Source organism: Papio anubis, chromosome 12 (assembly GCF_008728515.1).
Source record: "Papio anubis isolate 15944 chromosome 12, Panubis1.0, whole genome shotgun sequence".
NCBI lineage: Eukaryota > Metazoa > Chordata > Mammalia > Primates > Cercopithecidae > Papio > Papio anubis.
Window position 1 is genome coordinate 64,792,530 of NC_044987.1, and position 144,179 is coordinate 64,936,708.

The 144,179-nt window shown below is 38.6% G+C and overlaps 5 protein-coding genes and 2 pseudogenes across 9 annotated transcripts in view; 2 read left to right on the plus strand and 5 right to left on the minus strand.

Annotated features, from left to right (window-relative positions):
• Positions 1 to 15,272: 15,272 nt before the first annotated feature.
• Positions 15,273 to 15,710, minus strand: OLR154 (olfactory receptor 154). Its single transcript, NM_001168864.1, has one exon. The coding sequence runs from the start codon at positions 15,708 to 15,710 to the stop codon at positions 15,273 to 15,275; it is 438 nt and encodes a 145-aa protein (NP_001162335.1).
• An 8,275-nt stretch (positions 15,711 to 23,985) lies between these two features.
• On the minus strand, positions 23,986 to 27,470 carry LOC110741230 (annotated as a pseudogene).
• A 14,841-nt stretch (positions 27,471 to 42,311) lies between these two features.
• OLFR651 (olfactory receptor 651) lies at positions 42,312 to 43,253 on the minus strand. The gene is given in 1 exon segment (NM_001168863.1): positions 42,312 to 43,253. A coding segment is annotated over 1 exon segment (942 nt).
• An 11,392-nt stretch (positions 43,254 to 54,645) lies between these two features.
• Positions 54,646 to 73,630, minus strand: TRIM22 (tripartite motif containing 22). Of its 2 annotated transcripts, XM_031652735.1 has the most exons (8): positions 73,384 to 73,630; positions 67,113 to 67,601; positions 66,386 to 66,481; positions 65,052 to 65,282; positions 58,764 to 58,786; positions 57,028 to 57,128; positions 56,701 to 56,727; positions 54,646 to 56,452 (listed from the first exon to the last, which is right to left on the minus strand). In XM_031652735.1, exons 2-8 carry the CDS (start codon positions 67,533 to 67,535, stop codon positions 55,857 to 55,859), a joined length of 1,497 nt encoding a protein of 498 aa, XP_031508595.1. In that variant the 5' UTR covers positions 67,536 to 67,601; positions 73,384 to 73,630; the 3' UTR covers positions 54,646 to 55,856.
• A 4,420-nt stretch (positions 73,631 to 78,050) lies between these two features.
• Positions 78,051 to 105,669, plus strand: TRIM5 (tripartite motif containing 5). 4 transcript variants are annotated; one of them, XM_009186758.4, is made up of 8 exons: positions 78,051 to 78,168; positions 87,641 to 88,124; positions 88,716 to 88,811; positions 89,456 to 89,686; positions 101,516 to 101,538; positions 103,150 to 103,250; positions 103,542 to 103,568; positions 103,830 to 105,669. In XM_009186758.4, the coding sequence occupies exons 2-8, from the start codon at positions 87,702 to 87,704 to the stop codon at positions 104,420 to 104,422; spliced, it is 1,494 nt and encodes a 497-aa protein (XP_009185022.2). In that variant the 5' UTR covers positions 78,051 to 78,168; positions 87,641 to 87,701; the 3' UTR covers positions 104,423 to 105,669.
• A 12,462-nt stretch (positions 105,670 to 118,131) lies between these two features.
• LOC103877701 lies at positions 118,132 to 119,070 on the plus strand (annotated as a pseudogene).
• Positions 119,071 to 144,056: 24,986 nt separating this feature from the next.
• Positions 144,057 to 144,179, minus strand: part of TRIM34 (tripartite motif containing 34) — a 20,278-nt gene continuing 20,155 nt past the window's right edge. The window contains exon 8 of the mRNA XM_009186764.3: positions 144,057 to 144,179. This exon is cut by the window's right edge and continues 1,132 nt beyond it. The gene's annotated coding sequence lies outside the window, so the exon portion shown is untranslated.

A 144,179-nucleotide genomic window follows, 5' to 3' on the forward strand; every position in this document is an offset into this window, starting at 1 on the left:
TTTTGATGGGGTTGTCTCTTTCTTGTAAATTCGTTTAAGTTCTTTGTAGATTCTCGATATTAGCCCTTTGTCAGATGGATAGATTGCAAAAATTTTCTCCCATTCTGTAGGTTGCCTGTTTACTCTGATGATAGTTTCTTTTAATGTGCAGAAGCTTTTCAGTTTAATTAGATCCCATTTGTCTATTTTGGCTTTTGTTGTCATTGCTTTTGGTGTTTTAGTCATGAAGTCTTTGCCCATGCCTATGTCCTGAATGGTATTGCCTAGGTTTTCTTCTAGGGTTTTTATGGTTGTAGGTCTTACATTTAAGTCTTTAATCCATCTTGAGTTAATTTTTGTATAAGGTGTAAGGAAGGGATCCAGTTTCAGTTTTCTACATATGGCTAACTAGTGTTCAGCACCATTTATGAAATAGGGAATCCTTTCCCCATTGCCTGTTTCTGTCAGGATTGTCAAAGATCAGATGCTTGTAGACGTTATTCTGAGGTGGTGTGGTGTTATTTCTGAGGCCTCTGTTCTGTTCCATTGGTCTAGATCTCTGTTTTGGTACCAGTACCATGCTGTTTTGGTTACTGTAGCTTTATAGTATAGTTTGAAGTCTGGTAGTGTGATGCCTCCAGCTTTGCTCTTTTTAGTTAGAATTGTCTTGGCTATACAGACTCTTTTATGTTTCCATATGAACTTTAAAATAGTTTTTTCCAATTCTGTGAAGAAAGTCATTGGTAGCTTGATGGGGAAAGCATTGAATCTATAAATTACCTTGGGCAGTATGGCAATTTTCATGATATTGATTCTTCCTATCCATGAGCGTGGAATGTTCTTCCCTTTGTTTGTATCCTCTTTTATTTCATTGAGCAGTCGTTTGTAGTTCTCCTTGACGAGGTCCTTCACATCCCTTGTATGTTGTATTCCTAGGTATATTATTCTCTTAGTAGCAATTGTGAATGGAAGTTCACTCATGATTTGGCTCTCTGTTTGTCTGTTATTGGTATATAGAAATGCTTGTGATTTTTGCACATTGATTTTGTATCATGAGAATTTGCTGAAATTGCTTATCAACTTAAGGAGATTTTGGGCTGAGACAATGGGGTTTTCTAAATGTACAATCATGTCATCTGCAAACACAGACAATTTGACTTCCCCTTTTCCTGACTGAATACCTTTTCTTTCTTTCTCCTGCCCGATTGCCCTGACCAGAACTTCCAACACTATGTGAATAGGAGTGGTGAGAGAGGGCATCCCTGTCTTGTGCCAGTTTTCAAAAGGAATGCTTCCAGTTTTTGCCCATTCAGTATAATATTGACTGTAGGTTTGTCATAAATAGCTCTTATTATTTTGAGATATGTTCCATCAATACCGAATTTATTGAGAGTTTTTAGCATGAAGGGCTGTTGAATTTTGTCAAAGGCCTTTTCTGCAGCAAGATGCAGATTTTCTACATGAGTTAAAGAGGTCTTAACATTGTTTCATAAACATAGTGGTTTATGAATTTTGTTTTTAAAAGGTTGGTCAATATTTCTGTTGACTAGATAAATTGGGGATACATTAAATTATTAATTGTTTAAAAACCTCAACTCTACATTTTCTCTTTGATTTTACCAAGCCATGATAATAACACAATATACTAGTTTATACAAAACTGAGTTAAGTTCTCATAATTTAAACTTTCTAAATGTCCTACATTTTTTAATATATCAATATTTTATTTTAAATATTATAAAAATATAAAGTGATGTTTAATTCCATAAAATTCTAATAACTGATATCTTTTTAAAGGATCTTACTTGCCAAAGTCTTACACTATTTCAAATGATAGGGTCTTCATGTAACAAATTAAATAATAATTTACATATTTTAGTTATCATTAAAACCTTACATAAATACCAAATTGAGTTAAAAATGATATTTAAATACCTCCATATTTTTAATTTTTATTTTATATTTAATTGATGTACAATGACTGTACATATTTATGCAGTAGAAAGTAACATTTCAATGCATGTATACAATGTATATTAATCAAATTAAGGTAATTATTATATCCATCACCTCAATCATTTATTATGTCTTTGCATTGAGAACATTCAAAAATCTCTTCTAGCTATTTGAAAATATACAATAAATTAGAGTTAACTATAGTCACCCTACAGTGCTATAGAACAATAGAATGTATTTCTTCTATCAAATTGTAAGTTTGTATCTGTTAACCAACATATTCCTATCTCATGCTCCACTGATTATTCGTAGCCCCTTATAGTCATCTTTCTACTCTGCTTGAGAGCAACCTTTCTAGCTGCAAAATACGAATGAAAACGTGATTTTTATCTTTCTGTGCCTGGTTTATCTCACTTAAGATAATGTCCTCCAACCTCATCTATGTTGCCATGAATGACAGAATTTCATTTACTTTTACGGCTAAACAGTATTTCATTTTGTCTATATACCATCTTTTCTTTATCCATTCATCTGTTGATAGACACTTAGGTTGATTCCATATTTTAGCTATTGTGAATAATTCTGCAAAAAACATGGGAGTTCAGATGTATTAATGTTTTTGACATACTGATTTTTTTCTTTTCGATACTCAGCACTATAATTGCTAGGTCATATCTGGTACTTCTAGTTTTTAGTTTTTTGAGAAAATGCCTTACTGTTTTCCATAATGCCTCTACGTATTTACATTCCCACCAATGGCATGTAAGAGTTCTCTTTCCTCCAAAATAGGAATGCTTTTATACTGTTGGTGGGAGTGTAAATTAGTTCAACCATTGTGGAAGACAGTGTGGCAATTCTTCAAGGATCTAGAACCAGAAATACCATTTGACCCAGCAATCCCATTACTGGGTATATACCCAAAGGATTATAAATCATTCTACTGTAAAGACATATGCATATGTATGTTTATTGTAGCACTATTTACAATAGCAAAGACTTGGAACCAACCCAAATGCCCATGAATGATAGACTGGATAAAGAAAATGTGGCACATATACACCATGGAATACTATGCAGCCATTAAAAAGGATGAGTTCATGTCCTTTGCAGGGACATGGATGAAACTGGAAACCATCATTCTCAGCAAACTAACACAGGAACAGAAAACCAAACACCACATGTTCTCACTCATAAGTGGGAGCTGAACAATGAGATGGACACGGACACAGGGAGGGGAACATCACACACCAGGGCCTGCCGGGGGATGGGAGTCAAGGGGAGGGAGAGCATTAGGACAAATAACATAATCCATGTGGGCCTTAAAACCTAGACGATGGGTTGATAGGTGCAGCAAACTACCATGGCACATTTATACCTACGTAACAAACCTGCACATTCTGCACATGTATTCCAGAACTTAAAGTAAAATTTAAAAAAAAAAAAATTAAAGAGTTCTCTTTCCTCCAAATCCTTGCCTGCACTTGTTGCTTTTTGCCTTTTTAATAGTAGTCATTCTAACTGGAATGAGATTATCTCTCTTTGTGGTTTTGACTTGCATTTCCCTGATGATTAGCGATGTTGAACATTTTTTTTCCCATACTTGGCTATTTGTATGTCTTCTTTAAAAAAAAAAAAAAGTCTGCTCAGATCCTTTGCTTATTTTTAATCAAATTATTTGTTTTTTGCTGTTGAGTTCCCTGTACTTTCTTAATATTAATCTCTCGTGGGATCGAGAGTTTGCAAATACCTCCTCCCATTCTACAAGTTGTCTCTTCATTCTGTTAGTTCCTTTGTTGTGCAGAAGCTCTTTCACTTGATATAATCTCATTTGCCTATTTTTGTTTTCATTACCTGTGCTTTAAAGTCTTTCCCATAAAATCTTCACCCATTCCAATGCCATGAAGCTTTTTCCTTACATATTGTTCTAGTATTTTTATAGATTTTAGTGTTACATTTGAGTCTTTAATTCACTTTGAGTTGATTTTAATATACGATGACAGATAGGGTCTAGTTTCTTTCTTCAGCATATGAATATCCAGTTTATTCAGCACCATTAATTGAAGAGAATTTCCTTTTCCCAATGTGTATTCTTGGTGCCTTAGTTGCAAATCACTTGGCTGTAAGTTTGGGAATTTATTATTGAGTTCTCTATGCAGTTCCATTGGTCCATGTGTCTGTTTTAATACCACTGCCATGATATTTTGGTTAATCTAGACTTGTATTTTGAAGTCAGGTAGTATGATACTTCTAGCTTCTTTCACCCTCTTAGGATTGCTTTGATTATTCACGGCCTTTTGTTCCATACAAATTTTAGGATTGTTTTTTCTATTTATGGGAAGAATGCCTTTGGTATTTGACAGTGATTGCACTGGGTCTGTCAATTACATTGGATAGTATAACTATGCTATACTACTTACTATAGTAATTTTTTCAATCCATGAACATGAGATACCTTTCCCGTTTTTCCCAGTTTAATTTATTTTATCCATGTGTTGCAGTTTTCATTGTAGAAGTTTTCACCTGCTTGGTTAAATTTAATCCTAGTTATTTTATTATTTTTTCAGTTTTTATCTCTTCTCTTTATTATTGTATGTTTCATCTTTGATAACATATGAAATTATAACTGCACAATACAAGCTAAACAGTAAAATTAATATAATAATCTGAAATTTTGAGCAGAATCATTTAGCTAATGGTTTCAATTCTCCACTTTTTTAAATGAAACTAAAACTCAAGAGAACTTTCCACATATTCTGTAATACAATGTCTATCTTGCTTCCTTTCCCAATCTCTTTCATCTCTCAAATCAAACCTCTTCAGTTTGCCCTTTTAGAACTCACAAGTGTAGTTAGCCAAATTCCAAATATCTCAAAGCATTTTCTCTGCTCTTTCTCTCTTCCTTTTTCTTTAAGAAAAAAAAAAAAACTTTTTAACTTTTATTTTACGTGCAGGGATACACATGCTGGTTTCTTATACAGGTAAATGGCATGTCACAGGGATTTGGTGTGCTGACTATTTTGCCACCCAGCTAATAAGCATAGTACCTGATGGGTAGCTTTTGTATCTTCTCCCTCCTCCCATCCTCCACCCTCAAGTAGGCCCCAGTATCTGTTGTTCCCTTATTTGTGTCCACATGTACTCAATGTTCAGCACCCACTTATAAATGAGAATATGCAGTATTTATTTTTCTGTTTCTGTGTTAGTTTGCTTAGGATTATGGCCTCCAGCTGCATCCATGTTGCTGCAAAGGATATGATTTCATTTTTTTATGAGTGTATAGTATTCCATGGTGTATGTTTAGCACATTTATCCAGTCTACCATTGATGGCCATGTAGGTTGACTCCAGGACTTTGCTATTGTAAGAAGTGCTGTGAAGAACGTACGTGTGTGTGTGTCTTTAAGGTAGAACAATTTATATTTCTTTGGGTATGTACCTAGTAATGTGATTGCTAGGTCGAATGGTACTTCTTTTTCAAGTTTTTTGAGAAATTGCCACAGTGCTTTCCACAATGGCTGAACTAATTTACATTCCTACCGGCAGCATATGAGCATTTCTTTTTCTCTACAACCTCTCCAGCATCTGCATCTGACAAAGGTCTAATATCTAGAATCTCTAAGAAACTTAAATTAACAAGTAAAAACCAAACAACCCCATTAAAAAGTAGGGCAAGAACCATGAACAGTCATTTTTCAAAAGAAGACATACATGTGGCCAGCAAGCATATAAAAATGTTCAATATTATTAATCATTAGAGAAATGCAAATCAAAATCACAATGAGATATTCTCTAACAGCAGCCAGAATGGGTATATTAAAAGATCAAAAAAGTTGTTTTTTTGTAGCTACTCTATATGAGATTGCTGTCTTGATTTTTTTTTTTAGTTTGTGCACTATTGATTTATAAAAACATTACTGATTGTTTTATGTTGATTTTATACCCTGCAACTTTACTGAATTTGTCAGTTCTAGGAGTTTTTCAGTGGAGTTTTAAAGTTTTTCTATATGAGATCATGCCATCTGCAAAGAGGGAAAATTTGATTTTCTCTTTTCCATTATGGATGCCCTTTGTTTTTTTTTCTTGCCTGATTTATCTGGTTAGAACTTTCAGCACTATGTTGAATAGGAGAGGTGGAAGTGAGCATATTTGTCTTGTTACATTTCATAGAGGAAGAAGTTTCAGTTTTTCCACATCAAGTATGGTGTTATCTGTAGGACTGTCATATATGGCCCTTATTGCATAGAGGTACATTTCTGGTATACATATGTTGAGAGTTCTTATCATGGGAAGATATTAAATTTTATGAAATGCTTTTCTTTCTCTATTGAGATAATTCTATGTTTTTTATTCTATTGATGTGATAGATTATGTTTATTGATTTCTTGTATTTATTGATATGTTGAACTATCTTTGCATCTCTGAAGTAAATACCACTTTATCATGTTGTTCAATCTATTTGATGTACTGCTGTACTCAATTTTCTAGTACTTTCTTGGGAGTTTTTCTATCTATGTTCATCAGGATTCTGGCCTGTTGGTTTTTGCTTGTTTATTTAGTTGTGTGCTAATCTGATTTTGCTATCATGGTAATGCTGGCTTGGTAGAATGAGTTAGGAAGAAGTCTCTCCTTTTCAAATTTTTGAAATTGTATGAGAAGAATTGGTGTCAGTTCTTCTTTGAACGTTTTGTAGAATTTAATAATGTTGTCATCTTGTCTTGGGCTTTCCTTCATTGGGAGACTTGTATTACTGAGTAAATCTTATTCCCTGTTATTGGCGCCTGTCATGAGGTCGGGGGAGGGGAGAAGGATAGCATTAGGAGATATATCTAATGTAAATGACGAGTTGATGGGTGCAGCACAGCAACATGGCACATGTATACATATGTAACAAACCTGCACATTGTGCACGTGTACCCTAAAACTTAAAGTATAATAACAAAAAAAAATTTTTTTTAATCTCATTTCCTGTTACTGATCTATTCAGGTTTTCTATTTCTTCCCAGTTCACTTTTGGTAAGTTATATATGCCAAAGAATTTATCAGTTTTCCCTAGGTTTTCCAATTTGTTGGTTTAGAGTTGTTTATAGTAGTCTCTAATAATCTTTTGTATGTCTGTGATATCCGTTGCAATGTCTACTTTTTTGTTTCTAATTTTATTAATTGCATCTTCTCTCTTTTTCTGTGTCTAGCTAATGGTTTGTCAATTTTATTTTTTCAAAACACCAACATTTCATTTGGTTGATCTTTAGTACTGTATTTTTATTCTCTATTTTGTTTATTTTTGCTCTGCTCTTCATTACTTCTTATTTCTACTAATTTTGGATTTTGTTTGTTCTTGCTTTCCTCCTTTCTTGAGGTGCATTATTAGTTGTTTATTTAAAATCTTTCTACTTTTCTAATGGTAAGTATTTATTGCTATAAACTTTCTTCTCAGTACAGCTGTTGTTATATCCCATAGGTTTTAGTATATTTTTCTTCTAGTTTTGTTTCATTTTCAATAAAGTTTCATTTTCAATAAAGAAATTAACTGGTCATTCAAGAGTACATTGTTTATTTCTATGTGTATGTACAGTTTCTGATTTTCCTCTTGTTATTTACGTCTACCTTTATTCCATTGTAGTATGAAAAGATGCTTGATATGATTTTGAATTTTTAAAAATTTTAACATGTTTTGTGCCCTACAATATGGTATATCCTAAAACATGTGTTCCATGTCCTGATAAAAAGAATGAACAGTTGAAGTTATTGGACAAAATATTCTTCAAATGTTTGTTAGTTACACTTGGTTGATATTGCAGTTTAAGTTCTATGTTTTGTTATTGATATTGTGCCTAATCTGTCCAATGCTGAAAGTGGGGTGTTGAAGCTCCCTACTATTGGATTAGGGTCTACTTCTCAGCCACATAATAATAGTGGGGGACTTCAATACCTCATTGGCAGTGTTAGATCATCAGGACAGAAAACTAACAAAAGAATTCTGGACTTAAATTTGACACTTAACCAATTGGATCTAATACACATCTACAGATTGGTCCGCCCAATAACCACAGAATATGCGTTCTTCTGATCTGCACAAGGAATATACCACAAGATCAGCCACATGCTGGGCCATAAATCAAGTCTGAATAAATTCAAAAAAATCAAAATTATATTAACCATACACTTGGATCACAGTGGATAAAAATGGAAATAAATACCAGGAAGATTTTTCAAAACCACATAATTAAGTTGAAATTAAACAACTTGTTCCTGAATGGCTTCTGAGTAAAGAGTAAAATTAAGGTCGAAATTTTAAAAATCTGTGAAGTAAGTGAAAACAGAGACAAAACATACAAAAATCTGTGATACAGCAAAAGCAGTGTTAAAAGTTTATGGTGCTAAATGCCTACCTCACATATTTAGATTTCAAATTAACAAGCCAAAACCAAGAGGAGCTATAAAAATAAAACCAAATTAATCCCCCTAAAGTTACCAAAAGTAAAGAAATACATTTTCAAAGCAAAACTGAGTGAAAGCGAGACAGAAAAATTCATAAAAGGAATAAACAAAACCAAAAGTTGATTCTCTGAAAGGCTGAATAAGATTGATGGACCACTAGCTAGATTAGCAAAGAAAAAATAAAGATCTGTATTAGTTCATTCTCATGCTGCTAATAGAGACATACCCCAGATTGGGTAATTTATAAAGGAAAAAGGTTTAATTGGCTCACAGTTCAGCATGGCTGGGGAGGCCTCAGGAAACTTACAATCATGGTGGAAGGGGAAGCAAACATGTCCTTCTTCTCATGGCAGCAGCAAAGAGAAGAATGAGAGCAACGAGGGGGAAAAAGCCCCTTATAAAAACCAACAGATCTCGTGAGAACTCACTCATTATCAAGTGAACAGCATGGAGGTAACCACCCCTATGATTCAATTACCTCCCACTGGGTCCCTCTCACGACATGTGGGGATTATGAGAGCTACAATTCAAGATGAGATTTGGGTGGTGATACAGCCAAACCATATGTAGATACAAACAAATGCAATCAGAAATGACAAAAGCAACATTATAATTGATATCATAGAAATGCAAAAGATCCTCGGAGAGTATTATGAACACCTCTATGTACAAAAACTGGAAAACATAGAAAAAATGAATAAATTCCTGGAAACAGATAACATACCAAGATTGAATCAGGAAGAAATTGAAACACACCAAAATTGAGTTCCAAATGGAACCACTAATAAAAAAACAAAACAAACAAACAAACAAAAAACCTACAAACCAAAAATACCTCCAGACCAGAGAGATTTACAGCTGAATTTTACCAGACATACAAAGAAGAGCTGGTATCAATTCTACTGAAAATATTCTAAAAAAATCAAGGAGGGACTCCTTCCTAACTGATTCTATGAAGCCTCGATCACCGTGACAACAAAACCTGGCAAAGACACAATGAAAAAGGAAAACTATAGGCTAATACTCCTGATGAACACTGATGCCAAAATCCTCTAGAAAATACTAGCAAACCAAATCCAGCAGCACATCAAAAAATTAGTTCATCATGATCAAGTAGACTTCACTCCTAGGATGCTAGGTTGGTTCAACATATACATATAAATAAATGTGATTTGCCACATAAACAGAATTTAAAAAGAAAATGACATAATTATCTCAATAGGTGCAGAAAAAGATTTTAATAAAATCCCACATTCCTCCATGCTAAAACCCCTCAATCAAATAGGCATGGGAGAACACACCTCAAAATATTAAGAGTCATCAATGACAAATCCACAGCCAGCATCATACTAAGCAGGCTAAAGCTGAAACCACTCCCCTTGAAACTGAAACAAGACAAGGATGCCCACACTCATCATTCCTATTCACTCTCATCATTCCCTTAGTACTGAAAGTTCTAGCCAGAGGAATTAGGCAAGAGAAAGAAATAAAAGACATCCAAATAGGGAAAGAAGAAGTCAAATTCTCTCTTTGTTGACCATGTGATTCTATACCTAGAAAATCCTGAAGACTTCCCGAAATTTCAATTAATTCTATTGTGAAAGTGTTTTTCTCTTTCCAAATTAGGATTTACATATTTTGATGACTGTTTACTTTTCACATTAAATAAAACATATTTATGTTTATGTTCAAATATAGACACAGAAACTGTATTTATGATATACATCATGGAATAAATAAGAGGCCTAAATATTAGTGGCTTCATTTTCAATAATATATTCTTATTGCCAGAATGATTACAGATTAAAAATTCTTAAAAGTTAATTACGTGTTTTGTATCAATTGGGAATTTACTTCTTGATTTTGATAATGCGGGTTAACATGATACACTGACTGGAATTGTTTAAGCTTATCATTGACATATAAGAACCACTTTTCCTCACCTGCCACTTATTTATTTTCTACAAATAATGGTAAAAGAGGAAACTAGATATTTTAGAAACACCAGAAAAATAGTAACATTGATTCACACTGGAGAAAATTTCTCAAGTACTGTTAACAACCAGCAAAGCAGTAAAGCCTCAAAGGATTGATTATTACATACATGTTTCCAGCTCACAATGTAATTGGCCCTTTTCAATGAAAACTGTTAGTAAGTACATACTTATTGGAACCTTAAACTGAAGATTTTTCAGGATCTTCCAGAAGCAGATGACCCTCACACGGCAAGGTTAACCCGAAATTTTCTAATTAGCAGATGATGGTGTGAAGTGTACTTTCTCATGCCAAGACAACAGAACAAGATTAACTTTTTGTATCTCTGTTCTTTTTTTTGTCTTATTGCTAAAATTTTTTATCATCTTAATTTGATATATCTTAGTGGTTGCCTAAGGGTTTCTAAATGCATTTAAACATGTTTTAACTGTAATCACAGCCTAATCTCATAATGTGTTTCTCTGCTGTTTAAAGCAAAATAATACCTGGATAGGGCTGGGGTTGGGGGGCATGTGTGACCACAGCTGTGTGACCACAGCTAGTCCTCTGAATGCTGGATTTGTCATCCCCCAAACAATTATTAACTCTTCCTTCAAATATTCAAGAAGACAACTTTTTTTCCTCAAGTTCCTTTTGGTATCATACTTTCCTCACGTCAGTGACCTCAATCGTTAATATTTTAAATATTAGGCCGGACCTAGAGTCAATACAATACATAAGCTAAATTTATTTCATCATTTGCAGTATATTCAAGGTCAGTAGGGGTAGTGACAAATATTGGGACAATTTTTATTACAGTAGTGAGTATTTTCATGTACTCTCTAGTCTGTTTTATAGGTTCGATGTCATTCCAAAGATAATTTCCTCCTTTTGAAAAAAATAAAAAATTGTTCCAATCTTGTGGTAATAAATGATACAATGACAATGATGTTTGTGTTCTAAAGGTGGACTTCTGTGTACCTGACACACATAAATCTCTCTTGTAACAAAGGAGTAATGCCTACAGATTTTCAAATATTTAAAACCTATAACCTTCTAGTGAACTGTATTTTCCCGAGAAGAACATCTAGATGGACTTCCAAAATGAGTAGGTATGGGTTAGTCAGGAAGTTCCTGGAAAGGGAGCTAACTCCCTCTTCCTGTCCACTGTCTCAGACTGCTCCTCCCATAGTCAGAAAAACACTAACCATTTTCTTCTTAGCTAGCCAAGGAGACATTTGGCACATTTAAGACCTTCTGTAGTACCCATGCGAATACCACCTTTTAGGTGAAACAGTGTGGTTAAGCTAAAGGAAAGCCTCCTGGATCTCAAAAATAAACTGAAATGGAATTTGATTATGTTTTTATGTGGCCTGAGTTTGGTGATCTAGGTCTCTGGTTCCATAGCCTACTACATAAACTATGAATCATTGATTTGCTGGTCATAGTCTGTATGGCATTTGTTCAGTACAATACAAGACCAGTCTGAAGTCTTAAATACTGCTGCATAGTCATTGTCATATTACGTTATTCAACGATTATCATTTAACAAAAGAAACATGCAGGACTACAGGCTGTTTTCTGAGCAACCTTCTATCAGTACAATTCTGACAATGGTTAACTGGAATGCACAAATTAATGTGTTGAAGGCTGTTTTCATCTGTTTTTGGCCAAAAGGGGACAATGAAAGATTAAAAAAATAAATCCACCAGAATTTAGTACATGTTGTTCCCTGTTGAACATAAACAAAGCCTGAAGAATGTGAACAATACAGACAGGCCATTCTGTGACAAAGTCTGGAAGAAGACTGAGAGAAAGCCAATCAGAATTACTCTTCTTGCTAACATGGGTAACTGCTTTTGCTTTACCAATGTTAATTCTAGCCCACTTTTGTTCTCACATTTCCTAGATTTAGAAAATATTGATATACAATTCCAAATTACCCATATTGCTTGACCACATCCAAACTGGAATCCTCCCAAACTTCCAAGATCTCTCCTTAAAGTTATCAAGCACAACAAGTTCATATCATATAAGAATCCCCTCCCAACTCTTTTGAGTTACCCAGGGGCTCTTTTGGAATGCTTTCTTGCTTGCTGTAGCAGGATTAATAAACCTAAGTTTTGAGTATAGATATATTTCCTGTTGTCTTAAGTAAGTGAGTTTTAATAACTTCCAACAGAGGAGATAGTCTTCATAGTTGTTTAATTTTTCTTTCCTTAATATGTAAGCAGCAGCTTTTTATAATTAATTTTTGATACAAAATTTTCCATAGAAATGGCTTACTTAGTCAACATGAGAACCATGAGAAGATGAAAAAATATTCTCTCACCGGGAGCGGTGGCTCACATCTATAATCCCAGCACTTTGGGAGGCCAAGGCAGGTGGATCACTTGAGGTCAGGAGTTCAAGACGAGCCTGGCCAACATGGTGAAACCTGTCTCTACTAAAAATACAAAAATTAGCTAAGCGTGGTGGCGGGCACCTGTAATCCCAGCTACGCAGGAGGCTGAGGCACAAGGATGGTTTGAACCCGGGAGGTGGAGTTTGCAGTGAGCAGAGATAGCGCCACTGCACTCCAGCAATAGAGGGCACTCCTGGGCAATAGAGGGAGACTCAGTCTCAAAAAAAAAAAAAATTATCTCACGTTATGGACACATGGCACCTTTTTGCTTCAGCCCAGTGGAAAAAAGGGTCTAGAATTAAGATGAATCCATAAAATGATAATTACTTCAGTGTCCAAAATATCATTATTTAACATATGCATACTTTCCTCTTCACTCCCATGGTATCTTTTATACTATATCACTGAAAATGCCATATTTTGTTGTTATTACATTATTTCCTCTCTTTCTAGATTGTGGGTTTTCTAAAGTCTGACACTGGGCCTTAGTCACCTGTGAAATTATATTATTGTCTAGAATATAGTTGATCCTCAAGAAATATTTCTGAACAGATGTTCAACTATAAGAAAAAATAAATGAAGAGTATTTCTAAAGTTTCTGCATAAGGTTTTTCTCTTCAAGAAGAAGATTAGAAATTTCCAGGCATGAGTAGAAGGAGAAATGGGGAGTTATTGCTTAGTGGTTACAGAGTTTCTGTTTGAGGTGATAAAAAGTCTTGGACATAATGGTAATAGTCACACAATATTGTAAATGTAATTAATGTCACAAACCATACACTTAAAAATGGTTAAAATAACAAAGTTTATGTTATATATATTTTACTATAACATAATAAAAGAAACTGTGGTCTCTGTTTATAGGATCCTATTTATCAAACACCACATTACAAACTAAGTTAACTGTGGGTGGGATCAATCTCAGACTCTTAAAAAAAAAAAGAAACTTAGATACTGAAGTTGAAAAGTAGAATTAATGCCTTAAAAGATCAAGAGTTTCTGGTAATAAGCACTATATGATGAAAAATTGATGCTGGAGAATATTATTGCGTTATATAGGAGAATAGACTGGTTACTCGCATTTATTTTTTCCAAGTGGGGGAACATCAATTCTTGTGGAAGTTAAGCCTGTGCTAAAAACATGCCAGCCAGCTGTTTGGGGAAGGTTTACTGTCATCCAATTAGTCTGGATAGCATTAACAGGAAACTCAATGTCCTAGGCACCCTTGTATACCCGAAGTGCTATAGACTAATGGAGGAAACAAAAGGTTAGATCAAGTTCACAGTGCCTCTCAGAATAATTTACATGATAAATCCATCACACTTAAAATGCCAGGAAAAATGCAAAGGTCATCAGTCAGGAGGTGACTATATTAGCTACAAAGTGACATTTTTATTATTATTTTATTTTAAGATAGGGTCTCACTCTGTTCCCTGTGCTGGAATGTAGTAGCACAAACATGGCTCACTGCAGCCTCAACCTCCTAGGCTCAAGTGATCCCCCGCCTCAGCCTCCCAAGTAGCTAGGACTACAGACACATGATACCACGCCTCGCTAAATTTTTAATTTTTTGCGGAGACAGGGTCTAGCCATGATGCCCAGGCTAGTCTTGAATTCCTAAGCTCAAGCAATCCTCCCACCTTGGCCTCTCAAAATGCTAGGATTACAGATAGAAGCCACCACATCTGGCCAAAAGTGACATATTTTGGACTACTTCCTTGAGAAACTAATATGATGGGGTTCCCATGGAATTATGTGCTTTCAGACTTCTCCCCCTGTAGTCCTCCTCATGTATTGTCAACCTAATCCTTGGTGTTGAGTTCTCACAGCAATCTCTGGTCTAGGCTGAAACTCTCACTGAAGACTCTCCTGGTCTAAGAAAATGCTGGCAATAATTAATTAAGTGTGTGTGTGTGTGTGTGTGTGTGTGTGTGTGTGTGTGTGTTCTCAATTCCTCAACTCTAGCATATGAGATTTCAGTACATGGAGAGAATAACTCTCCTTGCCTTTTACTTTCAAGTGAACTACATAACCTTTCCCTGGAAATATTCAATACCTATAGGCCCATTAACAGGTCACAGGATAATTTTATAGAAAAATGATATTCTGCATATTTAGCAGGTATAGATGGTTTCTCACAAATACTTCAAAAACTCTCCAATAATACATGATACTGGTGTGCTAGAATTAGCAGAAGTAGAAACCTCTAGTCCAAGGATAAGAGGTGCTAAAGAAAGTAAAATATTAATTATAACTTTTTCCATTAATCCTCTGTGCATGTAGAGAGTATAGTTACCTCCTCCTCATAAAAAAAAGCCAAATAGTCTCAGGCGAATCTGTCTAGTGTTGATGCCTTAGACCAGGGGGTTGAGAACAGGAGGCACAAGGAGATAGAGATTTGCAAGTACAATGTGGACGTGAGGGGGTACTTGGTGGCCAAAACGGTGAGTGAAAAAGGGAAAAAAAGGGCAGGAATATAGAAAATAAGAATCACACAAATGTGGGCTCTGCAAGTACTAAATGCTCAGAGCTGAGCATCCTTAGAGTGCAGGCACAGCACAGTCAGCAGGATCAGGAGGCAAGAGGAGGCAATGAGGACCACATCCATGCCAGTGATTGAAAGTGCCACAGTGAGACCATAAATGGTGTTGGGCTTGATGCTGGCACAGGCAAGCTTGGCTATGCCCGTGTGCTCACAGTAGGTGTGGGGAATGATGTGACGTCCACAGAAGGGTAAGCGTTCAGTGAAGATGACAAAGGGGAAAACAAAGAGAAGACCATGAATCACACATGCTACACCAACCTTCCCAATCATGGTGGCATTGAGGATGGATGCATAATGAAGTGGACAGCAGATGGCCACATAGCGATCAAAAGCCATGGCCAACAGAACAGCTGACTCTGTGGCAAAAACTCCATGAACAAAAAACATCTGGGTGAGGCAGCCATAGTAGGAAATCATGTGAGACCTAAGTCAGAAGATTGTTAGCATTTTGGGCAATGTAGACAAACAAAGTACCAGGTCAGTGATGGAAAGCAGGCACAGGAAAAGGTACACTGGCTCGTGCAAAGTTCTGTCTGTCATAATGATGTACAGGATGGTACCATTTCCCATCAGAGCAAGGACATACAAACATGTTGGTCTTGCATCCCTGGGATTTCAAACAGAATAAATGTTGAAGGGTTGAGGGCAGTGTCATTGGGGATAGATGCAGAGAACATAATAATGCAGAGAACAGAGGCCTTATTTTCCTAAAAGTGGTTAAAAATAAAATAACGTCATCCTAGAAGCCATTTCTTCCTCTTAATTATTCATTCAATTTCTTGCCTTTCTTCATTCCCACCAATTTTACTCAAATTCATGCCCTCCTCACTTATTGTCTCTGTTATTAAAAGAGCTTTGTCACTAATATGTTCACTTCCAGGATTTCCATCTTCGAGTGGAGCCTCTGCATTGCTGCCTAAATATTCTATCATGTGAATATAACCAACTGTAATATAAATATGATCTCTCTGCATTTATGTTGTGCAGACTACCTTACATTAACCTCCTCTGTTCTACCCTCCACCACTTTCTATCATGTTCTGAGCTCTGAAACATTGACCTCTATGGACTACATGAACAGGTTCCCTTGCCTTCTCACTTCTGGCTGAATTTGGCAATAGAAAACACCAACAAGAGATAGGAGGGAGGAAGAAAACAGTCAGATGTTTATTCCTTCAGTATTCTCCCAAGAAAGCTGTTGCAAGCTAATGTCATCCCTATCTAAGTCTTCTCTGGCTCTGGTTCTCTCTGGCAATCATATCTTCCTCTTGTGTCTTTAATCCAATGGTTGTAATAGTGCCTACTGCTACTTAACCAATATCACAAGCACTTCTGGTTTTCTTACACATAACCACACCTTTGTAAATGGTTTCTGTATTACATTCGCCTCAAATTATTTCAGTGTGTAATCTGTCTCTTTCTGGGGGTCTGATACAATTGCTCTTGCTAACTAGCATTTTTTAGCACCACATTTCACCATATATTTCATGTTCCAATTATATATGCATCATGAAGTGTCTAAAAACATGCTTTCTTACACCAGTATTCATTTTTATTTGGTGTTTTTTCTGCATAGAAGGGCTGTTTTCATTTGGTCACCTGGATAGTTCCTAACAGTCTTTCAAAAACCAGCTGAATACATTTTTCTCTTTGAAGTCCTTCTATAATCCCTTCTCCTATGAAGAGTGAACTGTGCGTCTTCAGAGTGTCTCACTTTGGAAATATAAAATTGTTTAATAAGTATGTATATATCTCTCTTCCCATTACACTGTGAAATCTCTGAGTCTCGTTTTTTGTTCTCTGTATTCAACATCTATGCCTTATATACATTAGGCCAACAAATAACATTTAATAAACAATTAATAAAAGATTAAATGCAGTAATTAAATTTCTTTTCTTTTTTTTCTGGAGACAGAGTCTTGCTCTGTCGTCTAGAGTTCAGTGGTGTGATCTTGGCTTACTGCAACCTCTGCCTCCCGGGTTGAAGCAAGTCTCGTGCCTCAGTCTCTGGAATAGCTGGAACTACAAGCATGCACCACCATGCTCCGCTAATTTTTGTATTTTTAGTAGAGGAGGGGTTTCACCATATTGGCCAGGCTGGTAATAATTGAATTTCTTAACAAACTTGGGTAAGTGACCATGTTTGCAAAATAGTGTTCCCTCTTGGGGGCCTTCCTTATGAATCAGACCAGATCTTCCCTTGCTGGATCTGTGATTCCTCCCATGTTCTGTTCATCCTGTATGTTCTAATAGGTGCTCTTTATCACCTCTGATTCAGTACTTAACCTAATCTGTATAATACATTTATACAGATTTATAACCTAATCTGTATAATACATTTCTATCTGTTTTTTAATTAATCCTAGTCTGTTTTCCCAGCTTTAGAATATAATACTTTAGGGTAATGATACTTTGGGACCAGTAAGTCCAATAGCCACACAGTGTGTGCTGCAGGAAATACTTAAGCAGATAAAGCATGCCATGGGAAGGAAAGAAGAAAAGGAGAGACTGGGGATTTACAGGTGACTTAAATCAGGGAGTTTCTCAGAGTGCCTGCTCTGTGGTTTGAGGTTATGCCAATAGAAAGAAAAATAAGAAAATAGGAAAGAAAAATAAGAAAAAAAATCTGGACTCCTGTAGGTGAAGTCAGAACCATCACTCTTACCTTGTTGAAGGCCAGTCTTAGAGGTTCAAAGATTCTTGATTCTAGAAGGGATATTAATGTTAACTTCATCCAGTCATTCTCACCTAAAAAGAATTTTAGAATGTGGAAGAACCTAAGATAGGATTAAAGAGTTCTATAATAATTATAAAGAATATCCTTGTTTTAGGAAACAACAGACACTGGGACTTGCTTGAGGGTGAAGAGTGGGAGGAGGGAGAGAAGTAGAAAAAATAAGTATTGGGCACCAGGCTTAGTACCTGAGTAAGGAAATAATCTGTACAGCAAACCCCTGAGACACAAACTTACCTATATAACAAAACTGTCCATGTACCCCTGAAGCTAAAATTTAAAAATTTTAAGAAAAGAATATTTTTCTTTTAATCTCCTGCTCAATTGAATATAGTGAAAATAAACTCATATAGCATTTGAACTCATATAGTATTTATTCATATGAATAAATTCATATAGCATTATAAATTTTGTTTTAGTAACTGTAGTAAGCATTTCTCGTATACTACTGCAAGTTTATACTAACTTTATATTAATGGTCACTGTAAATTGTACACATAATAACATTATTACAAGTTTTAATTACTTATAAAGTTATTTTGTTTACTTTAACTTGATACATCCTCAAAAATTTTTTTAAAATATGAATGCTTTTGGTTTCTGGCAATATCTAAGTTTTTTATATTTTCTTTTTATTTATTTTACTTTATTGATAAACCAATGGAACATAATATTGTCACCTAGTTGGGAAGTAAATTACAAAGCATATGTAGTTCACTAATTATATGGTGTTAACTCCCAAATGTAGTATCTTGTGAAAAGTGATTACATGGAAGTTGCTTATACATCTCCAATAACAGGGAATCATTTAGTGATGTATAAGTCTGCCTTTTTTGAGGCAGCCATTCTCAACTTTAGACTTTCTGAGCTTAAGAATGCTTTTCTTTTTATTGAGTCAATGTCTATAACCACAACCCACATTAAACACTATGATTTCTCTTCATTGTCTTAAGCTTCCAATTTTATGTTCTTTCAAAGGCTGCTTTTTCCTTTCATTTACTTGTCAAAATATTTTTGACAAAGAAATATTATTATGTACCGGTTATTCTTCTAGATGTTTGAAATACACATTGAAGAGTAAGAACATACATATTCAATGATCTACTAAGTTTATAGTCTAATAAGAAGACAAAATTAATCAAATAATTCCCAATACATGCATAAAATGCCAAATTGATATATACTATGATGAAGAGTTGCATGAGACAGTTTCTACTTAGGGCAGGCTTCCCTGCGAAAATGAAATTCATCTCTAAATCTGAGTCTTCCCCAAATGCTTCAAGCAACTCTTGTATGATTTGACTCCTGAAGCTCTCCTTCTGTAGTCTAGTCTGAAAAATACGAGATCAGGGCCTATGTTCAGACCTCCTAGGTTCAAAATATTGCTCTATTACATTAACTTGCTAACTGTATTACTTTGAGCAATTTCCTTATTCCCCATAGTCCTCAATTTCCTATTATAAAATTCAGACAATACTTGATAGAGTTTAATGGAGATTTAATTGAGAAAAAGCATGTGAAGTGTATAATACAGTCTCTGTAACTTCATAAGCACTAACTAAAATATTCGCTGTGATTTCTCATGATTTTGAAATCTCTGAGTCCCTTTCTCTAACTATGTACTCACCTCTTAAAAGAGGAAACTGCATTTAGTTCCTCAAGTTGAAAAACACATAGGCTTGAGTCCATAACACAAGGGTGAAGACAGTGTGGTTTCAGTCTCTTCTAAGTCAAATACTCTCTTCGAAGATCCGAGACTGGTCCTCAGCTGAATGAGGTGCATTCTCGCAGGATATGAAATGAGATGGCTCCCCAGTAATCCCAATCACACCAATATAGTACTACATTGATGTCCACTCATTAATTTCCTGTGAGGTCAAGGAACTATTGTGACATTGTGAGGTTCTTCAACACAAAAGGAGCCAGTGTGTTCTATGCTGCCATTAAGAGCAGAGTAAGGATGAAGGAATGCTTATCTAATTAAAGGAAGAAGTTCTGTTAGTGTGTTTAATGAGGCAGTCACCTGACTTTGCCCTGGATAGAAACAAACCTAGGAATGCTGCAGCAAGGATTTCTAGCTTAGCAGTCATCAAAAGTTTCTGCACACAAAATTCCAGGATTACTTACGTGGAGGAAATGAGATTTGGGGGATACCAGGTATGCTCAGAAACTGAGAAGACAAGAAATCAGACAGATACATTTTTGGAAAACACTACTAGGGTCCTATCTGTTCAGGTATAAAGTTACTAACAAATACATATAACTTCACTTCTGCCTGGCTAGCCTGACAGATACAAGTGAGATTAAGATGCAACTATTGTGCTTCACTACAGTAACCATTTTATTATTTATATGTATCTTATAACATCATGTTTTATACCTTGAACATAGGCATAAAAATTATTTAAAAAAAAAAAATTCAGACTCCATCATTGTTTTAAGAAAGTCTGCTCCAGAGATCTGACTGGCTTGCCTTGAGCCCATAATGAAACAGCAAGAGACTAAAATCTCTAACTGCAAGAAGAGGGATTCAAGCGCAAAGCAAAGGATTTATTAATGATAATTTGGTACACATTAAGTCTCCTCAAACACCTGAGTGGCCAGGAATGGTGGCTCATGCCTGTAATCCCACCACTTTGGGAGGCTGAGGCAGGCGGATCACCTGAGGTCAGGAGATTGAGACGAGCCTGACCAACATGGTGAAACCCCATCTCTACTAAAAATACAAAAAAATTAACCAGGCGTGGCGGCCCACTCTTGTAATTCCCAGCAACTCAGGAGGCTGAGGCAGGAGAATCGCACGAACCCGGGAGGTAGAGGTTGCAGTGAGCCAAGATCGTGCCATTGCACTCTAGCCTGGGTGACAGAGCAAGACTCCATCTCAAAAAAATAAATAAATAAATAAATAACCTGAGAAATTCAAGGAACTAGTTTCTATAATGGAGCCAGGGAAAAGTCTGGATGATCTCCAGAGTACCCAAATATATCAGAACATCTGGATTGTCAATTCTCTCTTTACCTACCTCTGCTCCTGGCTTCACAGAACAGTCTTCAGCCTTATTTTCCGCCTACCTCATCCATATAATGCTCACCCCAGACTCATTAGTCAGCAGTCATGGAGAAGACTGGACAGAACACAAGAGCATAGTTCCTGAATCTGAGGTCTTCTTGTTGCATTTACTCCCACCCTGGGAAGGTTTTTTTGGTCAAGAGAGGCTGTGGCATGGCTGAGAGCACCGATGGTCCAAACTGCTAAAAATAGTGGTTAATTTGCAAATAAGATCTCAGGGGAGACATATCAGTCATGTCAGGGTCTTCTTTTAAAGGCTAGACTTTTTTTAAGGCAGGAAATGCGGTCACCATGGTCTTGCACCAAGGGGTTAATAGCTGCCTAACTTTTAGACAAAATTTGTAACCAAATTGTGCCAGATTCTTGGGGAGAGCAACTCAGGGAGAAGGAAGGAAACACGGAAGAAGAATAGTGTCGGAAGACATATATCTTGGATTAGAATTTCTACAGCTTTTGTTGTTGTTGTTGTTGTTGTTGTTGTTGTTATTGTTGTTGCCTAATCCAGTATCACATGTTGCCTATTATCGAAAAAAAGCATCACTGTGTCTAATCTGAATTCCTCCAGGTTGATCTTGAGCCTGATTCTTTATTTCACTTTAACATTCTTATGTGTTTATTAGGGTAAGTCATTGTCTTTTTTTCTTCATCTAATTATACCAGATGATAAGCTACTTAATCAAAGGTACTGCTAGTTACTGTTTAGTGTGAGGATACATGCTTTTCCCATAATCCACTGAGGAAATGATATATTGGCAGTTGTTGATATACAAGTCAGGAGATTAAAAAAAAGATCCACAGTGGAGATACACATTTGCTAATCATCATTATAATGACAATATCTAAATGAGATTAAAAGAAAATGAATGCCTACAAGAGCACTGGTACTAAACGCTAACATTAGAGGTCAAATGATTAAGAAGAACAAGTTAAGGACACAAATAAGTAGCACTTTTAGGGTAGAAGAAAAACCACTGTATGCTAGTGAATAAAGTAATTTTTTAAAGAGATATATATAAAATATTTTAAAGGTATATGAAATACTGCAGATATGTCAAGGAATAAGGACTGAGACCACTGCTTTTAGAAGTTGTAGCTATGATAGATTTTGACAAGAAGAGAATTATGCAATATTAATATGAAATTTGGGTAGGACTGAGTTAAAGAGAAAATGGGAGAGAAGAACTAGAAACAGTAAATATAGACAACTGTTTCAAGGAGTTATACTGCAAAATAAAGTAGAGAATTGGGAGTAATAGCTGGAAGGGAACTGGAGTCAAGAAACAATTTTAAGATGAGATAAATATTATCAAGTGCTTGTAATAATAGAGAAAGATGCAAAAGAGAGTGAAAATTGATAATTCAAGATGAGAGAAAAAAAATGCTGAGCCAATGGCTGCAGATACAAATCGGTGGAGAGTTACATTTAGATAGAGTTACTGTGTGGCTGAACAAGCACAACAAAGTGTATGTGTGTGTTAGGGAGGAAAGGAAAGAGAAAAGAGGGAAAGAGAGAGAATATTTGTATTAAAAAAGTAATTAAAGGAATGGACCATAAAATTAATAATGGGAAGGGGGAAATTAAGAAATAAAGAAAATGATGAAATGTGAAAAAATATTAAGATTAATTTGTTATCAAAGTCCTTAAGTTGAAAGATTGTTGAATCGGGATTCAAGAGAAAATGAGCTGAAAAATAGCAGGTGATCGGTGAGGAGCAAATTGCCTGAGTTTTAGATTATTAATAATTTCCATATATTTTTTTAAATACAAATTCAAAAGTATTTCCAAGGAATTAATTTGATGAAGTAGGGTAGTCAAGATCTCTGGAAGAAAGATCAGAGTACCTAAGACTCTAATTATTCCAGTTAACTATTGTTGCATAACAAACCACTCCCAAACAATAGCTTTAAAACAATTTATTATTATCTCTTACAATGCTATAGGTTTACTGAGATCATTTGGGCATTTCTCACTTGGGATATCTCTCTCATGTGGCTATAATCAGACATTTTATGCATGTGTAGTCATCACTCGGCTTGACTAGTATTGATGCTGTTAACCAGGAGCTCAGCCAAAGCTGTCAACCACATGACCTCTCCATATGGCTTTAGATTATCACAGCATGATGTCTGTTTTCTAGAGTACCCAAAAAGTACATATTCAAAGACACCAATGATAAAGCTGTAAGATTTCTTATAACCTTGCCTCAAATATCCCCAAATGTCACATCTATTTTTCAAAAACATTGCTAAGGACAGACCAGAAAAAATAGGGAAAGAAAATTGATTTTACTTATTAGAAGAATGGTGAGGTAATATTGCAGAAAAGTGTATGTGATGCAAGATGTTGTCTTGCCATCTTTGAAAAATAAAACCTACAACATTCTGTCCTCTGGCCATAATACACATAGCCTCATACATACAAAATGCATTCACCTCTTCTTGAAGACCCCAAAGTCTCATTCTCATTATGGGATTAGTTCGAAGCCCAGAATCTCAGCCTGAAAATCAGGACAAAGTATGAATAAGACCCCTTGGGTTCAGTTCCTTTTGTACAGCTCCATGAGTGCAGCTTCTCTCAATCTGAAGATTTGTGAAGTAAATCAATGAGTTATCTGTCTCCTATACAGCCAACATACAATTGTGATACAGAGATAGAATAACTGCAATAGATACTCACACGTGAAATAGTGGCAAAGGCATATAATAGCCACTTGTCTATTTTAATTCTAAAGTACAGCCAGAAAAACACCACCACTTTCCTAATAAGGACCCAATCCCGCTCCTGCTCCCTGGGAGTAATTCTCCATGGCTTGACTACAACCATGGGAAATTAACTCTATATTCTATGTCATCTTTTTTTTTTTTTTTTTTGTAAAAAATGACTTGTATATATATGTGAGTAGCTTTCTCAGCCTGCTTCCTGCTTAATAAAGTTAAAAATCTAAGGACTTTTTTTTATTTTTCAATGACTATGTCATTTTCCACCAAAGCTCATGGTACTTATAACTGCACATTTTTCTTAAAATCTGAGTTCTCTATAAAAATTTGAGTTTACTCTATTAGACAAAAGTCATATCCACATATACCTTTTAGATTTTTACCTTTCTGATTTTGTCTGAGAGTTACAGTACTCTGAAAAAAAATTCTAAAGATTCTTAGAAGCTTCTTTAATTGAAAACCTCTATAAGATGCAAACTTAAATATTTCTCTATTGTTAGCAAAGGATCTTACAGCCTTTTTCTGGAGATGATACTACACCCTGGGACCATTTTTCACTGTGAGAATTTTTTGTCATTTGGAGAAGCCAGGGGTGGAGAGAGTTAATTTTTTATTTGAACCTAGCCAGATATGTCACCTTTGTATTTACTCTAAATGTTGTTTGAACCTTAAACAATTTCATTTATTATTTCATATTTCTTTATACGTACATTACCATATGTAGCATAAAAATAGTGTTGGTACTTCCAGTACTTTGCTTTAAAATCTCCTTAGCCAAACACATATGTTTATTAAGTATACTGTACAATTTTTCATATTATTGCTACAGATGTCTGAAGTCTCAATTGGACTTAATATCCAAGATGGCTTACTGACATAGCTAGCTGTTGTTAGCTGTTGGCTGGGATCTCCACTGGGGCTACCCACTAGAATATTTAAATATGATTTCCAAATTGTTTATGAACGTTTAAGAATTCCAACACTTAGAAGATAGTATGTTGATCATATATAACTAGACAGATTAGTCTTATAAACAGGTTAAAAGACATAAGTAAAATCCTCACAATTTGGGATACCTTTGTAGGACACTTTCCAGATGAGATTCAGAAAAGATAGAGCAAATAATTACCCTCTTTTAAGAATCCTTCAGGAAAATAAATCTTCTAAGAGACAGTGGTTCTCAAACTTTAGTGGTCATCATAGTCCCCTGGGGAATTTGGTAAAAATGCAAATGCAAAAATGCAAGTAAGCTCTATCCTACTTTAATGGGCTTACTATACATTCTTCAACAGTTCTGGTGACTCTGGTAGCTAAGAAATCTTATCTGAAAATGAGATATAAATTTCCCTCTGATCCTTTTATACATGAAATTTTTCTTCAACTTTTATTTGGCTTCTCTACCTATTCATCTTATCTCACTGTTTCCTATAACACATAGTGGATTTACAGGATTTCATATACATTTAAGTCAATGTTGTAAGGATTCCAGCTTTTAAAAAATAAGAAATACTAGAAAATCAATATAATTACCTGATTTCTTTCCCAAGCTGTCAGCTTCATGTCACTGGTTCCCTTTAGAGAAAAAGAGGAGGATGATTTTGTCTCAAATCTGCTTGGTCTTCACTCCATAGATGATTGGATTGAGTGCAGGGGGGATAGCTACCTAGAGGTTGGCAAATAGTATGTGGAAGGAATGAGGAATATTGTGACCAAAACGGTGGGCGAGGACGGAGAATATGGCTGGTGTGTAGAATGTAAGAATGACACAAATGTGGGAACCAGATGTGCTAAGGGCTTTCTGGCGGGTATCTAAGGATGGAAGGTTAAAGATAGCATGAAGAATAAGAGTGTAGGAGATGCCAGTGAGAATCAGGTCTGATATGACAGTCATTATAGGCACAGCAAAGCCATACCAGATGTTGATGGAGATGTCCGCACAGGCAAGCTGGGCAATGCCTATGTGCTCACAGTATGTGTTGGGAATGATGAGTGTTTTACAGAAAGGTAGTCGCTTTAACAGGAACACACATGGGAAGAAAAAGCTCCTGCTGATAATACCCACCACATTCTTAGTAATAATTTCATGAGTGACAATAGTGGTGTATCTTAGAGGGAAGCAAGTAGCAACATAATGATCAAACGCCATGGCCAGAAGGATGGCAGAATCCATGGCAAAGCTGTAGTGGAGAAAAAACATCTAAGTAAGACATCCAGGAAAGGTGATTTCCTGAGGACCCAGCCAGAAGATGCTGAATGTTTTTGGTAAACATGTATTAGACAGCATGAGATCTGTAGCAGCTAGCATGGAAAGGAAAAAGAACATGGGTTCATGGAGGCTCTGCTCCATAGAAATGAGGTAGAGAAGGACGCTATTGCCTGCAAGTGCCACAAGGTAGGTAATAAAGAAGGGAATCCCTATCCAGATGTGAAACTGCTCCAGCCATGGAATCCCCAGTAGGATGAATGGGCCTGGATTGAAGCTGCTCAAGTTGAATGTTGTCATTATGGTCATCAATTAGATGTGTCTCGTGAACTGAAAATAAAAGTTGTATGGCTGATTGTTACTGTGATCTACAAAAATCTGCCTCTGATCGGAAGGACCCTTCTCCAATATTATCCCCTCACTTTCAGTTCTAGGAAATGACAACTTATCCCTCTTCCCTTCTCTTTACAATAAAGATCTGTCAAATTTTCAGTTATAATTTTCAGCCATAATAAAAATGTTATTGCAATATTTCGCAGAAATATGTCATATAATTTAAACCAGTCTTGCCTACCTCTCAGCAACCCAGCAAGTTTTCTAAGAAAACATATGCATAAAATAACATTAGGCAGAGACACATTGTTACTAGTCAGAGATTTGAAGCAAAATTCATTGTGAAATCTCCTGTTCCTGGGAAACTGAAATAACAACTCTAGAGGATCACAAGGGGTTTAACAAAAGCAGGTTCAGTTTCTAAAACCTAAGTAGACAACGCTGTCCCTTACTTCCTTGCTTCTCCCCCAACCACTAAAACATCTGCCTGGGTTGCCATTACTCTTACAGAAAAGCTCACCAACATAAAGAGGAAATGGAGAACATTCCTCCATAAAAAGGTTTAGGTGGTTTAATCTGCCCCTTCAGACATCCCTAGGTTGGAGAAATTTTCAAGAAAAGACAGCCCCCAATAATTTACTATGTCAGATTTGTCTCATGAAAAGAAGGTAGAAACCTCCTCTTATCCAACAAAGAAGGCATATATCAGCAGGGGAAGCCCACTCCCCTGGCAGTATTGTGCAATAGCATTCTTATCCCTGCTTAATCCGTTTAATGATTCATTTTTTGAGACTTCATAGAAACAGTTGAATCTTTCTTCCAAAACTCTTCTATTTCATGACATGATAGATGACTCTTTTCCTCCAACCTCAGTATTCACTCTTTTTTTTTTCTATCTGTCCTTCGAGGGTTGGAATTCCACAGTGCTCTATCCACGCATCCATGCCTGCTGCTTTCTTGGCGGAAAAACTGTACCTGGAAGATTTCCACAAATGTCATGGTTTGAACTGTGGCCCCTATGTTGAAGATTATGAAGTGTATAATTTTTAAAAAATTCCTCTTGGCCGGGCGCGGTGGCTCACGCCTGTAATACCAGCACTTTGGGAGGCCGAGGCGGGCGGATCACGAGGTCAGGAGATCGAGACCATCCTGGCGAACACGGTGAAACCCCGTCTCTACTAAAAATACAAAAAATTAGCCGGGCGTGGTGGCGGGTGCCTGTAGTCCCAGCTACTCGGAAGGCCGAAGCAAGAGAATGGCGTGAACCCCGGAGATGGAGCTTGCAGTGAGCCGAGGTCGCGCCACTGCACTCCAGTCTGGGTGACAGAGCGAGATTCCATCTCAAAACAAGCAAACAAAAAATTCCTCTCTTCTCAGTTTAAAAATTAGTTATCTTATGCTTGTAATCTTTACTTAGAAATGCTACAGGTGCATCCAAGTCAGTATGTTCCAAACTATCCCATTTGTCTTTCTATTGCCCCAGACCATTTATCCTACAATGGTTTTCAACTCAACAAATGGCAGTACAACACAATCAATTTCTCAATCTAGAAACCTTGAAGCTACCTAAATTAAATCTTTCTCACACATAATCATCATCCTCATCTTCTAAATAATTATTGTATTATAAGTAAGTATTCAATTAGTAAATATTCATGTTACATCCACTTATTGCTACTCCTACAATGACTGCTCTATCCTACATGCCACCAATTCTCATCAAGACCTCTGCATATTTTTTCTAACTTAAACGCATTCATTTTGATTGAGCAATTAAAAGTTGATAAAGGAAACAAAATTATATACATATAATGAAAAGAATATTTTAAAAATATTTTCTGATGTACTTTTTGTGATTTTCCTGCTATTAAAGCTGACCTCAGAAGTACAAGATTATTTCTCCTGGAGAAGGAAAGATGTGATATAGGGTGTATCCCAAATTAAGAGAAACAGAAAGTGGAAAGCCTGTCACTTCCAGATAGAACAAAATGGCAAAGCTGGTAGTCAGCCGCAGTGGATTTTGTCTGTGCTAAAGTCTAGATAAGGTTCATTTCATTACCAATGGATTCAATTACAGAAGAGGTCAATGCATAGAGAAGCCTCAATTAAGGTTTAGCATACCAGATCTAAGATATTCTATTCAGTATCACAAAATTGTATATAAGCTATCCCACATCCTATGTCCCGTATCACATACACATATAGATATATCTGGGAAAAAAAAAAAAGTCAAAATGGAAATTGGAAGGATAACTGTTACACAGAGATAATAATTAAACAGGAGACAATAAATCCCATTTTAAAAGTATCATAATTAAAAACTAATTCAAATAAAAAATGTATTATTCCATTAATATTTAAAGTATTCTTACAAATCACTTAGGTGAAGCCCTTGAGTCAAGTAGAAAAATTGGCAATGAATACAAACAACCATATAAAAATTTATATAAAATAAATTTATATAAAAATAAATTTTGCAATTTATATAAAAATAAATTCTAATATTTAGTACATATATAGAATATTCTAAATATCTTAAATAAATTCCATATAAAACATGAATAAAGGATATTATTTACCAGATTAGCAAATATTTTTAAAGATCGATGATCCCATTGATGATATCCAATTCTATCCTACGTACTATCAACTCTCTAATTCTGTGAAGGGTCTGAGGAATTAAGAACTGTTATAGCTATTTTAGAAGGGTTTACTATAAAATATTCTTAGAGTTTAATTTGACAATATGCATCAAAATATAAAATGAGTATATCCATTGTCACAGAAGTTCCAAATGTAGAAATGCTTCCAAAGATAGTTATGCAAATAGAAAAGGTATGTAAATAGCCATTGCTGCAATCTTTGAAATAGAAAATTTCAGTAAAATTATAATGTGGATAATAAAAATTGAAAAGTTGTCATCCATTTAAATTTTAATAGGGGAATGATTTTAAAATTTACAGTATATTTCTATAATAAAATACTTCCCCTTTTAAAAGAATGAGGTAAACCTATGTGTATAGAAATCAAAAGATGCCAAAATATATTTGTTAAATAAAAAGAGACAAATTAGCGCAGTGCTAGTATTTGTTATTAGTGTTGATTTGTTGTTTATGTTTTTATTTGCATTTAAAGGCCTAGAACAATATGCATCAACTATTCTAAGTATATTTATAGAGAGAGTTTAAATTTTTTGTAACTTTAATATATACAGTATATAATTTAACATTTAACTTCATATATACGTAATTTATTTGTTTAAAAAATAAGCTTTTGTTTAAAAAACTTTGAGATTCTTCACAGATTTACATTGACATTCTTCACAGAATTAGAAAAACATTACTTTAAAATTTACAGAAAACCAAAAAAGAGCCCATATAGTTAAGACAATCCTAAGCAAAAAGAACAAAGCTAGAGGCACCAGGCTACCCAACTTCAAACTATACTACAAGACTACAGTAACAAAAACAGCATGATACTTGTACAAAAACAGACACATAGACCAATGGAACAGAATAGAGATCTCAGAAATATGACCACACATCTACAACCATCTGATCTTCAACAAACCTGACAAGAACAAGCAATGGGGAAAGAATTCTGTATTTAATAACGGTGCTGGGTAAGCTGGCTAGCCATATGCAGAAAATTGAAACTGGACCACTTCCTTACACCTAATACAGAAATAAATCCAAGATGGATTAAAGATTTAAACGTAAAACCCAAAACTACAAAAACCCTAGAAGAAAATATAGGCAATACTATGCAGGACATAGGCACAGGCAAAGATTTCATGACAAAAACATCAAAAGCAATTGTAACAAAAGCACAAAAGCAAAAATTGACAAATGAGATCTGATTAAACCAAAGAGCTTCCGCACAACAAAAGAAGCTATCATCAGAGTGAACAGATAACCTATAGAATGCGAGAAAAATTTTGCAATTGGACGAAGGTCTAATAGTCAGAATCTACAAGGAACTTAAACAAATTTCCAAAAATAAATAAAACAACTCCATTAAAAAGTGCACAAAGGACATGAACAGACACTTCTCAAAAGAAGACATTTATACAACCAACAAACAAATGAAATAGTGATTATTAAAACGTCAAGGAGCAACAGATGCTGGCAAGGCTGTGGAGAAATAGGAATGGTTTTACATTGTTGTTGGGAATGTAAATTAGTTCAACCATTGTGGGAGACTGTGTGGAATTCCTCAAAGACCTAGAACCAGAAATATCATTTGACCCAGCAATCCTGTTACTGGGATTAATCCTTCTATTATAAAGATATACACACTCATATGTTCATTGTGGCACTTTTCACAATAGCAAAGACAAGGAATTAGCCCAAATGCCCATTGATGATAGACTGCATAAAGAAAATGTGGTACATATACACCATGGAATGTTATGCAGCCATAAAAAGGAGTGAGATCATGTCCTTTGCAGGGACATGGATGGAGTTGGAAACCATTATCCTCAACAAACTAACACAGGAACAGAAAAGTAAACACCTCATGTTCTCACTTATAAGTGGAAGCTGAACAATGAGAACATATGGACACAGGGACCTGTTGGGGAGTTGGGTAAGAGGAGTGGTAGCATTAGGAAAATAGCTAAGCCATGTGGTACTTAACACTTATGTGATAGGTTGATAAGTGCAGCAAACCACCATGGCACACATTTACATATGTAACAAACCTGTACATTCTCCACATGTATCTCGGAATTTGAAATTAAATTAAATTTAATTTAATTTAAAAACAAAGCAAAACAAAAAAGTTGAAATGGAAAAATTAAATAAGTAAAAACATTACAAATTCCCAAAAATAAAAAATGAGCATTTGTTAAAATATTAATAATTACTGATATGTCATTTTATTACATTATATATGTAATGCAACATTAATCAAAATCCACCTAGAATTTAAATTTAACTGGTAACACAATTTTAGAATATATTTTCATATACATATATATTTAAATAAAAGTTAAAATATGTAAGAAAATATTTTTAATGATATTGAAGAAGATCATCCCTTTTATGTGTTGAAGATAAATGGCATAATTAATTTAAATATATTTATTAAATGCATAAATACATAAAATTAATTAAAAATATATATAACATAGCTTATTGCTGACTCAAGAATAAATACGTATCAAGATGGCTGACTATGCCCAGCACTGGCTCCGTCCACAAAGAAAGACGAAAATATAGAAAATAGATAACCACACATTGAAGAGAGCATCAAAGGGAAAAACTGTACCATAATCAGCAAGAAAGGGACAAAGACCCCTGAGACACAGAACTCAAGATGGCACCTTAAAAGGGAAAGCAAAGCAGCCAACCAGGATAGGCTTAGAGACAAGAGGGACTAACCATTGCAGGGAAAAGGTAAGTGAAAGATTCCCAGCAGATCACAATACAGATGTCTGCAATCCTAGCTACAGGAGAGCCTAGAATAGACGGCTGTCTAGACTCCATGTGACTGCATCGTCCCAGAGAGGGAAGTTACACTGGATCTCCCCAGATGTGACTGGGTGAATGAACAATAACAACAACAAAAAGACTCAACTCTGTGCTGCCTACAAGAATCTTACTTCACATGTAAAGACACACATAAACTGAACAAAACAGAAAACTCAGAAGTAAATGCATATTTACAGCCAACTGACTTGTGACAAAGGTACCAAGAACATACACTGGAGAAAGAACACCTCTTCAATAAATGATACTGGGAAAACTGGATATCCACATGCAGAAGAATAAAACTTGACCCCTATTTTTCACCATGTATATAAATCTACTCAAAATGGATTAAAGACTTAAATGTATTAAGACCCAAAGCTATAAAACTACTAGGTGAAAATATAAGGGAAGTGCTCTGGGATACTGGTTTAGGCAAAGAATTTAAGGGTAAAACTACAAAGGCACAGGTATCAGAAAGAAACATAGACAGCTTGGACTTGATTAAACTAAAAAGCTCTGCACAGCAAAAATAGAGGGAAGAAACAACCTGTAAAATGGGAAAATTTATTTGCAAATTATTCATCTGACAAGGGACAATATACACAAACAACTTAATGGTAAAATAATAAAACAACTTAATGGTAAAATAATAAACAACTTAATGGTAAAATAATAAAACTGCTTAATGGTAACAACTTAATGGTAAAATAATAGCTTAATGGTAAAATAATAAATAACAAGTATAAATGGGCAAAAGATCCGAATAAACATTTCTCAAAAGAAGATATACAAATAATCAACAAGTCCCCAGTAAGTGATTTTCTAAACAGGTGGGGGAACAATCTCTCTTCAAACAAAAGAGGGCAAGACCCCTCCCCAAACAAATGCCAAATAAAACATAACTTAAACCAAATTTGGAAGTTCTGTCCAAGACTCTCTGTGGGTAGAACAGGCAGCCTGTGGAGCCCAACATGTGTATCTCATGCCACAGTTGCAGGGACTGGTGTTTCTCCCGAAGTTGAATTAGCTTTGAATTTCCACTTTTTTGTTTTTTGTTTTTGTTTTTGTTTTGAGACAGGGTCTCACTCTGTAATTTAGGCTAGAGTACAGTGGAACACTCATAGCTCACTGTACCCTCAAACTCCTAGCCTCAAGTGATCCTTCCACCTCAGTGAGTAGCTAGAACAGCAAGTGTGTCCCATTACACCCAGCTAACTTTTTTAAAAAATTTACAGAGAAAGTGTCTCTCTATGTTGCCCAGGTTAGTCTTGAACTCCTATCCTCAAGCAATCCTTCCCCCTCAGCCTCCCAAATGGCTGGGATTACAGGTGTGAGCCACCACACCCAGCTGCATCCTACTTCTGACACCACATACACCAAAGTCAAAATTGAAATGTAGAAATGAATCTCTAAATGTAACATTTTATTTGAGAAGAAAGAATTGCAATCTGAGGCATACACACAAACTGCATGGTCTTTATTACGTCTGAAGAACAAAGAACAGGTTAAGATTTTTTTTAAAAAAACCCACCTCTAATAATATAAAGGCCTAGAATGCAATTCCTTTTTTTCCCCTAGGAATGCCAAGTTGCCAAAGTCAAAGAAGGGAGTCTCAGGGATGATATCCGGTGTTTCTAACACTAGCCAGGTTATAGCACCCTAACACTATGAGAGAAAGAAACGAAAGCCACAAGTTCATGTTGGAATTTTCAGTGTTCAAGTTGACACTTTTGTTGAGGTTATTCTTAAGTATTTTGCTTTTGATGCTGTTGTGTTCAGCAATACAATTGATTTTTACATTGACTTTGTATCCTGTTACTGTACGGAACTTATTTATTATTCCTAATAACTTTTAGTAAATTTCTTATAATCTTCTGAACCTAAGATCATATCAAGTGCAAATAAAATAATTGTACTTTTTTTCTTTCAAAAAAAACAATATGGCCTGATACGGTGGCTCATGCCTGTAATGCCAGCACTTTGAGAGGCCAAGGTGGGCAGATCACTTGAGGTCAAGACAAGTGAACTTGAGAGTTTGAGACAAGCCTGGCCAACGTGTAGAAACCTGTCTCTACTAAATATGCAAAAAAATTAGCTGAGTGTGGTGGCAGTCACCTGTAGTTCCAGCTACTCTGGAGACTGAAGCAGAAGAATCACTTGAACCCAGGAGGTGGCAGTTGCAGTGAACCAAGAACGCCTCATTGCACTCCAGCCTGAGTGACAAAGTGAGACTCCACCTAAAAAAAAAAAAAAGATTAAAAAGAAAAAAAAGCCAACAAGTATATGAAAAAAATCCTCAACATGATTAATCATAAGGGACATGCAAATCAAAACTACAACGAGGTATAATCTTACCCTAGTTCGAATGGCTATTATCAAAAAATCAAAAATAACAAATGCTGGTGAAGATGTTGGTAAGACTGTAAATTAATATAGCCATTATAGAAAACTGTGGAGGGTCCTCAAAAAACTAAAAATAGAACTATCATATGATTGAGTAATCTCACTACTGGGTATTTATCCAAAGGAAAGGAAATCAGTATATCGAAGAGACATTTGCACCCTCATGTTTATTGCAGCACTGTTCATAATAGCCAAGATAGGTAATCAACCTAAGTGCCTAACAACAAAGATTTTTAAAATTGTGTATGTATGTACAATGAAAAACTATTCAATCATAAAAAAATGAAATCTTGTCATTTATGGCAACATGGGTGTACCTGCACATTACTATGTTAAGTAAAATAAGTCAGGCATAAAAAGGTAAATCCTGCATGTTCTCATCCACATGTGGCAGCTAAGCACAAAGAGCTCACAGAAGCAGAGAGTAGAATTATGGTTATCAGAAACTGGGAAGGGTAGACAAAGGAAGGGGAAGATAAGGAGAGATTGGTTAACAGTTACAAAATTACAGCTAGATAAAAGGAATAAATTCTAGAGTCCTACATCACTGTAGGGTGAATATATTAACAATAATTTATTGTACAGTTGAAAAAGCTAGAAGAGAGGATTTTGAATGTTTCCTACACAAGTGAATTTTAAATATTTAAGGTTCTAGATACTCTAATCACCCGGATTACATCATTATACATTGTATCAGAATATTATTATTCTGTACTCATAAATGGTATTATACAATTATTGTGCCAACTAAAAATATGAGAAAACAATATGTTGTACATCTTAAATATATAATAAAAGTGTCATTACTCTAAAAATGTGAATAAGAAGCATTAGATTATAATAGCAGATTCAATATAGAGAATCAAAAAAAAATGAGTCCATGTAAACATTTAGTAAGAAATGCTGGAAGATGATTAAAGGTTATAGCACCCTAACACTATCAGAGAAAGAAATGAAAGCCACAAGTTCATTAAAGAAGGTGAAGTGTGAAAAAAAGAATAAATATACTCAAAGAGCAAAATATATAGCTCCAAAATTGGCTGTAATTTTTATCATATTGTAGTAATTGAAAGAATCAAAATTAAATTGTAAAAATTTAAAAGTACTGGATTATTCTACAAATAGCATAGAAATAATTCAGTATTGTTTATAGAAAAAATGTAGCTAGATCCATAGTTTATGCTAAATACCATAAAATTCCTCATGAATCAAAAAAACATGTAAATCAAATCACAAGAAAACTTTCACATTGTATTAAAAAAGAGTATCTATCTGAGAGCTATATGAGGATAAGGTTTTTAAGAAATATGTTGAGGTAAATAAATAAGTAACAAATGCTAAGTTAGGTAGAAAGGCAGAACTGTAAATATAGACTGAAAAAAAGCCCGAATTATCACACTAAATGGCATTACTTCAAAAATTCATAGAAGCTGCATAAGATGCAAAATTGTAATCTTAATCACATTACTGATTTAATAATAAATAATATAAATATACTAAATATCCAAAAATGGAAATCAATTGTTTTAAAAAGAAAAAAGTGTCAATTGTAATTAGTGGAATTGAATCTCTAATGTCACAAGTAAAGTACATAAATACAATGATTAAAATTCAGATAAAAAGACAAAAATATAATTTCTAATAATGAAAAATATATTTTCTAACAATGATGGTATTTTACAAAGCAATTTTAATGTTTTAACAATTGAATTAAAATTAGTGATATTAAGGAAACTTAAAAATAACAAATATAATTTATGAATAATAAGAAAACCTAAATAGACCTATATATGAAACAAAAAGAAAAACTTGTCAGAGACTACCTCCCTCTAAATGGTGCTTATATGGGACAATTATATCTATTATTAAACAATTATAGCTTTTTTGTTTTTTGTTTTTGTTTTTGTTTGAGACGGAGTTTCACTCTGTCGCCCAGGCTAGAGTGCAGTGGCGTGATCTTGGCTCACTGCAATGTCTGCCTCCTGGGTTCAAGCAATTCTCTGCCTCAGCCTCCCGAGTAGCTGGGATTACAGGTGCCCGCCACCATGCCTGGCTAATTTTTTTGTATTTTTAGTAGAGATGGGGGTTTCACCATCTTAGCCAGGCTGGTCTTGAACTCCTGACCTCATGATCCGCCCACCTCAGCCTTCCAAAGTGCTGGGATTACAGGCGTAAGCAACCTCACCCTGCCAACTTGAAAACATTTTGAAGAGAGCAGAGGGGGAGGCTCAGAAGGAAGCTCCAAGTAGATACTTCTCTTTTTCTGTAGTCTCTTACAATAACTGTTGGATCTAAAAACTACATTCAAAGTTTTAATCTTGGCCTTTCCTTTTTTTGGAGCCCACCCTTTTCCCAACTCCTTCTGTCCTCTTCACCAGATCTATTTCTCATCTGCTCTACTCCCCACCAGCTTCACTACCAAATAGTTCCTCACTATTCTCCACCAACTGATACCTTGGAGGCCTTGGTGCTGGAACTGTATTTTGCAAAAAGCAGGATAAAAAGTAGGGTGTGTGGAAGCACAGCTGGCAATATACAAACCAAAGGACAGGAGAAGTAGTCCCAGGCTCAGGAAGGACAGACACAGAACAAAAGGGATAGACATAGGATCATGCTTGTAGTAGGGAAGAACTAACACAGAGCCTACAGGAGTGACATACAAAAGTACACCCCTCATGTTCTCCAGGGATTAGAGACAGGTTAGGTCAGAGGGCCTCTGAGCCAGGGGATCTATAGGTCCCAAGGCCCCAAGTTAGTCTAGGATATGAGCAAGGATTCAACCAAATTAACACTTTCTCATCTTAAAAATCTATACTTCTGCTCTTATTAGTGGTGAGTTGGGAATTTTTGAATCTAAGAAAGTAGTGTAAGGGTAAAAAGGTGTTATACCCTTTCCTCGTCTATTCAAGGTCCATGGCCAACACCCCTATGACAAAAGACTGATTAACAAGAGTATAATAAATTTATTTAATCAAAGTTTTACATGACACAGGAGACATCAAATATAAAAACCCCAAAACCCAGGGTTTTTTTTAATGCTTAGGTTCAAAGAAAGATGGAGGGCTGTGTAGAAATGTGATTGGACTAAAAGGGTATGATCTAATGGTAACAAACTAAGGAGAACTTAGCAAGATCTATTTGTTCAGATTCTTCTTGGCTTCTCTGTGTAGAGAAGCCCTTTCCCTCCTTCACTCCAGTTATGGGGCAAGACCCTCTGGAATATGGGTCTATAGACTACTTTCAGTGGAGGTAGATCAGAGAGTGACTTCTCTAGGTTTTATGGCTTGCTTTGAGGGAGATGAGTTCTAGTTTCTATGACATGCCTTGGGGAATAAGTAAGTAAGTCTAGTTTCCATGACCTGCTTTGAGGGAGAAAGAGAGAAGGAGAAAAGAGGGTGGAAGAAAGTAAGACAAGACGTCTTGCTTGGGAGGCCCTTCCAATCTCGATCTCCTTCAGTTCAAAGCACTCAGGGTGCCAAGATACCATACTTTGGGTTATCATGTTCTGAGCCACAACAGTAGCATACTGAATCTCAGCAAGGTTTTTATCTAGCTCGATCAGCAACTTGATAAAGAAACTTTGCAAGAATTGGGTTTGTCATGTCCCTGGACTTAGGCTAACGCTCCTAAAACTTCTTGTGCAGGGAATGTTTTATTTTCTCAATCCTTGGAAGAGATTACTTCATAGTGGGTAATGAACAAATGCCTGTTGAATTAAAAGGAATCCCCCTCTAACCTTAGACGACAAAATCCTGAAAATATTTCTCATTGAGGCTGCCATCCCCCCAGGTATTCAGAGGTCTCCCTTTTCTGATACTTTCCTCAATGGCCAGACTTGCTTGGTAATTCTCTTTCTTCAGTGCTGAATCAACATCAACTTTGTTTTTAATCCATTATTTAGAGTACAGATTAGTAGTCTATTGGTGTGGGGTAAATTACATACAGGACTAAAAATTATAGATCCAACATGAGTACCTAGGAAAACTCTAAACACAGCCTGCCATAAGTCCAACGAGGAATCTAATTTCCAAGTCAAGTGGCAAAAAATCTAGAATTTTTTCCTTGTTTTCCTTATCCCTTCACTTGTGCTATAGCAAAATACTTAACTGTTTTGAAAACTAGTTTCCACAACTGTGAAAAAGAAAATTACTTGGAAATGATTATAGACAAGGATCAAGGAATAAGTGAAATAACAATTATCAACTTTCTATGAAGAAAATAAACCTTTCTCGTTGACTCTTCAGAATTATCTTTCTGATTAGGCTGAGTTACAAATTCAGGCAGATTCTTACCATGGAAAATAGAGATTTCATGAATTAATTAAAACTCATTTGTTTCAACCCATCTATTCAGCAAGTACTTATTGAGCACTTATATGTGCTAAAAACTTTACAGGTGATGAGAAAACAGTGATAAACAAGGTGGACACTAAACTGGTCTTCAATGACCTAATGAAAGGGATAAACACTAAAAACTAAGAATATAACTTATCACCTTATTCAAGTTGTGAATAGTCCTAAAATAAAAACTACATTGTGTCATGAAAACATATGCAAGTGATACTAATCTAGTGTGCAGGATTAAAGAAGGAATATCTGAGGAAGGAATTTTAACTGAAGCCTAAACATGAGTTGTCAAGCAAAGAATAGTAAAGAGAATAAGCAAGGAAACATTTGGTTTATTTGAGAAGCTGAAACCAGGCAAGTATGACAGCTGTACTATTGTAATTCACTTGCAGTAGTAACAGTTTGTGGTCACTTTTGCCATCTTCTCCAAAACACAGAACTAACTTTATCAAGATTCTAGGAATACTTTTTCAACTGAGTGTGTAGAAGAGACAGGGAAGTTTAGGACATAAGACAATGACTCAATGCATTCTGGAATCTAAGCTGGCTAGAAAAGGAAGAAAGAAAAAGTTAGGATGACAGCTTGAAGGAATACATTTCTGATGTAGTTTGAATATGTATGAAACATACTGAAATCACATGGTTTGGCAGGTATTTTCATTGGACAGGGTGTAAGAAGGTGCCTAAGACTAAGTTTCTGCCTTCGAGGAGCTCATAATGATGGCAGCAGGAGGCAGACAAATCCTAGACAGACAGGGGCAGGTCCCTGGTGAAACCCTACCTTCAAACCAAAGACAGCTTAAAGCCTGAAAGCCAAGCTAAAAATCCTGGGTAAGTCCACAACTGGATTGAGAACCTCTCTTTCCATATGGCACACTTTCCTCTGATTGATCCTCACCCTTCACCTATTTTACATATACCTTCCCTTCCCTAATTAGTTTTTTACACTGTTGTGCCCACCTTTGAGTGGTGCTTTTGTTTTAGCCTTTTCTGCATACTCACAAACCAATCAGCATGCACTGCCCATTCTGATCCCATAAAAGCCTCAGATCCAGCCACACAGAGAGAGAAACCATGTGACTTCTGGTGGGAGACCACCCTTATGTCCCTGCTCTGCTGAGAGCTATTTTGTTGCTCAGTAAAATTCTTCCCTGACCTCTTCACCCATTTATTGTCAGTGTGATCTCATTCTTCTTGGACATGGTACAAAAACTTGGGACCCACTGAATGTAGGTATATTGGAGGCTGTAAGAACTGTGGCCCTCTGCCCTCTGCTGGCAGAGGGCAGCCACCCCATGCAACAGGAAGCAGTAGCAGGGCCAAATTAGACCCAGAGTCGTGGGCTGGAGCAAGGTAAGGGGCTGACAGAGCTGTTAAAGTGCTGCCATTCATCAGGCTGCAGGTAACAGTACTAAAAGAGCTAATTAGCACACTATAACATCCCCTCTGAGGCTTCAGGGTCATGGACACCCTTGCCTAGTTGCCACCACATTCCCTTTGTCTGGATGCTAAAGTCCACCGCAAGAGTGGCTTGTGACACTCCTGGTACCTGGTCTGGCTGCAAGCCCTGCACAGACCCTGCTACTGTGCTGGCACTCAGAACAGCTGGCCAGACCCCACACTTTCTCGCTCACCCACCCTCTCCTGCCAGGGACTGAGTGCACAGTCACAACCACTGTGGGATTTGCACCAGAGTGTAGGCCGGGAATGGCCCAGCAGACTGAATATATGGGGCATCTTCTGCGGCAAACCTTGGCCTGAGCAAGGCCTGGGCAGGGGCATCACCATCCAGAGGTCTCCAGCTGGCAAAAGTGGCTGAGAAAAATTCTGCATCAATAACATAGCTGTGGGCAGATAAAGATATAAGCAAATAAATATGCCAATTTTTAATAGTGGCATAAATGAAGCAGCCTCTACATGTGTCTTTTCTGGCTACAGGGCATTACAGAAGCAAAGAAAATATCAACATATACCACACACACACACATACCATACACTCACATACACACAGGATCTTATCTCAGAATGCCCATTTTACTCTTTACTTCTTCCTCTCAAGTAATTTAATATGTTCATCTTGATTCAATGTATGTCTTCTTTTGCAGTGGAGATCTTAAGAAATAGGTGTTGTTATCTTGGGATAGTTTCCTAACAGGAGCTTGAATAAATCCTACCCAACTCCACCCGACACATTCTCCACCAACACCAAGTTTTATTTTATGTAAAACAAAACAAAAACAAAAACAGGACACTGAATATGATAACATAAAAGAAAAATATCACTTCTGGAATTATTCTCTCTAAGAGTCAGGGGAGTGCAAATAAAGTGTAAATAAACATAAATAAAATATAAATAAATGTAAATAAAGTGCAAAGCTGTTAGTTTTACAGAAGGTCGCTCTTTTCATTCAAGTCTTGCATTCCCTACAATGACCCTAAGGAAGGACAGTACTTATGCATGACCCTGAGGACAATGGAACCATTGAAGAGTTTCAAGGTACAAAGTGTCATAATCATATGTGAATTGTAAAATGATCACTCTGGCTTTTATAGAGAAAGTGGATTGGATGGAGCAAGAGTGGAACCCCTTCAAAAAGATTTTGGAATACTTTCGGAGAGACAGATAATAGATTAGAGCCCAGTCAAGCTCAACAGCCATAATAAAGGTAAGAATGTTATGAATGTATCCACTGGAATAACTTATAATCACCTCAGACTCAAATAATAAACCTAACGTTGACTTAATTTTCTTTGAGAGTAATTTAGGAGAAATAAAGAATAAATGATAGATTTCTTGCTTGGAAATTTCTGTTTTTGATAGTGTCATTTAGGAAGACAGAAAAGAACGAGTTTTTTTATTTTTATTTTTTTTTTAGAGAGAGGAAGATAGTACGTTTCTATGCAAATTTTGGAGAAATTAAGTTTAAGAAGCTTGAAAACCATTTTTGTGAGTAGATACCCAGGAAGTTATTGGCTAAGGAGTTTAGAGTCTGGAATCATTCAGACCTGGATTTAGATCCTGTAGATCTATTAATTACCTTTCTGTAATCTTTATGTTTTGGCTTCCTCATCTGTAAACCAAATTAACTAATATTACCCTCTCATAATTATTTTCTTAATTAAATATATAAATACTTATAAAATACAGGTCTAGGGTTATGAAAAACCAAGGTTGGAATTTTCTCGGAACATACAATTAAATACACAAAATATAAGCAACTCTATGTAATAAGAGATGGATAAGGGGAGAAAGTAAAGGGCACAGAAGGAAGCATTAATAATGTATAGAATCTGGACTAAAGAAGTGTGAAGCCATATGTTTGAGAATTATAGTAGAGAGGATTGATAACTACTTAACAAGGGAAGGCAAGAGGCTTTACCTTTAATTCATAAGCTGAGAAACACGGGGGTGCATTTCCATGTTAGAAAATATGCATCCTTCAAATATACTAAGATTAGCATTAGGAAAGATACAAGCTTTAGTTTTAGTGCTCTACTGTATTCATCGTCAGCTTCTTCACACAAGTGGTGAAAAAAACTAAACCAAAGAAGTCCTTTATTTTCTAGAAGTTTATAAGATTTTTCTCTCTCCCCTCTCCCTCTTGCCTATACTTTGCACATAGGTAGAATGTTGAAATTTCAAATTAATAAGAGTTACAGCTTTATCTTTATGCTGCCCTATGTTACACAAAATTTCACCAAATCAATTTTACATACATTTCTCCTTCAGTGTCCACTCATTGTGACTTCTTCAAAGAGAAGAGGAGAATAAATTTGTCCTGTGTCTGCTTTGTCTTCACTCCATAAACAATAGGATTTAGAGCAGGAGGGATGGCCACATAGAGGTTGGCAAACAGGATAAGCACATTTTGAGGAACACTGTGCCCAAAGCGATGAGCAAGGATGGAGAAGAAGGCAGGGGTGTAAAACATGAGGATGACACAGACATGGGAACCACAGGTGCTGAGGGCTTTTTGGCGGGCACCCTGGGATGAGAGTTGGAATACAGCACAAAGGATGAAGGCATAGGAAACAGCAATGAAGATCACATCTGACATGACAGTCATGAGAGGTACAGCAAACCCATACCAGATGTTGATGGAGATGTCTGCAGATGAAAGCTGAGCAACACCTATGTGCTCACAGTAGGTGTGAGGGATGATATGTGTCCTGCAAAAGGGTAACCGTTTTAGCAGAAAAACATCTGGTAGGATGATGGAGAAGCTTCTCACAACAATGCTCACCATAAGCTTGATGATCACTTGCGGAGTCAGGATGGTGGTATATCTCAAGGGGAAGCAGATGGCCACATAGCGATCAAATGCCATGGCCAGCAGGATGGCTGAGTCCACCACAAAGCTGAAGTGGAGGAAGAACATCTGAGTTAGACAACCAGAAAAGGTTATTTCTTGGGAGCCAATCCAGAAGTTACTGAGCAGTTTGGGCACTGTGGCAGTGGACAAGATGAGGTCTGTGGTGGCCAGCATAGAGAGGAAGAAAAACATGGGCTCATGAAGGCTGTGTTCAACTGCAATGAGGTAGAGAAGGATGCAATTGCCCACAACAGCCACAGCATAGATGACACAAAAGGGAATCCCAATCCATATGTGGAACTTCTCCAGGCCAGGTATTCCAACAAAGATAAAGGAACTGGGGTTATAACAACTCAAGTTATACATGGTCTCTTCAGTCTGGGATCCACTGGTTCTTGAGCCCTGAGGACAAACCAACTGTCAGAATGGGCTGCGAAACCTACAGTTCCCCGCCAGTGTGGAACATTGTTGGGGGCTGCAACTGTCACATCCAGTGTAACCACACTGAAGCACCTCCTGTCCCAGGAAGAGCTGGCACCTCTAAAACTAACCCTTCTCTTGGCCTCAGACCCTTCATTTGCCCTTCTCTTTGGCATATGACCCACCTCATTTCTTTAGATATTTACTAATAAATCTATGAAATAGTTTTATTTTTGTAGGTCAGCAATTTCATATGATTAAACATAATTAACCGGTTTTCTTTTTCAATGCAGATTATTAAGGATAGATTCAGGTTTTAAAGACAGGAAAAAAACAAGTATAAGGAAAAGGAGTAGGGAGACACGGAAGGGAGAGAGAGAATAATAAAAATATTTAAAATATCAAGCTGGATGACGATGAGCTATGAGAAAAGGGGAGCAATTGACTTTTATAGAGCAAATATGTTTCAGACAATGGGTCTGATAAACTGAAGAATGTGCATAAAACAAAAGAAAAATCAATAAAAAGGGAAGAAAAAAGAAAAGGCAGATTCCAATGCTGTGTGTTTTGGTAGAGTTTCATTTCAGAGGGATTGAAATATGGTTCAGAGCGCATGTTTACTGGAACGTTAATATGAGAAAATGTATGTATCAGAAAACACAAGGGACAAGTGAACAACATTACTCTGACTCAAGCAGAGAGCAGTGAGTTCAAAGCATAATTTATGACTTCAAAGTCAATGTCCTAAACTCTGGAGGATCTCTGATGTTAGTAAAGGAGACCACTTTACCTCTCCATGAGTCTGACAATGCCTTCATAACAGAAAACAGCAAGGGAATTAGTCCTAGGCAAAGTCTAGCAGAGCAGATTCATACCTTCTAAAGATGAAATAAAGAATAATAAAAGAAGTTTTATCCCAGTGTTTTCAGTTCTGGCTTGCCAGTGCTTGGACCTCATCTGTGAGAATCTCCAGCTTTGTACTAAACAGAGCCCACTCTTGAAGGCAGCTTTTGCATTGAAAACACCCTTTGAGTTTTAACTTTGCTAGTGTGACCTATTTTATAGAGTACTTTTGAAAAGGAAAGAGAATCAGGGTCATGATACCGGGAACCACAACATTAGAGAGGCACCCCAAAACATAAGACATGGTTTGGGTCTTACCTTCCCCAACAAATTTACAAAGTCCTTCAAAAAGCTTTTAAGGAAAGAGTGGATTTTGTGCAATATCACGCCAGCTCTGTATTATTGTTTGGTGAGGATCTGTAGCCTTCTTCATAAGGAAGAGTAGATCAACCCAAGTAGGATTTAGTGACATCTGCCAAGTCCCTAGTCAAAGCTTTACATAGGTGAGCTTCCCTCCCTTAATTTTGTCCCTGACAGTCATTAATTAGCTGAAGTGGGCGTATTATATTTTCCTAGGAGACATGTGACTAGCTCTCACTGCCAAAAGTCAATCCTCTGAATGAAAGTCTGTTCCAAGTTACATCTCCTGGTCTGATTCAGACTGAACTCCTACTGGCATGCAGCTTATGGGGATAACACATAGCAGCGGAGTCTTCATGAAGTCCTCCCTAAATTGGTGGTCACATGACCTCTTGTGGTCTAAAAAGTAGTAGACTAAAACAAACTGTGAAAAAAAACAAAATGTCTCTATAATTTATGCTAATTTGCAACTCAGATTCTTGGAGCACTGATTCACTGCCTCCAGACAGGAAGTACCTTTCACTGGGGTTACAGGGAATACATTTAAAGGTGAGAAAAATTAATAACTAGTTATTAAAACTATGAAGGAAAGCCAAAAGAAAACATCCAAACTAAGGTTTGTTGGTTCAGTCAAATCCTACTCTGATCTCATTTCTTGTACCCAAAGAGCTCTTTTAGCTCACTGCAGCCTCTGTCTCCCAGGCTCAAGCGATCCTCCCATCTCAGCCTCCCGAGTAGCTGGGGTTACAGATATGTATCACTATGCCTAGAAAATTGTTGTATTTTTTTAGAGACGAGGTCTCACCATGTGGCCCAGGCTAGTCTCAAACTCCTGAGTTGGTGCAATCCACCCACCTCAGCCTCCCAAAATGCTGGGATTAAAGGGATACACCACAACACCCAGTCCCTCTTTTCTTCTGAGTTCCCTTTTGCAGCACTGGTCACATTAGCTGGTCTACACGTGAAATCAATATTCTCTTACCATTATTTATCTCCTTATTATAGAATCATTGGTGTCATAAAAACCTATTTCTCCCAGGGCCATGTCCTCTAGGACACAACCTCTATTTGAACATTGATTAAGATAAAGTCTCTGTTATTTTATAAAATCAAAGAGCCAGTGTAGGGTTTTTCTTCTTGTTAATTGCCGGCAGTTTTCTACTTACTGGGCTCTCTTCTCTTCTGGTTCACAGGGTTAGTAGGAAGTATCTATTTAGAAGGATGCAAGTAAAAGCTTTAGGCTGATGAAAATTCTATTAAGGGGTAAAATGAAAATATTTATGCATTTTCTCATGTTCCCAGAAGATGATAGGTTATCAGAGCCCCTCTATTTTCTATTCCCACAAAAGGGATAGGACTAACCGTATTAACTATTTTCCCTTGAGATGGAATGTATCTTGGGGTTTCAGTAGTAACCTGTGGATATCAGATTCCTAGGGGATTCAGCCTAAGACAAATCAAACTCAGTCAGTTCAGATAGAATTCTCAAAAGCATAAGAAGTTTTCTGTATGTTCAGTATTCTTTAATTAGTGTATTTGTGTAAACTTGCACCAATACTATACAAATACAACTGAGATTTTCTATATACTTGATTTTGGAAGGTAAACCCTCCAATTATTTATGTTTATTTATTTTTTAGCCATTCTTGGTACTTAGCATTGCCAAGAAAGTTTCATAAGCAGTTCTTAATTGGCAACACACACACACACACACACACACACACAAGCTTTTAGATTGCATTGAATCTTTTTGTCAATATAGAAATATTTGATATGTTTATAATACTGTATATTCATAGTATAAATATTTTAAATATCATATATCTTCTCATTTATATAGCCTCTTTTGGTTTCCTCAATAATGGATTAAAATGTTCATATGTTCTTAAAACATACAAATACCTCCCATTTTTAGAAGCAGAATATATTAGCGTTCTATACTCACTATAAAAAATTACCACAAACTTCACAGCTTAAAATGACACAAATGTATCATGAACTATAGTTTTGTAGTTCAGGAGTCTGGCATGAGTCTCATTGGACTAAAAGCAAGGTGTATGGAAAACTGTATGTCTTTTGGAAAACACTAGAAGAAAATTTGATTCCTTGCTTTTCCAGCCTCTAGAAGCTCCTTTCTTTCTTCTTCAAAGTCAGCAATGTTACTTCTACATTTCTGCCACATTTTAAGTCATATTTTCCACTTATTTCCTCATTCCCACTTCCTCTTCTGCTGTTTTTTTTTTTTTTTTTTTTGTGATGGAGTCTCGCTCTGTCGCCCAGGCTGGAGTGCAGTGGTGTGATCTCGGCTCGCTGCAACCTCTACCTCCAGGGTTTAAGTGATTCTCCTGCTTCAGCCTCCTGAGTAGCTGGGACTACAGGCCTCTTCTGCTTTTAAAAACTCTTATGATTGTATCTGAGCCATCCAATAAACCAGGATAATCTCTGGTTTATACATTAGTTTAAGGTTTATCAATTACTTTCATCTAAATTTCATCTGATGATTCTCTTTTGCCATGTAACCCAACATAATCACAGGTTCTGGGGTTTTAGATGAGAATTTCTACTGGAGGACATTATTCTGCATAGTTTCATCATTTGTAAAATATATTTTCCACACTTATTGCTCTAATTTTTTTTAATTAAACATTTATTTTAGATAAAGGGGACACATATGCAGGTTTGCTACTTGGCATATTGCACCCAGGTGGGAGTGTAGTACCGAACAGGTAGTTTTTCAGCTCATATCTCCCCCGCTCCCTGCCCCCTCTAGTAGTCCACAGTGTCTATTGTTTCCTTGTTTATGTAAATGTGTGCTCAGTGCTGGCCTCCCACTTATAAGGAAGAACATGCAGCATTTAGTTTTCTGTTCTTGCATTAATTTGCTTCGGAGTATAGCATCCAGCTCATGTTGCTGCAAAGGACATGATATCATTATTTCTTATGGCTGCATAATGTTCCACATTTTCTTTATCTAATCTACCATTGATAGGTACCTAGGTTGATTACATGTCTGCTATTATAAATAGCACAGCAATGAACATTTGAATGCATGTGTCTTTTTGGTATAATGATATATTTTCCTTTTGAGTGTATACACAGTAATGGGATTGCTGGGTCCAATGGTAGCTCTGTTTTAAATTCTTTGAGAAATCTCCAAGCTGCTTTCCACAGTGGCTGAACTAATTTACATTCCCACCAACAGCATACAAATGTTCTCCTTTCTCTGCAGCCTTGTCAGATCTGCTGGGGCTTTTGTTTGTTTGTTTTGTTTTGTTTTGTTTTTGTTTTTGTTTTTTGCTTTTGGACTTTTTAAGAATAGCCATTCAGATGACTGTGAGGTGGTATCTCATTGTGGTTTTGATATGTATTTCTCTGATAATTAGTGATATTGAGCATTTTTTCATATGCTTGTTGGCTGCTTGTATGTATTATTTTGAGAAGTATCTGTGCACGTCTTTTGCCCCTTTTTATTTTGGTTATTTGTTTTTTGCTTGTTGATTTGTTTAAATTCATTATGGATTTTGGGTACTAGACCTTTCTCAGATGCATAGTTTGCAAATATTTTCTCCCATTCTGCAGGTTGCCTGCTTACTCCATTGACAGTTTATTTTGCTGTGCAGAAGCTCTGTAGGTCCCACTTGTCAATTTTTGTTTTGTTACAATTGTTTTGTGGGACTTAGCCAAAAATTTTTTGCCAACACTGATGTCAACAAGGGTATTTCTTTAGTTTTCTTCTAGGATATTAATAGTTTGAGATCTTACATTTAAATCTTTATTTCCTCTTTTTTTGAGACAGGGTCTTTCTCTGTCACTCAGGCTAGAGTTCAATGGTACAATTACAGCTCTCTGCGGCCTCAACCTCCCAGGTTTGAGTGATCCTCCTACCTCAGTTTCCCGAGTAGCTTGGACTACAGGTGCATGATACCAACTCTGACTAATTTTTAAATTTTTTGTAGAGATGGGGTCTTGTTATGTTGCCCAGGCTGGTCTGAAACTCCTGGGCTCAAGCAATCCTCCTGCCTAAGCCTCCCAAAGTGCTGGGATTATAAGCAAGAGCCATGGCACCCAGCCTTTAATCCATCTTGAATTAATTTTTTATATGGTAAAAGTTAAGTGTCTAGTTTCATTCTCCTGCACATGGCTAGCCAGTTATCCCAACACATTATTGAATAAGGAGTTCTTTCTCATTACTTGTTTTTTCTGTCAGCCTTTGTTGAAGATCAGATGGTTGTTGGTGTGTGGCTTTATTTCTGAGTTTTCTATTTGGTTCCATTGATCTATGTATCCATTTTTGTGCCAGTACCATGCTGTTTTGGTTACTGCAGCCTTATTATATAGTTAGAAGTCAGATTACGTGATGCCTCCAACTTTATTTTTTTTGCTTAGAATTTCTTTGGCTATTCTGTGAAGAAAGATGTTGGTAGTTTGATGGGAATAGTGTTAAATCTGTAAATTTATTCGGGGAGTGTGGCAATTTCAATGACATTATTCTTCCAATCCATGAGCATAGAATGTTTTTCCATTTATTTGTGTCATCTATTGAAATCTGCTGATTTCTATCAGCAATGTTTTGTAGCTCTCCTTGTGGACATCTTTCACCTCTTTGCTTAGCTGTATTCCAAGGTATTTTATTTTCTTTGTGGCTATTGTAAATGGGATTGTGTTATTAATGTGACTCTCAACCTGGATATTGTTGTTGTATAGAAATGTCACTGATTTTTGTACATTGGTTTTGTATCCTGAAATCTTGCTAAGATTATTTGTCAGTTCCAGTAGCCTTTTGGCCAAGTCTTAAGGGTTTCATAGTACGCAATCACATCATCAGTGAAGAAAGATAATTTGACTTCTTTTCCTATTTGAATTCATTTTATTTCTTTGTCTTGTCTGACTTCTCTGGCTAGGACTTCCAGTATTAACGTCAAATAGGAGACCTGAAATAGCCATCTTTATCTTGTTCCAGTTTTCAAAGGAAATGCTTCCAACTTCTGCCCATTCAGTATAATGTTGGCTGTGGGGTTTCTATAGATGGCCCTTATTATTTTGAGATATGTTTCTTTGATGCCAAATCTGTTCAGGGTTTTTATCATGAAGGAATGTTACACTTTATTGACAGCTTTTTCTGCATTTATTTAAATGATCATGTAGTTTTTGCTTTTTAATTCTGGAGTGGAGAAAAACTTAGTTTATTCTCCATGTTTGGTTGACAAGCCTGGTCTGCTGGTTGATGATTTTGTTTGTTTGTTTGTTTGTTTTGTTTTGTTTTTTTTTGTCAAGTGTAGAGATCTCTCTAGTGAGCATCTACATGGGTAATAAAATTTATTAGGAAGAGAACTGATTTTATCCAAATTTGCTTTATCCAAATATCCACTGAAGGAGCTCGTTTTATATTCCAGTCCAAGACCTACTAAAATGATCACATCATTAGCTATAGCTCAGGCTATACCTGGCTATAGTCGGGTAGGTTTACAGTCTTGCAACATGCCCTGCTAAAATGATGTACCTAACAGCGGCAATTCCCATTATGGTTTAGGGGTTAAGACTAGCAGAGGTGCAAATAGACAATTAGCCAGTACCAATAATACGTTCAACAGCAGGAGCCATAGCAGTAAAGGCTACAGGGGCGTGAAGATATCCACCCATAATCAAGCTTGGGCAAATCTGGGTGGTGACAAATATTCTCTTCTTAACCATACTCCTGTCAGGCTCCTCTGAAATCTTTTCTCAACTGGGCCCTGACTTTTGATCTTTTGTGTTCTTCTCTGCATCATCCAGTTTTACAAAAAATCTTATTGAGTCAGTTTATCAAAAATTCCTCACCCTTGGTCTGACCATCCTTGATATCTTAACACTCTGGCCTGCCTGCAGCAAAAATTCTATTAGGTCAGTTTAGCAAAAAATTACCGTACCTCTTAGTAGTTTTTTATCCACTGATCCCCTACTCTGCACCTTGGTTTATTGTGCAGTAAGCCCTCACTTAAGGTTGTTTATAGGTTCTTGGAAACTGCAGGTCTAAGTGAAATGACATCTAAAAAAAACAATTTTCTTTTTTACATCAATGTTAGAACAAAACGTAGTTGAACAAAATGATATTGAGGATCTGTTGTATGTTGTTTCACTTAAAGTCACCATTTCCAAAAACCTCTCAGTGATGTTAAGTGAGAACTTGCTGTATTTACAGTTGAGTTCAATCTCTTCTACTCTTTAAATAAAGTCTTTCTTACTGTACATCTTTAGTAAGTATCATAAATTTTTTTCTTAGGCCGGGCGCGGTGGCTCAAGCCTGTAATCCCAGCACTTTGGGAGGCCGAGGCGGGTGGATCACGAGGTCAGGAGATCGAGACTATCCTGGCTAACACGGTGAAACCCCGTCTCTACTAAAAATACAAAAAATTAGCCGGGCGTGGTAGCGGGCGCCTGTAGTCCCAGCTACTTGGGAGGCTGAGGCAGGAGAATGGCGTGAACCCAGGGGGCGGAGCTTGCAGTGAGCCGAGATCGCGCCACTGCACTCCAGCCTGGGAGACACAGCGAGACTCCATCTCAAAAAAAAAAAAAAAAAAAAAAATTTTTTTCTTAACAGTGGTGGTTGCCTCAGACTCCAAACCAGCAAGCATTATCTATTTTTCCCTCATCTTAGTGTTCGGGATCACACAGGTCATAGTCAACTGTGCACCAGTATCTAAAATGTCCAAGAAGTACAATTTTCTTTTATCTGTTTATTGAACGTTAACCTTGGCATAGAGCCTCTGGTACCTCCTAGGAAGAGAGGAACATCACCTTAAGTCCCAGTTTTGTTTATTTCTGAAAGCTGAGAAATCTGGGCAAAACAGGGCCCTCTAACTCACCCCCAGACCCACCGAGAGAGGCGGGGGAAAGCACCTTAGATGAGTCACAGAGGCTGTCTATAAAGATTTAGACACGTTTTCTGGGATAGAGGGAGGGATTAGAGAGCATGGTCCAGGTAGATGGCTGTTTTATGGCCAGAACTTCTGGGAACCGTACAGAGACAGCTGATTTGAGCTCAGCTCAGGCTTCCCACAAGCTTTCTGGCGCTGCCCCCCAGAAGGATGTGGCTGCTGCTGTGCTGCTTGTGTGCTGTTATCAAGGCAGCAGCCACTGTCAGGGCACTCTGAAGAATGAGGTCTGCAATAAGTCACCCTATACTGTGCTAGTCTTGCTTACTAACTATAGCAAGATTATCTCTGGAGGGCATTTAAGTAAGTCTCTAAGGTCTCTTTAGGGCTGCTGGGCAAAGTGATCTCACCTTTTCTTTCCTTTTCTTTCCTTTGAAGTTGCAACAACTTGCTGCACTACAGGGTATTTATCAGGGCCAGAGACCTGAGTAGAGTTAACATGGCTTGCAGAAGCCCACTGCCTGTTCCCTTAGGGCCCTAAGCAGTGGCTAGAGAACTGTTTCACTAGCTTTCTCCAAACCCCTCTGTAACGAACAGACACCCACTAATTTCCACCTCTTTATACTCATGCCTTTATGCAATTTCTTCCCTTTTAGAGTAGGCAAAATTTCTGAATTCCTTATAATCAATGGTATGTGGCAAAAGTTATGGGATGTTACTACCATGGTTGTCTTATATTATGTGAGGCCTTCTCACTGGAATAGTCTCCTTCTCCTGTGGCCTTGAAGAGGCAACAACCATAGTGTGAACCACCTATTAAGAGGTTCATGTAGCAAGAAACTTCAGGCAGTCTTCAGGATCAGAGGGCCTAGGTCCTACACAAGCAAGGAACTGAATTCTACTAATAACCTAAGTTAGCTTGAAAATGGACCCTTCCCTACTCCGACTTTCACATGAAGACTCATCCCAGCTGGCACTGTGAGTTCATTATGGAGAGATCGTGAAGGAGAGACCCCATTTAAGCTGGGTCTAGACTTCTGATCTGCAGATACTGTAAGATAACAAATGTTATCTTACATTTATCTTGCTACTGAATTTGCAATAGCCTATTTTTATGCAGCAAAGAAAGCTAATGCAACTTTTATGTGCATGAGTAAAATACTGTACAATAATATAATATTTATTTATAATTGAATTGAAAATGTTAAGGACTGTGATCCTTTACTCAGATTATTCTATTTCTTAAAACAGAGTTAATTGTTTCAAAAGTAAATTAATATGCATTCTTAAAATTATTTATCTCAAGTCAGAGAAAAGAATCCAAGAAAAAAATAATATATACCACTCTGTGTCAGTGCATATGTTCCATAAAATAGCAGAAGTTATTACAAATATACTATTATTTAATTCTCTTAATATCACTGCCAGGTAGGTCTTATAAGGGCCACTAGGTGGCTGTGTCATCATTATGTAAAATTCCAACTGTTTTCAGAATGCAAGTTTGTAGCCATTCAATTATAATATTCATCCTCTACACCAAGGGGAGGGAACGTTTTCTTTATGTCATCTGCAATAGCATACTTGTCATAAAGTGTTTCCATGTCCTTCTTCCTCATTTATGACTATATATATTCAGAATATCAATTTACATTTGATGGCACCTAAAGTTTTTCTTAAAACTCCTGCAGATCAGTGTTTCCTGGGCTCTCCCTTCTGTCCCCATCTCCTGGGAAATCGGCTGCTGCCTTCTCCATGGTGGTGTGGTGCAGAGGAGTGAGCACAGGTACTTAGTAACACAGGCCTGGTATTAATCCTGCCTCTTCTACTCAATATCTTTGAGACCATCAGGAAAACTCTAACAGTTTATCAACTCCTTCAACCCCTTTATATAAATTTATCCTTGGCCAGGCATGGTAGCTCACGCCTGTAATCCCAGCACTTTGGGAGGCCAAGGCATGTGAATCACCTGAGGTCAGCAGTTCAAGACCAGCCTAGCCAACATGGCGAAGCCCTATCTCTACTAAAAATACAAAAAAAAAAAAAAAAAAAAAAAACTAGCCGGGTATGGTGGCACGTGCCTATAATCCCAGCTATTCGGGAGGCTGAGGGAGGAGAATCACTTGAACCCAGGAGGCAGAGGTTGCAGTGAGTCGATATTGCGCCGTTTTAGTGAGCCGAGATCATCCCATTGCATTCCAGCCTGGGCAACAACAGCAAAACTCCATCTCAGAAAAAAAAAGAAAAAAGAAAAAAAAGAAAAATCTCTTTTTTATGATATTTGTACAGACTATCTTGGATAATGTTCATATGTGTATATATATTTATACATATTATATGTATCTATACCTGTATGTATAGATATATGAATGTGTATACATGTTCATATCAATCTCAAGCCAGGCACTTTCACACTATTCCTCTTTCTTCAAAGTCCTGCAAATCTTGATGTGAATTCTGTACAGTGGCATAACCTGCCCTAATTTATAATGAATACCTGATGGTTAATTTTACATGCTAATTTGACTGGCCATGGAGTGTCCAGATTAAACATTATTTCTGGTTCTATTTTTAAGAGTATGTCTGGTTTTATTTGTAAGGGTGTTTCTGAAAAAGATTAGCACCTGAATTGCTGGACTCAGTAATGTCTGCCTCTCCAAAGCTTGCCTTCCCCCAAGTTGCTGGACATCATCTAATCCATAAAGGACCTGAGTAGGAGAAAGAGTCGAGGAATAAGATATTTGCTTCTTTTCCTGCCTCAGTGCTTGAACTGAGACATGTCACCTCATCTTTTTCTGCCTTTGTACTGGCATTTATATCATCAGCTCCCTGGTTCTTAAGACTTCAGAGCCACACTGACTTATATCACCAGCTTTGTGGGTCTCTGGCTTCCAAATGTCAGATAATGTGAAGTCTTAGCCTCCATAATCAAGTGAGCCAATTCCTCATAAATATGTATCTCTTATTGTTCTGTTTCTCTGGAGAACCCCGACTAATACAATATACTTCTTTAAGAATGTTTTGTGTCTTTGCTATCCTAGGTAGTTCTACTACTCATCCTGTGTTTTAAAAAAGACTTTAAAAAAAAGAAAAAAAAAGAAAAAAAGTACATAGGATGGTAAATGCAATGGTGCACTCAAGTGCTTCATTATGAGAAAAACATCTGAACAGCATAAGGTCTTCTCTTATCAAGGACAGCTAGGCCTAGACATGACCTTCTTTACTGGACATATGGAAACTCATATTCCCTGCAGCCAGATTTTGGAAACTGAAGAATGAGACTTCAGTAGAGCCAAGTATTGTTTTATTGAAGCAAAAAGAAAACAGAACAAAAACAAAAAATTGTTTCCCAAGACATTGAAATGGCTGACATTTTTTCAGTAATAATCAGAACAATATTTATGTTTATATTTAAAATTCATAGAAAAGTGCCTTACATTTAATAAAAGTTTGCTTCTCAAAGTTATCAGAGGAATTAGATACAATCTTGAACACCAATATTAATTTGAGGAAAATACACCAAAAGCATTAAGTAAACTATTTAAGATCATAGAGCTTGTAAGTGAAAAGATAAAATTTGACCTCAGAAACTCTGAGCATTAAAAATCCACTATTAGTAAATAAATTACTACGGATTTCTTGCTTTAATTTTGTGATGAATATGGGGTGTCACTGGTAAACCAACACATTCTCAAGGATACATTATTTAGTGACGGATTCTTATGTACTTTGCTAGATATGAGTTTACAAGTTTCTCTTTCTTCAATCTTTTAAGGGGCAGAGTAAATGAGGAAGAAAAGAGATTGCAAAGGAATTACAGTAATACTGTTCTTTCTATAGGAGGGATTAGATGTATTTCCCTTGCAAATACAAAAAATATATCTATTATTTACTACTAGTGAAACCAAGATACTAGGAATAATAATGTACAAGCATCTCTTGCAAGAAAGGGTAAGATTGTTACAAGTTAAACTGTGACTTCCTCAAATTTATATGTTGGAGTTTTTATTCCCAATACCTCCGAATATTACCTTATTTGGAAATAAGGTCTTTGTGGAGAATATAATGTTAAAATGATTTCATTAAGGCATTAGCGGTGGGCCCTGAGCCAGTATGACTGGTGTCTTAATGAAAAGGGAAAACTTGTGCACAGAGATGTACATGCAGACAATGTGAAGAGTCACAGGGAGAAGATGCTGTCTACAAGTCAAGGAGAGAGGCATGGAACAAAGCCCTTCCTTGCAGACTTCAGAAAGAACCAACTCTGCTGGAATCTAGATTTTGGATTTCCAGCCCACAGTAACAATACAATTACAGTTTAAATCAGCAGTCTATGATGCTTTGTTTTGGAAGCCCTAGCAAATGAATACAAAGACATTCTAAGTAAAAGAAGGGGAAAGAAAGGAAGAGATGGTCTCAGTGGAGATGAACTCAGGTGCAGAATCTGAATCTCAGCACAAGGGCTACTATGCAGAAATAGGTAAGGGAATGAGAACACTCAGGAGCTCGGTTGGCACAGGGTCATGGGGACTTGGCAGTTCCAAGGATTGAAATACGGATAAGCAGGTTGAGAAAAGCGACATCCAGAGAACTTGTAGATGAGTGCTCCATGGTTTGTGACATTGAAAAATGAGACAATGCCTGCCTCATAGTTTAGGAAAACCCCAACACGGCAGGGAGGCACAGCCATAAAGAGAGTCAAAACCTTGGGATCAGCCGAGGAGGAGTCCTCAAAAGCATTATATTCACATGTATTCTGTAATCCTATAACCCAGTAGCCATATTGAGGTCTGTATTTGGAATAAACATTTGCATAATTTACACTCGGATCAAAAACAAACCCAGAGCTCTTCCTTTTATTAGGACTACTTATTTTACTGTATACGCCCAGGATCCAGGCAATCTTTCCAGACACATCTACTTCCCAGTAATATTTCCCCGAAGAGAAATGTTGGCAGCCCAAGACACCAAAATCAGAAAAATCACGTGGATTTGAATTCTTAAATGCGAAGGTGCGTACAGTTGCCACTTGTCTCTGATCCACAGAAACAGCAACATTCGAAATGGTACTGTTTGGATTCAGCATCACGTCCACTGTAGAAAAAATTACAGAGTCAAGTGAAGAATATGGGATAGGTGTGTCTTATGGCATTGAGAAGAGATATATTGAAAGTGGAACTTGTGTCGATATCAAATGGAACTTGTGCTGATAGAGGTTAGTAGGACGTTTAAGAACTACAGGGTATAAGCATGTTTGGGGAGGAACACAAGAGACTCAGATTATGAGTTTTAAGAGTAACCACAATTCTGAAAGGAGGTGATTTGAAAACCCCATATCTTACCCCAGTGGCACTGGACATCTGTCAGCTCTGAAATGACAAAAGTTTCAGTGATGTTGTTAGAAGCAAATGAGTAAGTACTGACACTTGTCTGTTCTCCAGAGTAGGGAAAGGAAAGGGGAATACTGGCATTCTATGCACTGGTGAATGAGAGGATGAATCAGACACCTGGTCATTCCCCCTAAGATAGGACCACATCTACCGCATAGGATTTTCCTCCTTCTCTGGCCCACCTCCTCTCCTATGTCCTAACCTAAAAAAACCACCTGCTTCCCTATTGAGCCCTGATACTAAGAAATCCACACTCAGCCTTCCTCTGAATCCCCTTACCTTTGTGAACTTGCAACATCCTACTGAGATCTGGTGCTCTGAATACACTCTTCAGTTTCTTGGAAACAGGTTTTGGCTTCTTCAGTGTCCAGTTTTCACTCCTAGTGATAACAAAAATTGATAACCTTTACAGCTTTCCCTATTTCTCTCCATCCAAGATCACTGTCTCTCTCACCTTTCACCATACTTACTGATGCACTTGGACCCTCTTCCCTGAGGACAGTAGAGGGGAGACACCTGACACTGGAGCCCAGAGAAATGTGCTCAGGTCTACCTGTCTGCCCACTTCCCCTCTGTGTAACCTTGGGAAGGTCTTCACTCAAAGATGTTCATTTTCTTACTTTTAAAATGTAGTAATTAACCCCACGCTTTCTACCTCTTAAAAATGAATATAAAATTAGATAAAATAATAATGCTTTTTTTTTTTTTTTTTTTTTTTGAGACGGAGTCTCGCTCTGTCACCCAGGCTGGACCTCTTAAAAATGAAAATGAAATTGGATAAAATAATAATGCTTTTTGTTTGTTTGTTTGTTTCTGTTTTGAGACAGTCTTACTCTGTCGTCCAGGCTGAAGTATAGTGGAGCAACCTCGGTTCACTGCAACCTCTGCCTCCCAGGTTCAAGCGATTCTCCTGCCTCACCCTCCTGAGTAGCTGGGATTACAGGTGCCTGCCACCATAATTTTTTTGTACTTTTTTTTGTACTTTTGGTAGAGACAGGGTTTCACCATGTTGGCCAGGCTAGTTTTGAACTCCTGACTTCAAGTGATCCGCCCACCTCGGTCTCCCAAAGTGCTAGGATTATAGGCGTGAGCCACCACACCCAGCCAATAATGCTTTTAAAAGATATTCTGTGCCTCTAAGAAACTTATTTAATATTTAGAAAAGTCATTGCCATCTCAGTGGGTCCACCAGGAAGAGGCCAGAGATGTGGGTTCCTAGACAGGTGGTCATTAAAGAGGCCATAGAATCTGTCTACTGAGTGCTTGAGAGATATCAAAATGGAATCCTATATTGAAGAGCTAAAGGATTTCCAAAATCTGTTATCCCAATATGAGACCTAGAGAATAATCTCTGAGGTTTCAAGTTCTTTGGGGAGAGAAGAAATTACGATGACCAAATTAATTAATAGTGGTCTGATTTTCATGTGTTTAAAAAAACTTTGATGCTGCCAAGTAGGTGGGCAATTTTAGACACAAGAATATTATTTTTTCCTACAAGATAGTAAAGTATGTGAACAAGAAAAGGTTATATTAGCACCAGGACCAAAGCCACTATTCCTCAAGATTCGAATATATTTTTTTAGAAATCTAAAAAGCACCACCTAGAAAGTTATTGTTTATTTTATTCTCAGGGAGGAAAATAAATATAAAGGCGCTGTCTCTGGAAAATTTGGAGTCTGGCATATAAAGAGGGCAGACCCTCACTGCAATAAGACAGGCATCTATGCAATATGGAAACAACAGAGACAAAGGTTTGAATAAAGTGAGTGAAATCATGGGGTTCTGATATTGCAAACTCTTATTCCTAAGGCCTCCATTGGCCCTAACTCTGTGACCTCGCAACACCTAAATTTCTTACAGTTGAAAACTTCACTCTGTGATTAGCAGTTTGGGACAATTTAATACAGTTTCCCAGCCTTGTGATTTTTTATGTTGTTCTGATTGAAGGAAGATATCTTTCAGGACTATAATTCTCTTTTCAGACAAATGAGACCATATCTCTCTTCCACATATACCTTTTCATGACGTCAATCACATCCTGGGGAAAAGATAGAAAACATAAGTCAAGATAGGGTTGCCAGATTTAGAACATAAAAGTGGCTAGTTCAATTTGAATTTGGGATAAACAATACTTTTTTTGTTTTGTATATATGACCCTTGCAATATTTAAGATACTCTTATACTAAAACTATTACGTTTCTTTTATCTGAAATTAAACTTAAACTGAGCATCCTGTATTTTGTCTAGCAATGCTTAAGAGTGATAAGCCCTCCTGTCTTACAAAGTTTTATCCACTTTCCTCCCCACACTCTTACTACCCCTGGATATGGTGGGAATAGATAGATGGTCACAGACTGGGGCCGAAGTGTGGAGATAAGATTCAGACTGACCACTGCAGAGGACTCAGATGAGGGAGTTAGGAAGATGCTTCAAGTATCTCAAGAAGGAATATATTTAAAAAAGAGGGAGAAATTCTAATATTTTTATACATTTTAATTAGATAACCTCATTAATTCATTGTGTTTTCATTTTATACATCAACAGACACAAAATGGCGAAATATGTTTGCCAGATATTTTTTCAGGTTTTAGAGGTTCAATGATGAAAATTAATAATCAAAGTCCTTAAGAAGTGTGCTGTTCCCATGAGAGTAAAAGCAAGCAAGCATCTCAAGTAAAAGTTTGTCTGGCCTCCATGTACTCACTCTACATGCAACTAAACTCTACTGTAGGTGATCTCATCCATTTTTCAGTATGAAACAAGCCACAGGAGCAAGTAACTGCGTAGGTCTTAAATGTAACTTACTATTTCCCAACTATTTACACCCCACTGTCCAGAATAGTATCAATATCCACTTAGTCATCATCTTAGAAACTATAAAATTTTATCCTGGATTCCAACATTTTATTAACCTAGACTAGTTTCCATTTTTAACTGTTTTTAGCTGTCTTTTCTTTCTCACCATGACCTTTATTTCCTTTATTTTTTTGAACAAATATGTGCCAATGTATTTGGTCTCCCTGCTGTCTGATCTGACCTCCTTTATACCAACAAAGAATTGACCTCCAGTTGACTTCACACCCTCAGAAATAGTTTCACTGCCTGTATTAGCTTTTTTGTTGTTATAATGTCTGACAAAACCCAACTAAAACTGGTTTAAATTTTAAAAAAACAAATTCAAGGGGTTAAGTATAATTTTACTCATAGCTGGGTTTTTAAACTAAAATCTTGCCATCAGAATCTGGTTTTTCTTCTAAAAATTATATTTTATACCTAGTATATTGACTTATTTTCAGATTAATTATGGCATCAGCTTGATTTTCTTGGTTTAAATTATTATCCCTGATATGATACCCATCAGAAAAGACAAATTCTCTTTTTACTCATGACAGTAAAATTCTAAGGCATGCAAACTATTGACCCCAATTGAGTCAAGTATATATCGTAAAATAATAACTGTAAGCTTGGAAAAACTATAAGAATTGGCTATAATGATTTACCAGAACTGAGTAACATACATGCCTAATGCTACTAATTTTGTCTACTTTAACCAACTACAGGGAATGAGATAGGGTAGTGATGGTTCCTCAAAAGTTATTGTAAAGAAACAATCAAAAGGAATAGAGGTTGGACAAACAAATGTTGTCCTCTATGGTCCATTCCTCAGCTGTCTGCCACCTCTTCACCCTTATTACCAAACTGTTTCCAAAAAATGGCACAATATAATACAATGGCTACAATAACATTAAAAATAGATAATTTATACCATATAACCACTATAACTAAAAATAAATCAAAGACCTAAAGCTATAAAACTCCTAGAAGAAAAAGGGAAAATTGTATGACATTGGATTTGGTAGCTATTTGTTGGCTATGATATAAAAAGTGAAGCCAATGTGAGAAAAAAATAAACAAACAGACCTTTACCAATATCAAACTTTAAAAAAATCACTCTTAAGTTATGAAAAACACTATGAAGAGAGTGAAAAGCCAATCCATAGAATGGGAAAGCATAGTTACAAATCATATGTCTAATAAGGTATTAATATCTAGAATCTGTAAATGACTCCTATAATTCAACAAGAAAATCAACATCCATTCAGATAAAATGGATGGTTTCTCAACAAACTGGTAATAAAAGAGAACATCCTCAAAACTGATAAGAAACATGTATAAGTAATATACAGCTAATATCATAATTAATAGTGAAAGTCTGAATTACTTCCTCTTAAAATCAAGAAAAAGACTAGTGTGTGTGGTTTCACCACTACGGTCAACATTGTAGTGGAAGTTCTATCAAGTGCAATAAAAAAACACACACACGGCCGGGCGCGGTGGCTCAAGCCTGTAATCCCAGCACTTTGGGAGGCCGAGACGGGCGGATCACGAGGTCAGGAGATCGAGACCATCCTGGCGAACACAGTGAAACCCCGTCTCTACTAAAAAATACAAAAAAAAACTAGCCGGACGAGGTGGCGGGCACCTGTAGTCCCAGCTACTCGGGAGGCTGAGGCAGGAGAATGGCGTAAACCCGGGGGGCGGAGCTTGCAGTGAGCTGAGATCTGGCCACTGCACTCCAGCCCGGGCGACAGAGCCAGACTCCGTCTCAAAAAAAAAAAAAAAAAAAAAAAACACACACACAAACACACATAACAACAAAAAAGAAAGATAAAAAAGAAAAAAGGAAAAATAAAAGGAAATAAGACATCTAGCATGAAAGAGAAGTAAAACTATATTTGTTTGGTAGAATGATTTTTTTTCCTTTGCGTATATAACCAGTAGTGGGATTGCTGGGTCTAACAGTAGCTCTGTTTTAAGTTCTTTCAGAAATCTCCAGACTGCTTTCTACAATGGCTGAAATAATTTACATTTCTACCAACAGAGTACATGCTCCCATTACTCTGTAGCCTCACTAGCATCTGTTAATTTTTGACTTTATAATAATAGCCATTCTGACTGTTGTGAGATGGTATCTTGCTGTGATTTTGATTTGCATTTCTCTGGTTATCAGCAATGATGAGTATTTTTTCATATGTTTGTTGGCAGCCTGTATGTCTTCTTTTCATAAATGCCTGTTCATTATTTTGCCCATTTTTAATGGGACACTTTGTTTTTTTGCTTGCAAAGACATGGAATCAACCCAGGTATCCATCAGTGGTAGACCGGATAAACAAAATGTGGTACATATACACCATGGAATACTACACAGCCATAAAAAAGAATAAAATCATGTTCTTTGAAACATCAATGCAGCAGGAGGCCATAATCCTAAGCAAATTAACACAGGAACTGAAAATCAAGCACTGCATGTTCTCACTTATAAGTGGAAGCTAAATATTGAATATACGTGGACATAAATATGGAAATAATAGACACTGCAGGCTACACTAGGGGAGGGAGGAAGGGTGTGTGGGCTGAAAAACTACTGATTGGGTACTATGCTTATTACCTGGGTGATGGGATCTGTATCCCAAACCCTTTGCATGTAACAAACCTGTACATATACTCCCTGTATCTTAAATAAAAGTGAAAATTTAAAAATTAACTATATTTATTTACAGATAGCATGATTAGGTATGTAAATGATCTCAAAGAATATACACAGAAACACACAACTACTAAAACTAGTAAAAGTTTAGCATGTGGAATAAATATTAAAGTTTTGAAAGAATAAAATCCATGATTCAAGAATTTTATATTCAGAAATTTTGTCCTGCAATAATGAAGAAATACTTTGCCATAAATGTTAAAAGACGTTTGGGGGAAGAAAAGATTATATGTCTGAAATTCAGATCTTCACAAAGAGAGAACAAGCACTGAAAAAGAAATAAAAATAAAATAAAATATTTTATTTTTCTTATTCTCAACTAATATATAAGATAATGGTTTAAAGTAATAATATCAACAATGTAGCAGGTGATTACAGCTTATGGATAAGTGAAATGGATGACAGCAATGTTACTCAAGATTGAGGATACTCTGCTCTAAGGTACCTGCACTACATGTGAAGGGGTATAGTGTTATTTGTAAGTAGACTTAGATTAGCTGTAAATGCGTATTACAAACTCCAGGGCAAGCACTAAGCCTTTATATATATATGTATGGTGTTATTTATATTTTTAAAATATATTTTTATATATTTATAAAATGTTTATTTTTTAATATTTTTATACTTCAATATATATGTATGTTTTATATTTATATATACCTTTATGCATATTAGTTATATGTAACTAATATGTTATGTATATTAGTTATGTATATGATATATAACTAATATAGCTATATTAGTTATGTATATTACTAATACATAACTAATAAGCTAAGAGAGGAAAGAAAATTGAATAATATGAAATACTCAATTGAATAATACAAAATAGTTAAAAGTAAAAGAGGGCAGAAAAAGGGAGGAAGGGAGAAAAGCAAAGAACAAGTAGAGTAAATAGAAAACAGTCAAAAATGGTAGGTGTTTTAATTTTCTGGGATTGCTGTAACAAAGTAGCACAAACTGTATGGTTTTTAAACAACTGAGATTTATTCTCTCACAGTTCTTGAATCTAGATCCAAACTCCTATAGCTAACATCAGGAAGTGAGAGACTGAGTACTTTCCTCCTAAGGTCAGGAAAAAGGAAAGGATATCCCCTCTCTCCATGCCTACTGAACATTGTACTGAACATTGTACTAGAAGTCCTAGTTAGTGCAATAAAATAAGTAAAGACACATGAAAACTATACAAACTGCTGGCCGGGCGTGGTGGCTTATGCCTGTAATCCTAGCACTTTGGGAGGCCAAGGCGGGTAGATTGCCTGAGCTCAAGAGTTCGAGACCAGCCTGGGCAACACAGTGAATCCCTGTTTTTACTAAAATATAAAAAAAAATTAGCCAGGTGTGGCGGTGTGCGCTAGTCCCAGCTACTTGGGAGGTTAAGGAGGGGGAATTATTTGAACCCAGGAGGTGAAGTTTGCAGTGAGCTGAGATCATGCCACTACACTCCAGCCTGGGTAACAGAGCAAGACTCCTTCTCCAAAAAAAAAAAAAAAAAAAAAAACAGAAAAGAAAACTATACAAACTGCAAAGTATGAAATAATTAACTTTATTCTCAGATGGCATGATTTTCTATGTAGAAAATGCCAAAGAATTGACATTTTAAAAAAAAACTCTTCTATGACTAATAAGTAATTATAGCAAGGTTGCAATATACATGATTAAAACACTAAAGTCAATTTCTTTTCTATGTGCCAGCAATGAAGAATTGAAATTTGAAATAGAAAAAATCACAATAGCACCAAAAATAAAAAATAGGATAAACTCTAAAAAGAGATGTACAGAATCTACATGTGGAAATAATAAGCTTTTCAGCAGTGTTAGTTTTTAGGAAAAAGCAAATTAAAACTACATTGAGATACCATTACATTCCCACTAGAAAGGCTGTAACTAAACAAAAAAAAAAAAAAAAGAAGGAAATATCAAGTATTAAAAAGGATGTGAAGAACCTAGAAACTTTTTATATTACTTTTTATAAGCTTTTATATTGTTACTCATATAGAATGAGTAATGACTTTGGAAAATAGTACAACAACTTAAAAATTATACATAAACTTAACATATAACACTCTTAAAATCTACTCAAGATAAATGAAAACATGTTTGTATGAGGACATGTAAGTGAATGTTTACTGTAGCATTATTCATAATAGTCCCTAACTAGAAAATATTCATATAGCCACCAACTGGTGAATACACAAACATAACATGATTTATTGAGATAATGGAATAGTATTAGCAATAAGAAAGAGCAAAATGCTGATATACTGCAATATAAATAAACCTCAAAATATTATGCTAAATTAAAGATGCCAGATGCAAAAGACTACATGTTGTATAATTCAATTCATATTGAAAGGTCCAGAGAAGCCAATTCTATACAGACAGAAAACAGATTGGTTGCCAGGAGGTGGAGGTAGAAGCAGATATTGACTGTAAACAGGCATGAGAAATGTTTTTGATGTGATGGGGAAGTTCTAAAACTAATTTGCTCGTGGTACAAAGAATCTTCTCTCCAAGCTCAAATTTTTACACTGCCTCTCATAAGTAAATAATAATGGGAATTTCCCTTGCCACTCATACACTTAATTATCTCTGTGACTCCTGAAATGATGGGCATAAAAGGGGCACTGCCGGACCAAAGGAACCATTTAATGTCACCACACAGAAGAAAGCCTAGAGACTGGGAAGGGAAGGAAAATCAGCCTCTGTGTTTTCCCCCTAATCTCACATGTAGGTGCTCCATCCCAAGTCTTACCTGCAGCATCTCTATTGATGACCCCCTCAACCTCCGCTGGAGATCTGAGATGAGCTTGCTGGCATCCTGCCTCTGCTGGACCAGCTGGTCGCTAGCTGCTGCCAGGTTATCCAGCACATTCACCTCACCTTCCTCCAGCTTTTGCAGCTCTCTCTGCTCCTCACTGTCCAAGATGACTCTCATTTCATTGAACCCTTTCAGAATTTTCTGTCTCTCGATCTGGATATAATTCTTGGGAATGAGAAGAGAAAGAGGCAGTCAGTCTGACTGGTTGAAGGCCTGCTTTGTATGAGCCTGGGAGCCAGGATAAGAACTGTTTTCCTCAGGGAGTTCTCAAAAGGAATACAAGGCAAAAGCCAATACACAATTTCTGGTGAAGCCATGCTTTTCTATTTTTTAACCGGAACTCCTTCCAAAGCAATACACTCAAGTCTTTTATTGAGGCCTAATCTGAGACAAAATGTGATGCTTGGGTGAGGCTTGGATTATAGACACCTGTCCTGAACAACCTTGCCTTTCTCTCTCTTAAATACCTCTACCTGGTCGGGCACAGTGGCTCACGCCTGTAATCCCAGCACTTTGGGAGGCAGAGGTGGGCGGATCACGAAGTCAGGAGATCAAGACCATCCTGGCTAGCATGGTGAAACCTCATCTCTACTGAAAATACAAAAAATTGGCCGGGCGCGGTGGCTCAAGCCTGTAATCCCAGCACTTTGGGAGGCCGAGATGGGCGGATCACGAGGTCAGGAGATCGAGACCATCCTGGCTAACACGGTGAAACCCCGTCTCTACTAAGAAATACAAAAAAAAAATAGCCGGGCGAGGTGGCAGCGCCTGTAGTCCCAGCTACTCGGGAGGCTGAGGCCGGAGAATGGCGTGAACCCGGGAGGCGGAGCTTGCAGTGAGCTGAGATCCGGCCACTGCACTCCAGCCTGGACAACAAAGGGAGACTCTTGTCTTAAAAAAAAAAAAAAAAAAAAAAAAAAATTCCCCTACCCAAACCACCTAAACAGGGAATCCTGGGTCTTTCCTCAGGTTGTTTACTGGAAGGATTGGAGCCCCAAACTTGATGACACAAATGGAACACAGGATTCACAGGAAGCATTTTCACAGGTATTTCCCTCCATGCCTTCACTTCCAAATATTGTGTTGATTTATGATATGTCTGCCCTCCAGCCCCCAAACTCCATAGGGAAGGAATTAAATGAGACCTAATCAAATGACTTCTATAATTGTTAATTCTAGCACAGCAAAGGGGAAGTGGTCTCCTTGTGATAGAGCCCAAGGTCCTGCCCAGATTCCTGTCTAATTATCCCTTAGGTGTCTCCTCCTGCCTTCCAGATGGTTCTCTCTTGTCTGATGTCATCTTCCAGCTTCTCAGCTTCTTGATCCTCCTTTGTCAGCTTCTGCAGGGCTGCCTGCAGCTTTTCCTGTGAGAAAGAAATTATACCAGAGTAAAGTTATGAGTTTTCTCAGCACCTGGATAGAGGATAGCGAGGAAGAAATTGGATGGCTCTCAGAAGGGACTAGTTTACAGAAACAGTGAGGCTGGTGATTAGAACCTATGGCATGGGGGAAAATCTGAGGAGATGAACGTATTCCTTATTACTGGATGATGGAAGTTACCATCCCCTTATCAAGAGTAGCCTGATTCTTTTCCTAGAGAAAAAGCAGACCCTGCATTAAGAAAAGACTTCCTTTCATTGCCACACTTGCCACATCTAACAAGATATGTTCCCAAAAACACCTTTCTTCTCGGAGTGGCAATTAAAGCTTATCTTACAAAGCAATTCTCCATTCATTCAACTGTTCCTTGCTAAAAATTTGTGCTCTTTTAAATAAAAACAATGTGCAGCACTGTCCTTCAGGCTTCAGAAACTAAGTAAAGTTTGTAAAGAGATCACAAACTAAGTAAAAAGTTTGTAAAGAAATCTGAGAGATTGTAAAGATCTCTCAGTTCTATGGTGAAAAGGGGAACAAAGCAGGACAAAAAACGTGGAGATTTCACATCAGGTACCATCTTCTGCTCTCTGCTTTCTCTTCTTCTACCTTGGAGCCTACCTGACATTCCTTGACCACCTCGTTTATGCGGAATGTTTGGTGACCTTGGTGTTCCTGAGACAGTTCACAAACCCAGCAAATGACTTTTCCATCTTCCTTACAGAAGATCTGGAGTTTTTTTCCATGGTGCTCACAGATGTCTCTCTTCTGCCCCTCCTGTGGGCTCATCTTGACCTCCTTGACTCTCTCAACTATGTTGGCCAGATGCCGATTAGGTCGGAGCTTCCCAGGCTGGAATCTGCTCTGACACACAGGACAGCTGCTTTCTCCTCTTGAGATGGTCACTGACTCCTTGATCTTTGCAGTGATGCAGGCTTGGCAGAAGCTGTGGCCACAATCTAGGCTCAGAGGTTCTGTTAGGAGCTCCAGGCAGATGGGGCAGGTCACCTCCTTCTCTATGTCTACCTTTACTGAGAAATCCATTGCACTGCTCCCTTGGCTTCTTTCTGTCTTGACTCTTGAACTTCTTGGTCAGAAAATCCTGCAGTGCTGGGAATGTTGAAGGGGACAGGGTAAGAAAAGCGGGAATGGAAAGAATACTGCTTTTACAGAGATTTAGAACAGGACAAAAAATTAATATTTACCAGAGAAAGGAGAAAAGAAAGGCAAGAAGAATAAACCAATGACAGAATAAAATGGACTTTGTAGTAATTTGAAACACTTTATTCTTAATTTTTGTCTCAGGACAAATTTCACCCCATCAAGGCAATTATTGTTATTTTCTCTTCTACTGGAGAGGACAAACTGAAGCTTTTCTACCAAGAGGTTCGTGTAACCCATCATTTATCCTGCCTTTTGTTCCCCAACCCAAAACACATTTTCCACGTTAAATGCACTAAGCACACCGCTGCCCCTGGGCTTTCGCACATGCTTTTCTCTCTGGATGACGTGATTGTATCTCTAATATTTGCATGATTCACTAATATTTGTGTATTTTTAAGCTACTGAGTTGTATTTATATAGCATCAAACACTCTCATTTTTAAGTGTATAATGTGATAATTTCTACTAAATTTGTGGAACTATATGACTGTTACTGTAACCCAATTTAAAATTATTTTTACCACCTGAAAAAAAAAAAAAAAAAAAACCCCTAATGCCGTTACTCCTATTCTGATCCCAAGCTCCAGACAATCACTAATATCCTTTGGGTTTTTAATCAATTGATAAAAATAGAATCATAATATATGGTCTTTAGTATCTGAATTATTTTACTTATACTGTTAAGGTTTATCTCCTCTGCTTTTTCCACATGTAAAAAACACCTCCTCAATTAAACTATGAAATCTATGACTCCTCAAGGCTTTTGCACTTGCTCCTCTCTCTGCATAAAATGATCCTTCCCCTGATGTTAGCAAGAGTCATTCTTACATTTAATTCAATCTCTTAGATGTCCTCTTCTTAGAAGGACATACTATAACTTACTTATAGCAAAACCACCAGTAATATCACTCACTGCACATTTATCTTCTTATTTTTACTATGTAATATATAAGATTGTTCTTTAAATGTCTACTTCTTCCTCCTGAAAAGTAATCCATTCATAGACATGGGACTGTTTTTGTTCACTGATATGTCCTCTATACATAGAAGAGTGAATCACATACAGGAATAAAATGTTGAATGAATATTTAAAGCTACAACTTTCTTATCCCTCCATAGATGATTAGACCTTTTAATCAGATTTTCATCTTTTCTTTCCATCAATTAGCAGTTTCCCAATAGCTGAGCTTTGGGACCATGATTATGGTTTCCAGTGAAGAAGAGTTCACATCCTAACACATCTACCCATAGCAAGTCCTCCCATGACCTCACACTCACTCCCCAAAGACATACACACACACCCACACACCACCGCAACCACCACCACCGCCACCATCACAATAAGAAAATAATTTTATCATGAAGAATTTTATAACCAGTTACAATTTAGAAATAATTTGACTTCTTTATTCTTCATACAAAACCCTCGAGAAAGAAGAATACTCCCTTTCTTCAGGTGTGTCAATAGAATTAAGCAACTTACAAAGATCACTCATTCTAATCTAATAGGTAGAGTAAGAGTGAATGTATCGTCTCCAAGGTCCTCCTTCAGAATTCTCTCCACTACCGCACAGATTTAAACAGACAACAAAGGTAAAGGTTACAACAGCTATACTGATACCCAGTGCTATGGGGGTATAGAAATGGAGAGATCCAGACCAGCTATGTAGTTCTGGGGCATGCTGTGGTTTTAAATGTTGAAACCTTGGCCTGGACATATGGCTAGGATGGTGATAGGAACCTAAAGATATATATCTTTAGGGAAGAGGAAAAGAGGCTAAAATAGTTATAGGATCACACACGTGACATAGACTCAATGAATATACTTTTTAAAGAAACATTTGTTGGTCATGGGAGAAAAGTCTCTATCCATAAAGGAGGCCAAGTATATTGAGAATATGTAGCGGAGGGATAAAGTCTGTCCTGTTTCTCCCCAAATGATGCTGGAATCCTAATGTGTGAATGTCCTTTTATTTGCAGATAGTATATTTAAATACTATTTAGTTACCATGTGTTCATTAGGATAGACCCTTATCCAACATGACTGTATCCTTATTAAAAAGGGACATTTACACACAAGGAATATGCTAGGGTGAAGAAGAAAGCAGAGATCAAGGTGATGCACCTATAAGCCAAGGAATGCTAAAGGTTTCCAGGAAACTATTAGAAGCTGGAAGAGAGGCATGGAGCAGATGCCTCCTTCATAGCCTTCAGAAGGAGCCAGCCCTGCCAATACATTTTATCTTGGATAACTAGCCTCCAGAATTGTAAGGCAATATATTTCTGCTATTTAAGCCAACCACTTTTGGTACTTTTTCTACGACAGCTCTAGAAAACTAATACAAGTGCTTATTTTTCTTGATTTATTCATTCTTTATTCTAACATTGAAGAAATATAGCCCCATTGAAACCCTTCCAACCTAAGACAGGTAAACAGATAGACACATAAACAAAATGCATGCTCCCCTTTGAAGGTGGTACAAATGTAGGAGTTTTTATGACACGGTGAAGGCTAACTAGGTCCATAACTTCCTTATTTCAGAATACTCTGATTACCTGCACAGAAGCTTTCCGTATGTGTACAATTTAGATTAAAAAAAAAATGGTCAGGCGCTGGGGTTCAAACCTATAATCCCAGCACTTTGGGAGGCTGAGGCAGGCAGATTACCTGAGGTCAGGAGTTTCAGATCAGCCTGGCTAATATGGTGAGACCCTGTATCTACTAAAAAAAAAATACAAAAATTAGTTAGGTGTGATGGCATTTGCCTATAGTCCCAGCTACTTGGGAGGCTGAGGCAGGAGAATCGCTTGAACCCGGGAGGCAGAGGTTGCAGTGAGCTGAGATCACGCCACTGCACTCCAGCCTGGCAACAGAGCAAGACTCCATAAATAAATAAATAAATAAATAAATAAATATTAAATTAAATTAGAGTAGCTACACAATAAGGAGAAAAACTGCTATAAGGAGTTTAGCCACCAATATCTTTTTTTTTTCTTTTTTGAAACAAGGTCTCACTACGTTGCCCAGGCTGGTCTCAAACTCCTGAGCTCAAGTGATCCTCTTGTCTCGGCTTCCCAAAGTGCTGGGATTTTTGGCTAGGCATTGGCAGGAGCCACCATGCCTGGCCTAGCCAACATTTTTTAAATTTCCCCTGTTCCTTGGGTCAGGAACTACCAATGGAGAAAATAGTTCCTGTTCTTGGCATGCAGAAACCTGTAGAACTTAGAAACATTGTTACCACTTCCTATTTGTCTAAACTCAGAGTTCCTTTTTCAATGGCCCATTAAAATGTCCAGGGTTTAGTTTTCTCTACATTAATGACCCTTTTTCCAAGAGTTCTAACTCTCTGGTCAATATGTTTCAGGTAAGTCATTTTGTAACAGAGGACAAATTTCATAAAGCTACTCCAGTTTCATCTCTTTCTCTCACAGCTAGTTCATCAGTTCTTAAATCCATCATTTTATTGAAGATTCTGCTCAAAATCATTTTCTCACAGTGAGACCTAATCTGAAATCTATATTTAAAGTTGCAAAGCCCTTGACAAGAGCACTGCAGATACCAGATCCTATTGCAGCCCTTTTAGTTTGTTGCTTTTGCTTTGTTGATTTTACATTTATCCTGTAGTAACTGCTACCTTTTTGCTACATTAAAACTGCTGGTTTGCTTCCTTTTTTTTTTTTTGAGACGGAGTCTCGCTCTGTAGCCCAGGCTGGAGTGCGGTGGCACCATCTCAGCTCACTGCAAGCTCTACCTCCCAGGTTCAAGCCATTCTCCTGCTTCAGCCTCCCGAATAGCTGGGATTACAGGCGCCCGCCACCACGCCCGGCTAATTCTTTGTATTTTTGGTAGAGACGGGGTTTCACCATGTTAGTCAGGATGGTCTTGATCTCCTGACCTCATGATCCATCCACCTCGGCCTCCCAAAGTACTGGGATTACAGGCCTGAGCCACCGTGCCCAGCCTACTTCCTTTATTTGACTGCATGTTTACTTCCTTTTCCCTAGTCCAGAGAACAATCTCTTCCCAGTATTTAATGTTTATTGGATATCAAATAGTTTCTTTTTTTTTTTTTTTACTCTAGCTGTATGCTTTTGTTTTGTGAATTTAGTCAAAAATATTTTTTAAAAATTAATAGTACAGTTTTATTCATTGGGCCCTGTACTAGATTTGAGTAGACAATTAATAAATACTAGATATGGACCTTGACAAGATGTACAGCACAGACACATAAGGAGACAGTTACCTGGACCTCTGAAAAATGAAATAAAGAAAAGGACGCATCAGAATATGGGTGACACAGGCATCAAGGTACAAAATGCTCAGAGATAAGATCAAGATAAAACTCAGGAGAAATTACCAACTCCTTGCCTTGACTCTGTGCAAGGGAAAAGTGAGTAGGGAGTTGAGGGAACTCATGATGAAAAGGTGTACCTAGAATAATGGCAACTTCTAAAGCAGGAGCAGATACCCAAGGTTCGTGGGGTGCTACAGAAGTAAGAGTAAGCTGTGGGCTCTCAGAAGAACAAGTTCCCTGTGGCTGGACCTTCAGAGACAAGTGACCAAAGCGGAGCTGCAGAGATGAGCAGCAGTCTGACCATTCTGCAACCTCTCTCATCAGACTAACCAGAGGGCTGCCAATTCATCAGGAAAGCTATGGACAGCATCCGAAAAGTTACCAGAAGGCAAGTAAAAGGATATGCTTCAAAAGGGCCTTCCTCCTGAAGAATGAGTACCTAAGACTCCTTCCCCTCATACCCAGATCCAGATAAGGGCTCTCATCCCTGCTGAACCTCATCATGAGATTGCTTTATGAAAAATGAAAACAGCTTCATTGCACAAGCTTCTTCGGGAGAAAGGAGGGGGGAATTTGCTGCCTCTGAATAAAAGAATATTCTGATCCACGTTGGCAAACTGGAAAAATCAAAATGACAGAATAGGAATGTGGGATATGATAAGGTTTCTCTTCAAATAGCCTGATCAATCCTTTATTCTTTAATTCACAGTGCCCCCTCCCGCCCCCCATTTCCCGTTTCTTCTCTTTTCTTTCCTTTCTGCTTTTGCTACATGCCCAGACATGCCACAGTAGCAGGCGTTATCAGTACCAACTCACATTCCTTTCCTTATTTTGGAAGATTAGTTTTCTAGCTCATCGCAGACACCCCTTCCCCATCTCCCCACTCTCCCTCACGTGCTCATCTTATCTAAAGAAAGTTAAAATGTTTAGCCAACTGGGTCTAGTTTAGATTGTGTGGCTGACTCCAGCCAATGGGGAAATGACACAGGGGCAAGATTTGCATCAGGAATAAAAAATTTCTTCCTCCTTTGTTCTAGTGTGCTCTCATGGTGACTGGCCAAGAAGAAGCACCCGTCTACGCAGAAGTAAAATTGCTTTGCTGAGAAATCCTTTGTTTGAGTGCTCATCTCCCTTAAGATTCTGAGCTTTATTTCCAACAAGGAAGATGATGGAGGTACCTAGATTGAAGAAATGAATGGTCTCTCTAGGAAACAAACAAGACTTTTTGCTTTTGCAAACCTCTCTTCTTTAAAGGTTACCCCTTTCCCAGACTCAATGCTTTCTTCCTCCGCCATTTCAGCAGACAGTTCATAAGCTGCCTCTTTTTGTTTATGCAGAGCAGCTTCAGAACCACAAATTAAACTCACCCAGACACAATCAACCTATTCTTCTCAAAGCCTCCCATTCTATGCTCCCACAAATTGCCCCACTCACCTTCAGTCCAAAGTAGAGGAGTCTTGAATCAGGGGAGAAGAGTGAGGGCAGGGCAGGAGCAGGCGTGGACCAGATTCACTCACAGGAGCTGAGTGAGAAACGAAAGTTAAGTTCTCAGAAGTGAAAGAAAACAAAGGAAGCTGAATAGGAACTTACATAACAATAAGCCCTGGGGAATAGTAATGTTGCAGTATGTTCTAGCATCTGCTGTACCGGCAAGGCACTCAGTCACTACTTCCTTGTTCTTAGTGTGGTTTCCTCAAGCAAAAATATTTGAATAAAAAGAATGTGAATTACAGTTATACATTCTACAGCTTGCCTGAACACTTAGAATTCCAATGCAGTCCTAAAATTATTATCAAATTTATCTTCTATTTAAGACCTAAGCAAGGAAAATAAAGATCCAGAGACTTGGGACCTACCTTCTTGAAATGCAGTCTGATGAGGAAGATACTCAGTTATAAAGCTCTACAAATTTGGACTGACAAGATGAGTATTAGCAGCTGACATTGTGAATGGTAAAAATAAAATTATTTTTATAAATAAAAGGACCTTTAGTGTGAGCCCATTGAAAAAAATGTTCTCAAAATGTCATTAAATCTTAAAAGTCCATCAGTTAATTATCACTTCCTGCTCCTAATCCAGACAGGCCAGATGAGGATGGATTCCAGAGAATAATAGAGGTAAAACTGTGTCAGTGTCATGTTACCTAGCCACGGAGGCAGGTGAGGACATGCAAGTTAATGGATGATGCTGTTTAATTATAATCATTCACTGAGTTACTCTCATGCCTTCACAATTTTTCCACTTTTCCCTGCTTCCCTAAGAAAAAATTGGTCACTTTTACACAATCAATTAAAAAGTAGCACTGAAACATGTTATGTGTCATGCACATACTTCTGTGCCCTGTTGTCTGTCATATTCTTGTTTGTTTAACTGCATGTGCCAGATAATGCCATAAAAAACTGATGGAGGCCCATAATGTCTCATGCCTGTAATCCCAGCACTCTGGGAGGCCCAGGTGGCTGGATCACATGAGCCCAGGACTTCAACGCCAGCCTGGGCAACATGGTGAAATCCCATCTCTAAGAAAAATTAAAAAAAAAAAAAATAGCTAGGTGTGGTCATGTGCACCTGTAGCCCCAGCTACTGGGGAAACTGAGATGGGAGGATGGTTTGAGCCCAGGAGGTAGAGGTTGCATTGAGCCAAGATTGCACCATTGCACCATAGCACTCCAGCCTGGGTGACATAGTAAGACCTTGTCTCTACAAAAAACAAACACAACACACCACACCACACACACACACACCCCCAAAAAAGAAAAAGGCAGCTCATGGAGCTTCCATAACGTGGATCCCTGACTGACACTATGGAGCATGGCCATCTTCATACTTTAATCAATGATACACATGTAGGATGACTGAGAAATCAATGTTTATTATTTAAATAATAGGTACTTTGGTATTAATTGTTGCTCACAAAATAATAAGCTAATCCTGACTATAAATTCTTTCCTACTCACTTATATCTATGAGGACCTTATTCAATCAGTTGAAAGCCTCAAGAGAAGAAAAAACTGACTTCTCCCCCAGAAGAGGGTATATTACCAGCAGGCAAACTTCAGGCTTGAGCAATAACATTGACTCCTTCTTGGATCCAGAGTCTCTTGGTCCACCATGCAGACTTTGAATTTGCCAGTTTCCAAAATCACATGAGACATTTCTCACGTCTCTTTCCAAATAAATTCATAGTTTAGTGATTCCATTGCTGTGATGAACCTTGACTAAGACAGGCATGAATGCAGAGAAATAAGCAAGAGATGTAATTTTAGGTATATTCCATGTTTGAATCAAATATCTTGTTGACATTTGTAGGGCAGTGAGGGCTCAGTGAGTGAATGTGTTTTTTTGGAGTGCACAGAGTGGAGTCCAGGTGTCAACCATAATGGACAAAGTGAATGAATTCATTTATCCAGAGACCTTTTCTCTGTCCATTATTTCTTCTCTTCTCAGCACTTTCATAGATCTCATAGCCATCCTTTTCTTCTCCTCTGCCTTTGAACATCTGAACTGACCTTTCATCCTGTTCTGATTTATCTCATGAAGTATTAATTGCAGCTGAGAGAAAGCAGTAGGAATATTAGGTCCTGACAAGATACCAGAAAACCTGGGCCAATAGGAAACCTGAATGCACGACACACAATTTGTCACCAGATTTGAGCATGTTGGCAGGCTCCATATTCTAACTTATGCTCTAAATTGTAGAAAATATAAATTATTGTTGGGTCTCTGTGTTTTCTCTGTAAACCTTATGTATCCTGCTTTCCTGCTTGACGAGGAATCATGAAATATCTCCACCTTTGAGTCCATGGATGTTTAACATTTTTCTCCTCAAGAAAAGGAGCAAAGTAAGAGTAAATATGGTTAGAGTCTGAATAATAGGAAGAAAACAGAGAGGATATTTTTAAAAATCGTTTAAAATTTGTTTAAAAATTTACATAATTATTACTTTTTTTTTTTTTTTCTGAGACAGAATCTCACTCTATTGCCCAGGCTGGAGTGTACTGGCACGATCTCAGCTCACTTCAACCTCCACTTTCCGGGTTCACGCAATTCTCCTTCCTCAGCCTCCTGAGTAGCTGGGATTACAGGCATCCGCCATTACACCCAGCTAATTTTTGTATTTTTAGTAGAGATGAAGTTTCACCATGTCGATCAGGCTGGTCTCAAACTCCTGACCTCAAGTGATCCACCCCCCTCGGCCTCCCGAAGTGCTAGGATTACAGGAGTGAGCCAATGTGAGAGTAATTATTATATAATAATTACTAATGCCACGTAAGTATTACTAATTAATAATTAGTAATATTAATTCTCATTAATAATAACTGTAATTATTATCAATTGATTGTAATTATTATTAATAATAACTAATTATAATTATTACAGCCACATAATTATTACTAATGCCAGAAGAATATTTGAATTAAACTATGTGACACAGCAGTTATCTTTACAGCAAGAATAGAACAGAAATGTGACATCAAGATATTCAATTCAATTAAAATTAGATTAATAGGTATATATCTTCATATCTGTCTCTTTAAATGTTACTCCTTATATACACCATATTCTGGTAAATCTGAGGCAATAAAGAACAAAATGTAAAAACCCCCTACCTGACTTCATGAAACTTAGAGCCGGGGGGTACAGTGTGGAGGGGCTATGGGGTTACTGATGATGGGATTAAGTGATAACAGGCTGCCCACTACAGTGCTCCCCATTACCTTCTCCTCAGGCATTTTCATTTTATTTTTTTATTTTTTTATATTTTTTTATTTTTTTATTTTTTATTATTATTATACTTTAAGTTCTAGGGTACATGTGCATAACGTGCAGGTTTGTTACATATGTATACTTGTGCCATGTTGCTGTGCTGCACCCATCAACTCGTCATTTACATCAGGTATAACTCCCAATGCAGTCCCTCCCCCCTCCCCCTCCCCATGATACACCGCATGTTCTCACTCATAGGTGGGAACTGAACAATGAGATCACTTGGACTCGGGAAGGGGAACATCACACACCGGGGCATTTTCATTTTCAAACTAAATACTCCTCTCTACCAGTGATCCTAGTTCCAGTGTGGACTTCCTGAGATGTTCCAGTAAAGGAAGGCTTAGAAGGGAGGCTATGGTACATGGACCACAGTTCAGCCTTTTGGACAAGTTTTACATAGAAACCAGAAGAGAAGAGAGGAAGGCCTGGCCCTGCTCTGGGATGGAATAGATACTTTGAAAAAGACAACAAGGGGAAGTTGGAGAGTTCTTTGAAAGTTAATAGTTGAACTGCTGTCAGTGTAATAATGTGGTGTTTCTACATGGCTCTCCAGATAAATTTCTTTTCTTTCTTTTTTTTTTTCTTTAGACGGAGTCTCGCTCTGTCACCCAGGCTGTAGCTGCAGGGGCGTGATCTCCAGTCACTGCAAGCTCTGCCTCCCGGGTTCATGCCATTCTCCTGCCTCAGCCTTCCGAGTAGCTGGGACCACAGGTGCCCGCCACCACGCCCGGCTAATTTTGTGTGTGTGTGTGTGTGTGTGTTTTATAAGTAGAGACGGGTTTTCACCGTGTTAGCCAGGATGGTCTCTATCTCCTGATGTCGTGATCCGCCCACCTCGGCCTCCCAAAGTGCCCGTGAGCCACCGCGCCCGGCCCTCTCCAGATACATTTCTAGCATCCTGTCCTCTCTGGGTCTGGGAGTCTTAATAATATGACATCTCTTCTATCTGTAGCTCCTTTTCTGTTCATAGGTCCTATAAGATTTTTAAGTCCAGACCAGAAATCTACTGCGATTCTCTAAAAATCATTAACTTTATTCTTCCTTCTCTTTGGGCCATATCTGTCACCCAGAAGCAGAACTCAGCTGCGAGATCAGGAGCAAGAGGAGCACTTTGGAAGAATTTCGATAAAGGGCACCTTTTCTAATTTTTAATGCTTGGTTGGGTTAATCTGAAACTATGTCAGAAGTGGCATGATAACAAGATCCTGAGACTCAAGAGAAAAGGGAAATAGAGTGGGGATGCCTCTTTTTCCCTTCACAGGCTCCTCCTGTGAACAGCACAGCTACACAGCAGGCTGACTCATTCAGAGGGCGGGACTCAACCAGGCCCTACGTGGAGAAACGCCATTGGCCTGTAGTTTATCTTTCACTTTCCTGCCCCGATGTGAGCAAGAATTTCCTGCACTTCCTCTAGGAAAATTCCTTTGCGCAGATCAGGGCCCTTGATTGGTGAGTGAATCCTAACCATGTCTTTCCAGGCCTGCCTTCACTCTTCTCCCCAGACTCACTACTTCTGCACTGGTGTCTGAAGGTGTATTGAGTGACTTTGTGGAGGGCAGAAGTAGGAAGTCTTTGGGACAAAACTGAATTTACCTTGGTGAGTTTAACTTACCTGAAAAGCTGTTCGGGATGGGGAAAAGACACCGTTCACAGACGTCCTGCTGCCAGAGCTGACTGAGGGGAATAGAGCTGCCTGGTAGGCAGGCAGATTTGAAAGAAGGGAGAGCTTTAAAGTGAAGCGCTTTGTTTCCTGGAAGGCTGGTTATTTTTCCACACTGACTCTCTCGCCATCCCCTCTCTATTCTATAATTTTTTATTGAACTTTGCTGTAGAGAGCCAGAATTCTCTTTCAGTGCCTTCTCCCAACAAGGGCAAAGACAGGGGCCTTGGAACCCTAATGATTTAATGCCTATCAGTGTGCTAATGTAGTGTTTCTGCATAACTCTACAGGTCAGCTCTCATCACCTGGGCCTGTCTCTGTGGCATCACCTTGGTGGTGTGACAGCTGTCCAGCTCTGTAGCCCTGTCATTGTCACTGGTAAACAGAGTTATTTCCCTAGTTCATATTGGTTACAAAGATAATGGCAAAAAAAGGCAAGCAGGTTTTATTTCTTGCTGGGAGTGGAGAATAAGAGAACTCCTTCTCTAAAGCCCCCTCCCCCGAAACAGTGGGAATCATGGGCTTTAAAAGAACTCTGCATGGGAAGAGAAAGGAGTGTTAGCCTGCAGGGTGGAGCTCCAGTTGTGCCACCTCTGTTTATAAACACATGTCTTCATACAACACATGCCACAAAGTGGTGGAGATTTTCTTGTTTGCTGTCGGGGTGGGGTAACACTCTAGTGATATGTTAATGATCTAAAGGCAATGAGGGATTGTCTGTTCCAGTTTACGCAGGTTTGGGGGTCTAATTTCCCCCTTGGATCTGGTCGGGGTGAAGATCTGGACCATGCTGGGCAGTCTGGCTTCTTTAAGCAGCTTTGTCTATAAATAAAAGGAATAAAGAAAACCATTAAGAAAAATAACTTTCCCAGTTATTTCATCAGGGCTTCCCTGGTGACAGCATCTGTTTACCCTTACTAGGCACCAAGTCCAGACTCAGGGAACAACTGGATTTCCTTAAAAATCATTAACCTTGCTCCTCCCTCTCCTTGGGCCGTATGTGCCCTGCAAAAGCAGAGCTTAGGTGAGATACAAAGAGCAGCAGAAGCATGTGAAGGAATACCCAGCGATGGCACTGTTTCTAACTTTTAATAAACAAAATGAGTACTTGTGTAAACCAAAAATAAAATTCTGTGGCCCCTAGCCACCTGAATGGACTTTCTCAGCCAGGCTGCTCTTAAAATGTAACCTGAAAGACTGATTCAGGCCATGACAGGAAACGGAAGTGGGACCTGACTCATTATTCCTCTCCAGCATGAACTTCAACATAGACCCTAAGTCTGGTAAGAAACATTTCAGTCTATTCTCTCTGAAGCCTGATACCCTAAGGCTGCATCTGCACAGTAAGAACTTTGGTCTCCACAGTTGCTTATCTGAACTCAGACATTTCCTTTCTATTGATCCCAGGTCTTTAGATAAAGACAGTTGTCAACCAGAGTCTTTCTTAAATGTATTTGATTGAAGTATCTTGTCTCCTTAAAATATATGAAACCAAGCTACACCCCAACCAGCTTGGACACATGTTCTTAGGATCTCCTGAGGGCTGTGTCATGGGGCATCGTCACTCATATTTGGCACAGAATAAATCTCTTCAAAATATTTTACAGAGTTTGACCCTTTTCATCGACACTTGGTTGATGTTAATGATATCAGATGTCAGAAGTGGTGTGATAACAGGATCCTGAGACACATGAGAGAGGGAGTGTCTCTCATGGGGACCCTCTGTATTCAACTCCAAATGCCCTTCCCATGAAAGATATAGCTGCACTTAAGCTAATTCAAGCTTATATGGAAGACTCCAGGCAAAACTGTTTCCTCATCCCAACTTCCCTTCATCTGACCAAATCTTACTGCCTTAAGGTTGATTTTGGAGAGCTCACCTCTGCTTCATGTTTCTTGTCCCTGCTTCTGGTGATAAATCAGTGTTTGGCACCCATCTTCTGAACTCATACAGAATACCTTTCTGGTGGCATTGTAAACCAAAGAAACTAATGGAAGGGGGCCTCACTCAATTTGGATGTTTATTTTGCCAGGGTTGAGGACATGCCTAGGAAAAAGGAGCATAAAATCACAGGAACATCTGTGATTCATGCTTTTTCCAAAGGGGGTTTGAGGACTTCAGTATTTAAAGGGGAAAGAGAAAAGAAAAAAATGGAGGAGAGTCGATAAAAGAAGCAAAAGGTTACATTCTTTTGAGGCTTTAGCTAGCGTTAGCTGAAGCCATAATTTACATGTTAAAGGAGGGCTTGGAGGAGTAATCAATTATGCACTGTCTCCCACTCAGTGAATCTGCATTTTTACAAAAGATAAACAGGGAGTAGCAGAAACAGTCAAACATGCATTTGTCTCAGGTGAGCTGAGGGATGATTTATCCTCTGTCTTTGTCCCATACTAGTGAAGATAAGCTTGCTAATTGACATTGTCAGGGTGAAATTCAACAGATCTCCGTTTCAGAGTAAAGACCTTGGGGCCCACAAGAAATTTCCTTGTGAGCAAATTGTGAGGGAAGCCACCTGGGAGGTATGTGGCTTTGCAGCTATGATATCTTTGCAGCTATCTAGGAACAAAATATTATAGAAGGTGGCCCAATTCCCAAGCTTTAGTATTCCCTTTGGCATAGTGAGTTTGGGGCCCCAGATTGTTATTTTCCTTTCACACCATATATTTCAAGATTTTAGAATTGATTCGATAATCTTCGGCTTCTATTTTTTTATTTTGCTGGTATGGTGGGGAGTATACCATTAAATGGTTGTGATACTGTGAAATACGTTTGGTCTTCACTAAACCTAGCATACATCTCCTACAATTCTTGAATCTGCAAAGTGGTAAGTGTCTTTTTGTATGATAATTAATCAATTAATGGCTGGCAGCCCCTCGGTAGCTTCAGGAGTGGGGGTCCTCGCCAGAAAGACTAAGGCAGAAAATGAGGGTTGGGACTTTCAGCTCAACCCACCAACCTCTGGGGAGAAGTGAGGGGCTAAAGGTTAAGTTGTACTGATAGCCAGTGATTTAATCTATTATACCAATGTAATGATGCCTCCATGAAAACCTAAAAGGACAGGGTTCAATAAGGTTCCAAATAGCTGAACACTTGGAGGTTTCTGGAGCGTAGTGTGCCTGCTGAGGGCAGGGAAGCTCCATGCCCCTTTTCTCATGTGTCAGCCTATGCCTCTATCTGTATACTTTGTGATGTCCTTCATAATAAACCAGTACATATAAAGGGGAGAACCCTGACTTACAGCCAGTCAGGCAGAAGCACAGGTAAAACAAGCTGAGTCTTGGAGTTGGCATCAGAAGTTGGGGAGCAGTCTGTGGGCCCAAGCCTTCAGCCTGTGGAATCTGATGCTCTCTCCAGGTATAGTGTCAGAATTGAATTAGAAGACACCCCATTGGAGTTTGCTGCTGAAAGAAGGCCTCCTTCTAGTTTTGGGAAAAACTCTCGCAAATTTGATCACAGAAGTCTTCTGTGTTGATTGTTTACTGAGAGTATAGGCTATGCTGAGTTTCTTTGTTTCCTACACAGTACTATGGATACAGCTCTGACTGGAGGAACACCAGGTTTTTGGTCTTGGCGCCGATAGGATTAATGACACGGACACACGTGGAGTGATTTTAAGGAGCGAAAAGTTTAATAGGCAAGAAGGAAGGAAGGAAGAAGAAAACAGCTCCCCCAAATAGAGACAGGGGAAGGGGGGATTTGGCAAAGAGAAAAACCTCTCGTGTGGTGGAAAAGTGGCTGCTTATACTAGGAGGCTGGAGGAGGTGGTGTCTGATTTGCATAGAACTCAGGGGATTGGTTTGACCAGGCATGTCATTCGTGTGACTCGCGGAAAAAACTGGCCCTCTCAGCCTAGCCTTTCAATATGCAAATGCAGGGCACCACAATGTTTTACACATGGTGGGGATACGTGGTGGCAGCTATATTGCCAGGCACATACTGGGGCAAGGAAGAAGATGGTGAGAATCACCAGGTTTGGATGGACCCAGTTTCTAATGGCCAGCATTTGCATATTACAGCTTGCTGGCCCAGCTCTAAGAGCCGGGGCTTTTCTGCTAGACAAATGTTTCTGGAGCTGCGTTAAAACAAACGAAAACTTCCCAAGGACCCCTTTTCCTCTCTATCTGCCTAAAGTAATTTCTTAATAACTCCTATAACAGTATTAGATGACATTGATTAGCAAATGAATCTCAGTACAATTTCATTTTTCCCACCTATGTATGAAAGGTGATGCCTTCCCATATAACGTCAGTAATTTGCAGCTATATTATGCTTAGAGAAACAGTTTTACCCTGGTCACAGGAGAAGAAAATTCTGTCTATATGCATATTGCTTGGATTTTACAAAAACTTGTTATTGTCTTGTAATGTCTTTGTTGCTTGTGTTTAGCTGTCACCTCTAGGACATGTTGAATTTACATTTTCATGATCTCAGATGTCAGAAGGTCCATGTGTAAGGTGCAATAACCTGACATGTATGGCAGGTTGCTGACCTGACAGATACCAGGCAGATAATTGTGTTCCCATCTCAACCTCCCTGACTGCTGTGCAGCCCTTGGCTCACTGCTTAGGTAGTGGCGGGGTTAGCCCCATGTGTAAAAATTCTGGTCCCTCTGCATATTCCTCTTACTATGTCTGTTATGGCAGCAGTTACTTTGACATGGGCTCCTTGTAATATCACATTAAACATAAATTTCACAGCCTCATGGCAGAAGGCAGTCTCCGTTCCTCTCTCCCGTAGGCTCTTGATGCATCTCAGTGCTGATGCTATTTTTCATGGAATAAAAGATAAATGGAGTCCTCACTCTCATGTTTGGATCACAACTTGAGTCATAAACAAGGCTAGACATCATATGATTTAAACCTCTGATCTTGCTATTTATCAGAGCCTGATACAGGCCAATGTCCCTGAAGCATAACAGTATATGCCGTTGGCCCATTTTCAGTATCTATACCACTGGATGGATTGTGCCTCCATCCCACCTTCATTCAGCCTTGTTCTTTATGGCCTTCACAGATGATGGGAGGAGTGTACAGTTTTTGTAGGTCTGAATTTATCTCCATATAGCCTTTATAACATTTCTCTCTTTTTCAGAGCAAGGGAAAGACTCATCAGCTGTCTCATAGTGGAGATCTTTGTTTTACCATGAACCCTTAACAGCCAGCAACACATCAGTATCCATTAAGGTCTTCTCTTACCTTGTTTTTAGCTTTACAGCTCCATTTACCTGGAACTCCTGACAGCCCTTGATCCTAGATTGAGGCCACAGGGTCATTACTGAACCCAGGTCTGTCAGTCAACATCTCTGAGCCACCACTCTGTGATATTTCCCTGACTGAACAACAGCAGCAGTTTCCAATCTGATTTGCAGTTTCCCTTGTGGGAGATAATAGCCCTAAACTAGCCAGGTTCGTGTAGTTCAGCCAGGGCATGCAGGACAGAAGAACCATGTGGCACAGCCTCCTCAGATGAGTTCTCAGTGAGAGTCCCTAGGGTAGTACAGGAGGTATTATCTCTATCATGTGAGTTTTTTAAGAAATGAAACTGGCTGGATGTGTGTGAAACTGCTGTAGGTTAGATAAGCTTAGTACCCCAAAGGACTGATTATCTTGTGAAAGCTCATGAGAACAGTTCTCAGGGACTTAAAAAAGGGACATACCTGGTTCTGTGGTGGAAAATGAGGTCTGTTCCTACCAACTGGAATTTAAGATCTATATACAGCCTTCCTAGTCCAAATCTGCTTTATATATCAGAATATAATTACTATCAATATACTATTGTACTATACTATTACTATATATTTCTATTACAGAATATATTGCTGTCAATAACAGCCTCATGTAGGCTAGCAAGACAGCTGACATTTCACTCTATTGTAACCCAATAAATTTCCCAGAAGAAAACAATACCAAAAGGATAAGCTAGTATCATCTTTATAGGAGAAAAGAGCTCAAGCCTGATATTAACCCTTTGTTCCCACATGTGTAGTCTAGTTCCCAACACTGTTCCTTTTATCTCGATTTATCTCTCACTCTCATTTGCTCTCCATTTCCTCCATCACCTTGTCCTGCAAGCTGTCATCAGCTCTCTCCTATATCCTAACTAATCTTCCCCCTTGCACACTAGATCTGTCTAACCTTTTGCAACCCATGCTCAAAGTTAATGATGTCCCCACTTCTGCTGATTGAGACTGATAACTTTAATGGACAGTTGACACTAATAATTTTTCCTCGCTCTTTTTTTTTCTTTTGAGACGGAGTTTCGCTCTTGTTTCCCAGGCCGGAGTGCAATGGCGCGATCTTGGCTCACCACAACCTCCACCTCCAGGGTTCAAGTGATTCTCCTGCCTCAGCCTCCCGAGTAGCTGGGATTATAGGCATGCGCCACCAGGCCTGGCTAATTTTGTGTTTTTAGTAGAGGCGTGGTTTCTCTGTGTTGGTCAGACTGGTCTTGAACTCCCGATCTCAGGTGATCTGCCCACCTCGGCCTCCCAAAGTGGTGGGATTACAGGTGTGAGCCACCGCGCCCAGCCTAATTTTTCCTCACTCTTAAGAAAGAGTTCCCAAATGTTATGTCATTTGGGATGTGTCACATTTTCTGATCCCTGTAATACTAAAAGTCTAACAGGTCTGTGCACAATACGCACCATAATAGGTCTGTGCACAAGAGGAAAATGGCAACTTAAAACCCTTAGATGTTGCATTTTCCATGAACAAGTTATTCATATATGTAATTTCTTCTACTAATACATTTGCCCTGCTCTCATCCTACGTTTTCTCATATCACGCTTCAGTTAAACCTTTAGTTTTCAATTAGTAATTCTTGGATAACCCTTGCTTCGCTTCATTATTTGACTTCTCAAGAGCACTTACCTCTCTCTAGTAGTATTCATCACATCTGCTATTTTGTATATATATGGCTGATCATTTAGTTTACTATAATGTTTTAGGTGAATGCCAAGTTTACAGTAGATTAAACACCACGTTAATCTTTGTCTTGATTGTGGTCCAGTTGCTAGCATATAATCAATCTTCAACAATAATTTGTCAAATTGTGGCAGGCCAAGTTTTACTAACGCAGGCCTCCATAACAACTGTTTCAGCACTAACTGAGTGTTAAGTTACTTTTTTTTTTTTTTTCTTCAGACAGAGCCTTGCTCTGTTGCCTAGGCTGGAATGTAGTGGTATGATCTCAGCTCATTGCAACCCCCACCTTCCAGGTTGAAGCAATTCTCCTGCCTCAGCCACCCAAGTAGCTGGGATTACAGGCACCCACCACCAAGCCCAGCTAATTTTTGTATTTTTAGTAGAGACAGAATTTCACCATGTTGGCCAAGCTGGTCTTGAACTCCCTGCCTCAGGTGATCTGCCTGCCTCAGTCTCTCAAAGTGCTAGGATTACAAGCGTGAGCCACTACACCTTAATGGTTAAGTTAAATATTAAAAGCTGAGGCCAGGCGCGGCGTCTCACGCCTGTAATCCCAGCACTTCGGGTGGCCGAGGCAGGCGGATCACAAGGTCAGGATTTCGAGACCAGCCTGGCCAATATGGTGAAAACCCGTTTCTACCAAAAATACAAAAATTAGCCGGGTGTGGTGGTGCGTGCCTGTGGTCCCAGCGGCTCGGGAGGCTGAGGCAGAGGAGTCACTTGAATCTGGGAGGCGGATGTTGCGGTGAGCCGAGATTGAGCCATTGCATTCCAGCCTGGGCAAAAGAGCAAGACTCCGTCTCAAAAAAAATAAATAAATAAAAGCTGATAGAGCCAGTGCCCTTATACAAAGGCTGGAATATAACAGAAGCCCACCAAGAGTTTTGCCGAGACCTTTTCTGGGCCTTGAAGCATGACAAGATAACGAAGGAATCGATTAGGACCTGTTTAGGATTTAAAAAGTTGTATGGGGGTCTGAAGGAACTCCCCAAACCTTAATGATTTAGCAGGAGAGACAAGATAAGGGTAATCACCCCAGCAGCTGGACCCATCTAGATTAAGTAAATTTACTGAGGCTCCAGAGGAAGGTCTTTAAAACTCAGACCTTAGTTATAGATTAGAAGAAGAAGTTAATCACTTATGTTTTTAGATGAATGCACAACTATACCTAGACATATAGCTTAGAAGGTATATAAGCTCTGGAAAACTTTGTAATTTTGAGTCGGTCTGGCAATATTTTCTAGGCCTTCTCTGTGTGTGCAGTTACAGAAATAAAAACTCCCTTCTTTCCCAGTAAATCTGCATCTTGTTATTGGGCTGCGAGAATAAGCAGCGGACCCTTCGTTTGGTCCAGGAACAAAATCATCTCATCTAGTATTTTAAGACTTCTCTCTTAAGACTGATATCCATTTCCTCTGTGTTTCTAGTTTTCAAGTCTCTGACATGTGTGATCCACTATTTATCATTACTTTCTACACTATGTCCATACCTTTAGGCTCCCATAAATGTCCTTGGCAAACTTTCAGGACGAGACTACCCAGAACCTTCCAGCTGTTGTGGATTCCTCTACTTCCACACCCCAATTGCTCTGAGTATTAATTGAATATGTGCCATTATCTCCATTTGTCATCAATTAACCAAAAGAGTAGCAAAGAGGCCACTGAAAGAGGACCCTGAATACGGGGTCATCTCAGGTCACCATATTGAAGATAAATAATTTTTGTAAATCACTTATTATGTCAATTTATAAATTTGATGAAACAGTCATTCACTCTGCTGATAATAAGAGCAATCATTGCAAATGTACAGTGAGTGGTGAGATTTGTTATACTGCATATAAGGTAGTCAGAGCAGGTATTTTTGATAATACAACATGTAAGGAGAGAATTTAACAAAATCATACTAACATCAGAGAAACATTTCATGCTGAGAGAAAAGCAAATGTGAAAGCCCTGAGGCATAAATGATTTGGTGATTGTAATATTGAGGATGTGTTTTGGCTTGGGAAAGAAAAGCCCTGAGAGATGATGGGTCACACAAAGATCTTGGTAGAAAAGACCTCAGTCTGTTTTCTGTTCATTGAAAATAAAGAAAAATGATAACCAATGCACAGATAAGAACAGAATTTGTCATATGACACGAACTGGGAGTAAAGTATTTAAGGTGATTACGAAAAGCCCTTATTACCAGGTAACCAAACATGTTTTCTTATTTCTCCCCTTTTTTTTTTGTCCTTAACTATTTTCATCTTGCCCATTTTCTAATTGTGTACAATCAATATCCTTTCTATTTCTACCTTTCTTACTTAGTCCCATTTTAACCTTCCCAATCATGCAGGGATCTGTGAACAACACGAACCTCAGCAGCCAGGACAGGCAGGAGCAGTGGAGAAGCTGCTATGGCTTCTGGAATCCTGCTTAATGTAAAGGAGGAGGTGACCTGTCCCATCTGCCTGGAACTCCTGACAGAACCCCTGAGTCTGCCCTGCGGCCACAGCTTCTGCCAAGCGTGCATCACTGCAAACCACAGGAAGTCCATGCTATACAAAGAAGGAGAGAGAAGCTGCCCTGTGTGCCGGATCAGTTACCAGCCTGAGAACATACAGCCTAATCGGCATGTAGCCAACATAGTGGAGAAGCTCAGGGAGGTCAAGTTGAGCCCAGAAGAGGGGCAGAAGGTTGATCACTGTGCACGCCATGGAGAGAAACTCCTACTCTTCTGTCAGGAGGACAGCAAGGTCATTTGCTGGCTTTGTGAGCGGTCTCAGGAGCACCGTGGTCACCACACTTTCCTCATGGAGGAGGTTGCCCAGGAGTACCATGTAAGAGACTGGGATGGAAGGAAGAGAGGGCAGAAAATGGGACCTGATGGAAAATTTTCACTTTGCCTTTGACATTAATTGCCTTGTCATCATAGACCTGAGGCCTGGGATTATTTTTTTCATGCTATGCTTAACTTCTGAGGCTTGAAGGACGGTTTTTTGCATTTCACCCAGTTACTGGACAATAATCCTAGAGTATATATTCCTGGCCAGGAGTCAATATTTTGTACCTTGGGTTAGATGGGTAGAGATTTTGTGTCCAAGAAAAGCTCTGATTACCCCTTTCAGCAGGAGAGTAACTGGAGTGGGTTGAGATGTAAGTTCTTTCCTTGCTGCAGGATCAGATTTTTCTTCTAGGACAAAAAGAATCAGTCTACTCATGGTGAGGAGATGGGGAGGTCTATTACCTGAGATGTAGGGAGCATATTCGCCAATGTAAGTTTTCTTCCAAGTCATGGATTCTCATTGCCATTCTCACAGTTTCTGCAAATTTGTTTCTTCTGAGCTCAACCTGATTTCACGTTTATACTCTCTCTACCTAGGTGCTGAGAAAGCTCATAGCTTGACTATGGTGTGATTCCTTTCTCACAGGTGAAGCTCCAGACAGCTCTGGAGATGCTGAGGCAGAAGCAGCAGGAAGCTGAAAAGTTGGAAGCTGACATCAGAGAAGAGAAAGCTTCCTGGAAGGCAAGAGGATGTGGTTCCCAAAGGATTTAGCTAGAAATCTGGGCAGGACCATGGGAAGGAGCTTTTTTCCTCTTTATTCCCTGATACTTGATAAGTCCAGATGTCATTTGATTAGTCCTCTTCATTCTTTCCCTGATGGGGTGTGGTGGCTGGGGAGTAAATATGCCATAATGAACACAGACATCTTTAGGGAGCTGTTTACATGAAGGATCTCTCTGGTAAGGATGGCTAGTGAATCCTGCATTCTATTTTTGTGCTACTTTCTGAGTCCATGACTCTACTTTGGGAAGACATTTGGCAGTGGCTCATGATTCTGTCCTCAATGTCCAACTTTTGGCAGGGAGTTTGAGCTTGGGCTGATAAAAGTAATATAGGCAGGCATGAGTGTCCTGGACAGCTGTGTGAAAGGCAAGCTACATCCAGGTAACCCATTTTGACTCAGAATGAACCTCAACATACCCATTCAAGGTCATTGTTTTAAAATGTCATGAAGGAAAAGAAATAGGAAAATCAGCTTTCCTAAGACCTACTCTCCTGCTACTGTGTCCCCCCTTGTGAAAACTCCCCAAAAGAAACAGTTCTTTTTCTGACTAACAGCCTCTGCCTGGTAGACTGAGTGCCCCTTTCTCTTCTCATCTCTGAAGATTCAAATAGACTACGACAAAACCAACGTCTCGGCAGATTTTGAGCAACTGAGAGAGATCCTGGACTGGGAGGAGAGCAATGAGCTGCAGAACCTGGAGAAGGAGGAAGAAGACATTCTGAAAAGCCTTACGAAGTCTGAAACGGAGATGGTGCAGCAGACCCAGTACATGAGAGAGCTCATCTCAGATCTGGAGCATCGGTTGCAGGGGTCAATGATGGAGCTACTGCAGGTAAAAAGGGGAAAGAAGCCTGAGCATTGAGATTAAAGAAAAGTGAAGGCTATTTCCTTTTCTGTGTTGCTGTGCTCTTTCTAATACTAACAGTGTTCCCTGCAAGACCGCTTTTCTGAATCAGTTGCTGAAGTTATAGGAATAATTGAATGTAGAAGTAACAAGAGATAATCCCATTTTTATTAATTTATCCCAGAGCAGTACACAAATTTGACATAGTAGAGATGATCAATTAGCTCTAGTTATGTTTGATGGGTTCCTATTCTCTGTAATCCAGTGTTGAGCCCTTATCAGTGCAGTTTTCATTGCTTAGCTTAGCCACTGGCAAACAAATACACGTCAAAATACAAGATGCTTTTTATTGTTTCCCTTCATGAAATTAATTGAGACTTTTTCCTCTTTATTTTCCGAAAAAAAATAAATAACTGCTATCACTTCTTCTTTATATGCTGAATAGAATTCACTAGTAAAGGTCGGGCACGGTGGATCACGACGTCAGGAGATCGAGACCATCCTGGCTAACACGGTGAAACCCCGTCTCTACTAAAAATACAAAAAATTAGCCAGGTGTGGTGGCAAGTGCCTGTAGTCCCAGCTACTTGGGAGGCTGAGGCAGGAGAATGGCGTGAAGCCGGGAGACGGAGTTTGCAGTGAGCCAAGATGGCGCCACTGCACTCCAGCCTGGGTGACAGTGCAAGACTCCATCTCAAAAAAAAAAAAAACAACGAAAACTGCTCTCATCCCCATTTTCATGATGTTAACTATAATTGTTAACTATAATTGCCACATTGTGCAATAGAGCTCTTAAAGATAGTCTTCTTTTCATTCTGAAGTTGGTATCCTTTTGCCGACATCGGCCTGAACTCTCCCTACACCCCAGCTCCTGGAAACCCATCTTCCACTCTCTACTTTTATGAGCTCAACTATTTTTTACATCTACATACTAAGTGATATTATACAGTATTTGTCTTTCTGTTCCTGACTTGTTTTACTTAAAGTCCTCCATGGTGTGAGATAGTCTTCTGCATATGGCTATCCAGTTGTTCCAATACAGTGTATTGAAGAGACTGTCCTTCCCTCAATGAATGCTGTTACCACTGTCAAAAACTAACTGATCATAAAGGTATGAATTTTTTTCTGGGTTACTATACTGTTCCATTGGTCTATGTGTCTGTTTCTAATGCTAGCACTATACTGTTTAGATTACTATAGCTTCATAATATATTTTGAAGTCAGGTATGATGCTTCCAGCATTATTCTTTTTGTTCAGGATTTCTTTGGTGATTTAGGGTCTTTTCTGGTCTCATACAAACTTGAGGGTTTTTTTTTTTTTTTTTGTATCTATTTTTGTAAGAAATGTCAGAATTTCAGTAAGGATTGCATGGAATCTGTAGATTACTTTGGGTAACATGTACATTTAAGGATATTACAACTAGACTACCACCATATTACAACTCATCATTACAGCAGCCTTAGAGCAGGCTTATAAGAGGTCCTAAAGGGAGTGCTAAACATGGAATAGAAAGAACAACTGATACAGAAAAAAAAACACACACACTAACGCACATACCCTACAGACAATATAAAACAAGTACACAATCAAGTCTACCTAACAGCCAACGAACAGCATAATGTCACATATCAATACTAACGCAGAATGTAAATGAACTCAATCCCCTACTTAAAAGACATAAAGTGGCAAAAGGAATAAAAAGATAAGACTCAACCCAGTCTGCTGTCTTCAAGAGACCCATCTCACATGTAATGACACCCACAGGCTCAAAGCAAGGGAGTGGAGAAAGACCTAATGGAAATGGAAAACAAAACGGAGCAGGAGTAGCTATTCTTATATCAGATAAAACATACTTTTTAAACAATGACAACTAAGGACAAAAAAGAGCAAACATGATAAAGGGTATCATTCAACAGGAAGACTTAACCATCTTAAATATATATGCACCATAGGTGGGAACACTCAGATTCACAAAACAAGCTTTTCTTCACCTGAGAAAAGACTTAGACGACCTCACAATAATACTGGGAGACATCAACATTTCACTGAAAGCATTAGACAGATCATCAAGGCAGAAAACTAACAAAGAAACTCTGGACTTAAACATGACCCCTGACCAACTGGATCTAATACACATCTACAGAATACTTCATGAAACAACCACAGAAAATACATTTTTCTCATCTGGACCAGAACATATTCTATCATCAGTCACATGTTGGGTCATAAAGCAAGTCTCAATATATTAAACAAACAAACAAACAAACAAACACTGGCCAGGCACGGCGGCTCACGCCTGTAATCCCAGCACTTTGGGAGGCCGAGGCGGAAGTAGGATCCTGAAGATCAGGGGCCGAGACCATTCTGGCCAACATGGTGAAACCCGTCTCTACTAAAAATACAAGAATTAGCCAGGCATGGTAGCGAGAGCCTGTAGTCCCAGCTACTCAGGAGGCTGAGGCAGGAGAAATAAAGCGTGAACCAGGAGGAAATGGCGGAGGTTGCAGTGTGAGCCAAGGTGCGCCACTGCACTCCAGCCTGGAGCGACAAGCGAGACTCCATCTCAAAAAAAAAAAAAAAAAAAAAGAAATCAATATCAAGAAGACCTCTCAAAACTACACAAATACATGCAAATTAAACAACTTGCTCCTTAACAACTCCTGAGTGAATACTGACATTAAGGCAGGAATCAAAAAATTATTTGAAAACTATAAAAATAAGAACAAAACTTACAAAAATCTCTGGCATGCAGCTAAAACAATTAAGAGGAAACTTTATAGCACAAAGCACCTTCATTAAAGAGTTAGAAAGATTTCAAATTAACAATCTAACTTTCCATCTAGAAGAATGAGAAAGAAAAGAATGAACCATTCCTCCAAGGTAGCGGAAGAAAATAAATAAGTAAAACTGGAGAAGAACTGAATAAAACTGAGGCACAAAAACCCATGCAAAAGATTACTGAAGCTAACAGTTTGTTCTTCAAAAGAATAAACAAAACTGGGTTTTCAAATTTGTTGTTTCCTTATGTTTATGTCTATACGTTTGCAGAAGGACATAATTTAGTTTCTGTGCACTGTCTTTGTTTGTTTTCCAAGATTCTAGGCATACTGTCTGCTATGGTTCAAGGGCAAGCTTGCTGCTTCAGCGTTCAGGCAGGGTGGCCCAGAGTCAGGAGGTGGCCAGGCCTGGCAGCTGACTCTACGGAGTTGGACCTATAGCCTGGGTCCATGACAGTGAGCCTAGAGCCTGTATCTCTGGGGGCTATCCTGAATCCTCAATTCACAGGTCTTGATCTGATACTGCAGCGGGCCTTGAGCTAAAGTTAGCAGAATCTGGCCAGTTCATGGGCTCTGATCTGGCACTAGGGTCCACTGGGAGTGGACCTGGATCCTAAGTATACTGGAGCCCAGTCTAGACTTTAGGTCCTCTGGAGCCTGGGTCAACAGTGACCCTCCTGGTGCTGGAGCCAGTGTTTAGTCTGGGTTTGCTAAGGCGAGTCCGGAGCCCAAGATCACAGGCACTGACCTGGTGCCTAGAGCCTCTGTCCCTTGGTGCTAGAATAGAAGCTGATTGTGCAGGTGCTATCCTAGAGCTTAGGTCCACAAGTGCAGACCTGGGTCCTGAGGCCTCAGGGGCTGGCCTGGAACAAGGATACACAGTAGCAGAGCTGGAGCTGGATGCAGTCCAGCAATGTGTTCTATTTGGACAGGCTTTACGTTCGGTGTGCTGGAGCAGGCCTGGATTCTGAGTCTGCTGGCTCGTGGACTCACAGGATCAAGCCTGGAGGGTAAGGCCATGGGGGACTGGCCTGGCACTGAACAGGCCTGGAGCCTGTGTTCTCAAATACCTACCTGGTGTTTGTGGCCAAGGGTGCTGAGCTGGCACTGTAGTGGGACTGAAGCCTGGAGCCATAGGGGATGCTGTGGTGTTGGGTGGGCCTGTGTCATATGTCTGCAGGAGCTAAGCTGAAGGATGTGTCTGCAGGTACCCATGATGACTAATACTGTGGAAGTCAGTGTGATGCTGTGGCAGACTTAAAGCCTGGGGCCATGGAGACCAGTTGGATACTGGAGGCAGTTTGGAGCCTGGGGCCACTGGGGAAAGCCTGAACCTAGGCCATGCTAGAAGGCTGATTCTGTGGGGGCTGACCTGGCACCAGGGCCAGTATGCACCCTGGGGTAAACCTGGCTCTGGGGCAGGATTATAGACCGAGTCCATTGGGCAGGACTTGAGCCTGAGGCTGCGGGATACTGTGTGGCATAGGGTTGGGCTTGGAGATTTGGTCCGTGGGTACTGGCCTATAGCCTGTATATGCAGGGACTGAACTGAAGGCTAGGTTCAGAATTGTCAGCCTGATAACTAGGGATACAGGGCTAGATCTGGTGCTGGTATGGGCCAGAAGCCTGTGGCCATCAGGGCCTGAGGTCAGCCTGGCTGTGGGGCCAATCTGGAGCCTGAGGCTATTGGACTGTCCTAAAACTGAGATTGGTCCTACCACTGAGGGCAACCTGGCATTTAGATGGCCTGTAGACTGAGTCCACTGCACAGATCTGGAGCCTAGGGCTGTGAGATACAGCCTGGAGGCTTATCCGTAGGTACCAGTCTGGAGTCTGATGCCTTCAGACCTGCCAGACAGGGTTTTACTAGATTGAACCCAGTGTTAGGGCCTGAGGTAAATTTTGGTGCTGATTTTCCCCTCTTTCTCCTTGTGGGGGTTACCTCTTACATGCTATGCTGCCTAGAGTTGTAAGAGGGGTGAAATGGAAAATGTAAAACTGTCCTTCCTACATTCTTCCATGAGTGTTTTTCTTATTTCTGTGCTATACCCAGATGCTGTAAGCTCCTACTCTATTTCTTAGTTCTGGTGAGGTGTTTTAGTTCTTGGATGGTGGTTTAAATTGTTTTTGCGAGGAGACAACTGCTAGAGACTCCTATGATACTATTTTGCTGACACCCATCTGCAATTCCTTTCATTTCTATCTATAGCACACACACTTATGTCTCCTCTTTTATTCCTGATTTTGGTGATTTTGTTTTCTCTCCCTTTTTTTGTCCTTTCAGTTATAATTGGGTTAATTTTATTAACTTTTACGAGGTTAAAAAGGCTTTTTGCTACATTGATTTTTATCTTTTTTTAAGCTTTCTATATCGTTTCTGCTCTGATCTTTATTATTTCATCTTTTTCATTGAGTTTTTTGTTGTTGTTCCTTTCCTAATGTCCTAAGGTGAAATCTTAGATACTGTGAAATCTTTTTTTTTCTGATATAGTGTTTATTCAGTGAATTGCTTTAACTGTATCTCATACATTTTAATTTTTGAGTTTTCATTCAGCTCAATGTATTTTCTAATTTTCTTTGTGATTTTTTGGTTTTCTCTTGGGTTATTCAGAAAAGTAGTGTTTAATTTTAAAGCATTTAAGAATTTTTTAAATGTTTCTTCTGCTGTGGATTTCAAATCCCATTCCTTGGTAATCAGATAACTTGTATCATTTGTTAATGTATTAAAACTTAATGGTATGGAACATTACATGAGCAGGAAAATGTTTTATATGCATTTGAAAAGAATATGTATTTTGCACTCATTTGGTGAAATAATCTAAAGATGTCCATTAAGTCAAGCTAACTGATAGTGTTGTCTTCTATATCCTTTATGGTTTTTATACTAGCTTTTCAATTAATTACTGAAAGTAAATTATTGAAATCTTCACCAGTTGTTACTGAGTTGTCTGTTTTCCATTTTTTAATTCTTTATATATTGTTTTTAGTATTTTGAAGCTCTGTTGTTAAGTGAAGATACACTAATATTGTTATTTCCTCTTGACATATTGAAACTTTCTTTCATTATGAAATATTCCTGTTATTCTCACTTAGCAGTTCTTGCCTTAAAGTATCTTTGGTCTAATATTAATATATCTACTTGAGTTGTCTTATGGTTAAAGCTTTCATAGTATATATATTTTATTTCTACTTTGGGTTTATTTATGCCTTTGAATCTAATATGTGCTCTTCTATAGGTAGTGATAACTGAATCTTCTTCTTTGCCCAGTCTGTCTGACAGTCTCTGACTTTCCATTTGGGTTTTCATTATAACATTTAATGCAATTATTGATACAGTTTTACTTAAATTTACTATTTTGCTATTTGTTTTCTGTATTTCTGCTGTCTTTTTTGATGTTGTTATCTTCTGCATCCTTAACTGGCTTCGTTTGTGTTAAATAAATATTCTCCAATGTATATTTTTAGTTTTTCTCTTTTTCAGCTGTATGACATTAGTATTCTTCCTAGTGGTTGCTTTAATGATTACAATATGCATCTTGTCCTATCACAGCCAGCTTCTGATTAATGGTAACTTAATTCCGGTAAAATACAGAAACTTTCCTTCAGTATTGCTTCATTTTCTTCATCTTTGGTTATCATTTTGTCATATATCTCACATGCATATATGTTATAACCTATTAATATAGTATTGAGTTACTTTGTAATAAACTTAATGTCTTTTGAAGTTATTAAGAAAATACTTTGGGAAATAAACTATAGATTCTTTTATCTTAACTCACATTTTATAGTATTACCATTTTGTTTAGGTTGAGTAAATCTTTGGAGGAAATTAATTTCAACTGAAGAAAATTTAAAAAATATTTTTGGGAAGAAATATTTATGGGAAGAAATATTTTGCAGGAGCTCACACCTGTACTCCCAGCAATTTGGGAGGCTGGGGCAGGTGGATCACCTGAGGTCAGGAGTTCAAGATCAGCTGGCCAACATGCAGAAACTCCATCTCTACTAAAAATGCAAAAGTTAGCTGGGCATAGTGGCACGTGCCTGTAATCCCACCTACTTGAGAAACTGAGGCAGGAGAATCACTTGAACCTGGGAGGCAGAGGTTACAGTGAGTTGAGATGGTGCCACTGCACTCCAGCCTGAACAGAGCCAGACTCCGTCTCAAAAAAAAAAAAGAAAAAAAGGGAAAAAACATTTTTTCTTCCATCTTCCAGCAACAAATTCTCTTAGTCTTCATCTGAGAATATTTTTTCTTCATATTTGAAGAAAATTTTTGCTTTATATGGAGTTTGGAGTTGACAGCTTCTTTTAGTGCTTTCAATAAGTCAATCTAGTCTTTTCTGTCATCTATTATTATTTAGATGAGAAGTCAGCTATTAACCATATTGAAAGCATTCCTTATATAATGATTAATTTTTCTCTTGCTCCTTTAATTTTTTCTTTGCTTTGATTGTAGCCTTTGGAAATTTTTCTATTATATATGGATCTCATTAGTTATTTAACTTGGGGTTCATTGAACACAGATGAATATATTAACATAGATGAAATATTAATTTTTATAGAATTTAAACTATTTTTCCCCAATTATTCTTTTCTACTTGAAAATGTAGCAACATACATGTAATAGGTCTTAAAACAGGTTTTAGAAATCTTTTCCTCTCTTCTTTCCTTCTGGAAGACCTATTACATGTACATTGCTACATTGCTACATTGTGACATCTGACATGTCTTTGAGGCTATTTTTATTTTTTAAGTCTTTTTTCTCTCTGTTCTTTAAATGAGAAAATTTTTATTGATGCAGCTTTTCAGGTTCAATGATCTTTTTGTGTGCTGTGGAGCACTTTTAGCAAATATTTCATTATTGTTATTTTACTTAAAATTTTCAGAATTTTTATTTCCTTATCATTTCTCTCTCTCTCAAGCGTATCTATTTTTTTGAGTCATTGTTTTTATACTTCAATCCTTTAAGCATAGTTCTCCTTAGTTTTTTAACCTATTTGCAATAGTTGCTTTGAAGTCTTTTATCTTCTAGTTCCAACATCTGGGGTCACTTGAGGATATTTTCAATTTATTGTTTTGGGGTTTTTTTTTGTGTGTGTGTGTGTGTGTGTGTGTTTTTTAAATCCCCCGAGCTGTGGTATTCTATCTTGTTCCTTTGTATTTGTATACATTTCTTTTGTAAATATAAAAAAATATATATATATATTTTAGACAGAGTCTCACTCTGTCGCCCATGCTAGTATGTAGTAGAGCGATCTTGACTCACTATAGCCTTGACCTCCTGAACTCAAGCAATCCCCTCACCTCAGTCCCCAGAGTAGCTGCGACCACAGCTCCACACTACCATGCTCACCTAATTTTTGTATTTTTTGTAGAGACGGGATTTCACCATGTTGCCCAGGTTGGTTTCAATCCACTTGCCTCAGCCTCCCAAAGTCCTGGGATTACAGGAATAAGCCACTGCAGCTGGTCAAAATGTACATATTTGTTACTTTGTAGTTTCTGAGATTTCCCATCCTCTAGTCTCTACCCAGCAAGAAGTGTTTCTGTATCTTCATTTAGTTACTTCCTTATGGTTGCTACTGTCTCTGCTGTGTTTAAAGAAAACTCAAATATAATTTTTAAGTTTGGCATCCTAGCTCGAATAGAAGTTATGTTCAATCCCCTCAAGGCAGTAAGGCTTCTGTCCTCTCCTGATGAATCTGTGCTTGGGTTAGTGAGATTGTCCAAATTAATTCAAAGTTAAGGCTGTTTTGAAATCTGCTACAATTTACTCACTGATATGTTGTTTCACTTATCCTTTCCATATGTGTGTGTCTTTAGCATGGCCAGGGTTGCATATAACTTACTTCTAGTTAAGTTAATATATGTAATTCCTGTTGTTTCCAGCCACAATGCAGTAGTGCTTTTAAGATGGGCATCTGGGCTGGGCGCAGTGGCTCGTGCCTGTAATCTTAGCACTTTGGGAGGCGGAGTCGGGCGGATCACGTCAGGAGATCGAGATCATCCTGGCTAACACGGTGAAACTTTGTCTCTACTTAAAAAAAAAAAAAAAAATTAGCTGGGCGTGGTGGCGGGAGCCTGTAGTCCCAGCTACTGGGGAGGCTGAGACAGGAGAATGGCGTGAACCTAGGAGGCAGAGTTTGCAGTGAGCCGAGATCGCGCCACTACACTCCAGCCTGAAGTGACAGAGTGACTCGTCTCAAAAAAAAAAAAAAAAAAGATGGGCACCTAATCCAACACAGACAAATGCCACGCAAGCCTAAAAGTTTTTTATGTTAAAACTTAGAAGTTCTCCTTTCTGCTGGGGTTTGTATCAGGAGAGTTACATTTCCTTCATGTACAGAGATTAAACTCAATGTAGAGGAATAAGTAGAATTTGGAGAAGGACATTGATCACATTTTTGTTTTTTGTTTTCAGATGGAGTCTCACTCTGTCGCCCAGGCTGGAGTGCAGTGGCATGATCTTGGATAACAGCAACCTCCGCCTCCTGGGTTCAAACAATTCTTGTGCTGCAGCCTCCCGAGTAGCTGGGATTATATAGGCATGCATATTTTTTGAAGAGACAGGATTTCACCAGATTGGCCAGGCTGGTCTCGATCTCCTGACCTCAACTAATCTGCTCGCCTTAGCCTCCCAAATTTCTGGGATCACAGGTGGGAGTCACTGTGCTCAGCCCATAGACCAGATCTTGATGACAAGGTTTGAGTTTCAAAATTCAGCTATGACTGAAGTTGTAATTGCCCTTTCCAAAATCCTTTTCACCATTTAATCCAGTTTTATTTGGTTTATGTTACATACAACATAAAAGTACCAATACAAAAAAGCAAAACTATTTGATTGTATGTGTAGATCCAGCTATTGGCGTTGTTCTTGAAAAAAAATCTATGTGGAAAAGTTATGTCTGGCATAAAGGAGACCAAAGACATTTCATTCGTCCATATCTGCTAAAACAAAACAATATTTGTGATAAAGAGCAGTAGATGACCTAAAACCATTAAGAATGTAGACTAGCCAGGTGCAGTGGCTCACGCCTGTAATCCCAGCACTTTGGGAGGCTGAGGCAGGCGGATTGCCTGAGGTTGGGAGTTCAGCACCAGCCCGACCAACATGGAGAAACCCCGTCTCTACTAAAAAGACAAAAATTAGCCGGGCCTGGTGGCGCACACCTGTAATCCCAGCTACTCAGGAGGCTGAGGCAGGAGAATCGCTTGAACCGAGGAGGTAGAGGTTGCGGTGAGCTGAAATTGCACCATTGCACTCCAGCCTGGGAAACAAGAGTGAAACCCTGTCTCAAAAAAAAAAAAAAAAGAAAGAAAGAAAAGAAAAGAAAAAATAGAACGTACGCCAAACTGACCTGGTAGAGACTAGAGTTCAGAGTAAATGTAGTTTTTAGGACAATGACTGAGTAGGTATTAGTAATATTATGGACAACGTGGTATAAGAGAGAAGACAGTATGGTTCGTGTTATATAATAAAAATTCTTAGTTGTTTATCCTTGTTGCTCCTTCACTACTGAATACATTAAACTGCATTTAAGTGACAAACCTGGGTAAAAGTAGAGAAATCAATTGCATTATGTGTGTCAAACTTAAGGAAGTAAATGAAGTCAGTTACAGTTCATGTCTAAAATGAAGAGAGCAACCTTAAAAAGTACGTAGGCCGGGTATCATGGCTCATGCCTGTAATCTCAGCACTTTGGGAGGCCGAGGCAGGTGGATCACTTGAGGTCAGGAGTTCAAGACCAGCCTGACCAACATGGTGAAACCCCGTTTCTACTAAAAACACAAAAAATAGCCAGGCATTGTGGTGGGCGCCAGTAATCACAGTTACTCGGGAGGCTGAGGCAGGAGAATGGCTTGAACCCAGGAGGCGGAAGTTGCAGTGAGCTGAGATCAGGCCACTGCTCTCCAGTATGGGCAACAAAGTGAGACTCCTTCGGCCGGGCGCGGTGGCTCAAGCCTGTAATCCCAGCACTTTGGGAGGCCGAGACGGGCGGATCACGAGGTCAGGAGATCGAGACCATCCTGACTAACACGGTGAAACCCCGTCTCTACTAAAAAATACAAAAAACTAGCCGGGCGAGGTGGTGGGCGCCTGTAGTCCCAGCTACTCGGGAGGCTGAGGCAGGAGAATGGCGTAAACCCGGGAGGCGGAGCTTGCAGTGAGCCGAGATCCGGCCACTGCACTCCAGCCTGGGCGACAGAGCAAGACTCCGTCTCAAAAAAAAAAAAAAGAAAAAAAGAAAAAGAAGAAAGAAGGAAGGAAAGAAAAGAAAAGAAAAGAGAAGAGAAGAAAAGATCTACACTTGTTTCGTACACTTGTTTGCTTATAACCTCAGCAAAAGCCACATAAACATCTTGAGCACTATTATTCATTCATCTTTGATTCTTCAAAACGTGACATAATGCCTGCAGAATAAGTGTATATATAAGCTTTGTTGTTTATTTTTGTGATTTTGTTTTTGTTTAGAAATGGGGTCTTACTCTGCAACCCAGACTGGAGTGCAGTAGTGTGATCCTAGCTCAATGCAGCCTCAATCAAACTTCTGGGCTAAAGAAATTCTCCCACCTCGGCTTCCCAAGTAGTTGGGACTACAGGTTCATGCCACTATGCTTGGCTAATTTTTTTTTTTATTTTTTGTAGAGATGGGGTCATGCCATGTTGCATAGGCTGTATATCTGTTTAAGAAATCAAAGAAGCACTAATTATTTAAATCATTTCATGGAGAGCCATATACGTTTGGAGAAAAAACCAATTGGCAGTCACTTCTTTCCCTTCTAAACATGTCCCATCTGCAGAAACCAGAAACCTCTTCCACAAGGATGAAAGCTATTTCTGCTTTTAAGGGAACTTGAAAACCTCACATGAGTCTTCTGGGATGATTGCCCTGAGTCTTATCTGTGCTTTTTTGCCTTTCACACTGTCACCATCTCCATTCTCAGCACATTAGGGACTGGGGGAAATATGATGAAGCTTTCTAAGTGAGGAGAGACTATGTATTTCTTAATTGATGTTTTCTCTCTTCTTCCCAGGGTGTGGATGGCATCATTAAAAGGTATGTGTGGGAGGACAGAGATGGTCCTTTTGTGCAGTGAGGAGAGATTTATAGCCATTAGAATTGTCCTGGGTTTAATTAGAATAAAACATCTCCCAGGGCAGAAAAATTTTGATATTGTTGTATCATAAATTTCTGGTCACAAATCAGCATTTGAATGTTCTGTAACTATTAAGAATAGCCCAGATTTGGCCAGGTGTGGTGACTCAAGCCTATAATCCCAGCACTTTGGGACGCTGAGGCAGGCAGATCAGGAGTTTGAGACCAGCCTGGCCAACATGGCAAAACCCTGTCTGTATCAAAAAAAAAAAATACAAAAATTAGGGGGGTGTGATGGCACACGTCTGTAATCCCAGCTATTTGGGAGGCTGAGGCATGAGAATTGCTTGAATCTGGGAGGCGGAGGTTGCAGTGAGCCAAGACCGTGCCACTGCACTCCAGTCTGGGTGACAAAGTGAGAGTCTGTCTTAGAAAAATCAATAAAATTAAAGAAAATTAAAGAAAAAAAAAAGGAATAGACCAGATTCTATGGCAGAAAATTTGGAGTAGTGGAGACTCAGTGTGGGTCAGTAGTGGTTTCAGGGATAAGGTGTTGCAGTATCAGACCCCTGTGCCATCACTATTTTACTACCTACATCTAGTTCTGTTTCTGTATTTAATAGGTACTTGACTTATTTTGGAAGGGCCATATCTTCTTTTTCTGCCATATACCCCTAATTGTACATTGGGACAATTCCCACGTTTATATTTTCCTCCTGGAAAAAGACCAGTTCCTTCTTCATTTATATTTAGATTTCCAAAATCAGATGTTTATTTGTGGAATAATATTTCAAAATAATATTCTGGATAATATGTGGTCATGGTACAAAGAATTGATCCATCTCAGTTGCACTCTTTAGAAGAGCATAAAAAGCTGCTATTCTTGTGTCTAAAATCGCATACCTCGGTGGTATCAAGTTCTTTCTAACCACATGAAATTCAGGCTAGTACGTTTGGTGCACATAATATCTCATTTGCCAAGTGTTTGTAATGTTTCCCAGAAATCTGAAACCCTAGCTGTTATCTGAGTACCTCCCTGCTGAGAATAGCTTTGAAAGTCTTAGGCCTCTCCAAACAGGACTCCTCTCTTGATATGTCTCAAAGACACCCAGGAGCCAGGTTCGCCAAGTTCTGCAACCTCCCTTTCTAACCATCTCCCTGGGAACTCACATACATAGCGATGATGTTTCCACACATTAAATGTTAGGGTTTCTTCTGTAAGGCACCAAAGTTTTGTTTTGTTTTAAAATCCTCCTTTTTTTTTTTTTTTTTTTATGTTATATGAGTTTAAAAATGTAGACAGGGAGAGGTTAATTATTTCATTTTAGAAGGAAGACACTGTGCTTCTGAGAGGTTAAACTCTTCCCACGTTCTCACAGAAAGTAAGTGGGAAGGTAAACAGGAGAATATTTTGTTTGCCATCAGGGTCAAGAGTGTGCACTCTCCCTTCTCAGGATCCCCAAGAAGAGAGTTCAGTGCATCAATGGGCTGAAATGATAGGGAATCAGGGGTGTTCCAGGGACACAAGGTCAGAGGTTTGGAAGCATTTTTTTTTTCTTTTTTAACTCTTAGGATTGAGAACACGACCTTGAAGAAGCCAAAAACTTTTCACAAAAATCAAAGGAGAGTGTTTCGAGCTCCTGATCTGAAAGGAATGCTAGACATGTTTAGAGGTGAGGAGAGCTGGATCAACAACAGGGTTGTGGAATTCATGTGGTGTCAGGGTGCTAAATGGGGAAGAGGTGCAGTTTCCAAATACGGATAGAGGGTATAGGGGAGGATGGATATTGTCTGCTGCTGATGGGATTATATTTAATGGGAAATGGCTAGGTGGCTGCTTCATCCCATCATTCAGTAATTTACTGCCCTAATATAGGGCATACTTTTCCAAATCTGGAGACAAAGTGAATTTCAGTGCTGACTCCTTTGCTTGTATTCAATATTATGCATTTTTATAATTTCAGAGCTAACAGATGTCCGACGCTACTGGGGTAAGGAGAAATCACATTATCATCAGCCACTCTGTGGCTTATCATTATTATTATCTTTATCTTTTAGAATTTTATGTTCTCTGTTAGGTCTCGTGTTTTAAGATTTATGATTCTCCTTCCAACACATACATAACTTACCCCTCCTTATAACTTCTGAACAAGTTTCCTCCCAGTTTTCTCTCAAGTCTTTATCAAGATTTCTCTCATATCACAAATAAAGTCACATTATATCCCCTAACTGACCTGTTAATTTTTCTACAGTTGATGTGACACTGGCTCCAAACAACATTTCGCATGCTGTCATTGCTGAAGATAAGAGACAAGTGAGCTCTCGGAACCCACAGATAACGTATCAGGCACCAGGGACATTATTTTCGTTTCCGTCACTCACGAATTTCAATTATTGTACTGGCGTCCTGGGCTCCCCAAGTATCACATCAGGGAAGCATTACTGGGAGGTAGATGTGTCCAAGAAAAGTGCTTGGATCCTGGGGGTATGTGCTGGCTTCCAACCCGATGCAATGTATAATATTGAACAAAATGAAAATTATCAACCTAAATATGGCTACTGGGTTATAGGGTTACAGGAAGGAGTTAAATATAGTGTTTTCCAGGATGGTTCCTCACATACTCCTTTTGCTCCTTTCATTGTGCCCCTCTCTGTGATTATTTGTCCTGATCGTGTTGGAGTTTTCGTAGACTATGAGGCTTGCACTGTCTCATTCTTCAATATCACAAACCATGGATTTCTCATCTATAAGTTTTCTCAGTGTTCTTTTTCTAAGCCTGTATTTCCATATTTAAATCCCAGAAAATGTACAGTCCCCATGACTCTGTGCTCACCAAGCTCTTGAACCTTCTTACACACTCAGCCCCTTCTGTACAGCACCTCTTGTCCATGTGCATCTCATACACCTGAACTCAGTTGCATCATTTTAACCATCTTTTCCTTGCTGTCTCTATTCTTTCTATTTGAACGTCCTGCACTCATCAGTAAAATGTGATAATATCTTGTGCCATATTCTCCCCAATATTTTATTGACATTTGATAGCAATTGTTTTCATCATTTTCCATACTCCCAAGGAAAACTGACCTATACCTCATAAAATGAGACCACTATTTAGGTATTACTTCTGCGAAATATTTATCATCCAGTTGCCTCTGACACTGACTAAGAAGATGAAAAAAAGCTTTTCAACAGCCTTTCTATATCATCGTGTGATAGTTGTTCACCAATGAATGAGTCCTTAGTCCTGTGTCAGTTTACCCTTGATGCCCTTATTTGTGAAAGAGTTAAAGAGAAAATATCATAAATGGTATACTCTAAGTGTAGAGGTTTTGTATCTAGAGGATCTGAGTTCAACTCCTGTCTCTCCATATACTAGCAGTATAACTGTGAATAGCATACTTAAATGGCTGTACTTCTTTTCTTTTCTTTCTTTTTTTTTTTTTTTGAGATGGAGTTTTGCTCTCATTCCTCAGGCTGGAGTGAAATGGTGCGATCTCGGCTCACTGCAACCTCCGCTTCCCAGATTCAAGCAATTCTCCTACCTCAGCCTCCCAAGTTGCTGGGATTAGAGGCACCCACCACCACCCCCGGCTAAATTTGTATTTTTACTAGAGACGGGGTTTCCCCATGTTGTGTTGGTTAGGCTCGTCTAGAACTCCTGACCTCAGGTGATCCACCCGCCTCGGCCTGCCAAAGTGCTGGGATTACAGGCATGAGCTACCGCGCCCAGCCTGTGCTTATTTTCTTAAAATAATTTTTGTATTAAAAACTTCACATTAAATAAGTCCTAATGTTTTATTGCATAGTAGGGTGACTAGAATTAACAATAACATTTTGCATATATTTTGAAGTAGCTAGAAGGGAGGATTTTGAAAGTTCTCAACACGAAGAAATGACACATATTTGAGGTGATGGATATGCTAATTACCCTGGTTTGATTATTACACAATGTATACATGTGTCAAAACATCACACTATACCACATAAATATGTACATTTATTATTTGTCAATTAAAAGCAAAATAAAACAAAAAACCTTCATCTAATACTTTGGATCATTGTGAAAAAATAAATTCCTGAAGTATAAAGCATCTATCTAAGTGTCTTGATCTAATAAGTATTTGTTCTACAAATTACTGAAAAACATAAACTCTGTTAATGTCTCATGGCACAGGTTGTGCCTTCAGGGAAACTAGGATTGGGTTTACTAAATTCTCATTTTGTAGATCTCAGATACCACTGTCAAAATGACTTCAATTCTGCCTTCTATATATAATACACACATATATTTAGTATTTTATTGTAATTCTAGTGTTGCTACATATTAGTCTTTATCAAACAAACTGAATTATGTGGGAATCAGTTTATTAATGGTAAAAAAATAATTATAATAAAATTAGTGGTATAGTTTTTAGAAAATTAAAGTTTTTTAAATACCTTCACTCATTTCTAGCACATAGTGGTAATCCATTATTATGGTGTTGGGTTTTGTTCGTTTGTTTGTTTGGAGACAGGGTCTGTCTCTGTCACCCAAGCTGGAGTGCAATGGCACGATCTCGGCTCACTGCAACCTCCATCTCCAGGGTTCATCCTCCCACCTCAGCCTTCCAAGTAGCTGGGACTACAGGCACACACCACCACGCCCTGGTAATTTTTTGTATGTTCGGTAGAGACGAGGTTTCACTGTTGCCCACGCTGGTCCCGAACCCCTGGGCTCAAGTGGTCTGCCCACTTTACCTCCCAGAGTGCTAGGATTACAGGTGTGAGCCACTATGCCCAGCCTCATTATGGTGTCTATTAATTTTTGGTTCCCTTTCACTGTGACTGAAATCAATAATTTTTAACAATATGTAAGTTTATTTTCAAAATTATCTCTCTCACTTTGTTTTAAGAAATAATTAAATTAAAAATCACAGATTTTTCTTGTAGAAAGTTTTAAAATAAGTGTTTATAAGTGGGGAAAAAAAAATTTGTTTTTAGCTTCATAGCTGCCTAGTCTTAAGTATTTCTGAGTACTCTAATTTCATTGTAAATTTTTCCTGTTTGCCAAGTTGTAAAAATGTATTTTGCACAGTGATGCAGATAAAGTCAGAAGTGCATGTGGCATTTCTCAACAATGGTATTGATAAGTGAATTGTGAGCCCAGGTTAGCCTCACTCTTTTCGTTAAGGTAAAAGGGCATGGTAATTTTCATAAATGACAAGAAAATACTTGTTCTCCTTGTTTAGTGAGGAGAATTATTTTTGCAGCAGATGTTTATGAAGGGCATGGTAGGATCCCTATGTCTATTGGCATTTTTATTTCCAACTCTTTCCCAAGTTTTGAGCTGAAGTGTTTTGTTTTGTTTTAATGGGCTGCCTCATCAAATAGTCTCTGCTCTTGACCCTGCTTGGTCACAGAAATTTTAAGGTCGCTATCTTTATGGTAACTTTAGTCAGAGGAGGGATTCCAAGGTGAATATTTTCAGTAACTGTGTATGTGTGTGCGCACACCTCTACCTCAGCACCATCCAGGGAAACTGAGGAGGTTGATGCTATAAATTTTCCCTTTGACCTCTGCCTTCCTGTCACCCAATGCTATGAAGATTGAGGCTTTCACTCACTGAGAACAGTCTGAACTACCTTGAATTGTTGACAAGTGACTCTCCAGGCTTATTAGGATAAGGAAATTCCCGCCTAATAAATTTTGGTCAGACAACTTGTCTGCTCTCAAACTCTGTTTCCTGATAAGATGTTATCAACGACAATGCATGCCCAAAACTTCATTAGCAATTTTAACTTCGTCTCGTCTGGTGGTCCTGTGATCTCACCCTGCCTCCACTTGCTTTGTGATATTGTATTACCTTGTGATATTGTATTACCTTGTGATATTGTATTACCTTGGGACTCTCTAAGTCCCACAGCTCAGGATGAAGTACCCAGTTACACAACAATAAAGACCTGAATTTGTATACACAACAGAAAAGATCTGCACACTGAAGGATTTTTTTTTAAACAGATGTTCCTGGCCCTAGTAATGAATCTCTCAGCTGAAAAGAATGTGAAGCTTATGAATTGCTCTGAGCTACACTCCATCTTCTCAGTAAAAGACTGGAGAAGGCAACCTGTGCTCAAAAAGGCTAATGGACATCAACTGTGGATTTTCTCTCTGCCTATGTATCAGTTCTAGGATGTTCCTTCCCCATCACTTCTGAACCTCTGAGTAACAATTATGTCGTCTTCTGAGACCTCAGATCTATGCTGGGCCATTAATTAGGCATTAGATCTATTCTGAGACCTCAGATCTATGCTGGGCCATTAATTAGGCATATCTGGTTGGAATTTTGGTACAATTTGGGGAGAAGCGAAAGAAAAGAAGAGGTTGTTAAAAAACAGGGATTGCTTGAAGACTGTTCTGCAGGACACTGAGTAAAGAATGGGAGCAGGCCTCAAGCAGAAACCAGTGGGAGGACAAATACGAAGTAGCAGAAAGAATGAGAGTTCTTAGGGGCTAAAGAGAAGGTGTCCTGATGAAGAGCCAGCTCTAAGATTAAAAGAGAGAGAAAAGTAAAATAATGTTTATAGGATGTGTTGGAGGGATGGAATGGAATAAGGGTTGGGCAGAGGTATCAGGAGAACCTGCTCCCGATGTTTAACGTGGGTTCTTTTCTATGTCCCAAGTGTCTCAGCTGGTTTGAGAAATAAAGGGAAAGAGCACAAGAGAGAGAAATTTAAAGCTGGGTGTCTGGGGGAGACATCACATGTCGGCAGGATCCATGATGTTCTCCGAGCGGTAAAACCAGCAAGTTTTTATTAGCGATTTACAAAAGGCGAGGGAGTGCACGAATAGAGTGTGGGTCACAGAGATCACATACTTCACAAAGTAATAAAATATCACAAAGCAAGTGGAGGCAGGGTGAGATCACAGGACCACCAGATGAGGCGAAGTTAAAATTGCTAATGAAGTTTTGGGCACGCATTGTTGTTGATAACATCTTATCAGGAAACAGAGTTTGAGAGCAGACAACCTGTCTGACCAAAATTTATTAGGCGAGAATTTCCTTATCCTAATAAGCCTGGAAGTGCTACAGGAGACCAGGTCTTATTTCATGGCTTCGACCATAAAAGACAGCACGCTTTGAGGGGGCCGTTCATAGGCCTACCCTATGGGCGCATTCTCTCTCTCAGGGATGTTCCTTGCTGAGAAAAAGAATTCAGCGATATTTCTCCTATTTGCTTTTGAAAAAGGAGAACTATGGCTCTGTTCCGTCTGGCTCACTGGCGGCCAGTTCAAAGTTACCTCCCTTTTTCCCCTGAACCTCGCTGTTATCCTGTTCTTTTCTCAAGATGCCCAGATTTCACATTGTTCAAACGCGCATGCTCTACAAACAATTTGTGCAGTTGACACAATCATCACAGGGTCCTGAAGCGACATTCATCCTCCTCAGCTTCCGAAGAAGATGACGGGATTAAGAGATTAAAGTAAAGACAGGCATAGGAAATCACAAGGGTATTGATTGGGGAAGTGATAAGTGTTCATGAAATCTTCACAATTTATGTTTAGAGATTGCCATAAAGACAGGCATGAGAAATTATAAAAGTATTAATTTGGGGAACTAATAAATGTCCATGAAATCTTCACAATTTGTGTTCTTCTGCCATGGCTTCAGCCGGTCCCTCCGTTCGGGGTCCCTGACTTCCCGCAACACTTAGGGGCTAAAGAGAAGATGTCCTGTTGAAGAGCCAGTTCTAAGATTAAAAGAGAGAGAAAAGTAAAATAATGTTTATAGGATGTGTTGGAAGGATGGGATGAAATAAGCATTGGGCAGAGGAGAGCTCTTTGGAAAAGAGATCTCTTTGATTTTTTTCTTTGGACATTGCAACCAATCCTCCTACTTGATGCTATACTTGTCACAAGGTAATCATTATGTTCTGAGCTCCTTGATCCTCTTCAGTATCAATAAGATACATAAATTACATCTCATAATATGCCTAAACATATATCTAATCTTAATAATATCTTTGTATTAACCACCAGACTCCAACATCACCATTATTTTCTTTCTGAATTATGTGGCAGTGCAAAATGTTACAACCACAACTGAAAAAAAAACTCCAGCAGTTTGGTAGAGAAAGAAAGCCTAAAATCAAGCAATTTAACATACAGTTAAAGATCGTCTAGAGTGAGCAAAACTGAGGTTCTATCTCCGTTAATGAAGATATATATTCTAATAAAACTGCATACCCTCACCCACAGATCCAACGTTAGAAACCTTGAACAAAATGTAAAAATCAAGTAAACCTGAAGGCACTCGAAAGTGACAAGCAATCAGAATATTCAGGGTAATAGACATTTAGAAAAAGGCAACAGTACTGGGGGAGTTTCCTGTTTCTGTGGCTTTTCACGTGAAGGCAGACCTCAGTTGTTACTGGGTAGAATACTAAAAACTCAGTTAACAATATACATACTTGTTGCTTTGAAAAACAAAAATGAACCAGACGCAGTGGCTCACGCTTCTAATCCCAGTGCTTTGGGAGGCTGAGGTGGGCAGATCACAAGGTCAGGATTTCAAGACCAACCAGGCCAATATGGTGAAACCCCATCTCTAATGAAAACACAGAAATTAACCGGGCATGGTGGTGGGCTCTTGTAGTCCCAGCTAGTCAGGAGGCTGAGACAGGAGAATCGCTTGAACCCAGAAGCCGGAGGTTGCAGTGAGCTGAGATTGTGCCGCTGCACTTCAGCCTGGGAGACAGAGCGAGACTCCGTTTCAAAAAAAAAAAGAAAAGCAAGAATGATTTGTGCCTGCCATAGCAACTAGAAAATGATGGTAAAGTACCCGTAAAGAAGAGATGTAGAGGAATAAATACCAAATTGTATGTATAAACTCTGATCAAGTCTCTAAAGTACACATGTTTGAGACAGATGTGAAGCAGCCCAGAATAGGCTATAGGAACTACAAAAAGATTTCAGCTGCTGTATGTAGCAGGGAAAAATTAAGAATTTAATTTCAATCAAATTAACTACCTGGAAAAAAAAAAAAAAAAACCTTCAGAGGATTATACAGAATCCAGAACAGGAGCGTACAAAACAACAAACCCTGGGGATGGTAATGTTTCAGTATGTTCTGGGGTCTGTACCAGCTAGGCACTCAGTCACTACAGTTTTATTCTTAGTGCAGTTTACTACAGCAAGAATATTTGAATTAAAAGAATATGAATTACAGTTATACATTCTACAGCTTAGAATATACAGTACTCTACCTGAGTACTTAGAATTTCCACGCAATTCTATAATTATTAGTTAAAGTTATCTTATACCTAAGCTCTAATCATGTAGAATAATGATTCAGAACAACTTGGCACCTAGCATCTTGAAATGCAATCTGATGGGGAAAACACTCAGTTATAAAGCTCTACAAATTTGGGCTGACAAAATGAGTTATTAGTGAAATGAGAAAAGTTCCCTTGTCCCCCTCACAGGGCACGTGATGGGGAGTGGCTCACTTCAGTGCCCCGCTGCTCAAACTTCTAGGGGAGAATATAGATGGGCAGGTTGTGGGGCTCCAACCCCAAAGCAGCCTCTAGGGGTGGGTGTTTACAGCTCGTGTGGGTCCCCGTCGATGTGTGTTACACTGTACTCTTTTTTTTTAATATACTTTAAGTTCTAGGATACATGTGCACAACGTGCAGGTTTGTTACATACATATACATGTGCCTTGTTGGTTTGCTGCACCCATTAACTCGTCATTTACATTACGTATATCTCCTAATGCTATCCCTCCTCCAGCTCCCCACCCCACCACAGACCTCAGTGTGTGATGTTCCCTGCCCTGTGTCCAAGTGTTCTCTTGTTCAATTCCCACCTATGAGAACATGCGGTGTTTGGTTTTCTGTCCTTGTGATAGTTTGCTGAGAATGATAGTTTCCAGCTTCATCCATGTCCCTGCAAAGGACATGAACTCATCCTTTTTTATGGCTGCATAGTATTCCATCGTGTATATGTGCCACATTTGACCCAGTGATCCCATTACTGGGTATGTGCCCAAAGGATTATAAATCATGCTACTATAAAGGCACATGCACACACTGTCCTCTTTCTAACAAAACTGCATGTCCTCACCCATAGATCAACATTAGAAACCTTGGACAAAATGTGAAAATCAAGTAAACCTGAAGGCACTAGAAAGTGACAAAAGCAGTCAGAATATTCAGGGTAATAGACACTTAGAAAAATATAACAGTATTGGAGGAGTCTTCCTCTTTGCTGTCTGCAAGTGGCTTGTGTTTATCTGCTCAGACCCTCTGCCTTATCGCAAGGACAGAGGGCTTTCTGTATCTCAGGTTCTTGCCTTAATGTATCAGAAAAATTGGATCACATATGGGCTTGGAGAACGAGTGCAAGGTTTTTTATTGAGTGGTAGTAGCTCTCAGCGAGGTGGATGAAGAGGCCAGAAGGGAGATGGAATAGGAAGGTGGATTTCCCCTGAAGTTGGGCCGCCCAGCAGCCAGGCTGTCCTCTGACAGCCCCGACCAATCTCTGCATCCTTCCGTCGGTCGCTGGCCTTCCACCATGTGCTGGTGCCTGTTGGTGTGTTCTTCTAGCAATATGCTACTGTTGACGTCCAGTTGCTTGTGTTTCTTCCCGCTACAGGCACAGGATGGCGGTGCGACAGGCCAGGGTGGTCTTAGAAAATGCAACACGTGGACACAAAAACAGAAATTCCCGTCCTCACCTAGGTCTGTGGGCCCAGGCCCCAGGGGTGGAGCCTTTGTCAGGGACCATGCCTTTCTCTTTTCAGTACTTCCCTGCACCCCTCTTGTATAATTAGCAGCTGTCATTCTGAATGGGAAAAATAAAATTATTTTTATAAATAAAAGGATTTTGCCAGGCGTGGTAACTCAGGCCTGTAATCCCAGCACTTTGGGAGGCTGAGGCAGTCAGATCACTTGAGGTCAGGAGTTAGAGACCAGCCTGGCCAACATGGTGAAACCCTATCTCTACTAAAAACACAAAAATTTGCTGGGCATGGTGGCGCAGGCCTGTAGTCCCAGCTATTCCGGAGACTGAGGCAGCAGAGTCACTTGAACCTGGGAGGCAGAGATTGCAGTGAGCCTAGATCACACCACTACACTGGGCAACAGTGTGAGACACCACAGCCTGGGCAACAGAGTGAGACTCCGTCTCAAATAAATAAATAAATGGATTTTTAGTATGAGCCTACTGAAAAATTTTCTCAATATGTCATTGAATCTTAAGAGTTCATCAATTAATTACCACATTTTGCTCCTAATCTAGACTGTTCAGGTGAAGAAGAATCCCAGAGCCTAATAGAGGTAAAATCAATTTTACCTAATAGAGATAAAATTGTTGGTATCATGTTACCCAGCAATTAGGAGGCAGGTGAGAACACAGAAGTTAAAAGATTATGCTGTTCAACTCCCTTTTGCTAAGTTATACTCAAGCCTCCATAATTTTTCCACCTTTCCTTACTTATTTGAAGGAAAGTATGTGCATTTATATATATATATACATATATATGTATAGATATACATACACACACACACACACACTTTAAGTTCTGGGATGCATGTCCAGAACGTGCAGGTTTGTTACATAGGTATACATGTGCCATAGTGGTTTGCTACACCCATTAACCTGTCATCTACATTAGATATTTCTCCTAATGCTATCCCTTCCCTAGTCACACACCCGAAGGCCCTGGTGTGTGATGTTCCCCCCCCTGTGTCCATGTGTTCTCATTGTTCAACTCCCACTTATGAGTGAGAACATGCAGTGTTTGGTTTTTTGTTCCTGTGTTAGTTTGCTGAGAATGATGGTTTCCAGCTTTATCCGTGTCCCTGCAAAGGACATGAACTCATCCTTTTTGTAGCTGCATAGTATTCCATGGTGTATATGTGCCACATTTTATTTATCCAGTCTATCATTGATGGACATTTGGGTTGGTTCCAAGTCTTTGCTATTGTGAATAATGCTGCAATAAACATACATGTTCATGTGTCTTTATAGTAGAATGATTTATAATCCTTTGAGTATATACCCAGTAGTGGGATTGCTGGGCCAAATGGTATTTCTAGTTCTAGATACTTGAGGAATCGCCACACTATCTTCCACAATGGCCAAACCAATTTACACTCCCACCAACAGTGTAAAAGTGTTCCTATTTCTCCACATTATCTCCAGCATCTGTTGTTTCCTGACTTTTTAATGATCACCATTCTAACTGGAGTGAGATATCATTGTGGTTTTGATTTGCATTTCTCCAATGACCAGTGATGATGAGCTTTTTTTTTCAAGTATTTGTTGGCCGCATAAATATCTTCTTTTAAGAAGTGTCTGTTCATGGCCGGGGGTGGTAGCTCATGCCTATATCCCAGTACTTTGGGAGGCCCAGGTGGGTAGATCACCTGAGGTTGGGAGTTCGAAACCAGCCTGACCAACATGGAGAAACGCCATCTCTACTAAAAATACAAAACTAGTCAGGCATGATGGCACATGCCTGTAATCCCAGCTACTTGGGAGGCTGAGACAGGAGAATTGCTTGAACCCGGGAGGCAGAGGTTGCAGTGAGCCAAGATGGCGCCACTGCACTCCAGCCTGGGCAACAAGAACAAAACTCTGTCTCAAAAAAAAAACAAAAAAAACAAAAAGTGTCCATATCCTTCACTCACTTCTTGATGGGGTTGTTTTTTTCTTGTAAATTTGTTTAAGTTTCTTGTAGATTCTGGATATTAGTCCTTTGTCAGATGAATAAATTGCAAAAATGTTCTCTCATTCTGTAGGTTGCCTGTTCACTCTGATGTTAGTTTCTTTTGCTGTGCAGAAACTCTTTTGTTTAATTAGATCCCATTTGTCAGTTATGGCTTTTGTTGCCATTGCTTTTGGTGTTTTAGTCATGAAATCTTTGCTCATGCCTATGTCCTGAATGGTATTAGGTTTTCTTCTAGGATTTTAATGGTTTTAGGTCTTCTGTTTAAGTCTTTAATTCATCTTGAGTTAAGTTTTGTATAAGGTATAAGGAAGGGGTCCAGTTTCAGTTTTCTGCATATGGCTAGCGAGTTTTCCCGACACCATGTATTAAACAGAGAATCCTTTCCCCATTGCTTTTGTCAGGTTTGTCAAATATCAGGTGGTTGTAGATGTGTGACATTACTTCTGAGGTCTCTGTTCTGTAGATATATAGACCAATGGAAATTTGTTCATTTTTACACAATTAATTAAAATGTAGCACTGAATGATTTTATATGTCCTGCACATACTTTTGTGCCCTGTTATCTATCTTATTCTTTTTTTGATGGCATATGCCAGATGATGCCACTAAAAACTGATGAAGTCTCCATAACATGGGTCCCTTACTGATGCTGAGGAGCATGGCAATCGCACCTTAACCAATGCTATTCATGTAGAATGACCAAGAAATGAATGTTTCTTACTGAAAGAGTGCATATATTGGCATCTTTCATTACCCACAGACTAATAAACTAATCCTGGCTCATAAAATCCTTTTTGCGTACTTATTTCTATTTGGAGGAACTTAAAATCATATTGGTATAATGATTCATATAACAATTTCAGTTTCTTTCTTTTTTTTTTTTTTTTAACAATTTCAGTTTCTTGGTTGAGTGAAGTTTGCTCTAACAAACAATAAATTCATCATGTTTCTCAAATTAAATGATGATTATTTAAATTTTAGATAAATATTATTCTGGGAGGCAGGAAGTCTTTTTCTTTATTTATCACATACTACTATCATTGAATATTGTTCCCACCCAGCTCTACAACTAATGGTAAGTTTCCTAAAGGCAAAAAAAAAAAAGCCATTTCTTTTTTTTTCTTTTAGCCGGAGTTACACTCTTGTCGCCCAAGCTGGAGTGCAATAGCGCAATCTCGGCCCACTGCAACCTCTACCTCCCAGGTTCAAGTGATTCTCCTGCCTCAGCCTACCGAAGTAGCTGGATTGCAGGTGCCCGCCAACATGCTTAGATAATTTTTTTCTGTATTTTTAGTTGAGACCAGGTTTCACCATGTTAGCCTGGCTGATCTTGAACTCCTGACCTCAGGTGATCCACCAGCTTCAGCCTTCCAAAATGCTGGGATTACAGGTATGAGCTACTGCGCCCAGCCAGAAAAAGGCCATTTCTTATATTGCAGTCAACATAAATGCTGTGGTACATAATGAAATTCTGCTATTTTTGTGGTATTATTAACATTTAGGTAATCCTTTTCGATAAATCTTAACCTACAATTTTTCACATCTCCATTTTGTTCCTGAAATTTATCTGGATACTTACTTCAATGCATGTGGTTGATCTATCCACAACACAACACAACGCTCTAAGCACATTTTTCCTGTGCCGCATAGTGTTTGAAACTAGAAATAGTCAACAGTCATTGGTACAAACCCACACTCACCCCTATCTGTCACCACCAGCTCCCATGTATGCTGCCCAGGGGTTTGAAGACTAGCATGCCTGGCCCCTGGCACCACGACTGGTACTCACACGTGCTACCCAGGGTCACAGGGAACATCCTGCCTGACATCCCCAGCAATGCCTTACCACAACCTCCACTAACAACCACAGCCTACGCAGTTGAGAAATGTCCAGACTCCACTGATGTTGAATACAGCCAAATAAATTATATGAACATTATACCACTGTGCCTACCCAGTCAAAGCCTAAGCACCCTACTCAATCAAAACTATAGAGTTATCTAAAGGAAAAAGTATTTTTCTATGAAAATTAATCTGTAAAACTGGAAGAAATGACTGCTAACCAAATGTCTAGATATCAATGTAAGAACAAAATAAACAAAAAAAGTAAGAAAACATAACACTTCCAAAGGAACACAATTTTCAATAAAAGGTTTCAAGGGAAAAATATCTATGAAATGCCTGAAAACTTATTCAAAATAATGATTTTATGGAAACTCAGTGAGATGCAAGACAATACAGGTAAGCAATAAAAAGAAATCAGAAAAACAATTCATGATCTGAATGAGAAATTCAACAAAGAGATAGACACCATAAAAAGAGCCAAACAGAAATCCTGGAACTGAAGAACTCAAGGAATGAAATTAAAAAAATATACAATCTAGAGCATTAATAATAGACTAAATCAAGCAGAAGAAATAATTTCTGAATTGACACAGGTCTTTTAAAGTAATTTACTCAGATAACAAAAACACAAAACAATACTAAAAGAAAGGCTGCAGGACATGTGGAACTGTACTAAATAAAACAGTTTCAGCCGGGTGTGGTGGCTCACGCCTGTAATCCCAGCACTTTGGGAGGCCAAGGCAGGTGGATCAAAATGTCAGGAGTTTGAGGCCAGCCTGACCAACATGGTAAAACCCTGTCTCTACTAAAAATACAAAAATTAGTTGGGCGTGGTGGTGAACACCTGTAATCCCAGCTACTCAGGAGGCTGAGGCTGGAGAATCACTTGAACACAGGAGGCAGAGCTTGCAGTGAGTCAAGATCACTCCACTGCACTCCAGCCTGGGCAACAGAGCAAGACTCCATCTCCAAAAACAAACAAACAAAAACAAACAAAAAAAAACAGTTTGCCATTTTGGAAATTCCAGAAGGAGGATAGATGAGAGAAAGCAAGGAAAATCTATTTAATGAAATAATTGCTGAAAAATTCCCAAGTCTTGCAACAGATATAGACATCCAGATACAGGATGCCCAAGGACTAATACATATGTTCAACCCAAAAAGTCTTCTTCAAGGCACATTAGATTCAAACTATCAAAAGTGAAAGAGGAAATTCTAAAAACACCAAGAGAAAAGTTTCTAGTCACATATAAGGGAATCCTCATCAGAATGACAACAGATTTCTCTGTAGAAACCTTACAGGGCAGGCAAGAATGGGATGATATATTCATTGGACCACACACACACACACACACACACACACACTCTATATATATATTCAATGGACTAAAAAACTATAACAATAACAAAAAATGTGCTATACCCAGCAAATCTATCCTTCAAAAATGAAGGAGAAATAAATTTTTTTCTGGATAAGCAAAAACTGAGAGAATTTATTACCACTAAATCAGCACTATAAGAAATACTTGGCTGGGCCCGGTGGCTCACGCCTGTAATCCCAGCACTTTGGGAGGCTGAGGCTTGTGGATCACCTGAGGCCAAGAGTTCGAGACCAGCCTGGCCAAAGTGGTGAAATCCTATCTCTACTAAAAATACAAAAATTAGCCAGGCGTGGTGGTGTGCACCTGTAATCCCAGCTACTCAGGGGGCTGAGACAGAAGAACTACTTGAATCCAGGAGGCAGATGTTGCAGTAAGCCAAGATCATGCCACTGCACTCCAGCCTAGGTGACAGAATGAGACTCCACCTCAAAAAAAAAAAAAAAAAAAAAAATGCTTAAGGAGTCCTACATGTGGAAGCAGAACAATATCTACTGTCATAAAAGAAAGTGTAAAACTCACTGGTAGTGCTGACACAAATCAGGAAACAAAAAGAATACAAAATTATCACTGCAAAAACCACAAAGTCATAAAAGTTAACAATAAAAAGGGAAGAAAATTACAAAAAATATACAAATTGATCACAAAACGATTTAAAAAATGGCAGGAGTAAGTCCTCACCTATCAAAAGCACTTAAGGATAAATGGTTTAAATTCCTTAATTAATAGATATAGATTGCCTTTTTTACAGACGCCGCCGCCACCGGGAGCCCTGTACAATCAGCCATGGTCAACCCCACCGTGTTCTTCAACATCGCCGTTGACAGTGAGCTCTTGGGCCGAGTCTCCTTTGAGCTGTTTACAGACAAAGTTCCAAAGACAGTAGAAAACTTTCGTGCTCTGAGCACTGGAGAGAAAGGATTTGGTTATAAGGGCTCCTGCTTTCACAGAATTATTCCAGGGTTTATGTGTCAGGGTGGTGACTTCACACACCATAATGGCACTGGCAGCAAATCCACCTACGGGGAGAAATTTGATGATAAGAATTTCATCTGAAAGCATACAGGTCCTAGCATCTTGTCCATGACAAATGCTGGACCCAACACAAATGGTTCCCAGTTTTTCATCTGCACTGCCAAGACTGAGTGGTTGGATGGCAAGCATGTGGTCTTTGGCAAGGCAAAAGAAGGCATGAATATTGTGGAGGCCATAGAGCCCTCTGAGTCCAGCAGTGGCGAGACCAGAAAGAAGATCACCACTGCTGACTGTGGACAACTCTAATAAGTTTGACTTGTGTTTTATCTTAGCCACCAGACCATTCCTTCTGTAGCTCAGGAGAGCACTCCTGCACCCCATTTGCTTGTGTATCCTAGAATCTTTGTGCTCTCCCTGCAGTTCCCTTTGGGTTCCATGTTTTCCTTGTTCCTTTCCATGCCTAGCTGGATTGCAAAGTTGAGTTAAGTTTATGATTATGAAATAAAAACGAAATAACAACAACAACAACAACAAAAGATATAGATTGACTGAATGAACCAAAAAAGAAAACAATCCCAACTATATGTTGCCTACAAGAAACTCAATTCACCCATAAAGACACAAATAAATGTAAAGTGAAGAGATGGAAAGAAACATTTTATGCAAATGGAAACCAAAAGCATGTAAGAGTACTTATATCAAGCAAAAAAGACTTTACATCAGTAAACATAAAAAAGAAGCTTATTATATAATGACAAAGGAATTTATTCCAAAAGAGGATATAACAACTATAAATATATATATGACAAACACCAGATATATAAAGCAATTATTAGAGCTACAGAGTGAGATAGAATCCAATATAGTGGTAGTTGAGGACTTCAACACCTCGTCTTCAATATCAGATAAATTATGTAGACAGAAAATTAACACAGAAACTTTCTACTTAGTCTGCACTATAGAAAAAATGGAACTAACAGATATTCAAAGAACATTCCATCCATTAGTCAGAGAATACACATTTTCTCATCAGTACGTGAAACATTCTCCAAGACAGACCACATGTTAGCCCACAAAAGAAGTCTCAATAAATTTTTTTAAATTGAAATAATATCAACCATCTTTTCAGGTCACAATGGAATAAGATGAGAAATCAATAACCGTAGAACTTTGGAAAGCGTACAAGTACATAAAAATTAAACAACATGGCTCCTGAACACCCCAATGAGTCAATGAAGAAATGAAAACACTTTTTGAAACAAATGAGAATGGAAACACAACACCCAGAGAACTAGAGATACAACAAAAGCAGTGCTTAGATAGAAATTTATAGCAATAAATGCTTACCTCAGAAACATAGAATTACTTTATATAAAAAGACTAATAAATGATGCTCCTCAAAGAATTAGAAAAGTAAAAAAAATCCCAAAATTAGGAGAAAAAAAGAATAAAAATCAGGCCATAACTAAACAAAATATAGACAAAAAGTAGAAAGGGTTGATGGTACAAAAAGATCTTGAAAAGATCAATTTCACATGGCACTAAACAAAAAATACTGGCAAACCGAATCAAACAATACATCAAAAAGATAATGCAATAATAACCATTGGGATTTATCTTGGCTAGCTACACTAACCAAGAATAAAAAAGAGATGACTCTTTACATAAATACAAATAGAAATGAAAAAAGAAACATCACAGCTGATACTACAGAAATACAAAAGATCGTTACTGCTTTGAGCAACTATAAACCACCAAATTGGAAAATTTAAAGAATACAACTAAATTCCTGGACATATATAAAAATCAAGATTGAACATGGAAGAAACAGAAATCCTGAATAGGCCAATAACAAGTAATGTGATTGAGTCAATAATAAAAAGTCTTTTGACAAAGAATATCTCAGCACTGTATAGCCTTCCTGATGAATTCTACCAAACTTTAAAGAAAAACTAACATCAATTCATCTCTAAATAATATAAAAAACAAAACAAAAGGAAAATCCTGATTTATTCTACAAGGCAAAAATTACACTAATACCCACATCAGATAAAGACAAAACAAAAAACAAAAGGAAACTGTAGGCCAATATATCTGATGAACATGGATGTAAACATTCTCAACAAAATACCAGCCAACCAAATCAAATGATACATCAAAAAGATAAGACAACAATATTAATTGGGATTTACCTCAGGGATGCAAAGATTGTTCAACATAAGCAAATCAATAAATGTGATACATCACCACAAATTAATGAAAGACAAAAACCATATGATCATTTCACTAGATGCAGAAAAAGCACTTGATAAAATTTAACATAAATTAATGATTTTAAAAAGTACTCTCAACAAATTAGAAATAGATTAACCATACCTCAACACAATAAAGGCTGTGTATAACAAACTCACAGCTAACACTATACTGAATACAGAAAAACTCAGTCTTCTATCTATGAACTAAAATAAGGCAAGATTGTCCACTTACTACTCTTATTCAACATAGTACTGGAATTCCTACCCAGAGCAATTGGCAAGAGAAAGAATTAAAAGGAATTCAGATTGGGAAAGAGGAAGCCAAATTGTTCCTCTTTGCAGATGACATGATCTCATGTACAGAAAATCATGAAAATTTCAATCCAAACCTTTTAGCACTGGTAAATAAATTTAGTAAGGTTGCAGAATGCAAAATAAACGTATAAAAATCAGTAGTATTTTTATACACCATTAGTGAACTGGCTGAAAAAGAAATAAAGCAAATTCTTTAAGAATAGCTACAAAAATATAAATAAAATAAAATATCTAGGAATAAATTTAACCAAGGAGGTGAAAGAGCTCTACAAAGCAGACTATAAAACACTGATGAAATAAATTGAAGAAAACACAAATGTAATGATATCACATGCTCATGAATTGGAACAATTAATACTGTTGAAATGACCATACTGCCCATAGCAATCTACAAATTCAATGCAATTCTTATCAAAATACCGATAACATTTTCCGCATAAATAGAAAAAACAATCTTAAAATTTGTTTGGAGCCACAAAATTCCCTGAATAGCCAAAGTAATACTGAACAAAAAGAACAAAGATGGAGGCATTATACTGTCTGATTTCAAAGTATAATACAAGGCTAGAGTAACCAAAAACAGCAAGGTACTGGCATCAAATCAGATACATTTACCAATGGAGCAAAATATAGAACTCAGAAGTAAATCCACATATTTACAGCCAACTGATTTAACTCAAAGGCATTAATAACATACATTGGGAAAAGGACATTCTCTTTAATAAATGGTGTGGGGAAATTGAATATCCACATGCAAAAGAATAAAAGAGCCATATCTCTCACTATACAAAAAAAACAACCCAAAGTGAATTAAAGACTTAACACAAGACCTGAAACTATAAAACAACTAGAAGAAAATATAAGAAGTGGAAACTTTTTAGGACATTGGACTAGGTAAAGCTTTTATGGCTGAGACTTTAAAAACACAGGCAACATAACCACTCCCCCCCCCAAAAAAAAAAATATATATACACACACACACACACACACACACACACACACACACATATATATATAAGACTATATTAAATTAGAAAGTTTCTGTACAGGGGCCGGGTGCGGTGACTCATGCCTGCAATCCCAGCACTTTGGGAGTCCAAGGTGGGCGGATCACAAGGTCAGGAGATCGAGACCATCTTGGCTAACACAGTGAAACCCCATCTCTACTAAAAATACAAAAAATTAGCTTGGTGGCGGGTGCCTGTAGTCCCAGCTACTCTGGAGGCCGAGGCAGGAGAATGGCGTGAACCCAGGAGGCGGAGCTTGCAGCGAGCCGAGATTGCGCTACTGCGCTCTAGCCTGGGTGACAGAGCCAGACTCTGTCTCAAAAAAAAAAAAAAAAAAAAAGAAAAGAAAAAGAAAGCTTCTGTACAGGAAAAGAAATAATCAACAGTGAGAAGATAATGTGTAGAATGGGAGAGAATATTTGCCAACTCTTCATTCAACAAGGAACTAATACCTCAAATAGAAAAGAAACTAAAACAATTCTACAGCAAAAAATAATAATAATAATAATCTGCAAGGAATCAGAGTAAGCATTTTTCAAAAAAAGACATAGAAATGGCCAACAAATATATGAAAAATGCTAAACATCACTAATCATCAGGAAAATGCCAAATTAAAACTGTAAGAGTTGAAGAAAGAGGAAAGAAACACAAAACATGGCTGGCAGTTAAATACAGGTTTTCTTTACATAAAACCCCACAGGTGCTCTTGGCCAATTTCCGTCATGAGCGCTTTCTTACAGACTAAGAGTATATATTGGTTTTAGGGTGAGGGGGCTTATGAGAAGCTTGGAATGTTTATGTGTGTGGAGAAGTTTATGGGGGGGGCTTGGAATCTCTTTGGGAGGAGGGGAGGTTGTTTTGGGGCAGAAATCTTTCCAGCCTGGAGGGGGTTTATATTGGGTCTAGCATCTTCCCTGGCCGGAGCGGGGCTTTATCTCAGGGCTAGCATATCTCTGGTCGGGGAGGAGTTTGGACTGTTTCTGGTTGGAGATGTTATTTGTTGTTTATGGTTATGCTGACCTTAGCTATTAGGCTAATGCCCTTTGGATTTAGGTGGTTTTTTAATTAAGGTGAACTCTAGAATGAGGGGCTTGTCCAAGATGGTGATGCTCCTGCTCTGTCAAAAACCACAATGAAATATTATCTCACCCTAGTTAGATTAGATATTATCACAATACAAAATACAAATGCTGGTGAGGATGTGGAAGAAAGGAAACACCACACTGTTGATGGGAATATAAATTATTACAGTCATTATAGAAAACAGTGTGGATGTTTCTCAGAAAACTAAAATTAGAACTACTATATAATCCAACAATCTCACTACTGGGTAGTTTTCCAAAGTAAAGAAAGATCAGTATATTAAAGGATTACTTGGACCACCATGTTTATTGTTGCACAAGTCACAATAGCTAAGATATGGAATCAATCTAAATGTTCATCAACAAATATATATATATATACACAAAATTGATTACTCTTCTGCCATAAAAGAGTATAAAATCCTGTCATTTCTGGCAACATTGCTGCAAAAGCAAGTAGGGCTTTAGTTCTTCCCCTTCCTGTGGAGTCTGCACTACAGATTCATGCCCTTCCCCGAGTTTTGGCCAGATTTCTCAAATGGGTTCAAATTGATACAAAGTTCAGCTGAAGGTTTCCTTCTCCCTGTGGCCTTTGCCCAGTGCCTCTGGCAGCCCTCCTAAAGGATCCCTGTGAGGCAAGGCGGAAATTGCTTACTGGGGGGCCCAGCAAGCCCGCAGGGCTTTTCCCACTACTTCCTCTACCTCTGTATTTCGCTTGGCTCTCTAAATTGATTCAGCTCCAAGTAAGGTCAGAATCTTCTCCGTAGTCTCCCTTTGCCACTTCCACACTTTGGGCCTCACGGTATTTGGGGTGTCCCCAGGGTTTTGCAGGAGCAATCCGCTTCCTTCAAAGGATCTATGAGTTCTCTTGGCTTTCCTTGTGTATTCCTGCAGTCACTCTGGAACAAAAGTTCATGACCTGAGACTCCATACCTTGCTCCGTCCATCCAAGTGGGAGCTGCAATCTAGTCCTGTTTCCTGTCAGCCATGATCTCCATTTCTGGCAACATTGATGAGCCTGGGGTATGTTATGTTAAGTGAAATAAGTCAGGCTTTGAAAGATAAATATTACATATTCTCACTCATATGTGGAAGTTAAAAATATATTGATCCTATAGAAGTAGAGAGTAGAATTGTGGATATTAGAGGGTAGGAAATGTAGGGGGAGGGAAGGATGGGGAGAGGCAGGTAGACGAAGAACAAATTACAGCTAGATAGGAGGAATGAGTTCTGGTGTTCTGCATCCCTGTAGGGTGAATACAGTTAACTATAATTTGTTAAATATTTTCAAAAAGCTAAAAGAAAGGATTTTTGTGGTTTTTTTTTTTTCTTTTTGAGACGAAGTCTTGCTCTGTCGCCCAGGCTGAAGTGCAGTGGCACCATCTCAGTTCACTGCAACCTCTGCCTCCTGGTTTCAAGTAGTTCTCCTGCCTCAGCCTCCCAAGTAGCTGGGACTACAGGCACCCACCACCACGCCAGGCTAATTTTTCTATTTTCAGTAGAGATGAGATGTCACCACCTTGGCCAGGCTGTTCCCAAACTCCTGACCTTGTGATCCGCCTGCCTTGGCCTCCCAAAGTGCTGGGATTACAGGTGAGAGCCACGGGGCCCAGACAAAGAAAGGATTTTTAATGTTCTTAATGCAAGGAAAAGACACATATTTGAGGTGATGAATATGATAATTACCCTGATTTTATCATTATACATTGTAGACATGTATTAAAATATCACTGTATCTCTTGAATATGCAAAACTTTTTGTCAAGTAAAAAGAAAAGAAAAAGTTAAAGAAATAAAAACGAACTGGTGGGGCGTGGTGGCTCACGCCTGTAATCCCAGTGAGGAGTGACAATGTGCTAGTAGCCCTCACTCTTGGCGCCTCCTCGGCCTCCGTGTCCACTCTGGGGCACTTGAGGAGCCCTTCAGCCAGCCACTGAACTGTGGGAGCCCCTCTCTGGGCTGGCCAGGCCCGAGCGGGCTCCCTCTGCTTGCAGGGAGGTGTGGAGGGAGAGGAGGGGGCAGGAACCGGGGCTGTGCAGGGTGCTCACAGGCCAGTGCCAGTTCCAGTGGGTGCCCGCAGGCTGCACTTGGAGCAGCTGGCCGGCCCAGGAGAGTGAGGGGCTCAGCACCCGGGCCAGCAGCTGCCGGCATGCACCACCATCGAATTCTCGCCCGGTCTCAGCTGCCTCCCCCAGGGGCAGGACTCGGGACCTGCAGCCCGCCATGTCTGAACCTCCCGGCTCCTACGCAGCCCAGGCCTCCCGATGGGTGCTGCCCCCTGCTCTGTGGCGCCTGGTCCCATCCACCGTCCAAGGGCTGAGGAGTGCGGGCGCAGGGCACGGGACTGGCAGGCAGCTCTGCCTGCAGCCCCAGGGCGGGATCCACTAGGTGAAACCAGCTGGGCTCCTGAGTCTATTGGGGACTTGAGGAACTTTTATGTCTAGCTAAGGGATTGTATACGCACCAATCAGTACTCTGTATCTAGCTCAAGGTTTGTAAATACACCAACCAGTACTCTTTAGCTAACCTTGTGGGGACTTGGAGAACTTTTCTGTCTAGCACTGTGTGTCTAGCTAAAGGATTGTAAAGGTACCTATCAGCACTCTGTGTCTGGCTCTGGGGTTGTAAATACACCAATCAGTACTCTGTGTCTAGCTCAAGGTTTGTAAATACACCAATCTGTATCTAGCTAACCTAGTGGGGACTTGGAGAACTTTTCTATCTAGCACTCTGTGCCTAGCTAAAGGATTGTAAACAAACCAATCAGCACTCTGTCAAAATTGACCAATCAGCTGTCTGTAAAACAGACCAATCAGCTCTCCATAAAATGGACCAATCAGCAAGATGTGGGTGGGGTCAGATAAGGGAATAAAAGCAGGCTGCCCCAATCAGCAGTGAAAACACGTGTGGGTGTGCTTCCACAGTGTGGAGGCTTTGTTCTTTCACTCTTTGCAATAAATCTTGCTGTTGCTCACTCTTTGGGTCCACGCAGCCTTTGAGAGCTGTAACATTCACCCCAAAGGTTTGCAGCTGAAGTCAGTGAGACCACGAATCCACCAGAAGGAAGAAACTGCAGACACATCTGGACATTTGAAGGAACAAACTCTGGACACACCATCTTTAAGAACTGTAGCACTCACTGTGGGGGTTCGCGGCTTCATTTTTGAAGTCAGTGAGACCAAGAACCCACCATTTCCAGATACACTTTCATTGTTACGGTACCACAAAGTTTTCAGCTTCTTCCTGATTGTGAAACATTTTTATATTTGCAAAATTATCTATTATATTGAGATTCTAAAGATATTAGCATAGAATGGTATACCTTTAATAATTTCTTTCGTTGATTACTAATGAACCAGATTTCACTCATAATTTTATTAGTTGCTTATGCTTTTACTAAAATTTGTGTAAAATTATCACATTTATGTTAAATTATCCTTCTATAATTTATTTTAGTATATTTTATTTCCTTTTAAATTGTATTAAAGAGCAAGTGTTCCATATGTGAAAGGGGGCAACAATTTGGAGAAAGGAAGGGGCTGGGATAACTATCCAAATCTGAAATATTTGGCCTGGTTTTTTAGAAGACCACATGCTGCTCCCTTTGCCTCCACTTGTGACCCTAACTAGTGGTAATTTAAGAGTGAAAGACTCACAGAAAAAGGGGCAAGCTCAGGGAAGGGAGGAAACTGCTATTAGAGCCAGTTAAACCAACATAGTCTTGAGAGTTTTCCATTCCAAGTCCCATAGCCGCAGCACCACTCTATCAGTGAAGACAACTCATGTATTTTTGTTCTAAGTAAGACCAATGTAACAAGTTGTTTGATAAACAGGAAGACTTGAGGCTTCTTAGAACACCTATGTAACAGACACTGCTTTTAACACATCATCAGTTTACTTCAGCTTTCCTACAACATATTTAATACCCAAAATGGACTCAGATCTCATATTCAATAAGAATACTATAAGAGAGTATAACTTTGATAAAGATGATTACTCAGCATAACAGCATGCTTGAGAGCAATACAATTAGCATTCATTTAACTACTATGAAGGGATTTTACCCCATTACATGAAAATAATAGGAGCTTTTTAATTAAGTTTCCAATATTCTCAGAAAGAACCGATAACACTTAGCATCTGTGATGGTGAATTCTATGTGTCAAATTGACTAGGCCACAGTGCTCAGATATTTGGTCAGAATGTCTAAATATTGCTGTAAAAGTGATTTTTTAAGATGAGATCAACATTTAAACCAGCAGACTTTGAGTGAAGCAGATCACTCTCCATACTGTAGTTGGGCTTCATCTAATCAGCTGAAGGCCTTAAAGGGAAAAAAGACACAGGCCCTTTGGGAAAGAGATTTCTGCTTCCAGAGTGCCTTTAAACTTCAGCTGCAACATCAATTCTTCCCTTGATCTTCAGCCTCCTGGCTGCAGATTTACTTTTTACTTTTTTTTTTGCCAGCCTCAACTGTTGTGTGAGCCAGTTTCTTAAAATAAATCTCTCTCTCTCTCTCCCTCTCTCTCTCTTTCTCTCTCTCTCTCACACACACTCTCTCTCTCACACACACACACCCTATTGGCTCTGTTTCTCTGGAGAATGCTGACTAATTTAGATTTTGGTACCAAGAGTGGCTCTAGATAAACAGAATCTTAAGGATGAGTTTTCTGAATTGGTTCGGGGATTTCTTAAATTTTTTTAAAAATATGATCAAATTTAATGACATTAATAATTCTAATTCCAGTATTAAAGACAGCACTGACTATATTGCATACCTAACAATTTGCTAAGAGGGTACACCTTATGTTAAGTATTCCTATAAGTAGCTGGGCGCAGTGGCTTACACCTGTAATCCCAGCACTTTGGGAGGCCAAGGCGGGGGGATCACCTGAGGTCGGGAGTTCAAGACCAGCCTGACCAACATGGAGAAACCACGTCTCTACTAAAAATACAAAATTAGCTGTTCGTGATGGCGTATCCCTGTAATCCCAGCTACCCAAGAGGATGAGACAGGAGAATTGCTTGAACCCGGGAGGCGGAGGTTGCGGTCAGCTGATATCGTGCCATTGCACTCCAGCCTGGGCAATGAGCGAAACTCCATGTCAAAAAAAATAATGATAATAAAATAAATAAAAGTGTTCCTATAAGAAAAGAGAGAGAAGGGGGGTGGGTGGAGAGAGAGAGTAGGAGAAAACTTTTGGTGGTGATAGATATGTTTATGGCATTAGTTGTGGTGACAGTTTCGTAAGTATATGCTTATGTTCAAACTCATCAGGTTGTATATATTGGATATATGTAAGCTTTTGTATATCAGTCATACCTTAATATTTTCTTTTTTTTTCTCCCTGTAAAGAAAGCACTGATAGTTCTTGGCATAATGTAGCAGTAGACATATGCAAAATATCACCACTAGGTACTGTAAATAAAATATTTATAGGGCAACCATGCATCATACCGTTGGACATCTTGTCAAACTAGCAAGTATAATGACATTGGATGGTTGTTGCTAATGTTACTGGGCAATGTGGAGAAAAAAAAGGAAGCACTCAGGGATTCCAATAGCTTGTTCAGGGGCTACATAAATAAAGCAAAAATTACTATATCTTCCTTGAAGAGATCCTTATCTACCGTAGATGAGATTGCTAAAAGCAAAACCCTCTTATTCTGTGAGTGGCTAAATTACAACACAAATGGAATTTCCATCCTTGCAGGGTATCTGCTGTTTAAATGAAGGCACTGATTGGAAAGGAATAAGAATATGCAACTCAGAATGGTGACATATGAAAAGGTCCTACTGAAGCTAGGAACATTGAATCCCTAAACTATGGTGTCTTCCTTGCCGGTATAAGAAACTGCTCCACTGCCACCCCATCTCAGAAGATTAAGCTTGCTTTTCCTGAGGTAACTCTAATGGCCTTCCCTGAGGTAGTTGCCTTGTAAGACATAGCCAATTCTCCTAAGAATTGATGCTCAACACCCCTCTTTGCTTTTACATCTGTAACTAGAAAAGTCACAGAGAGTGCCAAAGATGAGGTACAAAGTGTGATCTATGAGGAGGTATGTTACATTCCATTATAATCACATGCTTTTTCCAACTTACATAAACAGAAATCTAGGGAATATGTGTAGAAACAGATATTAAGGTTGTGAGATAATGGTTGAAAGAACAGATTTAGTATGTCAGCTCAGGGGTTTAAAAAAGACTTAAACAGTTTGGTTGATTGGCTGAAACATAGACCAGAGAATGTCCTCTACTAAATAAAAATGAAATGCCAGTCCAGTCCATTTGCCCAGAGACTTGAAAAGCTGGTATACTGTAAAGAAAAGTATTCAAAATCTTAGGGATATTGAATATTAGAGTGGATTTATTATTCAAGACCTGGCCACATACCCTGGGTAGATTAAGAGGACACATCTTTTACCAATACTGTGAAGGGAGCCCCAGCTCTGTGACTGCTCTTCACTGTGGGTCAGAAATTACAGTGGAAACTTGCTGAAACTGAACTGGGAAACCTAGATGCAATAGAAGTAATTGGATCCTGACGTTCAGGGGCTAAATGGCGGCAATTAAACATTAAGGCAAGCTGGGCATGGTAACCATAATGGACAGTAGAGTCAAAGCAGCAATCAGAATAATTGGGAAACTCTATCAGTTTGGGAACTCTATCCAAATCTATTACATCATCTGGAAAAGCGGAAGAGTTCCAAGTCATTTGAACAAAAATTCAGCTGGAATTATAAAAATGGAGTATCATAGGCTCCCAATCAATTTCCAAATTTGAGCCAGTTTCCAGACTCAGAACTTCACTAATGAAGAAAAGTTTCAGTCATCCTGAGGAAGAACCCCACTACATTGCCAAAAATTTACACTGTTGATCTTTCTCTCAACCTTCCCCAAAGGGAACTATGAATTTTCACTAGAGTCACTGTGCATTGGGAAAATTAAATAAACTCTTTGGGGTTTATTAGACCCTGGTTCTGAACTGATACTAATTCCAGGAGACACAAAATGTCACTGTGGCCCACCAAACAGACTAGGAACTTATGGTGGTCAAGTAAACAACAAAGTTTTAGCACAGTTTCACCTCAACCAGGGGTCCAGTGAGTCCTAAACCCATTCTATGATAATATCCCCAGTCTCCAGAAAGCAAAATTGGAATAGATGTACTCAGCAAATGGCAGAATTTTCACATTAGTTCTCTGACCTATGGAGTGAGAATTATTGTGGTAGAAGAGGTAGAAGCCACTAGAACTGTCTCTACCTAGAAAAATAGTAAGCAAAAAGCCATACCATATTTCAGAAGAGATTGCAGAGATTAGTGCCACAATCAAGGACTTAGAGCAACCAGAGGTGGTGACTCCCACCATATCCCCATTTAACTTGGCTTTTTGTTCTCTGCAAAAGACCAATGCATTTTGGATAATAATGGGAATATTGTAAGCTTAGTCAGGTGATGAATTTAATTGCAGCTTTTATACCAGATGGGCTATGATTGCTTGAGCAAATTAACACATCCCCTGGTACTTGATATACACTGTTAAACTGGCAAATGCTTATTTTCTACATATCTGATAGTAAAGATCACCATAAGCAGTTTGCTTTCAGATGGTCAGGGCCAGATATAAGATGTCCTAAGAGGTATATTAATTCATCAGGACTATGACATAATTTAGTGCACAGAGATCTTGATTTTTTTTTTTTTTTTTTTGAGACAGAGTCTGGCTCTGTAGCCCAGGCTGGAGTACAATGGCATGATCTTGGCTCACAGTAATCTCCACCTCCCAGGTTCAAGCGATTCTCCTGCCTCGGTCTCCTGAGTAGCTGGGATTACAGGCGCCCACCACCATACCTGGCTAATTTTTTGTATTTTTAGTAGAGACAGGGTTTCACTCTATTGGCCAGGCTGGTCTTGAACTCCTGACCTTATGATCTGCCCATCTCAGCTTCCCAAAGTGCTGGGATTACAGGCGTGAGCCACCACCCCAGGCCATTGATCATCTTTTCCTTCCATCACATAACACACTGACCCATTACATTAATGACATTATGCTGACTGGATCTAGTAAGCAATAAGTAGCAGCTACTCTAAACTTATTGAAAAGACACTTGTGTCTCAGAGGGTGAAAAGTAAGTTAAATAAAACTACATGGGCCAGCAGCCCCACTTCTGTGTAAACTCAACTGGAGGGCACAGCTTCCCTGTGTCCTGGAAAATATGATCCCACTCGACCCTACCCCTACCCCCATGCTACAGGTAGCCAAGTGGGCAATACTTGCTAGAGCTTCCAACCCAGTGGTCCAACATCCATGTGAACTCAGCCAGGGATAGAGTCCCTTGTTGTCCCAGGAAGCACCTGACAGCAGGTGGGCAACTCCATCCATGCCTGCTGCTGACAGCCAGGCAAGCAACACCTGATAGAGCTTCTGGCCTAGTGGTCTTGCTTCTGTGGGAACTCAGTTAGTGAGCACAGCCTACTATTGTTGCAGGAAGCACCCAAATGGCAGAGCAGGTGACCACACCCACCCCCACCACTGGTAGCCAGGCAAGACATGCCTGCTAGAGCTCCTAGCCCACTGGTCCTACTTCTGCCTGAATTTGCTGAGGAGTACAACCTCCTCCTGCTGCCCTGGAAACACCCAGATGGCAGGGATGGCAACTCCACCCACCTTCACCTCTCATAGCCAGATGGGCCACACCCACTATCACTTCTAGCCCAGTGGTCCCACTTCTGCCTGAACTCTGCAGTCAGATACATTTCCATGTTTCCCTGGGAAGCACATGAACAGCAGATTAGGACTGAAAAAACAAGGATGCAGCTTCTCTGCCAACTATAGGACCTGCATGAGGGAGCCCCATGGAACAGAACATCCAACAAAAGAGGCCGCATGCAGTGGCTCATGCCTATAATCCCAGTACTTTGGGAGGCCAAGGCAGGTGGATCACAAAGTCAGGATTCAAGACCAGCCTGGCCAAGATGATGAAACCCTGTCTATACTAAAAATAGAAAAATTAGTCGGGGGTGATGGTGGACACCTGTAATCCCAGCTACTTGGGAGACTGAGGCAGAGAATTGCTTGAACCCAGAAAGCGGAGGTTGCAGTGAGCCAAGATGGCACCACTGCACTCCAGCCTAGGCAACGGAGCCAGACTCTGTGTCAAAAAAAAAAAAAAAGAAAAGAAAAAGAAATCGGGATGAAAACAGTAATCAGAGGGAACTCCTCCAAGACCCAGGAGTGGACTAGAATTAAAGCCACTCAAACACACCTAACTTCTGCCATAATCAAATCTTCAAGGGCATCAAAGAAGATAAAAGCAAAACAAAACAACAACAATAATAAAAACAGGACAGCAACTTCAAAGACTGAAGGAACATCCTCCCTGCAAGATGAGAAAGAACTAGCACAAGAACTCTGGAAACTCAGTGTAGGTGTCTATCTTCTTACCTTCAAATTACCACAGTAATTTCTAGTAATGGTTCTTAACCAGTTTGAAATGGCTGAAATCACAGAAATAGAATTCAGAATGTGGACAGAAATGAAGATCATTGACATTAAGGAGATAGATGAAACCCAATCCAAGGATTCTAAGCAATGCAATAAAGTGATACAGAAGATGAAAGATAAAATGGCCATTTTAGGAAAGAACCAAACTGAGCAGACTAAGGTGAAAAACTCACTTCAAGAATTTCAGAATACAATTGCAAGTATTAACAGCAGACTAAACCAAGCTGAGAAAAGAAGCTCAGAGCTCAAAGACCTCTCCGAAATAACTCAGTCAGACAAAATGAAGAAAAACAATACAGAATGAACAAAAACCTCTGAAAAATATGGGATCATGTAAAGAGACAAAAATCTGACTCTGGCATCCTCAAAAGATAGGGAGAGAAAGCAAGCAAGTTGAAAAAAATATGTTTCAAGGTATTGTTCATGAAAATTTCCCCAACCTCATTAGACAGGTCAACATTCAAATTGAAGAAATACAGAGAACTCCTGTGGAATACTACTCAAGACCATCTCCAAGACACATAGTCATCAGATTTTCCAAGGTTGAGATGAAAGAAAAAATGTTAAAGGCAGCTAGAGAGAAGGTTCACTTACAAAGGGAATCCAGTCAGGGTAACAGTTAACCCATTAGCAGAAACCCTATAAGCCAAAAGAGAATAGGGGCCTATATTCAGCATTCATAAATAAAAGAATTTCCAACCAAGAATTTCATATCCAGTCAAACTAATTTTCATAAGTGAAGCAGAAATATGATCTTTTTTAGACAAGCAAATGCTAAGTGATTTCATTACCACGAGACCTGTCTTACAAGAGATCCTAAAGGGAGTGCTAAACATGGAAAGGAAAGACTATTACCAGCCAATACAAAAACATACTTAAGTGCACAGACCAATGACACTGTAAAGCAACTACACAAACAAAGTCCACATAATAAGCAGCTAACAACATGTTGAAAGGATCAAATCCAAACATAGCAATGCTAACCTTGAATGTAAATGGGCTAAATGTCCAATTAAAAGGCACAAAGTGACAAGTTGAATAAAGAAACAAGAGCCAATGGTATGCTGTCTTTAAGAGACCCATCTCACACACAACAATACTTATAGGCTCAAAGTAAAGGACAGAGAAAAATCTACCAAGCAAGCAAACAAACCACCACCACCACCACCACCAACACACACACACACACACACACACACACACACACACACACACACAAAATCCAGAAGAAAGTAGGGTTTGCTATTCTAATTTCAGATAAAACAGACTTTAAACAACATATACCAAAAAAGACAAGGGCATTACATAATAGTAAAAAGCTCAGTACAACAAGAAGACCTAACTATCCTAAATATATACCCACCCAACACAGGGGCACCCAGATTAATAAAGAAAATTCTTAGAGACCTACAAAGAACTTAGATAACCATACAGTAATAGTGGGAGACTTCAACATTTCACTGACATGTTAGATGAATCACGAAGACAGAAAACTAGCAAAGATATCCAGGACCTGAACTCAACATGTGACCAAATGAACCTAATAGACATCTACAACACACTCCTCACAAAGACAATAGAAAATACTTTATTTTCATCTGCACATGGCATATACTCTAAAATTGACCATATAATCTGACATAAAACAGTCCTTAGCAAATTAAAAAAAAAATGAAATCATACCAACCGTACTCTAAGACTACAACACAATAAAAATAGAGACCAATACTAAGAAATTCACTCAAAACTATATAATTACATAAAAATTAAACAATCTGCTCCTGAGTAACTTTTGGGTAAATAATGAAATTAAGGCAGAAATCAAGAAATTCTTTGAAACTAATGAGAACAGTGATATACTATAATGGAATCTCTGGGACACAGCAAAGGTATTGTTAAAAGGGTAGTTTATAACACTCGGTGCCCACATCAAAGAGTTAGAAAGATCTCAAATTAATAGTCTAATCTCACAACTAGAGGAATTAGACAAACAAGAGCAAACTAACCCAAAGGTAGCAGAAGACAAGAAATAACCAAAATCAGAGCTGAACTAAAGGAAACTGAGATGTGAAAAACTGTACAAAAGATCAACAAATCCAGGAGTTGGGTTTTTGAAATAATTAGTAAGATAGATAAACCACTAACTAGAATAATAAATGAGAAAAAAAGAGAAAATCTGAATAAATACAATCAGAAATGACAAAGGGGATATTACCACGGACCATCACAGAAAAATTTAAAAACACTCAGGGGCTACTATGAACACTTCTATGCATGCAAGCTAGAAAACTCAGAAGAAATGGATAAACTCATTGAAACATACAACCCCCCAAGATTGGACCAGGATGAAATTGAATCTCTGAGCAGAGCAACAATGAGTTCTGACATTGAATTAATAATAAAAATCCTATAAACCAGAAAAATCCCAGGACAAGATGGATTCACAGCAGAATTCTACCTGATATATAAGGAAGAGCTGGTACCATTCCTACTGCAACCAATGTGAAGAATTGAAGAAGCACTCCTCTGTTACTCATTCTGTGAGGTAAACATCATCCTGATACTCGAACCTGGCAGACACACACACACACACAAACTTCAGGCCAATATCCCTGATGAACATAAATGCAAAAATCCTCAACAAAATACTGCAAACTGAATCCAGCAGCACCTCCAAAAGCTAATCCACCATGATCAAGTAGGCTTTATCCCTTGGATGCGAAGTTGGTTCAATACATGCAAATCAATAAATGTGATTCACCGCACAAAACCAAAGACAAAATCCACATAATAATCTCAATAGATGCAGAAAAGGCTCTTAATAAAATTCAACATCCCTTCATGTAAAAAGCCCTCAACAAGCTAGGCATTGAAGGAACACACTTTAAAATAATAAAAGCCAGTCATGACAAACGCACAGCCAACATCATACTGAATGGGCAAAAGGTGGAAGCATTTCTCTTGAAAATGAGTACGAGACATAGATGCTGTCTCTCACCATTCCTGTTCAAGTTCAACATAGTACTGGAAGTCTTAGCCAGACAAATCAGGTAAGAGAAAGAAATAAAAGGCATCCAAATAGAAGAGAGGAAGTAAATCGATTTATTCCTTTTCACAGATGATAGGATTCCATATCCAGAAAACCACATAGTCTCTGTCCAAAGCTCTTTAATTTGACAAACAACTAAGGAAAGTCTCAGGATACAGAATCAATGTACAAAAATCATTCCTATACACCAACAACATCCAAGCTGAAAGCCAAATCGGGAATGCAATCCCATTCACAATAGCCACAAAAAGAAGAAAATACCTAGGAATACAGTTACACAGGGAGATGAAGGATCTCTACAATGAGAATTTAAAAACACTGCTCAAAGAAATCAGAGATTAACACAAACAAATGGAAAAACATTCCATGCTCATGGATTGGAAGAATCAATACTGCTAAAATGGCCATACTACCCAAAGCACTTTACAAATTCAGTGCTACTCCTATCAAACTTCACAGGACCAGAAAAAAACTATTCTAAAATTCATATGAAATCAAAAAAGAACCCAAATAGCCAAGGAATTAGAATGCAAAAAGAACAAAGCTGGAAGCATCACATTACTTGACTTCAAACCACACTACAAGGTTACAGTAACCAAAACAGCATGGTACTGGTTTAAAAGCAGACATATAGACTGATGGAACAGAATACAGAGCCCAGAAATAATGCTGCAAGCCTGCAACCATTTGATCTTAAACCAAGTTGACAAAAGCAAGAAATAGAGAAAGGATCTCCTATTCAATAAATGGAGCTGAGAGACCTAGCTTGCCATATACAGAAGATTGAAACTGGACCCCTTCCTTATATCATATACAAAATTCAACTCAAGATGGATTAAAGAATTAAATATAAAACCTAAAACTTATAAAAACTCTGGAAGATTACCTAGGTAATACCATCCTGGACACAGGCGCTGGCAAAGATTTCATGACAAAGACGCCAAAACTAATTGCAGCAAAAACAAATGTTGACAAATGGGATCTAATTAAACTAAAGAGCCTCTGTACAGAAAAACAAAACAAAACAAAACAAAACAAAAAACAACCAACAACAACAACAGCAACAGCTAGACAGCCTACAAAATGGGAGAAAATATTTGTAAATGATGCCCCTGACAAACAGTTAATATATAGGTTCTATAAGTAACTTCAATAAATTTACAAGCAGAAAACAAACAACCCTATTAAAATGTGGGCACAGAACGTGAACAGACACTTCTCAAAAGAAGACATACATGTGGCCAACAAGCATGTGAAAAAATGCTCAACATCACTCCTCATTAGAGAAATGAAAATCAAAACCACAATGAGATACCATCTCCCACCAGTCTAAATGGCTATTATTAAAAAGTCAAAAAATAATAGATGCTGGTGAGGTTGCAGAGAAAAGACAATGCTTACACACTACTGGTGGGCATGTAAATTAGTTCAGCCACTGTGGAAAGCAGTTTGGCAATTTCTCAAAGCACCCAAAGCAGAATTACCATTAGACCCAGCAATCCCATTATTGGGTATATACACAAAGGAATATAAATCGTTCTACCATAAAGACACATGCACATGTACATTCATCACAGCACCATTCAAAATAGCAAATACATGGAAACAACCTAAATGGTCATCAGTGATAGACTAGATAAAGGAAATGTGGTACCTGTATACCATGGAATGCTGGATATTCTTACTTATAAGAGGAAGCAAAACATTGAGTAGATGTAGATACAAAGAAGGGAACAACAGACATCAGGGCCTACTTGAGGGTGGAGGTTTGGAGGAGGGTAAGAATTGAAAAACTACCTACTGGGTGCTATGCTTATTACCCAGGTGATGAAACAGTCTGTACACCAAATCCCAAAAACACACAGTTTACTTATATAACAAATCTGCACATGTACCCCTGAACCTAAAATAAAATTTTTAAAAACCTGCAGGGATCTTCTCAGTGAAATTTCCAGGGATCCAGTGGTGTGAGGTGTATGGAAATATCCCTTTTAAAGTGAAAAGGAAATTGTTGCATCTGGCCATGCCTACAACCAAAAGGGAGACACAATACCTAGTGAGCCTCTTTGGATTGTGGAGGCAACATGTTCCTCGTTTTGAGGTGTCACTCTCATCCATTTACTAAGTTACTTGAAAAGAGTAAGATTTGAGTGAAAGCCGGAATAAGATAATGCTGTGCAGTGGATACAGGCTGTTGCCAAATCTGCTCTGCCACTGGGACCATATGATCAAGCCAATACAATGGTGCTTGAAATGTCAGTGGCAGATAAGGAAGATTCTGGAGTATTTGGCAGGACCCTATAGGTGCTATCTTCTGTAGATACTTACTATCTTTTTCAAAAACAGCTTTTGGCTTTCTATTGAGCCTTGGGGGAGACTGAACACTGAACTATGGGCCACGAAGTTACTATGTGACCCTACCTGGCTGTTCCATGAAACAACAAATTTGGATGTGCGCAGCAGCACTCCAACAAAAAACAGAAGTGTTATCTATGTGATTGGCCATGAGCAAGCCCTAAAACAAAACACAAATCACACAAAGAAGTGGCTCAAATGTCCATGGTCTTCACTTCTGCTACACTATCTACTCTCACTCAACCTGCAGATATGGCCTTATGGAAAGTTATCTACAATCAGCTGATGAAGAAAGAAAAAACTCAGATCCAGTTTACAGATGGTTCTGTATGATATTAAGGCATCACCTGGAGGAGACAGCTACAGTACTAAAGCTTTTTTCTGGGATATCCCTGAAGTACCATGGTGAAGGAAAGCCCTCCCAATGGGCAGAACTTTAAAAAGTAGTGCAACAAATTGTTCATATTGCTTAGAAAGAGAAGTAGCCAGATGTATGATTATATACTGAATCATGGGCAATGGCCAATGGTTTGAATAGATGGTGAAGGAATTGGAAAGCTACCTAGTTGCACATTGACTACATACTGCTTCTATCATGGAAAAGTCAGCATTTTTTCCTCACTGGAATAGACATTTACTCTGGATACAGATTTGTCTTCCATACACACAACGTTTCTCCAAGAACTACCATCCTCAGACTTATAGAATGCCTTATTTACCAGCATAGTATTCCACACAGCATTGATTCCAATCAAGGAACTCACTTCATAGGAAATAGAGTGTAGCAAAGGGCCCATGTTTATGGAAGTTACTGAACTTGCTATGCTGCCCATCATCCTGAGCAACTGACTTGATAGAAAAATGGCCCTTACAAGACAAATTAAAAGCACCAGTTAAGTGGCAATATCTTCCAGGATTGGAGCAAAGTTCTTTAGGAGGCCATATATCCTCTAAATCAGTGTCCAACATATGGTGTTATTTTTCTCATAACTAGGATTCATGGGTCTATAAATCAAGGGGTGAGTAGGAGTGAGATACCACTCGCTACTATTCCTAGTGCTCCACTAGCAAATTTTGCCTTCTACTTCTACAACATTATGCTCTGCTGGCTTAGCGATCTTAGTTCCAAAAGGAAGAATGCTTTCACCAGCAGACATGACAATGATTTCATTGAACTAGAAGTTAAGACAGCTGCCCAGCCACTTTGAGTGCTCATGCCTCTGAACCAACAGGCAAAGACAGGAATTACTGTGCTTGCTAGGATGTAATCCTGACTATCAAGGATACTTAGAACAACTACTCCACAATGTAGGCTAAGAAAATGTATGTCTGGAGATCCCTTAGGGTATCTCTTAGTATTATTGTGCCCTGTGATTACAGTCAATAAAAAGAGACAACAACTCAGCTCAGGCAAGATGACAAATGCCCAAGCCCTTCAGAAATGAAAGTTTGGGTCACTCCATCAGGTAAAAATCGTTATCACTCGAGGTGCTTGCTGAGAGCAAAGAGAATATGCAATGGTTAGTGGAAGAAGGTGTACTCTGAATAGATACTGGTAACATTTTAAAGATAATCTGGTATAAGAAAACAGTGTGGTTGGTGTTACATAATAGACATCCTGAATTGCTGGTCCTCGTGGCTCCTTCGCTACTGAATATATTAAATTGCATTTCAGTGAAAACTGAGTAAAAATAGAGAGTTGGAAATCAAGTACAGATATGTATATGTTGATCTTAAGGAAAGGAATGAGGTCAGTTACAGTTTATATCTAAAATGAAGAGAGGGGCTTCAGAAACAAACACCTATACTTGTTTAGTACACTTGCTTGCTTATACTCTCAGCAAAAGCCACGTAAACTTCTTGAGGACAACTTTTTATTTATTTTTGATTCTTTGAATCCTGGCATAATACCTGACAAATAATTTTGCAAATTTGTTGAATAAATCAAAGAAACACTAATTATGTAAAATTTTAAATCACTTCATGGGGAGTCATATACGTTTGGAGAAAAGTAATCATAGGTATATTCTTTTCCTTATAAGCATGTCCCATCTGCAGTTACCAAAAGCCTCTTCCACAAGGATGAAAGCTGTTTCTACTTTTTAGAGAACTTGACAGCCTCACATGACTCTACTGGAATGATTGCTCTGGGTCTTATGCTGATTTTTTTTGGCTTTCACACTGGGCCTATCTCCATTCTCAGCACCTCAGGGACTGGGGGAAATGTGATGAAGCCTTGTATGTGAGGAGAAGCTGTTATTTCTTAATTTATGTTTTCTTTCTTCTTCCTAGAATGTGGATGGCATCATAAAGTGGTATGTGTGGGAGAACAAAGATTGTTCTTTTGTGTTGTGAGAAAAGATGTGTAGCCATTAGAATTGCCTGGGGTTCAATCAGAATAAAACATCTCCCAGGACAGGAAATTTAGATATAATATTATTGTAAATTTCTGGTCACAATTCAGGGTTTGAGTGTTCTAAAACTATTGAGAATAAATCGCATTCTATGGTATAAAATTTGGGTGGTGGAGAGTCACAGTGTGTGTGGATCAATAGTGGTATTAGGGATAAGGTGTTGCAGTATCAGACCCCTGTGATATCACCATTTCATTACCTCCATCTAGCTCTGATTTTGTATTTAATAGGTGTCTTGGCCAGGCGCGGTGGCTCACACCTGTAATCCCAGCACTTTGGGAGGCCGAGGCAGGTGGATCACGAGGTCAGGAGTTCAAAACCAGCCTGTCCAGCATAGTGAAATCCCCTCTCTACTAAAAATACAAAAATTAGCTGGGCATCATGGTGTGTACCTGTAATCCTAGCTACTCAGGAGGCTGAAGCAGGAGAATTGTTGGAACCCGGGAGGTGGAGGTTGCAGTGAGCCAAGCTCGCACCACTGAACTCCAGCTTGGGTAACAGAGTGAGACTTTGTCTCAAAAAAAAAAAAAAAAAAAAAAATGATATCTCATTTGCTATAAGAGAATTACATCTTTGTCTGCCAAGCATCCCAAATTGTTCATTTGGACAACTCCTATATATTTATATTTTTCTTGTGGGTATAGAAGAGAACAGATCCTTCCTTGTCGTTCTATTTAGATTTCAAAAAAGACATATGCATTTCTGGAATAATATTGTTTCTTGGTGTAAACAATTGATTCATCTCAGTCAGATACTTTACAAGAGTATGAAAAGGTGACATCTTTGTGGCTAAAATTGTATACCTACCTGACAATATAGAGCTTTTCTAAACACAGGAAATTCAGACCACTATTAGTTTGGTATTCATAAAATCTCCTTTGCCAAATATTGGTAATTTTTCCCAAAAGCTTGGAACCTCAGAGCACTTCTCTGGTGGAAATAGGCTTTGAAGGTCTTAGGCCTCTCCAGACAGGATTCCTCTCTTGGTATGTCTCAAACACCCAGGAGCCAGGTTCTGCAACCTCACTTTCTAACCATCTTTCTGGTAACCCACATTCATAGCAATGATGTTTCCACACATTAAATCTTTTTTGAAGGCATCAAATTTTTTTTTGTTTTATAATCCATTATTTTTTCATGTCCTATGAGCTCAAGAAGGCAGAGAGGGAGAGATTAATTATTTCATTTTGGAAGAAATAAACAGTGCTTCTGAGAGTTTAAAACTGTCCCATTGTCATACAGAGAGTAAGGGAGAAAGTGGACATGAGTACATTTTGTCTGGCTCTAGGGTCAAGAGTCTGCCCTCTCCCTTCTCAGGGAACAGAGTTCAAGTACATCAATGGGATGAAACGATAAGAAATCAGTGGTGTCCGAGGGTTACAAAGTCAGAGGTTCGGGAGTCAGTTTTATTTTCATTCGTGGGAGTGAGAATTTGACTTAAGCTAAAAAACGTTTCCCAAAGAATAAAGGGAAGTGTGTTGAGCTTCTCGTCTAAGAGGAATGCTTCAACTGTGAAAGGTGAGAAGAGCTAGAACAACTAGATCTGCAGTAGTCTAGTGGTGGCAGGTGCTAGATAGGGAAGAGAGCAGTTTCTAGGTGTAGATGGAAGAGATAAGGAAGGAAGGACATTGTGTGCTGATGATGTGGTCATATTTGATGGGGAATAGCCAAGAGACTGTTTCATGCTATTATTCACAAATTCATTGCCCTACCATAGTGCCCTCCTCTTCCTCTATTCTGGAGAAAAAAATTGACATCAGTGCTGACTCCTTTGCATATAGTCAATGTTATGAATTTTTATCATTTCTGAGTGGACATCCAGTGCTACTGTGGTAAGATGATATTTCCAGATAAGCTGTGCCTCTGGTTGGAATTCTGGGAAGAAACATGAGGGTGGTTGGTGTATTTGTGGATATGTGTGTGTGTGTATATGTATATTTATATAATATACATGTATATTAAAATGTATACATTTTATGTATTATACATATATAATCTATATGTATTATACATATGTATTTATATGCATTATATATTTATATAATTATAAATTACACATATATTATAAATCATACACATATTAATATACATATGTTTTTTTATATATATATACGCATACATTTTTTTTTTTTTTTACCAGAAGACTAGGTTTGATGAAGAGAGCAGTTGTCAGATCTGGGTAAAAGTCCCATCATCAGGGCAAAGAACAGGTGGGAATGTATCTAGAGAATCAACATACAATGAGTAAAAGTGAAGTTTTTCCTAGACTTGACCCTCATCAAGTCTCCTCTGTCCCCACTCTCTTCTGAAGAAGGGAAGGTAGGGCTGTCTTTTTTTCTCCCTGATTGTAGAACTGACCCAAAACATTAGACCTTTAAAAGTACTCTCATTCTATGCACTTGAACACATATAATTTTATAATTTTTACACCATTTTATTATTCTGGTTCTATGAAATTTTCTGCTTCTTCCTGATTGTAAGGTTGTTAATTTTAACCTATTCATTTTACAGAGATTTAAAACTTAGCATTGAATTGTATAACAATGTTTCATAATTTTCTGGTGATCTACAACAAACCACTTTTTTCACACTTTTTTTTTTTTTTGAGATGGAGTTTTGCTCTTGTTGCCCAGGCTGGGGTACAGTGGTGCAATCTCGGCTCACTGTAATCACCACCTCCCAGGTTCAAGCGATTCTCATGCCTCAGCCTCCCGAGTAGCTGGGATTACAGGGGCTCACCACCACCTCCAGCTAATTTTTGTATTTTTAGTAGAGACAGGGTTTTGCCATTTTGGCCAGGCTGGTCTTGAACTCCTGACCTCAGGTAACCCTCTCATCTCGGCCTCCCAAAGTGCTGGCTGGGATCCCAAAGTGCTGGCTGGGATTACCGGCACGAGCCAAGGTGCCCAGCCTATCACACTTTTTTACTGTTGTACTAACTTAATTTTTTTTTGTCAAATACGATCACTTTTCTATTCTAACATTAGCAGGAGCAAGAACATCACTGGCAGGGGTGGGAACAATAGGGAGAGAGGATGAAGTGCCATACTCTTAAATAACCAGATCTCCCATGAACTCACAGCAAGAATGTATTAATTACCATGGGTGCTAGGCCCTCCATGATTCAATCACCTCCCACCAGGCCCCACATCCAACATTGGGGATTACATTTCAACATGAGATTTGGGCAGGACAAAAATCCCAACTATATCAAGGATTATAGTTAACATTGTATTGTATACTGGGAATTTACTAAGAAAGTAGATTTTAAATGCACTTACCACCACTCCCTACACACACACAGTAGCTATATGATATAGTGGATATATTAATTTACTTGGCTGTAGTAATCACTTTACCATGAAATTGTATATCAAAACATAATAGTATATATATCTTAAATATGTACAATTGAAAAAGAACAGTCCTACTCTCAGTATAAAAAGTTCTATAAAACAAAACTAAAATTGGAGTGGTCTTGACAGTGGAGTCTGGGAACTTGAAAAATGAGACTTCAGTAAAATCAACTACTATTCCTCTGAAGGTCACAAAACTATTGCACAGGACATTACCACAGCTCACACTTTTTAGTAATCATGAGAGCAAATATTTATTATGTTCCAGACACTAAATTAGTGCATTACATTCAGAGACACTTAGTTTTACACAATGATTTTAATAGTTAAGTACATTCTTAAATCCCAATT

What these genes read in the sequence shown, in the direction of transcription:
- OLR154 (NM_001168864.1), bottom strand. Translation starts at nt 15,710, where the DNA reads ATGATTTCCTACTATGGCTGCCTCACCCAGATGTTTTTTGTTCATGGA.
- TRIM22 (XM_031652735.1), bottom strand. Translation starts at nt 67,535, where the DNA reads ATGGATTTCTCAGTAAAGGTAGACATAGAGAAGGAGGTGACCTGCCCC. An exon ending in AGGTGGTCAAGGAATGTCAG is followed by an intron (nt 66,482 to 67,112) that starts GTAGGCTCCAAG and finishes TCTTTCTCACAG; the next exon opens with GAAAAGCTGCAGGCAGCCCT. An exon ending in GTGATTGACGTCATGAAAAG is followed by an intron (nt 57,129 to 58,763) that starts GTATATGTGGAA and finishes TGTTATCACTAG; the next exon opens with GAGTGAAAACTGGACACTGA.
- TRIM5 (XM_009186758.4), top strand. Translation starts at nt 87,702, where the DNA reads ATGGCTTCTGGAATCCTGCTTAATGTAAAGGAGGAGGTGACCTGTCCC. An exon ending in CAATGATGGAGCTACTGCAG is followed by an intron (nt 89,687 to 101,515) that starts GTAAAAAGGGGA and finishes TCTTCTTCCCAG; the next exon opens with GGTGTGGATGGCATCATTAA. An exon ending in AGATGTCCGACGCTACTGGG is followed by an intron (nt 103,569 to 103,829) that starts GTAAGGAGAAAT and finishes ATTTTTCTACAG; the next exon opens with TTGATGTGACACTGGCTCCA.